A 144,179-nucleotide genomic window follows, 5' to 3' on the forward strand; every position below is an offset into this window, starting at 1 on the left:
ATACGGTACAGAAAGTGCAGGGTGCGCGGCAGGAGTTTTAACACAGAGACATGGTGATGCCAGCAGACCGGTAGCATACTACAGTGCACAGTTGGACACTGTAGCGAGGTCTCTCCCCACTTGCTTGCGAAGTGTTGCAGCGATAGCTTTGCTAGTAAGTAAAAGCGAGGACGTAGTGTTAGGACACAACCTGACCATCCATACACCTCATGCAGTATCAGCCTTACTAAACTCCGCCCAAACCAGACATGTCTCATCTGCTTGGTTTACAAAGTGGGAGTTATCACTGATGGCCCCTGTAAACATCACCATTAAGAGATGCAGCTCACTAAATCCTGCAACTTACTTGCCAAGTGTGCCTGGACAGGCACAAAGGGTGGAGGATGAGAATGATGGTGAAGGAGGATTTAGTGCAGACACTGATACGCATGATTGTATGGAATACCTGAATCAGACTTTCACTGCGAGACCTGACATCAGTGACAGCCCACTGGAAGGGGTAGACTTTACCTTCTGCACTGACGGTAGTTGCCACAGACAAACGGACTCGGGAGACCTGTGTACTGGATATGCAGCTGTAGACCACAGGTATCATAGAAGCTGAACCCCTGGGCCCACCGCACTCAGCACAAGTTGCTGAGTTGGTCGCCCTAACCAGAGCGTGTGAATTGGCCAAGGGGAAGTCAGCTAATATATACACAGATTCTAGATATGCCTTTGGAGTGGTGCATGATTTTGGGGCCCTATGGCGCCTCAGAAATTTCATGACGGCAGCTGGCACACCTGTAGCGCATGTGTCCCACATAAAAAGACTTCTAACAGCGATACAGCAACCAGACAGAGTGGCTGTTATCAAGTGCAAAGCACATACTTACAACCAAGACCCAATTTCACTTGGTAACAGCCGGGCAGACTAAGCTGCTAAATCAGCAGCCAGCACCCCTATACAAATGAACATCACACCACTGATGACATTTAACATGATTAACTCACAACAATTAATTGAAATGCAAGATTTGTGTTCATTACAGGAAAAGGCAGTCTGGAGGTCAAAGGGATATGGCCAGGAATCCTCGGGACTGTGGACAGGTGGACAAGGTAAGCCAGTGGCCCCCAGAGCATATCTTCCAAGCTTAGCAGAGGGGTCACACGGTCTGACTCATCTGGGTAAAGAGGGTATGTGTAAGCTGGTGAGAGCCTACTGGTGTGCGCCAGGATTCTCTTCTCATGCAGGTAAGAGAGCAATGACATGTTTTACTTGCTTGTGGAAGAATATTGGAAAGTCAATACCAACAGAGCCATCCCATATCCCTCCGACAGATGGACCTTTTCAGGTAATACAAATTGATTTCATACAGTTACCACCCTGTAGGAATTTAAAATATGTGTTAGTTTGTATTGACGTATTTTCTAATTGGGTAGAAGCGTTCCCTGCTGCCACAAATACTGCTACGTTCACTGCAAAGAAAATTGTGCAGGAATTTGTGTGTAGATATGGTATCCCTAGAATAATTGAAAGTGATAGGGGTACCCATTTTACAGGTGAAGTCTTTCAGGTCATGTGCAAGCTGATGGGAATTAATAGCAAGCTGCATACTCCGTACCATCCACAGGCGAGTACAAAGGTGGAGAGAGTGAATAGCACTATTAGGAACAAGATGAGCAAATTAATGGTTGAAACTGGATTGTCATGGCCAGAAGCTTTGCCACTAGTATTGTACAGCATCAGAACCACTCCCAGGTCTCCCCTTAACCTATCACCCTTTGAAATTCTTTTTGGTCGACAACCTCATGTAATGATAGACCCCCAGGATGATTTGAAATGTAATAATGAAGTGACTGTGAAATATTTGGTTGGGATGAGCCAGCAGCTGAGAAATTAACAAAGAAATTTAAAGCTGGTGATTCCTGACCTGCCGAACAGTAATTGTCATGACTTTGAACCTGGAGATTATGTGATGATTCAAAATTTCTTACGCTCAGGTTGCCTCATAGACAGGTGGGAAGGACCGTATCAAGTCTTGTTAACTAGCACAACAGCATTGAAGGTCGCCGAAAGAGAGACTTGGATCCACTCGTCCCACTGCAAGAAGGTCGCTGACCCGTAGAAAACTTGTGACAAAGAGCAGAGTGTAGAGAACCTCGTATCACTGGAGTGTCTGTTCCGGGAAAGTTGAGAGACAGGACTGTTGAAGGGCATCTGAGCACAGAGAGTAACTAGAGCTAGAACGGTTGTCGTACTACTTTCTTTTTTCACCTCCCCCTGCATTCTTTTCCTTTCTTTTCTCCTTCTTATTTTCCTCCTTTCCCCTAACGAAATGGATCGATCACAAGAGACTGCGTTTCGGGTTCTATTAGTAATTCTGATTTTGATAAGGACAGTTTGTTTTTTTGAGGGTCCCAGAGAGGTCGAGCAGGGATCTGGAATGGGTTCTGATGGCAAGTATGAATTTGTAGCATCTCAGGATCAGCACATCACTTTGGTAAAGGCTGGCATCAGTAAGCGCTCTGGTAGTCAGGGAGCTCAGAGGCACTGTGAGGGGTTATTGTCTGATGAATATTGTATTTGTAGGAATTGTGAGAATATAGTTGAGGATGGGTGTATCCAGAGATGTCAGTCCAACCTTAATATCGACATGGACCGTCATCCGTTGAGTGATTACCACTCACTAGTGGGTAAGGTCTTAAACCAGACAGAATGCTGGGTGTGCTCACAGGTACCTCAAGGTCAGAGCAAGTCAGGATTAGTACCGTACCCTTTAGCAATAGATGAGGTACTCGAATTACGGGGTGGGAGACCGGTGGACAAGAAATTCAATATTTCTAGGCCCCCTAGTTTGAAGCTCCACCAGTATCATGTAGACAGATCCTTATTATGTTTTAATATTTCCAATTACTGAAAACCGGGAAATTGGGAAGTGACGTGGAATAACCAGACAATGACCTTCTCATACAGAGCTGATAGGATACCCATAGACTCTGAACTTGTACGCCAGATAGCCAACAGTGGGAGGTATTTTCGGTATAGGTATACTCGTGGAAGCAAGACCATGTGGGTTGGAAAAGTATCGCCAGGGTATTGTGCTCATATCATCCAGCCCGATACTTGTACTGAGCAGATGGGAGAACTAGGGATAGGTTTCTTTACTTGGAAAGTTTGTAATATGGTGATGTCATATTTTTTCCCCTATGTTCTCCCAGATGATGCCTATTTCATATGTGGGAGGAAGGCGTACAAGTGGCTTGCCCCGAGCTCAGGGGGATTGTGTTATATTGAGAGAGTACTACGAGAGGTCATGACCATAACCCATGATAAGATGAAAGACGTTCACCGCAGTGCTCAGGCTCCTTATACTCATACTCACTATGAACACATTATCAAGAGACACCTCATAGATAGAACAGAGCACACAGCCTCTGATTTGACCCACGAATCCACCGGGATTCAATTCCTCCTTGCATTAGACATCACCCATACTGCCAGAGGAATTATAAATTATAGGTATATCCATGCGCTAGCGAACTTGATAGATAATATCACTGAGATGTATGACGACACCTTCAGGTATACGGGAAGGGAGTTACAAGCTTACAAGAAGGAACTGATTCAGCACAGGATGGTCCTAAATTATATCACAGCCGTGACAGGTGGGTACTGTGTTACTCTGGCAACTCAATATGGGGTGAAGTGCTGTACGTATATTACGAACAGTACTGATGATCCAACGGAGATTATCGATCAAATGATGGATGATATCTTGCAGTTGAAGTGGGAGTTCAGGAGGAAACACAACCTTACCTTGGCGACTGTGAGTAATGAACTGACCGGCTGGATCTCATGGTTGAACCCACGAAATTGGTTCTCAGGTTTAGGAGAGTGGGCTCAAAATGTTATTATGAGTGTAGGGAAGTTTCTCCTTTGTATCCTGGGAGTCGTCATAATTATTGGTTTGATATTTAGGTGTGTTCGAATTCTGACGCGGCGCAAGCACGGCACAAAGTTGATGAGTCTAAGGAGCGAGCGCGCTGTTATAGCAGCAGACTTAATTTATGACCCATCCATAGAGACAGTGTTACGATAAGGATTGCAAATGAATTTCATGGCCTGTTTCTTTCACCCATTTTTCTTTTGTTTCCCCCTCTGCCCAGATACATCCATCCGGAAAAGACATCTGCCCTACCCAAAATGTTTATATGAATGTATTTTAGATATGTGTCTTATCTTCACCTCTGCAACCTCCAGTTAATAGCACACATAGTCGACAGGTGATATCCACATATACTAGCACTCACATATGTTTCCCCCTCCATGTATCATCAACTAAATGTGCACCCCATTTGTTTTAACAAGAAGCCGAAAAGAGCTCGGTAGTGTTTGTTGGCCCTTTTACAGACCCTTGATACGGGATGAGAAGGATTTAATGTATACTTCGCAATACCTCGAAGCTTAATTAGAACATATACGGCACGATGATACATGCCCCTCAGACATGGATTCACACATACATGCTTTTTACTATCCCACTAGGTCATACATTTCCTACCTACCACTCTCCCCCGACCATCCAAACTTCTGTAGATATTGTGTAGATATTTTTCTGTTTAGTGATTAGATAGTGGCAGTTATTGGTGACTGCCAAAGGATGGACTGTCAAAGTCGAAAAATATTGCAGTACACACATCACGTACAAACTACACACAGATGGCCTCCGTGCGTGTACTTGTTCTGTCGTGCGTGCACATATCCGCAATTTGCGTATGATCGCTCCCGCGGTCCTGCACATTAGCACGTGGTATGTGTATTTCCGGTAGAGTTTGTGAACGCATGGAAAGCTATCAAAACACATTACATATTTAATCCAAATAATGCACAATATACACATAGCCTCCCTGCACCACATCAGAAAATAACAACAGTTTAAATGGTTTCAGAACAAAGGGATTCACCTTTACAGAATAGGAGGGGACAGAACAAGGTTATAAGGTGGTGTTTGGTATCCAGCTGAAGGGTATTTTAAGGGTAACATTCCGGTGTTGGTTTGAGAAAGATCGCATGTTCCTGCGGATAGTTATGTGCAGGAGCAGAATATAGATATAAACTGTATTTACTGTACATTATGTATGCGGCGGGAATCCAGAGGAGACCACCCACAAGAGCAGTTGGGAAAGACATCGCCTACCTATTCAAACCAACCTATGACCTCTCCTGTACTGTAAATGTGCATTCCTGTGTCCAATGGACAAAGAGATTACAGTATCTATTGTATTGCTTTATGGAAGAATTGTATAAAGAGAGCCTACTGCAGGCCTGGTCAGACACAAGACTCACAACGTTATCTATCAGATGACGGAGGACCGGACCGGGTAGCGCAAGCGAATCCACTCACGTATGTAACATTGAATGTAGCCATTTACTCTGTTATATTGTATTGTATTACTTGTATTGTAACCCCCTTTCAGCAATAATACCCTGTGGTGTCGGAACCCAGCGGTTTAATTACAATCTGGTGTCTTTATTGCCCTGCTAAGGTTTAAAGTGTATTATCATTGCATTGCATTGCTGTAAAAGGTTTATAGTGTATCTCTGGGTGTGTACGCGCTGTGAGTACTTTGTACCGTCAGCGCGGCGTTTGTGCGCTAAGTCCGTACACAGCACGGGACTTTGTACGCTAATAGCGTACAAAGTACGTAGAGTGTGTATTAAGTACAGCGGCTGCAGCAGCTCCATGGTAAAGTGTATTTAAGGTGTGTTTAAGGTATAGCTTTCATTCCTAAGGATAAATCAGCATTATCAACTTTACTTATAGGGGCAGGGCTGGTACTAGGGTGTTCGGCGACCCCCTGCAAACTATAAATTTGCGGCCTCCCTCCCATACTTCACAAAGGGACAGCGTGCCGAAGAGACAGCACATGCCAGGCATTGCTTCTGCATGGTGCCTGTGAGGCAGGTTGACCCGCGTGGCGTGGAGGGGTGAGGCTCCTGTCCTGTACAGACACAGAACACAGACAGGAAGAGGGGGGGAGGGGTGACACAGTGACTGAGACAGAACACACAGAGGTGGGTGTGACAGTGACAGAACACAGAGGGGGGTGACAAAGTGACAGAACACTGGGGGGTGACAAAGTGACAGAACACTGGGGGTCACACTAACATTACACTGGGGGGGCACAGTGACAGAACACTGGGGGGTGACACTAACATAACACTGGGGCGGGTGGTACAGTGAAAGAACACGGGGGGGTTCGACACAATGACAGAACACTTTGAGGGTGACACACTTCACAGTACACTGGGGGGGGGTGAAACACTTCTTCACAGAACACTGGGGGGGATGACACTTCACAGAACACTGGGGAGGGGGGTGACACTTCACAGAACACTGGGGGGGGGGTGACACTTCACAGAACACTGGGGGGGTGACACTTCACAGAACACTGGGGGTGGGGGGGGTGGTGACACTTCACAGAACACTGGGGGGGGGGGGGGGGTGGGGGGTGACACTTCACAGACACACACACAGCATATTACATCCCAGTCACCACACACACACACACACACACACACACACACACACACACACACACACACACACACACACACACACACAGTCTGTTACCTACCAAGTTACCACACACAGCATATTACATCCCATTCACCACTCACACCCTCCCACCCCGTTCCCACCCTCCACACAAGCCCATATATGTATGTATGCATGCATACATACATATAAGTCAAATGTTACCTCCAGGTCCCCACAGCACGGAGGGAGGCAGGCAGGCTACGGGCCACACAGATGATCAGTTGACCCCAGGCAAAGTTGGGGGTGTGGCCTAATCACGGACCCCCGTGGTCACGCCCCCTTTTTAAAAACCCTATAGCAAGCTGCAGGCTGGAGCCCGGGAGAGGAGGTGGTGGCGCTGGAGTAAGGATCTGCCCCACTGTGCCCAGCACCAGTATAAGTCAAAGTCGGCCCCAGTTTGCGTTATGGCTGGGGCCGGCTCTGCTGCAGGACCCGCTGCTGCACAGTCTCTCCTGCCAAACGCCGGCGCGAACCTCCGCCTCCACAGGTAGGTGCTGTGCTCCCTATAACTGCTGGAGTAGAGATGGCTACTGACTCACTGTCTCAACACAGTGACTCGAATCATCAGGAAGTGTGAATGATTCGAGTCACTCACTGTTTAATGAGTCGAGACAGCTGCAGCAGCAGCCTCTCTCAGCCAGAGGGAGGAAACTCAGTGTGTCGTTCAGTCAGTGTGTTCTGCTGAGGGTCTTTAGCTGTGATTGGCCAGTGGCTATACCAGGTGACACCCAGTGGGAGGGGGGAGGGAGCAGTCACGACTCACCAGTCAGTGTGAGTGCTGTGCTGCTGTGCCTGAGTCATGTCATGAATCATGATTCATCCTGAGTCTGCCAGTGAGTTGAGACAGTTGTACACTGTGTAGACTCAGTGACTCAGTGGATGGATCTGATTCATGCAGCATAAGCCTGCAGGAGGTGGAGCCCCTGTGGTACAGGGCTCTCAGCTCAGTGCTCACTGATCCTGCTCAGTGTGATTATGGGTGGCAAACTCCCTGGACGCTAGATAGTGGATAATATAATAAATCCAAGTCCACCTAAAAAAAGCCCACCTAAAATCATCCAATTAGCAAAGTATGCAAAGTAAAAAAAAAAGTTTTTATTTGGTTTAGTTACAGACTGAATGATGTGTTTCATGGCTGTTAAGCTTTCTCTCCTCAGTCAGAAGTAATGTGCATATCTTCTGTAACTAGTATGCAATAAGTGGTTAATAATATATCAACATAACACTGAATCTATGTTAATATATTATTAACAATCAGTGCATAAGCAGCTGCATCCCCTAGATACACTGCACAATCACTGCAGCTGAATAACTCCATGAGTCCAGCACTGATCCTCCACCACTGGCAACTCACTGATTCATGGCCCTCATTCCGAGATGTTCGCTCGGTAAAAATCATCGCATCGCAGCGATTTTCCGCTTAATGCGCATGCGCAATGTCCGCACTGCGACTGCGCCAAGTAAATTTGCTATGCACTTAGTAATTTTACTCACGGCTTTTTCATCGTTCTGGCGATCGTAATGTGATTGACAGGAAATGGGTGTTACTGGGCGGAAACAGGCCGTTTTATGGGCGTGTGGGAAAAAACGCTACCGTTTCCGGAAAAAACGCAGGAGTGGCCGGAGAAACGGAGGAGTGTCTGGGCGAACGCTGGGAGCGTTTGTGACGTCAAACCAGGAACGACAAGCACTGAACTGATCGCAGATGCCGAGTAAGTCTGAAGCTACTCAGAAACTGCTACGAGGTGTGTAATCGCAATATTGCGATTACTTCGTTCGCAATTTTAAGATGCTAAGATTCACTCCCAGTAGGCGGCGGCTTAGCGTGAGCAACTCTGCTAAAATCGCCTTGCGAGCGAACAACTCGGAATGAGGGCCCATGTGCAGTCTCTTCAATACATTCCAGTACAAATGAGTCATGACTCATGTGCCGAGACACTGACTCAGGGCCGGCTCCAGGCGTACTAGCACCCTGAGCGAGAAAATTTAAAAGTGCTCCCCCCCCCCCCCCATGTTCCTGGAAAAGTGGGCGTGGCCTCCTGAAAAAGTGGGCGTGGTCTCGCCACCCAGCAGTGCCAGCTACACATGACATGCCCTCCAGCAGTGCCAGCTACACGTGACATGACTTCCAGCAGTGCCAGCTACACATGATAGTGTTCACTTTTTAGGGCAGGTTGCTGATCACAGGGAGGGCACATTTTTAAGTTAGGTGGGCAAAATGATGTACATATTGTAATGCTTGTTGTTCCCAATTTCCACACGCTAAAGCATGGACAGTGCGCGCAAAAATTTAGGGGAGTTACTTCGTGGGGAAGGTGCGTAGCCACATTATAGTGGCAATTCACATTACACCACACAGTAGTGCAGCTAATACACATTGCACCAGGTAGAACCTCCTATAAGAGCACGTTAGACACATTGCGCCAGGTAGAGCACTGAGACACACTGCCCAGCCACAGACGCCTAGCGGGAACACTACATGATATGCCCCCCAGCAGTGCCAGCTACACATGACATGCCCCCCAGCAGTGCCAGCTACACGTGACATGCCCCCCAGCAGTGCCAGCTACATAAATGGCCACACAGTTCCAGATGGATAAATGCCCCCACAGCGCAGATATGCCCCCACAGTGCCAGATACATTAATGCCCCCACAGTGCCAGATACATAAATGCCCCCACAGTGCCAGATACATAAATGCCCCCGCAGTGCCAGATACATAAATGCCCCCACGGTGCCAGATACATAAATGCCCCCACAGTGCCTGATACATAAATGCCCCCACAGTGCCTGATACATAAATGCCCACACAGTGCCTGATACATAAATGCCCACACAGTGCCTGATACATAAATGCCCCCACAGTGCCTGATACATAAATGCCCCCACGGTGCCAGATATGTCCCCACAGTGCCAGATATGCCCCCACAGTGCCAGATATGCCCCCCACAGTGCCAGAAATGCCCCCCACAGAGCCAGAAATGCCCCCAGTGTGCCAGAAATGCCCCCACAGTGCAAGATATGCCCCCACAGTGCAAGAAATGCCCCCACAGTGCCAGATACATAAATGCCCCCACAGTGCCAGATACATAAATGCCCCCACAGTGCCAGATACATAAATGCCCCCGCAGTGCCAGATACATAAATGCCCCCACGGTGCCAGATACATAAATGCCCCCACAGTGCCTGATACATAAATGCCCCCACAGTGCCTGATACAGAAATGCCCACACAGTGCCTGATACATAAATGCCCCCACAGTGCCTGATACATAAATGCCCCCACGGTGCCAGATATGTCCCCACAGTGCCAGATATGCCCCCACAGTGCCAGATATGCCCCCCACAGTGCCAGAAATGCCCCCCACAGAGCCAGAAATGCCCCCAGTGTGCCAGAAATGCCCCCACAGTGCCAGAAATGCCCCCCACAGAGCCAAAAATGCCCCCAGTGTGCCAGAAATGCCCCCACAGTGCCAGATAAATGCCCCCACAGTGCGGATCTCCCCCCCCCCAAATACCTGCGGCGCTGGGGAGGAGTACTGCTGTCCGCCTGTCCGAGTGCGGGAGTGCTGGCGGGCGGGCGGGCAGCCGGGCAAGTGAGAGTGAGCCTGGGTCCGGGTGCGGGCGGGCGGCCACTTGTGTGCGCTTTGCGCGTTGCGCGGCGCCGGCATCTGACATCAGCCTCCGGCGCCGCGCAGCGCGCATAGCGCACACACGGGTGGGACGGGCCAATGCTGCACACACAGGGCCGGCTCCAGCATCGAATATGGCGGCGCCAGCGCGCGGCCGCTCTATTCGAACATGCCTAGAGCCGGCCCTGCACTGACTCGAGACACTTCACTGAACTGAGTCATGTGTCTCAACTCAGTTCAGTGAATCACTTTGCCCATGACTATGCTGGAGCTGCTGGCGGCCGCGACGCAGAGTGACACATAGGGGGGGCGGAGCCACATATAAGAAGCGGCCCCGCACGCCACTCGGCCCACTGGGGACCTCCCCGGTACAGGCAATGGCCAATCCGGCCCTGGCTGATAGTATCAGTAATCTCTGAGTGCAGAGCTCGGCGCTGCAGATCAAGATTGTCAAAATCTTTCCTCTCTGAGCACTTTTGTATTTGGAACTCCAGAAATCTGGCCATAAGGGCATGTGATGGGCTCACTGCTGCACTGGGAAATAACTGCCCTTCTTATTGAGACATTGCTCACGGGAAGTAATATGCATTGAGTATATCTACTGTACTTGGTACTTGTAGTTGGTTATATTGTTATGTAGGATGCCCCTAATGGCCTTACTTTATCACTCTGAAGTGTATCTGGGGCCATCCACACTTCTATTTTCACAGCACACCACAAAGGACAACAATTTACTTTTTTTTTAAATTGGATTCAGAATTCAGTGTTTATTTATACAAATTTATATTCTAAGCTAAAATAAGAACATTTTCAAGAGCCAAAGACTTGAGATTTGTGTTTATCCATTAATACCATAAAATGATGACATAACAACAAGCAATATATAATTAGGAGTAAATCCAGCTAGACAATGCAATTTTGCACCTTGACAAAGCCATTTTGCTCTAAAAGAACTGGGGAAACAAAGTGTGTGGTGAGATTTAACGTTGGGAGCACTGTCCTCGCTGAACTCTAAATCGGTGTTAATGTACAGTATTTGCGTACTGCATGCACAAGAATATTGATTTTATACTCTGCGAACTTTGTTGAATAACATCAGGAAAAAACAATAATTTAATAAAAGAAACATTTTTTATCCTAAAACTGAGAACATGATTCAATAACTATATATACTATTGATGTTTATTATTTAGTTCACTTCTCACAGTAGTTATAATAGAATGAAGAAAAACAGTGACATGATATCTCTGATCTTTTTATGTGCATACTATGTACTGTACTATTCTTTATTAGCTGTGTCTTGCAATACGACTGTTGACATGCTGAAAATAAATAAGATCTGAAGGACCTATCTCCATTGGTAGAATAGAACCTTTCTCATGGCTGAAGCCGGGTCTGTTTCCGAAGTGTCTTTATTTCTCCTGCACCTGCATGTACTAATTGCCATCTACAAAGCCTTTTGTACGTAGAGTATCTAAGAGCCGGGAGCACACTCTAAAGTAGGCTCATTCAATTCATTTTTTACTGTTAATGTGTTTACTCCATGGCAACACATCATTTATAAAGAGGCAGAATTATCCCACTAGATATTCAGATTTTGTGTCTTTACTTACTGTTTTTTTTTTATCAAACAGCTAGTTTCAGTGATAGTAATCAAATAATACTCAGATTAAATGTTTTTGCTGATGAACTTTATTTGCTAAATGGCTTCTGTAATTGTACATATACTAGTTTCATCAATATGTAAAATAAATTCCATTTTAATCTTGCATTTGTCAGGTTTGCATTATCTGCATATTCATGGGTCTTTATATTCTGGATTTTTTTTCATGAATTGTCTATATGTGAATTGTGTGCTCCAGGAGAGACAGTGGGGGTAATTCAGACTTGATCGTATATGTGCTAAATGAAGCACATCTACGATCACTTTCACAGACATGCGGGGGGACGCCCAGCATAGGGCTAGTCCGCCCCGCATGTCTGGCTCTGCCCCCTCCACCCCGCACAAGTACAAAAGCATTGCACGGCGGCGATGCTCTTGTACCTGAAGAGTAGCTCCCTACCAGTAGCTCTCCAGGTCGCTGGCCCGCCCCCACCCTCCCAGCCAACGCCTCTGCCTGTCAATCAGGCAAAGGCGATCGCTAGGCTGAGATGCCAATCGCATCTCTGGCGTGCGCTGGTGCACTGCGGCGCCTGCGCATTCGCAGTTCAGACCTGATCGCCCACTGTGCGAAAACGCACAGCAGTGATCAGGTCTGAATTAGCCCCAATGATCTAGATCTGGCAACTAGAATTTCTTTCTGTGTGATCTCTGCACTACCTTAATGTGCTATATTTAGGAGTCTTTATTTTTAAAGCAACCACACAGCTCCATACATATGGGCATATTTATTATTTACTAAGAATCTCTTTTATGCCGATTTCAGCCATAATCAGAATCAGAATCAGCTTTATTGGACAGGTATACTTTTGTGTACTAATAGGAATTGTTTGCGGTTACAGTGCATCGCCAGATAACAACATGAAGGGGGGGGGGGGGTTATTTAACATGGTACGGTACATAACGTGTAGACATACATACATAGCATATTGTACATTACTACAGGAACACTGTGCAAGATAGCATCTCAGTTCACAGCTTCGGGCGTTTTAGACATTGTTTAGTAGATGAACAGCTAATGGGAAGAAGCTTTTAGTGGTTCTGGTCGACTTGGCGGGAATGGACCTGTAACGCCTGCCTGATGGAAGAGTTTCAAACAGGAGGTGGCCAGGGTGTAGCTTGTCTGCCATGATTTTCCCAGCCCGCTTCTTGACTCTGGACATGTATATGTCGTGGACAGAGGGGAGTCGGCCCTGATGACCTTTTCTGCCGACATTACTACCCTCTGTAGCCGCCGTCTGTCGCAGTCTTTGGCAGCTTCATACCAGACTGTGATTGATGAGAACAGGACAGACTCCACAATGGCTGTGTAGAAAGTGAGCAGCAGCTTCTGCGAGATATTGAATTTCTTGAGTTGCCTCAGAAAGAACATTGGGGGTAATTCTGAGTTGATCGCAGTAGGAACTTTGGGGCAGATGTATTAACCCGGAGAAGGCATAAGGAAGTGATAAACCAGTGATATGTGCAAGGTGATAAAGGCACCAGCCAATCAGCTCCAATATGTAAATTAACAGTTAGGATCTGATTGGCTGGTGCCTTTATCACCTTGCACATATCACTGGTTTATCACTTCCTTATGCCTTCTCCAGGTTAATACATCTGCCCCTTTGTTAGCAGTTGGGCAAAACCATGTGCACTGCAGGGGGGGGGGGGGGGGGGGCAGATATAACATGTGCAGAGAGAGTTAGATTTGGGTGTGGTGTGTTCAATCTGCAATATAAATTGCAGTGTAAAAATAAAGCAGCCAGTATTTACCCTGCACAGAAACAAAATTACTCACCCAAATCTTACTCTCTCTGCACATGTTATATCTGCCTCCCCTGCAGTGCACATGGTTTTGCCCAACTGCTAACAAAGTTCTTGCTGCGATCAACTCAGAATTACCCCCATTCTCTGTTGTGCCTTCTTAACGATGGAGCCTATGTTTGGCCCCCATTTGAGGTCACGGGAGATTTTAGACACAAGGGGGTAAATTTACTAAGGTGGGAGATTTTTAGAACTGGTGATGTTGCCCATAGCAACCAATCAGATTGTATCTATTATCTTCTAGAAGTAGCTAGACAAATGTTAAGTAGAATCTGATTGGTTGCTATGGGCAACATCACAAGTTCTAAAAAAACTCCCACCTTAGTAAATTTACCCCAAGGAATTTGAAGGAATCCACCCGTGGCACCACGCTGTCAGCAATCACTAGTGGGGGCATGGCAGCAGGTTTCTTTCTGAAGTCCACTACCACCAAAACCGTTTTGATGGGGTTTAGGTTAAGTTTGTTCTTACCACACCACAGAGTTAGCCGGTCCACCTCGCATCTGTATGCTGAATCATCTCCTTCCTTGATTAGCCCAATGATGGTGGTGTCGTCTGCGAATTTTATGATTTTTACCGGTTGCTCTGCCGAGGTACAGTCATTGGTATATAGAGAGAAGAGCAGGGGGAGAGGACACATCCCTGGGGGCCCCCGTGCTGATCAAGCAAACGTCTGACGTGAACTTTCCTGCTTTCACCACTTGTTCCCTCGCTGTCAGGAAGTCCATGATCCAGGAGCATGTTGGTACTGGAACCCCTAGGGAGAGAAGTTTTGGTTACAGGATACATGGGACAATTGTGATGAAAGCTGAGCTGAAGTCGACAAAAAGGACCCTAGCATAGGTGCCTGGACGGTCCAGGTGCTGTAGGATGTAATGTAGCCTCAAGTTGACTGCGTCCTCGACACTCCTGTTTGTGCAGTAGGCAAACTGCAGGAGGTCTAGGTGGGTGTTCGTCACTTCTTACAGGTGGTTCAGCACTAGCCGCTCGAACACTTTCATGGCTACTGATGTTAGCACAATTGGCCTGTAGTCATTCAGATCTTTAGCAGTTGCGATCTTGGGAACCGGGACAATTGTTGAGCTTTTGAAGCAGGAGGGAACCTTGCACGTCTCCAGCGAGGTGTTAAAGATCCTGGTAAACATGGGTGCAAGCTGAGCAGCACAGGACTTCAGGGCAGATGGCGATACACCGTCTGAGCCTGTTGCTTTCCTGGTTTTGACCTTGGTGAACATGTCTTCCACTGCTCCTATATCCACCCACAGAGCCTGGAGGGGGCAGCTATGCTTTGGTCAGGGGTGGGATTGAGGCCGGGGGCTGCTTTCTCGAACCTGCAGTAAAAGTTGTTCAGCTCATCCGCCAGTTTTTGGTGCATGATGATGGGGGTCGGGGGTTTCTTGTAGCTAGTCATGACTTGCATGACTTTCCAGACTAACGCGGGGTCATTGGCTAAGAGGTTGTTTGTCAGCTTGTTGGAGAATTGCTTTTTTGCCAGCCAAATCTCATGGGTCAGTGAGTTTCTAGTCAGTTTGTACAGAGTCCTGTCTCCACTGCAATGGGCCTCCTCTTTGACCCGACAGAGCTTCCTGAGTTGAGCGCTGAACCACAGCTTGTTGTTGAAGGTGCGGAATGTCTTGATTGGCACGCACATGTCCTCACAGAAACTGATGTAGAATGTCACTATGTCGGTCAGTTCGTCCAGGTCAGTAGACGAGGATTCAAAGACCCTCCAGTCTGTGCAGTCAAAGCAGGCCTGGAGCATTTGCTTAGCTTCGCTTGTCCAGCTTTTTGTGGACCTAACTATATGTTTTGCCTTTCTTAGCAGCTGGGTGTAGGTTGGGAGGAGCTGAACTAGGCAGTGGTCGGAAAGGCCCAGGGCTGCATGGGGGATAGACCGTTAGGCATCCTTAATGGTGGTGTAACAGTGGGCCAGGGTGTGCACTTCCCTGGTGGGGCATTTGACTTGCTGCCTGAACTTCGGTAGCTCCTGGCTCAGGTTTGTGCTGTTGAAGTCACCCAGTACTATGAGCGGTGAGACCGGATATTTGAGTTCTGCGTCCGATATCCTGCCGGCCAGTTGGCGTAGGGCAGGGGTGGGGAACCTTTTTTCTTCCGAGGGCCATTTGGATATTTATAAAATCCTTCGGGGGCCATACAAAAATTCTCAACTTAAAAAATTACCCTGCCCCCCAGCAGGTCTGCCCCATAGAGGTACTGTGTGTGCGCGCCGGAGGCGTGCGCGCGCGTGCCAAAAAAATGGGTGTGGCCAGTTAAAATGGGACGTGATATACATATGCCCCCAATAGTGCAGTGCCAGATCCACAATTGCCCCCACAGTTCCAGGTATACAAATGCCCCTCACAGTGCCAGGTATACAAATGCCCCCACAGTGCCAAGTATACAAATGCCCCTCACAGTGCCAGGTGTACAAATGCCCCCCACAGTGCCAGGTATACAGATGCCCCCACAGTGCCAGGTATACAGATGCCCCCACAGTGCCAGGTATACAGATGCCCCCACAGTGCCAGGTATACAGATGCCCCTCACAGTGCCAGTTATACAGATGCCCCCACAGTGCCAAGTATACAAATGCCCCTCACAGTGCCAGGTGTACAAATGCCCCTCACAGTGCCAGGTATACAGATGTCCCCACAGTGCCAGGTATACAGATGCCCCCACAGTGCCAGGTATACAGATGCCCCCACAGTGCCAGGTATACAGATGCCCCCCCACAGTGCCAGGTATACAGATGCCCCTCACAGTTCCAGCTATACAAATGCCCCTCACAGTTCCAGGTATACAAATGCCCCTCACAGTGCCAGGTATACATATGTCCCCACAGTGCCAGGTATACAAATGCCCCCACAGTGCCAGGTATACAAATGCCCCCACAGTGCCAGGTATACAAATGCCCCCACAGTGCCAGGTATACAGATGCCCCTCACAGTGCCAGGTATACAAATGCCCCTCACAGTGCCAGGTATACAGATGCCCCCACAGTGCCAGGTATACAAATGCCCCCACAGTGCCAGGTATACAGATGACCCCACAGTGCCAGGTATACAGATGCATCCACAGTGCCAGGTATACAAATGCCCCTCACAGTGCCAGGTATACAGATGCCCCCACAGTGCCAGTTATACAGATGCCCCCACAGTGCCAGGTATACAGATGCCCCCCACAGTGCCAGGTATACAAATGCCCCCCACAGTGCCAGGTATACAAATGCCCCCACAGTGCCAGGTATACAGATGCCCCCCACAGTGCCAGGTATACAAATGCCCCCCACAGTGCCAAGTATACAGATGCCCCCCACAGTGCCCCCCCCCCCCTTCCGTGCTACTTACCGCTCCTTTTGGCGGGACACGGAGGAGAGCACGGCTATGTTGGGCGGCGGCGTGTAGGACTTGAAACCAGCCGCCGGTTCGAGAGCCAATCAGAGCTCGCGGACCGGCAGCCGCGGCTCCTGATTGGCTGCCGGTCCGCGAGCTCTCCTCCCTGTCCTGACACTGATAGCTGAGACACGCTGCCTCCGGACTGAGCGGCGGCGTGTCTCACTGGGAGATGCGGGTGGGCCGGAGCAAATGGCTTCGCGGGCCTTATACGGCCCCCGGGCCGGAGGTTCCCCACCCCTGGCGTAGGGCTTCGTTTGCACTTGCATGGGGGGGAATATACACTACCACCAGGACTATTGAGGCAAATTCCCGGGGGAGTAGAACGGTTTACAGTTGATAAGCGTCTCCAGAAGTGGGCTGCATGATTTGCTTAGGATCGTGACGTTGGTGCACCACCTTTCATTTATGTGGAAGCAGATTCCACCACATCTGGTTTTACCGGAGATCTCCTTGTCGTGATCATCCCTGAAGAGGCTAAAGCACGGTGGGGACACTGAGGGATCGGCAATTTGATCGTCCAGCCACGTCTCAGTGAAGCAAAGGATAGACGATTCAGCAATGCCCGACCTCGCTTCGCTTATGAACAAGGACAACTCGTCCATCTTGTTCACAAGTGATCGTGTGTTTGTGAGTAGGATCGCTGGGAGGGCTGACCGGTGGTCTCTTCATCTCCACCTTACAAGGGTACCAGCACGGCAGCCCCTCCTGCATCTCCTGCAGGTTCCTGTCCACCTATACTCTCGGTGGGGGGCCGACCCAGGTTTCCAGGAAGCTAAGTTGGCTGCAGCAGTGGGGGGATGCCATGCCTTCCTGGAGGTACCTTCAGCCCCCATATTTGCGAACGAGTTGCAGTGCACTCGCAGGACGCCTCCCCTTTCACCAGTGGCTGATGCTGCACCGCAGTACGATTGGGGCCCATCTTCGCTTGGGGGGGAAGGTTTCCTATCGCCTCTGCCATTTCTGTGGAGCATGTCGACATTGCCCTCTCCTGGTACCGCAGCCGTGCTGTGACTAAGCTGGGGCACCTCGTCTCCACTCTGTGGGGGGGGGGCATTCACTGCCACCACTGGCTTGTCTCTGTCGCAGCTGGGGCCCCCTACCGCATCACGCAATGATAGCCAAGATTGTGTAAAAATAAAGAATATTGTCCTTTGCTGTGGAACTACAAGTCCCAGCAACTACAAGTCCCTTCCCCGCTTGCTGGTACTTGGAGAACTACAAGTACCAGCATGTGGGGAAATAACGGGCCCACTGGTACCTGTAGTTCCACAGCAAAAGAAATATCCAATTAAAAACAACACACACACCATGAAAGTATAAGTTTAATTTCACATACATACACACTTACACACTCACACATACTTACCTAGTGTCCCACGGAGCCCATCAGTCCCCTTGTCAAGTAGAATCCCTTGGGGTACCTGTAAAAAAAACAAACCCAAATACTCACCTATTATCCAGTGAAGATCGGTCCTCTTCAGTTCAAGTAGGCATCCTCAGGGTTAAAAAAAAAAAACCCGGTCCACGCCACTAAAGGGGTTCCATGTTTACAAATGGAACCCCTTTCCCTGAATGCCGAGACCCCCCATGACTCCTGTCACTAGAGGACCCAGCAGCTAATGAGGGAGCACCATGTCATAGTGCTCTTCTTATTGGCTGTACGCTAATGGCCTGTTAATCAGGCAGAGCGCACTGACTATAATGGAGGTTCGCGGTCCTCTATTATAGTCAATGGTGGGAATATTGCGTTCTGCAGCTAACCGCGAGGTAATTGAGGTCACTCTTGTGGGTGACATCAATTAACCTTGTGGTTTTTTTATACATACTGTAATTAAAAGGAAAATAAAAATGTCACAATGGTGATGTAAGGTACACTGCAAAATTGGAATCTGTTTTCTCTAGCTGTACAGACAATTCAGCATATATGTGACATAGCTGGAACTTCTTTGCACTCTATGTAAAAGGACTGTGATGAGCCTAAGGACTGTGCAAATACTTAGCCTAATTCAGAGTGGTAAGCAATGCCACTGGGCATGGGCAATTTAAGAGAGGAGGGGGCTTGTGTGGAGGCTCTGTGTGGGCCCCTACTCTCTGGCGGTGCAGTAGATTCTGGTTTGTGCCAGAGTCCACTGCACTTGCGCAGGTCTTCGGGAACATGGCGCCCACACCTTGTTTCCAGGTACATGTTTATTGTGCATGCGCAAATCATCAGAAAAAAGGCAGCAGTGGCCATTTTCATGGTGATTTCTGCAGCAAGCTCCGGGATGTTGGAGCGGTAAGTATAATTATATGGCTACTCGGTGTGAGGTGTGTGGGTACCCCTGGACCCAGGAGGCCATGTGCCCTGCACACTATGCACATATTATATATACGCCAATGCCACTAGGATTAGCAAAACCATCAGTGGGCATCTCAATACAAAACAAGACGGTTGCAACATTTGCATATTTCACTCAGTTGCTGCATACAAATTTGCAGCTGCAAATGCATTTGTGTACATCTCTGAATCAGACCCATTGTGCAGGTTCTGAGAGCAGGAAAACTGATCTATTACCTCTTAGCTTAGGACCTAAAATCTCTGCCAATTAACCTTCATATATATTCTATACACCATGAGATGAGGGTCTGATTCTATTGGTAACTTTGTTGATCACCTTAAAAATAACCAGTAAGAAGTTATTTGGCATATTTGCACCTTTCACAAATGTCTCTCTCTCGACATCGCGCTCATGGTGTGCAGCCACTGGAGTATTTGTATTGGGTGCAGTGTGTTGTGTACAGTGCTCATGAGTCCAGTATTGGGTGCAGTGTGTTGTGTACAGTGCTCATGAGTCCAGGGGGCCCTCACTGCACATGCTGCACCCATTTCTTGAATACTTACCCCTCTGGAGTCCCGCACCAATGGCAGCAGCGATGCAGAAATCACAGGGAAAATGGAGTGGCAGACATTTTCCCGGCATTTTGCACATGGCAGTAGAGAATCGCCAGGAAAATGGCCGCTGTGCCATTTTCCAGGAGATCTAGTGCTCAGAATTTGGAAAAATAACCTACCTATAAGGTACAGTACCTTCTCTGGATGAGGAGGAGGAATTGCTCATCCTATGAATGATTCCATTAACAAGCAGCTCCACTATTACAACCTTTCTTAAATATGGGTTATCCTAACTCTTGGATTTTCCTTATTAAGTGATAATGACGTTTGATAGGAATTTATTACTTATATAATTCTATTGCGCATGGATTCAGTCAATTGTTTTTTGTGTAGTATAATTCATACTTATATGAAATAAGGCAAGTCGTTAATATTATCTCTCCACTACTTAGGGGTATATTCAATTAGGGTCGAAACTGCCGTCTTGTCGAAAAGACGGTAGTTTTTTTACTTTTTCAGGTCGGAAGGGGTTTCGACCTATTCAGTCCCGAGCATTTTTATTCAACAAGTCGGGGGATTCGACTTGTCGAATCGTACGTGGATCGGCGGTATAGCTGCCGATTCGCTTACTTCTCCGGGAAACGGGGCCAAATCCGACAGGTTGCAGCGCTACTGGCCGCGGCTGTCCCCCGTCTCCCCCATTCCGACAAATGCATGTCGGAATGGATCCGACCCTAATTGAATATACCCCTTAGACTAGATAATGTGACAAAACCGATTCTGAGGGACCTATCACTTCTTCTGCAGAGCTAACACCTTGAATTTTCTAGTTCCTAGTTACAAATAAGATTGGATCCCAGATAAACCCATGGGCTTTTCCAGATGTAATTGAAATAAGCATATTAGATGTAATTTTATTGAAAACAAATCTACTAAATTTAAATCCAGAGTTATACTAGAAGAATATTGATCTAGGGCAGAGATATGAGTGTGCTTGGTTTCATGAAAACTGATCCCGCCTGAACTTCAGTCACCCGAGGGAATCCAAGCCATGGCTCAGATTTTCCCACCAGACACAGATTTTAAATTGTGGCAAAACGTCATCATCCCGGCGTCGGATCTCGCAGATTTTGGATTCTATATAAGTCCCTCCTGTAGTGATTCGGTGCCATTTCACACAGGACGCCAAAACGAGAGCCCACACTAGGCTGCCAGAGCAGAGAAATTATTCATGAATATTAAATATATCAGTCCTTTATACTGGTACACAGCCCACAGATCCTAAGGGCAGCGTTAACCATCATTAACCCTTTATTGGTGCACATGCAGAGTCACACTGGTGCTGCTGAGGAAGCTTTAACACGAGGAGTTACTGTGTGACATGTCCTTAGCGAACTACTGGCTGAGCTAGATGGATGTAGGCAGTTAGAAAAACATTCTTCTTTATTTTTTAAAGTGCAAGTTAGAAACATCTATAATATTACTTGCATTTTTTTTGTCACATTGGTGCTGTAACTTAATTGCAGCACTTTGGTGCATAGCACACTGTTGGTTTTTTTGTCATTGTCAGGTCCTCCGTCCTAATACAGGAGCAGTATTTGGGGGTAATTCAGACCTGATCGTAGCAGCAAATTTGTTAGCAGTTGGGCAAAACCATGTGCACTGCAGGGGGGGGGGCAGATATAACATGTACAGAGAGAGTTAGACTTGGGTGGTTGTGTGTACAGACTGTAATCTACATTGCAGTGTCAAAATAAAGCAGCCAGTATTTAATCTGCACAGAAACAAAATAACCCACCCAGATCTATCTCTCTCTGCACATACCTGCCACACCTGCAGTGCACATAGGGGGTAATTCCAAGTTGATCGCAGCAGGAAATTTTTTAGCAGTTGGGCAAAACCATGTGCACTGCAGGGGGGGGGGGGGGGGGGCAGATATAACATTTGCAGTGTGAGCTACATTTGGGTGGGTTATTTTGTTTCTGTGCAGGGTAAATACTGGCTGCTTTATTTTTACACTGCAATTTAGATTGCAGATTGAACTCACCCCACCCAAATCTAACTCTCTCTGCACATGTTATATCTGCCTCCCCTGCAGTGCACATGGTTTTGCCCAACTGCTAACAAATTTGCTTCTACAATCAGGTCTGAATTACCCCCTTAATCATTAGTGCACAGTGCACACTGGTGCTTTTTTGCACTATTGTACCTACATTGCAGCCAGAGCTCCATATAGGGCAGAAATAACCCTTGGTACACGCTGGTGTTTTTTGTCACTGCCTAGTATACATTGCAGGCCAGAGCTCTTTATACAGCAGCATTAACTTGTGTATGCTGTAGGTGCCATACCCCATTGTGTTTTTTTTATTTTTTGTACAACTTGTGTGTTCAATAATGTTTAATAGGTGTCGTGCTGCACTGCGTTCATAAATATAAACACTGTGACTGCAGTGTGAGTTGTCATTTGTGAAAAAAATTAAAAAGGTTGTTTTTATTTTTGTTTGTACAGGGAGGCAAAGGTCTTACATAGAATTTGTATTTCATTTTTATGAACATGAGTCTTTTTCCACATTTCATTAGTTGCTATTTCAAATGGTTTCAGTAGCTTGCATAAAACAGAGAGTATTCTCGGGGTCAGTATGATTTACCGATGGACGTGATGCCGGCTGTTAGAATACCGACTGCAGCATCTCGTCTATCAGAATCCCGATAGCCCCCTCTAAAGTCCCCTAACCCTCCCTTGTGGGTTCTTAAACCTAACCCTCCTGGGTGGTGCCTAACCCTTACCCTCCCTTCTCCGCTGCCTAAACCTAACCCTCCCCGCTTGATGCCCAACCCTAACCTCCCCTACTATGTGCCTAAACTTAACCCTCCCCCCCTGGTCCCTAACCCTAACCTTCCCGGCCCTTCACCCTAACCCCCCTTCTCTTGTCTAAACCTACCTCCCCCCCACGGAAGGACGTGTCAGGATGATCGGGTTGCCGGCTGTCAGTATTGTGACACCAGTATTCTGTGTGACGTCGGTATCTAGATGTCGGGATTGCATCTTCCTTCAGGATCCCAGAGCCGGTATATCGACTGCTGGGATTCTGTCTGTCGGGAAGCTAACTGCGTCCCGTATTCTCCAGTATTCTCCAGTGTTGGAGTAAGGTACATTCCCTCTCCCCTATGTTATACCTTCTCTTGTAAGTTTTTATGTCTTGTTGCTGTTCCATATTTCGCTGAAGCAAATAAAAGGTGCAATTCCACCTGGTCAATACCTCTAGCTGCAGTTTGTGACATGGCAAATGGAACTGTTCTTGCAGCTGCTGCAATCTTCCACATGTGGTTGCTGAACGAATGCTGAAAATGTCTACAAATTTTTCGGGCCACAGCACGTCTCTGTCATTTAAAAAATAGATAAATATGAACGATCAACTTTAATGTGTGGGCAAAACTACCACCTCTCCTCCCTCATAAATGTCCTTAATCAAACAATTAAATAAAATAACTAATCAATCCTTCTTTTACTGCAACTCAGAAGAGAAAAGACCATAAAAGAAGAATGTTCAATCATTAATACCATCCCTAATGCCCCCATTGATTAACATTTTCAAGATCAAACTATTAAATTAAATTAATCCTTCCTTCCCAGTGGCAAATGCAGGATTTGCATGGGGGGTGTTTCCAGAACTATATGTATATAGCATAAGTATATGCTGGGTCCGTAAAACTAGTGTGTGTGTGTGTGTGTGTGTGTGTGTGTGTGTGTGTGTATATATATATATATCTATATATATATATACATACATACATACATACACACACACACACACACACACACACACACACACACACACACACACACATATACATAGCATATTAAACATGCATACATATATATATATATGTACACACCAGTGGCGTGCGGTGAGGTCAGTGGCTGGTGAGGCACTGCAGCCACAAAGTCTGCCAAGTCCTGCCGACGACCCTAACCCAGGTTGAAATTACCGGGACTTCGACCCAGGAGTTCACCAGGGTCGGAGACACTGGAATTTCGACCCAGGTTGACCATTTCACACAGACGAAATACCCGTTTTGGTCTGCAATTACCGGGTCGAAATTCTTGACCCGGTCATTTGCTCTTCTGTGTGAAAGGGGGGGAGGTCAGACAGAGCCTGGCAAAACAACCCGGCACTAAAATGCCGGGTAATTACCGGAATTTCTGTCTGAAAAGGGTGTAAGTGTAACATAAAAAAAATATATAATATCCGTCGGGAACGGGGAAAAACATGAGCAGACCACAGGGGGATGAGATGAACATAGGGGGAAACAGAGGTGGAGACCAGAGGAAAACGGGGAAAATCAGGCAGATGGGAAAAAAGAGAATGATAAACAATCAAAATGCATATATACATAAAATATCAGTGAGTGCCAGATAACAGATTTGTGTGTAACATACAGTATGTGTGTGTGCCCATCCACCGCAGATATAGCCATGAGTGTGGCTACATCTGTAAGTATCTATATATACTACATAGAAAGAGAGGGATAGTCCTCCAGAGTCCCGCACTCGCACCGTAGGCCGAAGCAGATTTTTTATATTATATATATATATATATATATATATGCACTTTAAAAGTGTTTCGGAGGCACCGCTCTTGGTGCCTCCAGCTGTCAGTGTGAAGGGGCCGGAAGCGGGGGGCGGGGCCAGGCATTGGGCAGCAAAAACCCATTGATAAAATCCCTATAAGCTGCACCTAGCTGAAGTGTCGCTTTGACAGGGGCGTGCTTTCAGCTCATATGGAAAGCAAAGCACGTCCCTGTCACTGAGGAAGCTATAATTGGGCAGTGGTTGATTTGGGGAGGGGGCACCACAGAACGTGCCCGCTTGTCATCTAGTAAGTTTTTTATACTAAATATACATTATACTATTTGCGCCGTGACCGTCCGCCTGTTCCCCAGCCCGTCTCGCAGCCTATCTCCCTGCACCGTGTCAGCCCCGGCAGAGGGGGGCAGGGGCGTATATCTAACTGGTGGTGGTGCTACTCGTGGATCTGCGAGGGGGGGGGGGGTCGGTCTGTCTGTGTGACAGGACAGAGGTGTAAGTATTTATATCATACATTAATATGGGGCCAGAGGCGGTGTATTTCCTGTGGGGTCTTAATCTGGCTCTGCCACTTATACATTTTATATGCTGCTACACATTGCTTTTATTTACCTTTGGTTGGCTGCGGCTGGGGGCAGTTCTTCCAGGATGGCAGGTTCCACTTCCTTCTGAAAGTTATTTCTCCGGGGCCAACAAAAGTGCAGGAGGCAGAGCCGACAGGGAGAAGAAGATGGAAGGAGTCAGGAACAGCTGAGGCCATGAGCATGTTCAGCGTGGTGGGTGCGCTCAGACAGGCACTGGCTGCACTACTCTCCCTTGTGTAGTGTGCGACGCAGCCCAGTCTTAAGACACAGAGGTAGCGGCAGACGGCAGCGGTGGGGACCCCTGTCCTGTGAGGAGAGAGGGAGGGAAAGCAGCGCAACTACGACAATTCATCTTCTGCGCATGCGCAGAAGCTATTTCCCTACGTTGCCGGATCGGAGCTGAGCCCCGATCGCGGCAACCAGCCAGGCAAAGCAGTGAGTGATGGCCATGGAGGGGGAGTCGGGACCGGCCAAACAGTAACCGACCTGAAGTCCATGCGTCCCAGTCTGCCCCTGCGAGTCCGGCCCGTAGATCCACGAGTAGCACCACCACCAGTTAGATACGGCCCTGCCGGGGCTGACACGGTGCAGGGAGACAGGCTGTGGGATGGGCTGAGGAACAGACGGCCGCAAATAGTAATTGTAAATGAAGTATAAAAAACGTACTAGATGACAAGCGGGCACGTTCTGTGGTGCCCCCTCCCCAAATCAACCAATGCCCAATTAAAGCTTCCTCAGTGACAGGGGCGTGCTTTCCATATGAGCTGAAAGCACGCCCCTGTCAAAGCGGCACTTCAGCTAGGTGCCGCTTATAGGGATTTTATCAATGGGTTTTTGCTGGCCAATGCCTGGCCCCGCCCCCCGCTTCCGGCCGCTTCCGGCCCCTACACACTGACAGCAGGAGGCACCAAGAGCGGTGCCTCCGAAACACTTTTAAAGTGCATTTTTACAAATATAGCAATGATTAAAATAATATAAAGGCCAAAGCATTTACTTATGACACAGAATATGTGTCATAAGTATCTTCTTTGTATTATTTTAATCATTACTATCAGGGGAGGCACTGCCTCCCCTGCCTCCCCTGACTGCACGTCCCTGGTACACACACATACAATACACATATATACACACATGTATATATATATCATGTGTGTGTGTGTGTGTGTGTGTATATACATGTGTATATATGTATGCACTTGGATATATATGTACTATAATTAAAATAAAGTAAACTTTTATTGCACTTACAAGTGCCACCAGGAAGACAGCAGGCTGCAGAGGACGCTAGACAGCCATTAATAATACTCATGCAGCTTTTTTTTTTTTAGTGGAGGGGGGTTTCTGGGTGCTCGGAAACCCCCCCTGGGTGCGCCACTGCTTCCTTCTGATCTAGTTCTTGATTAATGAAAACATTCTTGGTTTTACTTTTCTATGGGGTTATATAGTATATTAAACTGCCATCCTGTCTGTTATTGCAGTGCCACTCTGTTTCATAGATGTGCCACGTGTTTGTGCCGCTCACAACTGTCGCTTAGCTTACTCAGCCAGCTAGCTCGGTGTAGCATTTGGTCTAAACTGGATGAAAACAATGGTGGTCATTCCAAGTTGTTCGCTCGCTAGCAGTTTTTAGCAGCCGTGCAAACGCATTGTCGCCGCCCACCAGGGAGTGTATTTTCGCTTTGCAGAAGTGTGAATGCCTGTGCAGCAGAGCGGCTGCAAACACATTTTGTGCAAAACAAAACCAGCCCTGGACTTACTCTTCGTGTGCGTTGATTCTAACGTTGGAGGGTTGGCTTTTGACGTCACACACCCACCCAGCGTTCGCCCAGCCACGCCTGCATTTTCCCTGGCACGCCTGCGTTTTTCTAAGCACTCCCTGAAACGGACAGTTGACACCCTGAAATGCCCCTTTCCTGTCAATCTTCTAGCGACCGCCAGTGCGAATGAAAACGATGCTAGAACCTGTGCAAAACCACAAAGGACTTTGTACCCATTCATCGCGCGTGCGTATTGCAGTGCATACGCATGCGCAGAAATGCTGAATTTTAGCCTTATCGCTGCGCTGCGAACAATGGCAGCTAGCAATGAACTCGGAATGATCCCCAATATTGTAAGATATGAGGTGGTCAAAATTGGCTAGAAATTACTAGAAATTAATGTTATTGAAGTTAATAATACAATAGGAACAAAAAAGGCCCAAATTATATGATTTTAGGTGTGTTTAGAAATATTTGAAAAAAACACAGATCCAAAACCAAAACATGTGAGGGTGTTGTTGGAAATACCAAAACCCAAAGTTAATACAGATCCAAAACCCCAAAACCAAAACACAGGGGTCAGTGCACAGCTCTAATCTAGAGTTTCTTGTCAAACCACATTTTCTATATATTTAAATTAGTGCCACTGTGGACTACAATATGTTGGTCTCCCACTCTAAACATTCATTTCCTTGACTGTACGTGGACAATGTCTGTGCTGTCATAATGCAGATCTGGTGCAGCGGCCATTTTCCCGGTGTCCATACATCCCGAGGAATAAGGAGTAGCCACCATGTCTCCCAGAGACCTGCACGTGCTGTCCCACCCAAGGCCACAATCCCTCCCAACCGAGGTCATGCCCCATTTTTGGGTATGCACCGTTTACAGCATGCAAGGGTCACGTTTTTATGACTGCAAAAGTTGGTAGGGATGTCTAAAGCTACAAGTTGATACAAGATTTATAGTAGCTTCCATACTCTAAACAAGCCTTCAGATGCTTACATATTAATTCCACTGATTGCTTCCTGTTTCCAGAAAGGGATAAATAATTATGCCACCAAAGAAGGTGCCCGTACTGCGTATTGCTGAGTACCATCATGAAATGAAGAGTAGTGAGACTATGGTTTGCACATATACTGAATATTAACACATACACAAAGAGTACAGACACTGAAATCATATACAACATTCACAACATTGCTAATTTGATCTAATATTAAAAGGAACTACTATTGATAAATTGTTGTAAATATTGGTCTGTGTAGCAAATTTCGAGAGAAGTTCTGTGTAATATATAAAATATGAGCCAGTGGACATTGAGTTATATGTCAAATTGATAGTAAAACAAAGCAAAACCAGACAGAATTCTCAGACTCTGGCTAAATGAACTATACAAACAAAGGAGCAAAATAATCCTCATGTAAAACAGTTTCCATCCCCAGAGCTGGCCTAACTTATACCAGATGAGGCCATAAATAAAGTGCCTGTCACACACAAATGTGCATAAACTCGTTATCAGCATGAGTGCATTTATAGGAAGTGTTAGGTAAATACCTCTTGGAGCCTGGAATATTATATGTTTCAACATAAGATCACTTTGTAAGTGTATATTTGAGATAGAATTAATATTGGCCCACATGCATCATATTCATTTTGGGAGATTCGTTCATGGACCACAAAAAGCCTTATTCCTTCATCATTTAGCAAACACAGACCATTTTATAAACAGCAGCAGAACTCTGTTAAGCATAAGGTTTATACGCTACATTTCTAACTTAACTAAGGCTACTGGTTTAGGATTAGACTGTGAGTGGCTGATATTGAAAATAGGCTGTAAAAACTGGCATAGGTTAGTGTTAAATTATAAGAGGTATCTGTTGTCAATGGTCCTGTATTATGGGTTTTGTATCGTGGATGCTGGTTTGGTAAATCCCAGTATCATGGGCAGTCTTAGAGAAAACAATATGTTCTGTAGCAATAAGTAGAGAGGTTGAGTCTGAGTGTGCAAGTATAGCAAAGTCCAGAGCAAGTCAGGGAGAACTTGAAGATAGCCAACAGTAAGCCAGGGATCAGAGCCAACAGTGAGACAGAAATCAGAGCCAATGGTGAGCCAGGGATTAGTGCCAATAGTGAGCCAGGGATCAGAGCCAATAGTGAGCCAGGGATCAGCTTCAACAGTGAGCCAGGGATCAGAGCCAATAGTGAGCCAGGGATCAGCTTCAACTGTGAGCCAGAGATCAGAGCCAACAGTGAGAAAGGGATCATAGCCAACAGTGAGCCAGGGATCAGCACCAACATTGAGCCAGAGATCAGAGCCAATAGTGAGAAAAGGATCAGAGCCAACGGTGAGCCAGGGATCAGAGCCAACAGTGAGCCAGGGATCAGAGCCAATAGTGAGCCACTGTTTAGCACCAACAGTGAGCCATAGATCAAAGCCAACAGTGAGAAAGGGATCAGAGCCAACGATGAGCCAGAGATCAGAGCCAGGTGACAGAGCCAGTAGTTGTCAGAAACCCAGGATCAATAGCCAAGTACTTGTCAATCTACATAGTGACCATGATAGTACATACAAAGACCTTCAGAGCACCATTGACATAACTTTTTAAGCAGGAGGTCATTGAATCAAACCCACTATCAATTGTACAGTTTTAAAATCCGGATTAAAAGTAGATCAAAGGATGTAGTGAGTGGTATAATATAGATAACTTCTACTCTTAATACTTTTCTCAGAGTTTTTGATCAAAATGAATAGTCAGTTTATGCATTCAAATTATTTGATTTTTGCAGAGCATCTGTTATGTGTTCTAAGTTCTACTAAAATGATAACTCAGTCAGGTTGTGTCAGCAACCCATTTGGATAATTCTAAACTGTAACTCCTGGGCGCTAACAGTGAGTCTCTCAGGGAATATTAGAGTTACCAAGTCAGGAACAGTACCAGCACAGGACTCGACATAAACATTGTCCACTTGACACTGTCAGCTACATAGGGATAACCCAAGTAATGTCAGTGGGCCTGATTCAGAGATGGATGCAAAGCAGTCGCAGCCGCTACTGCTAATTTATGGTAATGCCACAGGAGGTTTCTTGTGTAAATAGACACCTCCTGGTGGCTTCTGTGATTCGCAGCTGCATCCAAAGACACAACTATCAGAACACTTGCAACATTATCATCAGATGGCCATCTCAGGTCCGAAGCTGAGGATTCTGTTATCCACAGCTGCGTTGAAAGACGCAGCCATCAGACCACTTGCAACAACATCGGCCATTCGTTTTTACCGTTGGTTACTCAGATGGTCATCTCAGATCCGTAGCTGAGGCTAGTAAATCTACATTGGCCTTGGCACTCCCAGAAAATAGGGGCAACATGCACCTCAGTTTTCAGGAACACTGCACTCCTTGACCCCAAACGGATTGTCAAAGTCAGAAAAATATCACGCTGCACATTGCCATATATGCACCTCATGCGTGTGCCCGCTGCACGAGCATGAGCTCTCCCGTGCGTGCGTATACTCGCGGTCGCATGCACTCGCAGGCGCACGGTATGCGCATTTACGGTAGAGTTTGTGTGCGTCTAGCGGGCGACTCAATCGTAACATAATTTAGTCATATAATGTATTTTGTAGATTATGGTCCCTTTGATAGAATCTGAAAGTTTAGTTAATATAGCATGTTCGGGGACAAAGAGATTCCTCTTTGTTTGATACGAAGGGTCAGACAGGGGTTACACAGTGGTGTTTAGTATCCATCGGAAGAGAATATAATTAGCAATATTCCGGTGTTGGTTTGAAGCGGATTACTCGCTCGTGCGTATAGTTAAGGACATAAGAAGTTTATGGACATTTACTACATTTGCACTTTATTACCCATGCGGCGGGAAACCCAGTTTCCCTCCCACCTGAGCAGTTTGAAATAGTCACAGCCCACCTGTATGAACCAACCTATGACCTTTTGTTATAATGCGGAGACGGATTCCTGTGTCCAATGAACAATAAGAATGTAGGGACCATTGTACTGTACTGTGTGTAAGTGTATATAAAGACAAGCCGACCTGGGCCAGCTCTCTACTCTTTTCAACGGTTCTCATCACTGATAATCGGGAGCTGGATATCCAGAAAGGCGCTTGCGATTGTTCCCCTTGTGCGTAAGTTCTCTGCAACCATATTTATCTCCTATTTTGTTGTAAGCCATTCTCTCTCTCCTTTCCCCCTTTTAAATGTAATTATGTCTTTGTTGTATTTTAATGTGTAGTAACTCGGTTAGATATTTTATGTTAGTTTGGTAGTGTATAACTTGTATTGTGTATTCTTTTGCGATTGAACGTTCATTCTCTCCCTTAAAAGGTGTTAGACCCTTAGACCGGTATTTGAGTGTTTATTATATTGCAAAAGGGTTCTCAGAGCGTAAGAGTCGCTCATACAGCTTTTAAACGAACAAGGTTACACTGTGTTGCATTTACACCTTATCACTGCACAAAGGTTTACAATTTAAGTACATTGTTTATGGTATTGTTACAAAGGTTTAACTCTGTGAGCGTCAGCGTATCATTACGGTAATCGGCAGCCTATAGCGGGCTTGCCTTTACGCATTAAGCCGTGAGCGAACGTGCCGCTCGTGCGTATCGTCCACGGCTAAGCGTCCGCTACGCTGAGTACGTACCCTTACGGTACCACTTACTCCAATAGTGTACTGAGTCTCTTAACCTTTTAGAGTGTTTAATATAGGATATATATTAGGATTTGTCAATTGGGGACTCGCCCGCTCTTCACATATCTGCACTAGGTAATTTCAGCAGACATTATCGGTCAGCAAAAGGCGGGAGGTAATATTCCTCGTAGTGCTGACCAGATAAGCGTCTGCTTCGCTTAGTAAGGAGTGCTGAAGGAATCCGGAACCGGAAGGTAGGAACAGTACGTTGTTGTCTTTTAAAACCTGTTTAGTTTCTGTTTTGCGAACGTACGCATAAGCACACACACCTGTATTTCGTGTTTAGCATTATTTGTCCGTACCTCATTCTCCTGATTGCCACACACTAGTGATAACGTGTTGAGACATTTGTTGTTATTAATAGTTAAAAGATAAATATTTAAGGGAATAATTGTAAAAGGCACGCACACAATCTCGCCTAGAATACAAGGGAGATTTGAGTGGTGTTCAGTGAAGGATTACTGTTAAAGATCATTCACATTGATAAACGTGTAGTGTGTTACTGTGGACGTACTTGGTCTGCGTACACGTGTCCTTACAAGGGCAGGGCGTACGCAACGCAAGGGTCGACGCACGGAGCGTATATCACGCAACGGAGCGTACGGATACGCCCACATAATACAAACCGCACGATAGTATTGTTTTAATAGGCGATAAGGAAGTAACGCGAAAATAACACAAATCTATCTCAAATCCAAAAGTTTAAAGTTAAAAGAAAAAGACTTTCTCTGTTGTAATTCTTCTGGGTTAGACTATTACTGAATGAAAGGAATTCTGTACAGAAATAAGAGTGTTCGAATGTAAGAGTGTGTATATATAAGATTTCTCTTTTATTACGGAAGTGGGAACCATAGGCCAGTAGAAAGAGGTACACCAGCGAGAGTGATAGCGTGGGGTGGCTTGGGAGGCGTCCCTTGTTAATCTCGACATATTTATGAGCAGTAGAGTCTGCTGTACATAACAGACCAGGAGGTCAAGGACCAGGAGGTTCAGGTACAGCAGACTAGAAGTAGAGAAGCACAACCGAAGAGGGTTGGTGCGAGACCCATATAGGCCAAAGAAGCTCATTGCTGAAGGAATTCGCAGCCGAAATTTTCGATTCCACTGATCGTTCCGCACATAAGATTAGTTGCTTGTGTGCAGATACGATTGTACCGCATGTGATTGTGTGCATTAGCGTGTCTTGAATTCAGAAGAACGCTACTTGCACATTGTTAACGTGATTTGTGTAATTTTTTTTATTTTAAGGGAAGTAGCCTGATCACTCAGGGACATTCCAGCGACTGATACTTGCTGGGGAGGGTAAGACACTCCCACACACCCGAGCAAGTAGACGTACTTAGGTGCCCTAGGTTGGGTACGGAACCTCTGGGAACTTTGGTCGCCGTATTGGCCAGCGTGGGCGGAGTTAAGTGGGCGGACCTCGTTGCAAAACCCCCACCACAGCCTTACCCCGAGCATCTTGGTTTTTGTAAGGGTTGCCGAAGACCCTGATTTGAAGTCAGAGGTAGTGAAAGCAGCACCTGCAGAGATGGGGGCCAGTTGTTCAGGTAAGGGGCGATCAACCCAGGTTCAGGTTGATTTGGTAAACCGACCAATCGGGTCGGCAAGGTATATCATGTGTGAGAAATATGGTCATCACACAGAAATGTTGTGCAATGAATGGGAGAGGATGACTGTGCATGACGGGGAAAAGTTTCCCCGGGTAGGTAGTTTTAACCCAGAAGTATTACAGAATTTAAGGAGAAGAGTTTGCCTGATTAAATCTTCAAAAAGGCGTATTAAACATTATGATTATATAACATTGTGGCAACAGGAAGGTGAAATACAAAGGGGGTTGGCGCAAGCCACTGGATCTAACCCTATCAGGAAACTGATAGCCACTGCACCCCCACCACCGTACATACCTGGAGAGAAATTGGTTGCAGAGAATGGCACTCAGGGTTATGTTAAATGTGTAGAAGTTAAGGATAATGTAACCAAAGTAATTAATGCTAACACTAATCCGTGCAAGTTGTACCCTGTTTTGAACTTTCCCCAGGATTGTGACCAAGAGGATGAGCCCACAACAATATCAGCACTCTCCCTAGCAGCCACCATATCAGAAACAGCAGTGGGCACGACCCAACCCGTAAGATTAGTAGCAAAGGCCCCTAGCGGAGGGACAGGTGAGGTCGTATCGACTGGTAAGTACGGCACCATACACTATGCTGAAACCATTTCACCACATGTTGTAGAATCAACTCAGAATGATGTTATTGGACTTAATCCCGTTAGGGTAATAGCAGTGCCAAATGGGAAAACTGAAGCTTCAGGAGCAACTCCTGTCAGAAACATCGCCATGCACTGTCCCTTTTCCCGAGCGGAATTAAGATCAATGATGTCTGAATTCCCTGATCCTAGGAAAGATTTAGTGGCATGTCAAAAGTATATTAGGGAGCTAGGAAATTCTGCAGAGCCAAATAACAAAGATTGGAGGACAGTTTTGAGGGCATGTTTACCCCCCAGTGTTGATCCGTTAAAGTTTATCGCTGATTGCAAGTTAGATGAGGAAGTACCACTAACAGACGAGTATAATCAGGATAATGTAAAGAGAATCAACTTACAGTTAGGGGTATATTTTCCTGCAGTTGTAAAGTGGAATAAAATCTTTACAATAAAACAAAAAGAAGGTGAATCCACACCAGAGTATTTTCACCGGGCTCTGCAGGATATGGCTAGGTACACTGGTATAGATGACATTAAAACTAATGTACACCACAGGGAAGTAGCTGTTTCAGTATTAATGGACGGTCTAAAGGAGGTTTTAAGGAATAGAATACAAACCACTAGGCCTGATTGGAGAGGTATGTCGGTGGATGCATTGGGAGAGGCTGCTGCAGGGCATGATCGGAATATCATCAGACACAGGGAGTCACAGAGTGATAAGTTAATGGCTGTAAGCATACAGGCCCTCACTACCCGGCCACCTCAGCCCGGAACTGTGACCCCTGTGGGTAAGTCAAGAGGTATAAAATGTTATAGTTGTCACAGAGAGGGACACATGTCACGTGATTGTAAAGCAAGACAAATACAAAATTCATATCAATCCCCTAGACAACGACCTGATACGAGACATTGGGATCAAGGACCGAAAGGGCGGAGCTATGAACCACATGCAGGGGAAACAAAAAGGTATCCCCCAAGAAGAGACTGGCAAATCTCTGATAGTTCCCATCTACCCCCACCACAAGTAATTGCTGCCAGCGCGATTCAGGGAGGTCACCATACCCAATAGGGGTGTGGCCACACCTGTAATCTGCAGCCAGTGAAATTGATTGCAAGTCTTGGAAGTGAACCCGAGATCACAATTGATGTAGCTGGTAAATCATTAAATTTCCTTGTAGATACGGGGGCGGCCAAATCAGTGATAAATTCGACAGTGGGCATGAGAACCACTGGTAAGACAATTCCAGCCATGGGAGTAACGGGAGTAGTACAGCACTACCCTGTTAGCAAACCAGCAGAGATTACAATAGGGCCTTTGCATACCAAGCATTCCTTTTTGCTAGCTGCATCGGCACCGACTAATCTCCTGGGAAGAGATTTATTGTGTAAAATGGGGTGCGTCATTTATTGTACTCCTGAAGGTGTATTCTTAGACATACCTGAGAATCACGCTCAGGAAGTACGAGACATGCTAGACTCCCCATCAAAATTAATGTCACATACCGTTATGATAAATAGGAGTTCATCCCAGGTAGAAGAAATGACATCCCAAATACCAGAGTCACTTTGGACTAAAGATGGACAAGACACTGGATTAATGGCAAACGTAGCTCCAGTCGTTGTGCAAGTAAAAGATGGTAGGATAGCTCCAAAAATCCCACAATACCCTCTGAAGCCAGAGGTGGAATTAGGAGTGTACCCCGTAATAGAGCGCTTGCTACAACAGGGCATTCTCGTAAGAACATCCAGCACTGCCAATAGTCCCATCTTCCCTGTGAAAAAGAGTGGGGGGAGGGGTTACAGGCTAGTGCAGGATCTAAGGGGGATTAACAAAATAGTTGAGAGTCAGTTCCCTGTAGTGCCAAATCCAGCTGTCATCCTTATGCAAATCCCTCCCACTGCGAAATTTTTCACTGTTGTTGACCTCTGCTCTGCCTTCTTCTCGGTACCTCTGCACCCTGACAGCCAATATTTGTTTGCATTCACATACAGAGGAGTCCAATACACATGGACTCGATTACCACAAGGTTTCATAGACAGTCCAAGTATATTTTCACAGGCTTTACATGATTGTTTACAGTCTTTCCAACCAGAGAGTGGATCAGTATTGATCCAATATGTGGATGATTTACTACTGTGTTCAGATTCACTGGAAGCATCCCTGAAAGATACGAAACAGCTCCTGTTTCATCTTTCAGACACAGGACACAAGGTTTCCAAAGACAAGTTGCAATTATGTCAGACTAAAGTAAAATATCTGGGACACTGTCTGACACAAGGACTGAGACACCTGACCGCTGATAGAATTCAAGCAATTCGAGACATGACTCTGCCACAAACTCAGCAACAGATCAGAACATTTTTAGGAATGTGTGGGTATTGCCGTAACTGGATCCCAGGTTTTTCCATTCTAGCATTACCTTTGCAGGAGATGGTCTCATCAAACAAACCTGATCGGATTTCGCATACAGACGAATCCGAGATGGCATTTGAGAGACTTAAACAGTGCCTAACGCAGGCACCAGCATTAGGTATGCCAGACTATGGGAAACCCTTTGAGCTGTACGGAACAGAAAGTGCTGGTTGCGCGGCAGGCGTCCTAACCCAAAAGCACGGTGATGCCAGCAGGCCGGTAGCATACTACAGCGCTCAGCTAGATACGGTAGCGCGATCCCTCCCCACATGCTTGCGAAGTGTCGCTGCGATAGCATTGCTAGTAACGAAAAGCGAAGATGTAGTGCTAGGACACAACCTCACAATCCATACACCTCATGCAGTGTCAGCCTTACTAAATTCTGCCCAAACCAGACATGTCTCATCCGCACGGTTTACAAGGTGGGAATTAGCACTAATGGCCCCTGTAAACATCACCATAAAGAGATGCAGTGCACTAAATCCAGCAACGTATCTCCCAGGTGTGCCTGGACAGGCACAAAGGGTGGGGGATGAGAGTGATGGTGAAGGAGGATTTGGTACAGACACTGACTCACATGATTGTATGGAATATTTGACCCAAAATTTCACGGCAAGGCCTGACATCAGTGACAACCCACTGGAAGATGTAGATCTTACTTTCTACACTGACGGTAGTTGTCACAGACAGACGGACTCGGGAGACTTGCGTACTGGATACGCAGTCGTAGATGACCAAGGCACCATAGAAGCAGAACCGCTAGGCCCACCTCACTCAGCCCAGGTTGCTGAACTGGTTGCCCTAACCAGAGCATGGGAATTGGCTAAGGGCAAAACAGCCAATATCTATACCGACTCTAGATACGCCTTCGGGGTAATCCATGATTTCGGAGCCCTATGGCGCCTCAGAAATTTCATGACGGCAGCTGGTACACCGGTAGCGCATGCAGCTCACATCAAAAGGCTTCTAACAGCGATACAGGAACCTGACAGATTGGCTGTTATCAAGTGTAAAGCACATACATATAGCCAAGACCCGGTATCACTTGGTAACAGCCGAGCAGACGAAGCTGCTAAGTTAGCAGCTGGTACCCCCAGACAGACAGACACCACACAACTGATGGTATTTAATACCGTCAACACACAGAAATTGTGTGAAATGCAAAATTTGCGTTCCACACAGGAAAAGGCAGTTTGGAGGGCAAAAGGATATGGCCAGGAGTCCTCAGGACTCTGGACAGATGGACAGGGTAAACCAGTGGCACCCAGAGCATACCTTCCAAGTTTAGCGGAAGCAGCACATGGGCTGACTCATCTAGGCAAGGAAGGGATGTGCAAGTTGGTAAGAGCATATTGGTGCGCCCCAGGATTTTCTTCCCATGCGGGAAAAAGGGCAATGACATGCCTCACCTGCTTGAGGAAGAATATCGGAAAGGCAATACCAACAGAACCATCTCATATCCCACCTACAGGCGGCCCTTTTCAGGTAATACAAATTGATTTCATACAATTACCCCCTTGTCGAAATTTGAAGTATGTACTAGTTTGTATAGATGTGTTTTCAAATTGGGTCGAAGCATTTCCTGCGGCCACAAATACCGCAATGTTTACTGCTAAGAAAATTGTACAGGAATTTGTGTGTAGATACGGTATCCCTAGGATAATTGAAAGCGATAGGGGTACCCATTTTACAGGTGATGTCTTTCAAGGAATGTGTAAGTTGATGGGAATTGATAGTAAGCTGCACACTCCGTACCGCCCCCAGGCGAGTGCGAAAGTAGAAAGAGTGAACAGCACTATTAAAAATAAATTGAGCAAAGTTATGGCGGAAACAGGATTGACATGGCCAGAAGCTTTGCCCCTTGTATTATACAGCATCAGAACCACTCCCAGGTCCCCTCTTAATCTGTCCCCTTTTGAAATTCTGTTTGGTCGACAACCGCATGTTATGATTAACCCTCAGGATGATTTGAAGTGTAATAATGAAGTGACTGTAAAGTATTTGGTTAAGATGAGTAAACAGCTAAGGAATCAGAATGACAATTTGAAGTTGGTGATTCCTGATCTGCCAGATAGTAATTGTCATGACATTGAACCTGGGGATTATGTAATGATACGGAATTTTCTACGCTCAGGTTGCCTTATTGACAGATGGGAAGGACCATACCAAGTCTTATTGATTAGCACGACAGCATTGAAGGTTGCCGAGAGAGAGACTTGGGTTCATTCGTCCCATTGTAAGAAGGTTGCTGATCCAGAGAGGTCCCGTGATAAAGAACAGACGGTAGAGGAAGTTGTATCACTGGAGTGTCTGTTTCAGGAGGACTGAGACGGCACCTGAGCATTGAGAATAATAAGATCGGAGGCAGTTGTCGATTCCCTGTTCCCTTTTATTGTTTTTCTCCACTTCCCATCCCATCTCCCTCAATTATTTCTTTCCCCCTTCTCATTCTTCTCCATTTCCTCCTATAAGATGGACTTGCCCCAAGAGACTGTGATCCGGATTTTCCTGTTGACCATGATGTTGACCAGAGCAGTCTGTTCCGGCGAGAGTACCATGGAGGTCGAGAGAGGTTCTGGAATGGGTTCTGATGACAGAGATGGAGGCGTAGATTTCCAAGAACAACATAATCACCGAGTAAAGGCGAGTATCAGAAAACGATCTGGTAGCATTGACAATAGAAGGAATTGTGAAGGATTGTTAGCTGAAGAGAACTGTATCTGTAGACTCTGTGACAGTGTAGTTGAGGATGGGTGTATCAAGAAATGCCAATCCAGTTTTAATATCCACATGGACCGGCATCCATTGAGTGACTATCACTCCTTAGTGGGTAAAGTGTTAAATCAGACAGATTGTTGGGTATGCTCTCAAGTACCTCAAGGCCATAGCAAATCAGGGTTAGTACCATTCCCTCTAACTATAGGGGAGGTACTTGAGCTAAGTGGTGGGAGGCCGGTGGACAGGAGGTTTAATATCTCCAGTCCTCCTAGTTTAAGCTCCACCAATATCATGTGGATAGATCCCTAGTATGTTTTAACATTTCCAATCCCCGAAAGCCGGGAAATTGGGAAGTGTCATGGAACAACCAAACCATGACCTTTTCATACAGAGCCGATAGAATGCCTACAGATACAGAACTTATACGCCACATAGCCGGTAGTGGAAAATATTTCCGATATAGGTATACCCTAGGAAGTAGGATCATGAGAGTTGGAGAAGTATCACCAGGATACTGTGCACATATCGTACAAACAGATACGTGTACTAAACAGATGGGAGAATTAGGGTTAGGAGATTTCATATGGAAAATTTGTAATATGGTAATGTCCTATTCCGTCCCATATGTTCTCCCCGATGATGCATACTTCATATGCGGGAGGAAGGCGTATAAGTGGCTTGCCCCAAACTCAGAAGGGTTATGTTATATTGGAAAAGTACTGCCTGAGGTAATGACCGTATCCCACACTAAAATGAAGGATATTCACCGCAGTGCCCAAGCTCCTTATACTCACACTCATTACGAGCACATCGTTAAACGGCACCTGATAGAAAGAACAGAGCATCCGGCCTCTGACCTGATCCATGAATCCACCGGGATTCAATTCCTAATCGCGTTATATATCACTCGTACCGCCAGAGGAGTTATAAATTATAAATATATATCTGCGCTTGCAAATTTATTAGACAATATCACTGAAATGTATGATGACACATTCAGGTATACCGGAAGGGAGCTCCAAGCTTATAAAACAGAACTGGTTCAGCATAGGATGATTCTCAATTATCTCACAGCTGTGACAGGCGGGTATTGTGATACCCTAGCGACTCAGTATGGAATAAAGTGCTGCACGTATATTACAAACAGCGCCGAGGACCCGGCCGAGGTCATAGACCAAAAGATGGATGACATTTTGCAATTAAAATGGGAGTTCCGAAGGAAACACAATCTCACCCTTGCCGCTGTGGGTAATGAGCTGACCGGTTGGGTGTCATGGTTGAACCCGCGAAATTGGTTCTCTGGTTTAGGAGAATGGGCTCAAGGAATTATCATGGATGTAGGGAAATTTCTTTTGTGTATTCTGGGTGTCATCATATTGGTCGGTCTGATATTTAGATGCGTTCGGGTTTTAACAAAGTGTAAACGTAACGCCCGAGTGATGAGTTTAGGAAGTGAAGATACTGTAATAACAACGACTGATTTAATTTACGACCCAACCATTGAGACAATGTTGTGATGAAAATGTGATTCCACGGTCCGTTTCTTTCACCCGTTTCTCCTCTGTTTTTCTCCAAGGTACAAAGACATCCGCTTGGAAGAAGAATTTGACAACCTTTTACACAGACAACTGATGGACTATGCCATAGACCCCCCATATCCCTAGTAACTTTAACTTTACGCTAGCCCAACATTTTTTGTAAGTCTATGGACATTGAAAAAGCTTTTTGCACACCGTTTATAGCAAAAGCATCGGGAGACTACAGTCAACATGTACATCAAGACAAGACCTCAATCGGCAAATGTATATTAAACTCACATAGTTTATGACTGCATTTACCATAATTGCTCTTTATCTTCATTTCTACAACCTTCAGGTAATAACACACATAGTCGATAGGGAATATAGGCACAGATATCAGCACTCACATATCCCCCCATTCATGTATCATCAACTAAAATGTGCTCCCCCATTTTGTTGCAACCAAAAGCCGAAAAGAGCTCGGTAAAGTTTGACAGCCCATCCTCAGACCCGTACCACGGGATAAGAAGGAATTCAAATGTATACTTCGCAATACCTCGAAGCTTGATTTAAAACACGTACGGCACGATGATACATGACCCCCCAAACATGGATTCATACACACATGCTTCTACTATCTCACTAGGTCATACCGTTTTCCCACCTTCTTCTCTTCTCCCCTACCCAATCATAGAAATGTATTATACATGACATATATTTTTCTCTTTTTGAACTGTTTTAGGAAGTGGCAGTTATTGGTGACTGCCAAAGGGTGGACTGTCAAAGTCAGAAAAATATCACGCTGCACATTGCCATATATGCACCTCATGCGTGTGCCCGCTGCACGAGCATGAGCTCTCCCGTGCGTGCGTATACTCGCGGTCGCGTGCACTCGCAGGCGCACGGTATGCGCATTTACGGTAGAGTTTGTGTGCGTCTAGCGGGCGACTCAATCGTAACATAATTTAGTCATATAATGTATTTTGTAGATTATGGTCCCTTTGATAGAATCTGAAAGTTTAGTTAATATAGCATGTTCGGGGACAAAGAGATTCCTCTTTGTTTGATACGAAGGGTCAGACAGGGGTTACACAGTGGTGTTTAGTATCCATCGGAAGAGAATATAATTAGCAATATTCCGGTGTTGGTTTGAAGCGGATTACTCGCTCGTGCGTATAGTTATGGACATAAGAAGTTTATGGACATTTACTATATTTGCACTTTATTACCCATGCGGCGGGAAACCCAGTTTCCCTCCCACCTGAGCAGTTTGAAATAGTCACAGCCCACCTGTATGAACCAACCTATGACCTTTTGTTATAATGCGGAGACGGATTCCTGTGTCCAATGAACAATAAGAATGTAGGGACCATTGTACTGTACTGTGTGTAAGTGTATATAAAGACAAGCCGACCTGGGCCAGCTCTCTACTCTTTTCAACGGTTCTCATCACTGATAATCGGGAGCTGGATATCCAGAAAGGCGCTTGCGATTGTTCCCCTTGTGCGTAAGTTCTCTGCAACCATATTTATCTCCTATTTTGTTGTAAGCCATTCTCTCTCTCCTTTCCCCCTTTTAAATGTAATTATGTCTTTGTTGTATTTTAATGTGTAGTAACTCGGTTAGGTATTTTATGTTAGTTTGGTAGTGTATAACTTGTATTGTGTATTCTTTTGCGATTGAACGTTCATTCTCTCCCTTAAAAGGTGTTAGACCCTTAGACCGGTATTTGAGTGTTTATTATATTGCAAAAGGGTTCTCAGAGCGTAAGAGTCGCTCATACAGCTTTTAAACGAACAAGGTTACACTGTGTTGCATTTACACCTTATCACTGCACAAAGGTTTACAATTTAAGTACATTGTTTATGGTATTGTTACAAAGGTTTAACTCTGTGAGCGTCAGCGTATCATTACGGTAATCGGCAGCCTATAGCGGGCTTGCCTTTACGCATTAAGCCGTGAGCGAACGTGCCGCTCGTGCGTCTCTTCCACGGCTAAGCGTCCGCTACGCTGAGTACGTACCCTTACGGTACCACTTACTCCAATAGCGTACTGAGTCTCTTAACCTTTTAGAGTGTTTAATATAGGATATATATTAGGATTTGTCAGGATGCAGCCTGTCAATCAGGCTGCGGCTTAGAGGGCACTGCGTAGTTTAGGTTTGTGTACAACTCTGAATCAGACCTAGGTCACATTTGCAGATTTCCACTAGTATGGGCTCTGGCACTTTTTTTGTTGTTAGTGTTCACCTCCACCTTGTTGTTTTTGTTGTTAGTGTTCACCTCCACATTATTGTTGTTTTTGTTGTTAGTGTTCACCTCCACCTTGTTGTTTTTGTTGTTAGTGTTCATCTCCACCGTGATGTTGTTTTTGCTGTTAGTGTTCACCTCCATGTTTTTGCTCTTAGTGTTCACCTCCACATTTTTGCTGTTTGTGTTCACCTCCACTTTGTTGTTTTTGTTCTTAGTGTTTACATCCACCTTGTTGTTTTTGTTCTTAGTGTTCACCTCCACCTTGACCTTCTTAGATTAATGTAGTGGCAGCATTTTCTACACATCTTATACATAATTATATGTCATATGTGTACATAAGTACAAATAGGAATGGGAAAATTTTGCAATTTTGCCTTGGGTGACAATTTGCCTTTTATCAACACCAGTGTAAAAGCATTTATTAATTATCATCTTAAGTCAAAAAGCTTTAGCCCAACATAATGATGGTTGTTGCTATTTATGTATTTATTAATAGATCTCTGACATTCTCTTCAGTGCAGTACAACTGGGTTAGATGTGGCTAGACAGTCATAAATCAGGGATTAACATATAATCAATCTGGCCTTCTTATACCGCATCAATTGGCATCTGAAATATATATATGTTAATCATCATTTTTTTTCCTCTTAATATTATGTATTTAACTATTTTTTATTGTTTTCAAAATATTTATATTTTTTGAGAAAAGATAGGAAGTTATTGTGAGTCTGATGGACACAAATGGTTTACAAAGAGAGGACAGTGAATTCAAGTCAGCTGTAACTGATCCTACAGTGCGCGTAACTGACTAAATGCTGTTATACGAAAGTGTGCCCTGGTGCCTGTGTTCTCTGAAGTGTGCGGGAGCAAGGATGTCTGGAAGAGGACAACACTCTCCTTGTTGTTGATGCTGCAACTGTTCCCATCGAAGCTGTCCCCTTGATGGTACTGTCTGATGAACAGACAGTTTTTAAGGGTTTGGACCTGAAGAGATCCATGCTCTCCAATAAAGAGGCCATCTTTTGAAGGTTGTGAGCTGAAACCAGCTCTTTGCCAGTGAGCCAGTTCAAGATGGCTGCAGCTAGCACTAGTGGAATCAAAACAATGGCAGATTCAAGAAGAAAGTACTTCCCACAGAAGAGATAGAGTGATAACAGAAGAAAGAAGTTGGTATAAAAAAAGACTGAAGATCTGCGGCAGTGCCTTGGGAATGGCAGATTATGACAGAATCAAGCAGGATGTCCTAGAACAGCAAAGTTCCCTTTGCAAAAAGAGCTTAGTAAACACTAACAACCCAGCTACCCAGGTGAAGTCAGCAGTGGATGGTGACTTTCCAAGGCCTCTAGTGGGTGCCCATAAGGATGTCTGGACTGGTTTGGTTTTAAAATGTATTAGCTTGGGTTTAACAATCATAGGCATTAGGCGCTAGACAAGGCTTTGGTTTCATTATGTGAACCCTCCCCTAATGCAATATTTTGGGAACCAGTCTCTAAGCTCCTCTAGCACTACATATTATCACTAGGCACCTGCTACTTGGCTGTTAAGCTAGGCAAGGCCTACCTTCACCCCAACTGACCACTGATAACTTTAGCCTTCCTTTTATGGTATCTAGGTAGGGGATAACCAAGCACTCTAAAAAAAAGTCGCAGTGAGGATGTGCCAGAATACCTCTGACTGGCCTAGAGTCATGCATGGAAGATAAGCAGAGCCAATGATCCCACCAACATTAAGTGGCACCAGGGCCGCCATTAAGGGGAGGCTGTTGGGACTGCAGTATCGGGCCTGACAGAGAGGAGGCCTATAAATCTACATCTGCAAGCAAGGATCTGTATAGAAATGTCCTCAACAAAATGTCTGCCACCGTTGAGCTTACAGAAAACAACGACGGGACTGCAGACCCTCCGGCTACAGTGAGACTCTGCTGAAGCCTGCTGATGTGTACACTAAGGCCTTGGTCGAGCGTTCCTGATCTCTTGACTGCTCCTGGCTGCTTCTGGGGCTTCTAGAGGGACCCCTGCTTCTACATTCCTGAGCTTTGGCGGTTGTGCCCCGGAAGTATGAGTACCTCAACTGCTGCTCCTCTCACCTGCACACCTGCTGCATGCATAACCAGTCTTCCCTGCCCCAACTGTCCTCCACTGACCAGCTCTTCTTATATTGCTCCCTCACTGCTGTGTGCGATCAGGGATCAGTGCTGCCCTGCCACCAGCTCATACAGCCTCAGCTGGAACCTGCCACTCTCCCTGCTCCACCCTGCATAATCACAGCCTGTACTTCTGGCAACTCCAGAGGAAGACCCCTACTGTATGCTGCTGACACCAGTATTGGTCCTGCAGCAGCCCTCAGCCTGCCACTCATCCTCTTGAGAGGATAATGTTTCTTCCATGCCTCTTCTTTTCTTACTGCACTCTGATCCCCTAATCTCAAAGGCAGCTTCAGGGTACTTGCTGTGCCTACAGGCATATGGATGACTACAGTAAACTAATATTTGTCAGAAAGAAGGCAATATTATATCTGCAGGATCTGCCATGTGTGAGTATTTCTGTATCATACTGAGGTGGCTGAGGCAGGGTTAGGGTATCACATAATTTATATGACAGATTGACATGCTATAATAACACCCACCCAGCAGCCCAAACTTTGACAATTTATTTGAAAATTATTATTATTTTTTAACCAATTAATGTCCCACCCCCACTTCATCTCCACCCGCAGGGGGTCCTGTCTATTCTGTCAGACCTAGGCTCCACAATTTCTGATGGCAGCCCTGAGTGGCACTGTAAGCGTTAGGCCTGCTGCACTTAGCAGAAATCATTTAAACCTCGAGACTGAGTAGGAGTTGGCCCCTTTCTATATATTGTACGTCATCATCGCTGTCATTATTATCAGGACCTACTCCTAGTGCAAAAAATCCATGTGAAAATCGCTGTAACAACATGTATTCCCAAGTCCCCATAGTCCGCAATACCTTGTAAATGTCAGGCTTAAACACGCTGGAAAGTGGCAGCTATTGCAAGACATTGTTTATTAAATGAGTCCCTTACAGTTGAGAAGGGGTGTGTTCTAGATTCAGTCTAAATTTCGGTGTAAAACAAATGCTGCAAATGCAGACAGTATTTTCCTTGCATGCAAATAAATAAATGTATATGCGTCCCTTGCATTGCAACACGATTTGTTCCAGGACCAAATTGCTTGTTTGATCCTTTTTTTAAATTATTTTTTATTTAATTATAACAAACCTTCAAACCCTGGTCTAAGCTGCCTCCTATCTACTGCCACCTTAAAGGTAGCACCGGAACTGTCCATGATAACAGCTTTCTTCATCTACAACCATTGGATTTAAATCTTCCTCAGTGATGGTAACTTGTGGGTAACCATTGCTGCATGCTGTCAAAGAAAATGGATAATTGTTTTTGGATAAGACACTTAGGGGGGAATTCAAATGTTTGAAAAGTCGGTTGGGTGTCTGTTTTTTCCCGTCTATTAGAGACAACAGACACCCAACTGACTTTTCAAACAATTGAATATCCCCCTTAGACCCTTAGGCCCATATCCAACTGGCAGCGATGTTTTGCCTGTAAAAAGACCTCGTAACCACAGGAATGCACACTCCCAATGGGCAGCCTGCGGGTGATTACCGATGCTGTGTGTGAGGAGAGGGTGCAGTGTAGTGTAGAGTGTATGTAGGTAGCAGGTGTAGGGCTAGGGGTAGTGTAGTAGTGTAGTGTAGTGTCTTCAGGAAGCAGGTGCAGGGTGAGCGTAATGTAGGTAGTGTGTGTGGGCAGCAGGTGCAGAGTTAGGGATAGTGTTGTGTATGCAGGGAGCGGATGCAGAGTGAGCGCCGATCGATAGTGTAAGTAGTGTGTGTGGGTAGCAGGTGCAGGGTTAGAGGTAGTGTACTAGTGTTGTGTAGTATACTGTAGTGTAGTGCAGTGTGTGTAGGAAGCGAGTGCAGGGTGAGCAGCAGTGAAGGTAGTATGTGTGAGGAGCAGGGTTCGGCGTAGTGTAGTGCAGTGTGTGCAGGGAGCGGGTGCAGGGTGAGCAGTAGTGTAGGTAGTGTGTGTGGGTAGCAGGTGCCGTGTAGTAGTGTTGTGTAGTGTATTGTGTGTAGGAAGCATGTGAAGGTAGTGTGTATGAAGGTAGTGTGTGTGAGGAGCGGTAGCAGGGTTAGGGATAGTGTGTGCTGGGAGCGGATGTAGGGTAGGCGGTAGTGTAGATGATGTGTGCAAGTTATGGATACAGGGTTAGGGGTAGTACCTGTCCTGTGCCTGGCCGGTCCGTGGAAGCTGTCTCTGCTGTATGTGGTGCTGGAGAGAAGAACCAGAGGAGGAGACACCGCTTTGGAAGGTAATTGGACTAATTAAGCTAATTGTAAACTTCCAATTGCTTAATTATTTATTAAAGGGGTTGCCGCCGCAGTTACAGAGCAATCCGAGACCATTTTCCTGAAAATCTGTATTTTACTAAATATGGGTTGTATTCTGGGGCTGCGAGAGAGAAAAAATCCCCATCAGCTGAAAAAAATAAAAAACCCTACAAAAAACTGTATTGCAAAAATCTCGCACCCACAGGAAAAGCCCTGTAGGTGCAAGATTTCTTGCTATTCTCTCACTTAATTGAATATGCCCCTTAGTTTTCCTGATGTGTGTAAAATTATTTGGGGTTTTCACTGTAAATCAGTGTTGACTAATGATGGTATACACTTTTAAATATATTTTCTTTGACTTCCGGTGGGTGGCGCATCTAAGATGGCCACATCTTAATCGAGATCTGCTCACGTTAGCCCCATCCACCACCATCTGCCTACTCTCCAGCCACCTCTTTGGTATATCTTTACAGGATTTTCTCCCCCAAGCACTGGGGTACCCGTTGCCGACTTTTCTGGAGAGATTTACTGGGTGGGAGCCCTGTTCCCCGGAGTTGGGCCCGTGATCGGGCCGCCGCGTGGTGAGTGTCCGCGCTCCCCACCATCTCGTTTGAGCCACCCTGTGGTCATTCCCGGCTTGCTTGCCGCTCCTCCAGTCTGGCCTCGGTGGGGACTGCTCACCTCGGCTCACCATATGCCTGCCGATTGATTGCGAACCCTGCCCGTGTACCCGTGGTGCTGCTTCCGGGGCGCCTGGTTTGCTGACGAGCCGGTGACAGTGGATCTCAGAAGGGGCGTTTACACCTACTGCTGTCTCCCTGCTCCCGGAGCCCCTACGGCTGCTGGATGGAGATTATGACAACAGCCCTCGGGCTGGGGTGATCGAGGCTCCGTCAACCTAGATGCTGCTCTGTTACCGCCCGCCCCGCGGCTCACCTGAAGGGCTTACTGCCGCTAGTCCGGCCTCCTCCCGTACGGGCCCGCCGGTCCTGCCACTCCGTGTATGTGCGTGCCTGGATCTCCTCCTCGCAGCACTGTCCTAACCCCCCCTGGAAGACTGGTTGCCGTTTCCCGTCTGGGCACCCCCAGTGGTGGCCTTACCAACCTGCCGTGCGGGACTCTTGCCCTAAGTGATGCCCGTTCCTTTGGATGGATGTTAAAGCCGGACCCTTCCCCTGCTTTACTTTGACTGATGCCTGCCTTCTACCTCTGGAGTCCCGCTGTTGTGTTCTGGATGCCTGCTGCCCTTTTGGACCTTTGAAGCTGTGCTGTCTCCTCGTGGTTCTGGGAGGCTCCAGGTGGATGCGGGTGCCCCGGCGAGCGGCTGTTCGTCTTGCTCCACGGAGGCGCCAGTGAGGTTTTCTATTACTACTGTGACTGACCCTGACACCTCCTGAGACCCAAAGCTGCTGATGAACTGCTCTTTACAGGGGGTCCGTTCGGTGTCAATACTGCCCCCCCACTCTCTGCTCACTGAGCACTCCTCCTGCTTTCTTCTGCTTGTCAAAGTCAGAAAAATATCACGCTGCACGTTGCCATATATGCACTTCATGCGTGTGCACGCTGCATATTTAATCAAAATAATGTATTTTATAAGTTAATATTCCCCTGAGTTCAACAGGTATCAGTGGGTCTCAAGATGGCTCTTAGACCTTAGAGATTCCCCTTTGCATGTTAAAAGGGCTTCACATGTTCTTATGCATAGTTAAGCACAGGAATAGTAATTGAAGATTAATTGTATTCCGAATAAATTACACCTAAGAATAGTCAGTTTCTGTCCCGCAGACGGAATACAATAGCCTTTAATTACACTAAGCTTTGAGATTCAATGAGGAGGGCCAACACCTGTGTTTACGAATGGGGCTGGATTTGTCTCCAGAAGAATGATTGCTGGGATGTCATTGTCTCAACTGAAAGTGGACAGTGAGACAGTATTCGCCAAACAATAGCTTCCCACAAGACAGGAATTTGAAACAAGTGCATAACCAAGATCACATGGTCAGCTCTGCTCACTGATACAGCTAGCCCACATGCTGTGAAAGACACACACTTCCTGTGGTTGACACACCCCCACAGCTGGAATGCAGGTATGAGATTATCCACTGGAAATCACAGGGCTCACTGACTCACTCAGAACCAAGCAAGCATCCAGAAGCATGGCTTGCTTATCACCAGGCTCCAAGCGAAAGGCTAAGTATTGTATACTCATGGCTTAATGGCATAGAATAGTTTAAATATGTGTTTGTGGTAAAGTAGTTGTGAAATAATGGCATAGAATAGTTAGTTTGGAGATACAAATGGCTTAAGGTTAATGATGCTTGTGCAGTTGTGTGATTGTTGGGTGTTTGGGATGATACTCTATGAAATCTGTAATGAATTGGAACAGTAGACAATCTGTAGCATAGCATCTCTGGTATACATTTATGGATGGTGATTTATAACAGATTATAGTAGTTTTACATGATACATCATGCTGAAGGTTAGAAGTCAAAACATACTTCCTTTTGTTACTGTAGTCATGTGCTTGTAGCAATAGCAGGCTGATACTTGAGGGTACCTGGTTATTGAGATACTGTGTTGGCTTGAAATTGTGAAAGGTGATTTAGATGGTTTGGAATTGTAAAATCAGAACATATGCATTATATTGAAGCTTAGACATTTTGGAATATAGTGGAGTCTTATGACTTCTGCTATGTGATTATGGTATAGGCTTTGTCAATTAAAGAATGCCATGTGTTTGGACTTGCAAATCTAAAATGGCTGCTAGCATTCCCTTTTAAATCATATGTTACAGACTTTGGAATCATGGGAGTTTTTCCCAAAATGGAGTCTAGCTTCTGTCCCATGCGGTATTGTAGGGACCATTGTGTTGTTGCTGGGTGTTGTGTATATAGGGACAGCCAGCCTGGGTGAGCTCAATTTTTCTCTCCACAAAGGGTCTCAGCATTGACTAACTGCGCAGCGATTGTTTCTCACATGTGTAAATTCTCTGCAGACATATTTATCTCCTATTAATGTTGTAAGCCATTCTCTCTCTCCTTCCCCCCTTTAAATGTAATTGTATCTGTATTGTATTTTATGTGTAGTGATTCGGTTAGGTATTTTATGTTATCTTGGTAGTGTATAACTTGTATTGTATTATTCTTTTGCAATTGAACGTTCATTCATTTCCTTAAAAGGCGTTAGACCCTTAGACCGGTATTTGAGTGTTTATTATATTGTTAAGGGGTTCTCTGAGCGTCACATACGCTCATACAGCTTTTAAACTAACAAGGTTACACTGTGTTGCATTTGCACCTTATCACTGCACAAGGGTTTACAGTATAAGTACATTGTTTATGGTATAGTTATAAAAGTTTAATTCTGTAAGTGTCTGCGACGCCTGTGCTCACACCCTGTGCACAGCGTCTGCTACACTAAGGGCGTACCCTTGCGGTACCTTTTGCGCCAATTGCGTACTGTGTCTCTTAACCTTTTAAAGTGTTTTAAATAGGATAAACATATAGGCTTTGTCAATTGAGGGCTCCTCCGGTCTTCACATATCTGCACTAGGTAACTTTAGCAGACATTATCGATCAGCAAAAGGCGGGAAGGTGCTATCCCTCGCAGTGCTGACCAGATAAGCGTCTGCTTCACTTGGTAAGGAGTGCTGAGGGAATTCGGGAACTGGAAGGTAGGAACAGTACGTTATTGTCTTTGTAAATCTGGTTTTTATTTCTATTTGGTGCCAACTACACACGCAGATTGGATGGTGTATGTTTAAATAGGTTTAAAAATGATTTTTAATCGCTCTGCATAGCGTGATACTAAAAGGAGCTGGCATGATGATTTTCTTTGTGACAAAAGGTCTGTCCCCCATTTTGTGTAACCCTTATGGAGGTGGAAAGGGGGAGGAGCAGCGGCCATTTTGGGAAGGTCAAATTTTTTTTTCTAAAATGGCTGATTTTCAGGAAATAATCAGCCATCCATTGTCAAAAAGAAATCATCATTTAATGAGTTTTTTTTATGCATTCGTTTAGTCCATATCATAGTCAATCATAAGTGGTTCAGATAGAGTTTAATAAAAAAATAATAATAATAATAATACATTAAATATTTGATTTAAGAAATACACAAATAAAACAGAGTAGTTTTTTTTTTGGTCACTGTCTCTCTTCAAGAACCTGTTTTAACTCTGCTACTTGTAGGATGGCCATTGAAATGCAAATGAACCTGTGTGACTGATTTGTTGTTTTTTTTTCTCTCCCAGCAGTGAAAGAAATCGCCTTTCATATGCAAATTAGGAGCACTGAATAAGGTCTCACATAAGTAATAATGATTGGTACATATATGTAATATCTATATGCGTGTGCTTACATCAATGTATGTTATTAGATTAAATTTAGAATTGCATTTTCATCTGTGTATTTTCACATCTCATTCTCCTGATTGCCACATAATTGATAACGTGCTAAGAAAGATTTGTTGCTATTAGTAGTTAAAGAGTAAAAGTAATACATTAAGGGGTAATTTGTAAAGCACGCACACAGCTTTGCCTAAGATACAAGGAGAGACCTGTGTGGTGCTCGGTAGATGAATACAATTAAAGATCATCTACATTGATAAACGTGTTAATTGTATTTCTGTGGACATATCTGGCTGGCATACACGTGTTTCAAACAAAAGGGTGAGACTAGTGTACGCAACACAAAGGCCGACGCACGTAGCGTATATTACGCAACGGAGCGTCCGGGTACGCCCACACAATTCAAATCACACGATAGTATTATGTTTAACAGGTGAAAAGGAGGCAACGCGATAAATAGCGCAAGTCAATTTTAGTGTCCAAAAATTTAAGCTAATAGATCCTTCTCCAATTTGCGACTCATCTGGTCTAGATTGTTTACTGAATGAAAGGAATTTCTGCGCAGAAATAAAATTAAAGTGTACATGTGGTGAGTGTTTGTATATATAAGTTTTTACAATTTTGGGTTGAACCACAAGAAGTCGAGTTCTCGTGAGGTACATACATGTAAGTGACGTGCATGGTGGCTTGGGAGGCATCCCTTGTTAAACATAAATTTGAGCATTAGAGTATAGCAGACCAGGAGGTCTACTGTAGCACAGACCAGGAGGTCCGGAACAGACCAGGAGGTCTAGGTACAGCAGACTAAGAAGTCCGCTATAGAGAAAAGTAGCACAACACCAGGAACGGTTGGTGCGGAACCCATATAGGCCATTAAAGCTCTGGCTGAAGGAATTCGCAGCCGAAATTTTCGATTCCACTGGTCGCTCCGCACATAAGATTAGTTGCTTATGTGCAGAACGATTGTACCGCACGTAATTGTGTGCATTAGTTAGTAACCTGACCAGTACCATTTGCGTACGAAAGGGGTCATAAACGCTATTTGTACACTCTAACGTGATTTGTGTAATTTTTTTTATTTTAAGGGAGGTTCGCTGGTCACTCGGGAACTATCCAACAACCGATACTTGCTGGGGACTGGTAGGTCCAACACGCCCCAGTAAGTAAAGGTTCATAGGGGCCCTAGGTTGGGTACAGCAGCTCTGAATCAGTGATTGCAGTACTGGCCAACGTGGGCGAGGAGTGAGTGGAGTACTCGGTAAACTTCGCCGCCGGCCTGCCCCGGACATCTTGGTTTTTGTAAGGGATCGCTGAAGACCCTGATTTGAAGGTCAGAGGTAGTGAAAGCAACACCTGCAAGTATGGGGGCCAGTTGTTCAGGTAGGGGGCGATCAACCTTGGTTCGGGTTGATTTAGTAAACCGACCAATCGGGTCGGCAAGGTATGTAATGTGTGAGAAATACGGTTCACACACAGAGGTTTTATGTGATGAATGGGAAAGGATGACTGTGCATGACGGGGAAAAGTTTCCCCGGGTAGGTAGTTTTAGCCCAGATGTGTTACAAAATCTAGGGAGAAGGATATGTCTCATTAAATCAGCAAAGAGACGGATCAAACATTATGATTGTTTAAAGTTATGGCAAAAGGAAAGTGAAATACAAAGAAACTTAACTTACATATCTGACTCTCATCTTGGGAAGAGAGACATGGCAATGGAGAGGATTATGGTTGCAGAGAACGGCGCAATGGGGTACGATAAAAATGCACTTAGTAACTGTATTAAGAATGAAAGTAACAAATGTAATAATGTTTATGAAAATGAAAGTGTAAAAATTACAAATGTTAACCTGTGCAAGTCGCACCCCATGTTAAACTTCCCTCAGGACTACAAGAAAGAAAGTGAGCCCAGCACGATGTCGGTACCTCTTCCAGAAGCCATCCTACAAGACATCCAGGTGGACGCGACCAAATCGGTAAAGGCAGTAATCAAACCCCCTAACGGAGGGTCAGGTGAGGTCGTGTCCACAGGTACGTACGGTGTTATATATCACGCACAAACAAATGTACCTCATATTGTAAGACCAACACAAGGTGATGTAATTGAATTTAGTCCTGTCAGGGTGATCACAGTCCCCAATGGGAAGACTGACGATCAGGGAAGCATTCCCGTCAAGGACAGTGCAATGCGCCGTCCCTGGTCCCGGATGGAATTGAGAGCAATTATGTCTGAATTCCCTGATCCTAGGAAAAATCTAGTTGCATGTCAGAGATTTATTAAAGAACTAGGAAACTCAACAGAACCCACCAACAAAGATTGGCGGACAGTGCTGAGGGCATGTTTGCCCTCCAGTGTTGACCCTGCGAAATTTATTGCTGATTGTAAATTAGACACAAACGGAGGAACACAATCAGGAATGTATTAAGCAGATCAACCGACAGTTGGGAGTGTATTTCCCTGCCGTTGTCAAGTGGAATGAAATTTTCTCCATAAGACAAAACGAAGGGGAAAGTATTTCCAATTATTTTAATCGAGCACTGCAAGTAATGGCTAGAAACACTGGGATCACGGACATCTAGACAAATGTAAATCATAGAGAAGTAGCAGTATCTGTGTTAATGAATGGTTTAAAGGAGGTGTTGAGAACAAGGGTACAGACCACCAACCCAAACTGGAGAAATATCTCGGTGGCCGCATTAAGAGAGGCCGCTATTGACCATGATTGGAATATCACTAGATACAGGGAGTCACAAAGTGATAGGTTAATGGCCGCAAGTATACAGGCCCTAACCACAAGACCACTCCAGCATAAGCCCCAAACCCCTGCGAGAAATTCAAATGTGGAAGTCTGTTACAATTGTCATAAAGAGGGACACTTTGCAAGAGATTGTAGATCAAGAAGTAGACAAAAGTCATATCAACCCCCTAGACAACAACATAACCATGATATCCAAGGAAGCAGGGAAGTACAGGGAAAACGGTTGATGGTGATGAGCATCCGAGCGTTTGAGGAGGAATCAAATCAACCAAGACCTCAGGTCACTGACACTTGGAGGAAGCCCAGGGTTTGTTATCTTTGTAAAACAGAAGGGCATTATGCCAGTAACTGTAACAGCTCACATAAAGTCAGACCCCCTAGACAAGAACACGAGCAAAGTTATTACACATCAAATTATAATCAGGGATCATATAGGAAGGAGTTTGGGCTGCACCTGTAACATGCAATCAGGAAAGGTGATCATTAGGACTGATGGTAAGCCTGAGGTTATTGTTAACAAATTGGGAGGTCATTCCCTGAAGACACAGAAATGACCGGGAAAAATTTGTAATGTATCTGTAAATGTTCTTTTCCCCATCTCTGACGGTCATCGGTAGGACTCAAACATTGCATAGCTACTTGGTCTTTGCAGAAGTCTACCAAACCCCAGCATGACCTACCCGCATCAATGTATCCTGGCCAGATACAAAGGGTGGAGTATGGAGGTGCTGGTGGGAGGGACTGAGCAAGGATACCATTGGACATGTAGATATGACAGCCTGATGATGAACGGCAGATCTGACAATGTTTTAAAATTTTTGAAAAATAAAAGGTTTTTTTTTCCTGTTGTTGTTTATTGTTGGTTTATGTAATATATATGTATATGAATTGTTCTCTCTCTCTTTTGTTTTTTTTTGTTTTCTCTCTTCTCACTCATGTTTTCATGTTTTAAAGATGGTATGTCACACATTAGTTGGACAAATGGTAATGCAAGATTTTTTGCTCCTTTCAGAAAGATCGCTGGTTTGGAAGAAATATTGTATCACCGGAGTGTTCGGTTGGAAGACTGAGAGACAGCACCTTTGAGATGACAGCAGAACAAGAAGAACAACAAGACTAGAGAACTAATTATCGTAACAAGTTTCTCTCCCCCCTAAACTGTTTTTTTCTGTACCCCCATTACAAATTTCTCCTTTTCTCCTCCTGTAAGATGGACTTGCCCCAAGAGACTGTGATATGGATTTTCCTGTTGACCATGATGTTGACCAGAGCAGTCTGTTTCGGTGAGAGTACCAGTGAGGTCGAGAAAGGATCCAGAATGGGTTTCTGATGACTGAGACGGAGGTGTAAATTTCCAATAGCAACACAATCACCAAGCAAAGGCGAGTACCGGAAACGATCCAGCAGCCATGTTATTTATAGACATTGTGAAGGATTGTTAGCTGAAAAGAACTGTATCTGTAGACACTGTGACAGTAGAGTTGAGGATGGGTGCATCAAGAAATGTCAGTCCAGTTTTAACATTAACATGGACCGGCATCCATTGGGTGACTATCACTCATTAGTGGGTAAGGTGTTAAACCAAACAGACTGTTGGGTATGCTCTCAAGTACCTCAAGGCCATAGCAAATCAGGATTAGTACCATTCCCTTTAACTATAGGAGAGGTACTTGAGTTAAGTGGTGGGAGACCGGTGGACAAGAGGTTTAATATCTCTAGTCCTCCTAGTTTAAAGCTCCACCAATATCATGTGGATAGGTCCTTAGTGTGTTTTAACATTTCCAATCCCCGAGAGCCGGGAAATTGGGAAGTGTCATGGAATAACAAAACCATGACCTTTTCATATAGAGCAGATAGAATGCCTACAGATACAGAGCTCATACGCCGCTTAGCCGGTAGTGGAAGATATTTCCGATATAGGTATACCCTAGGAAGTAGAACCATGAGAGTTGGAGAGGTATCACCAGGATACTGTGCACATATCGTACAAACCGATACATGGACTAAACAGATGGGAGAATTAGGGTTAGGAGATTTCATATGGAAAATGTGTAACATGGTAATGACATATTCAGTCCCATATGTTCTCCCCGATGATGCATATTTCATATGCGGGAGAAAGGCGTATGAGCGGCTTGCCTCAAACTCAGAGGGATTATGTTATATTGAAAAAGTACCGCCTGAAGTAATGACTGTATCGCATAACAAAATTGATTTGATTTACGACCCAACCATTGAAACCACGCTGTGATAAAAGGTGATTCCACGACCTGTTTCTTTCACCCGTTTCTCCTTTGTTTTCCTCCAAGGTACAAGGACTCGCCTGGAAGAAGAATTTGACAACCTTTTACACAGACAACAGATGGACTATGCCATAGACCCCCTTATCCCTAGTAACGTTAATTTTACGCTAGCCCAACACTTTTTGTAAGTCTATGGACATTGAGAGAACTTTTGCTCGCACATTTGGCAAAAGCCCAAGGAGACTACAGTCAACATGTACATCGAGACAAGACAAGACCTCAATCGGCAAATGTATATTGAACTCACATAGTTTATCACTGCATTTACCATAATTGTTCTTTATCTTCATCTCTACAACCTTCAGGTAATAACACACATAGTCGATAGGGAATATAGGCACAGATATAAGCACTCACATATTCCCCCATTCATGTATCATCAACTAAAATGTGCTCCCCCATTTTGTTGCAACCAAAAGCCGAAGAGAGCTCGGTAAAGTTTGACAGCCCATCCACAGACCCGTACCACGGGATAAGAAGGAATTCAAATGTATACTTCGCAATACCTCGAAGCTTGATTTTAAAACACGTACGGCACGATGATACATGACCCCCCAAACATGGATTCATACACACATGCTTCTGCTATCTCACTAGGTCATACCCTTTTCCCACCTTCTTCTCTCCTCCCTTACCCAATCATAGAAATGTATTTACATATGACATATATTTTTCTCTTTTTGAAATGTTTTAGGAAGTGGCAGTTATTGGTGACTGCCAAAGGGTGGACTGTCAAAGTCAGAAAAATATCACGCTGCACGTTGCCATATATGCACTTCATGCGTGTGCACGCTGCATATTTAATCAAAATAATGTATTTTATAAGTTAATATTCCCCTGAGTTCAACAGGTATCAGTGGGTCTCAAGATGGCTCTTAGACCTTAGAGATTCCCCTTTGCATGTTAAAAGGGCTTCACATGTTCTTATGCATAGTTAAGCACAGGAATAGTAATTGAAGATTAATTGTATTCCGAATAAATTACACCTAAGAATAGTCAGTTTCTGTCCCGCAGACGGAATACAATAGCCTTTAATTACACTAAGCTTTGAGATTCAATGAGGAGGGCCAACACCTGTGTTTACGAATGGGGCTGGATTTGTCTCCAGAAGAATGATTGCTGGGATGTCATTGTCTCAACTGAAAGTGGACAGTGAGACAGTATTCGCCAAACAATAGCTTCCCACAAGACAGGAATTTGAAACAAGTGCATAACCAAGATCACATGGTCAGCTCTGCTCACTGATACAGCTAGCCCACATGCTGTGAAAGACACACACTTCCTGTGGTTGACACACCCCCACAGCTGGAATGCAGGTATGAGATTATCCACTGGAAATCACAGGGCTCACTGACTCACTCAGAACCAAGCAAGCATCCAGAAGCATGGCTTGCTTATCACCAGGCTCCAAGCGAAAGGCTAAGTATTGTATACTCATGGCTTAATGGCATAGAATAGTTTAAATATGTGTTTGTGGTAAAGTAGTTGTGAAATAATGGCATAGAATAGTTAGTTTGGAGATACAAATGGCTTAAGGTTAATGATGCTTGTGCAGTTGTGTGATTGTTGGGTGTTTGGGATGATACTCTATGAAATCTGTAATGAATTGGAACAGTAGACAATCTGTAGCATAGCATCTCTGGTATACATTTATGGATGGTGATTTATAACAGATTATAGTAGTTTTACATGATACATCATGCTGAAGGTTAGAAGTCAAAACATACTTCCTTTTGTTACTGTAGTCATGTGCTTGTAGCAATAGCAGGCTGATACTTGAGGGTACCTGGTTATTGAGATACTGTGTTGGCTTGAAATTGTGAAAGGTGATTTAGATGGTTTGGAATTGTAAAATCAGAACATATGCATTATATTGAAGCTTAGACATTTTGGAATATAGTGGAGTCTTATGACTTCTGCTATGTGATTATGGTATAGGCTTTGTCAATTAAAGAATGCCATGTGTTTGGACTTGCAAATCTAAAATGGCTGCTAGCATTCCCTTTTAAATCATATGTTACAGACTTTGGAATCATGGGAGTTTTTCCCAAAATGGAGTCTAGCTTCTGTCCCATGCGGTATTGTAGGGACCATTGTGTTGTTGCTGGGTGTTGTGTATATAGGGACAGCCAGCCTGGGTGAGCTCAATTTTTCTCTCCACAAAGGGTCTCAGCATTGACTAACTGCGCAGCGATTGTTTCTCACATGTGTAAATTCTCTGCAGACATATTTATCTCATATTAATGTTGTAAGCCATTCTCTCTCTCCTTCCCCCCTTTAAATGTAATTGTATCTGTATTGTATTTTATGTGTAGTGATTCGGTTAGGTATTTTATGTTATCTTGGTAGTGTATAACTTGTATTGTATTATTCTTTTGCAATTGAACGTTCATTCATTTCCTTAAAAGGCGTTAGACCCTTAGACCGGTATTTGAGTGTTTATTATATTGTTAAGGGGTTCTCTGAGCGTCACATACGCTCATACAGCTTTTAAACTAACAAGGTTACACTGTGTTGCATTTGCACCTTATCACTGCACAAGGGTTTACAGTATAAGTACATTGTTTATGGTATAGTTATAAAAGTTTAATTCTGTAAATGTCTGCGACGCCTATGCTCACACCCTGTGCACAGCGTCTGCTACACTAAGGGCGTACCCTTGCGGTACCTTTTGCGCCAATTGCGTACTGTGTCTCTTAACCTTTTAAAGTGTTTTAAATAGGATAAACATATAGGCTTTGTCATGCTTTTCCTTTGAGCTATTCCCTTCTCTGATATTGCCCCTGCCTTCTTATTGTTTTCTTTCTCACTCCCACTTCTCCGCTACTACCTCTTCCCTTCTTCTCCCCACGCTGAATTTACTCTGGCTGTGCCTGTCTCCACATTACCGTAGTACTGCAGACGTCTACTTTAACGGCTTTCTCTATAACTTAGCTTGGTAGACACTGACACCTTGAAGCCGTTCAACATTATTATTATTTTTTTTTGTTTGGTCTGCTTTGCTCTCATTTTATCTCAGTTATTGGCATCATTGATTCTAACTACTGTTTGCAGTATCTGAGTGCATGATATTTTATTATATAAACAAACTATCACTATTGTATATCTCGATATATAATCTATACATCATTTTTTTAAATTATTTATTTATTTACTGCTGCCTCAGTTATTTTGTCCACAACTGACCCTTTGTATGTAGTGTTTGACACCTCGGTGTCAACATTACCTCCTCTACAGTATCCGAGTTCGTTGCTCGTTGGTCTGCTACTATATAGGCAGGGGATGTGATATTTATATTTTGTTATGTGAAATTTCACTTATCCCTTTGGGGCGTTCGACTTTACGATTTCATTCAGATGTATTTCATCTAATACTTCTTTTTACTGGTGAACTGTGATTGATCCTTTTGGATCTTCCCCACTAGGCACTTCATAATTGATGGAGAGGTTTCTAAATAGGACTGTTTCAGAAACTATGGTCAGAAGGAAGTCACATAAGACCGGTGGTTCTTCCCCCTCTCAGTCGCAACCCGTAACGAATATGGCTGGGAATCTTGACCCTACACCCCAACTTGACACAATCCCCCCAGTGTCTCAAACTGCTAAAGAGATTCTCTCGGTACTCATGCCCCATATTGATAAGAAATTAGACGAGTTTAGGGATTCGTTTCAGTCCACCCTACGGGAAGTGGCCTCGAATACTTCGAGAATATAGGAGATGGAGCAGAGCGTTAGTGACTTGGAGGACACGGTCCACACTGTGGAGTCCTCAGCTGACTCGTCCATTGACATGATTCGGGAGCTCCAAGACAAACTCGATGATCTAGAGAATAGGAACAAGAGGAATAACCTTCGTTTTATTGGTATTACGGTACATGTCAAACCCTCCCTCCTGGGAGACTACCTAGCATCTCAATTGATCCCTGCTCTTTGGAAAGAGTCCATAGGGTGGGTATTGAGAGGGATGGTCCTAACCCCCCTCCCAGAGCGGTGGTAGCCCGCTATTTTGATTATAGGACAAAGGAAATAATATTACGAGCATATAAAAAAATGGGCAAATTGGTCATTGACGGCACCCGCATCTTGATTTTTTAAGATTTCTCAGTGGCGGTTACGCAAAAACGCAGGGCATTCTCTCCAGTTTGCAAATTCCTAGTGGAATCGCAAAAACGTTTTGCTCTTCTCTACCCTGCCAAGTTGAGGGTCACTGATAATGGCTGTACAATATTTTTCAATGACTCAGACGAGGCCCGTAGACACTTACTGCCCTCTCCCGCCTCACTGAGTTCACCAGGAGCATTGTCCCTGAGATCTCCCAATCGCTGAATGTTTATGCTAAAATAAGTGATGTTTTTCTCTCTTAGTTCTATTTTTCATTTGGCGGTGGGGGATGGGGTCTTACTTTTCATATGCCCCTCTTAGGATATTGGTTATTATGTTATCATTTAGGAGACTGGCTCTCCTTTTTCTATTTACTGTTTGTTCTTTGTTGATTCTAATGGTCGGTCGCAGTGCCGTTACTGTGACCCTCCAAGACAATTTTTGGTTTGAGAAAATTCAGAAAAGGTTATTGAAGCATGATTCTATGTCTTATGGTAATTGTGATATGTTTAAACTACTATACTTTCAATTTTTTGTGTTATGTCTCGTTGCGTTGGTGGTGGAGAGATGGGAACACTTAGCCGTGGCTATGTTTTGTGGGCTGCCCCCTGCTCGCTGGGACAGGGGACCCCGCTATATATCGATGAGATTGTATTATGGACTTTGCGCAGCGAAAATTAAGATTGGGTGATGGCAAATAATACCTTCAATTTACCGTACTCACCTCCCCATGACTCGATCAAATGTCTTTTGTGGAATGTTGGCGGGCTCAATTCTCCCATTAAGCATCAAAGAGTTTTATCCCACCTTAAGAAATTCAGCCCAGACGTCATCTTTCTACAGGAGACCCACTGGAAGGAGGGTGATGGTTCTTCCCTTCGCGCTGGTTGGCTGGGTGATTACTTTTCGGCCCCGTATGTCAATAAGACTAGAGGGGTGGCTATCCTTTTTGCACGACATCTCCCATACACCATTTTAAACACTGTCCCTGACCCTAATGGTCGGTACTTACTGATAGATGTTAAGATTGGAGACGCCATATACACTCTTTTAAATATATACGCTCCCCACACTCAAGTATCGGAATTTTTGACTCAGATGACTTTCTTGATACAACAGCAGGAGGCTTTTCCACTAATACTCGGGGGGGACTTAAATACGGTGCATGACCCGACCTTGGATAAGGCTCCAATTCCATCCAATCGACATTCCACAATTTGGTCTACACTTGTGAAATTTATGTTAGGTCTCCAGGTGACTGATGTTTGGAGACTATTTAATCCATCAGATAAGTCTTTTACTTTCCACTCGGGGGTTCACCACACGGTCTCCCACATAGACTATTTTTTAGTAGCGGACTCTTTGGTATCCGAGGTGACCTCCGCAAATATTGCTGAAATATTGGTCTCAGATCATGCACCAATTGAATTCTCATTTAGACTACCACATACGGGTCCCACACACCGCACTTGGAAATTTCCTGCATATCTATTCCAATCAGAAAAATTTCGGGAATAATTAAAGCGTAACTGGCTGGACTATGTAGATAATAACATTGCCCACTGGGATGACCCGGTCCTCTTCTGGGAAGCATCGAAGTCTGTGATGCGAGGTAGTATCATCTCATATGTATCTGGTCGTAATAAAATTCAAAAAGACCGGTATCGTTCCGCCTCCCATATGCTGCAAACTACGTTTGCTGAATATGTGGCAGACCCCTCAGGGAAAAATTTACTATATACAATCAAGCTAAATCTATATTGGAAAATTTCCTACTTTCCCAAGCTCAGTCGCGTTTAGACTTCACGAAAAATAAATATTATAGATGGGGTGCCGGGACGTTTATTGGCCTCACTAACTAAAGGATATAAATGGAAAAACCATATCGTCACTATTAAAGAGACTGGGACTTCCTCTTGTTTGTCACGAACGTCTGATATATCAAAGGCCTTCCATGACTATTACTGTACTTTATACTCCGCTAGGCCATCTACCCCAGAGTCCTTAGACGATCTCATCAGAGAGGCCAATTTACCTAGTCTAGACCCAGACCAAATTGACCTTTTAGACTCTGAAATTACCGAAGAGGAAATTAGGTCGGCAATCTCTTCCCTACATACCTGAAAAGCCCCGGGACCGGATGGCTTCTCGGGGGAATATTTTAAAATCCTTTCTACTGACATTGTACCGACCCTATTAGAACTGTATCGCACTATACATAAAAAATGTCCATCCTATCCCTCTTTTAATGCTGCCTTTAATACCCTTATTCCAAAACCCGACTGCGACCCTACACTGTTGAGTTCCTATCGTCCCATTGCCCTACTAAACGTGGACTTCAAAATTCTGTCTTCTCGATTACAAATTTTCTCCTCCTCCCTTTGCTCATATCACCAACTGGGTTTCACCCGGGGCAGACATTTGGTCAGGGGTATTCGCACAGCCATTGCTTCCATTATTGCCTCCAACAACAATCTCACCGTTCCCAATATGCTTCTGAGCCTCGACGCTCAGAAAGCTTTCGATACGGTGTCCTGGCCCTTTTTATTTAAAGTTTTATCAACTCAAAATTTCGGCCCAGATTTTATCAATCTTATAAAGTTCTTCTATAGCTCCCCCACGACTTTCCTTTTAGTGAACAGCACGAGAAGTGACCCCATTATTATGTCTAGAGGTACCCGCCAAGGTTGCCCTTTATCTCCCCTACTTTTTAATTTGTCCCTTGACCCCTTACTTCGTATAATTGATTCCTGGCCGACCTTGAAAGGTATATCGGTTGGTTCGGTGGAAGTGAAACTCACTGCATTTGCGGATGATGTTTTGATACACATATCCAATCCTAAACATTCCCTCAAACCGCTGTTAGAATTGCTTGATAGGGTGGGATCTCTTTCTGGCTTTTTTATTAATTTTGAAAAATCTAGTGCACTTTATCTGAAACAAGGCTTCTATAGACCCTTGTGGGCGGCACAACTACCTTTGAACTGGGCTAAAAAGAAACTCCCATATTTCGGTATTCTCCTTCCCAAAAACATCGCAGATCTCTATGATATTAATATTGGGAAAACACTTTCTAAAATAACGGGGGATCTTGGGGCGATGGTCCATTTACAACTCTCCTTTTTAGGAAGGACGAATATAATTAAAATGATATATTTTCCAAAACTCCTTTACCCATTACAAGTTCTCCCCCTTTTGCTCACTAGACAAGACCTTTTACAGATAACATCGGCCTTTAGGAAATTTATTTGGAACAATAAGCACGCGAGGATTGGTCTATTTAAATTAGGTCAGCCTAAAACAAATGGGGAGTTAACTTTCCAGACATTCTGACGTATAGTTATGCTTCCCATATTCGCTATATTAAGGACTGGTTATCTGGTACCCACACCTACACTGATTCACTTCTCAAACAAAATTTTATTCCTCATGTGTCCCTGATAGCCTTTCTACACTTAACTGATGCCAAAATTTCCGCAGATTTAACTAATAATCCCCTCCTAATGACTACTAGAAAAGTTTGGCTATCCCTGAGACATAAATATAAATTACACAAACACCTATCTATCCATTTGCCTTTTTTACAAAATCCGGGTTTTCAAAATGGAGAGGACGCCTATCCTTTTAATGACTGGAAATCGTTAGGAATTTGTAGTATAGGACAGCTTATTAATCCTGGATCCCATAAACCATTATCTTACACGGAGGCCCTATCTAAATATCCATATATTGGCCCCAGAATTTTGCTTTTTTTCAAGCCCAACTTTATGTCAGCACGGTTTCCAGACTATTACCTGTGACTGATTGGGATAATCAATTGGACTGAATACTATTGCGACCGGAACAATCCAAAGGTGCTATTTCCTTATACTATAAACAACTTCACACTATAATAGACCACTCTACATATAAAACTGGAATAGCCCAATGGTTGGAAAATTTTCCTAACTTAGATATTGATGGGTTACTGCACATGCTACATCTCTCAATAGCTATGTTCCCAGCTGCTAAATACACAGAAATGTATCTTAATATCTTTCACAGATCTTATATTTCTCCCCACAGAGGTTTCTTAATAGGCCTTTTAAACGACCCTTCTTGTCCCAAATGTGGTCATCAATCGGCAGACCTTTATCATTGTTTCTGGGCCTGTCCACTTTTAAGACGATTCTGGTTAGCAGTTTGGCGCTTTGCCTCCCAACATTTAGTGAACTACATCCCCTTTACACCGGCATGGGCTATATTTGGCATCATACCTCCTGGTATTAGAGCTCCCAAACCCAGTAAAAAATTACTTTTAGCAATCTCATCGGCAGCTAGAAAAGCTGTTTTGCACATGTGGGTTCATAGTTCGGTCCCGACTCTAGAACTGTTTAAGGAAAAACTATTCTTTATTTGTCATATGGATCGGTTGGAGGCCTCACTTCAAAAAGAATCTCGCACCGAATCCTTTTTCGCAACATGGGAAAGTTTTATTGAAACACTACCCACTCATACTAGAGAGGCCATTAGTTTATGTTTTCGCAGCACACTCTGGTATGAAACCAGGATTTTCTTAGAGACCCTCCCATCACTCTTGTTAGCGCTGGCTAGCAGTCGTGGCATGTTCCCATCACTCTGAAGGTCCACAGCATACCTATAGGTGTCATTTGTTATTCTATGATATTGTACAAATTACCCTTTATTGTACTCCTCCCTGCATCGTGCACTATGCTTTGTATTTATTGTATTATGTCTTTTCTATTATTCTCCACAATGTTCCTGTTCTTATTGCTATTTTCTTTAAGGAAATGCTTCAATAAAGAAAGAAATGTTTTAAAAAAAAAAAAATATATATATATTTTCTTTAAGAAAAAATGGTTACCCACAGAATCCTTGATTTTTTAAAACAAAAAAAGTCCAAGAAAAGTAAAATATTATAATAGAAATAATAATTATTTTTAGTCACAAAATACAAACAAAAATCTTTTCCTGTGCAAATAGAATCACGTTTAAGTCTAGTAACTTACTGCCACATTCCATCCAGGTTAAAATTATAGTGTAACCTTTTCTTTCACCTCAAAGCATTTTGCCAAACAGACCCTCATCTTAGTGTGATGTTGACAGAGTGGCATTTTCCAGTCACACGGTGACGTATCAAGGATATTGACACCTGAAAGACATTATAAACATGTCCTAATCTTGTGTGAGTTTTCTACAAAACAGGAAGCACTAATCATTTACATATCCATTGATTACTGAGTGAGATAATGAACAATTGTCTTCCAAATGTATCTGATTATCCCCTCTGTAACCCTGCATGGAAATGAAAATAAGATATTTATCCTTTATGGAGCCTAGTAGTTTGTACATGTTTATTTATATTACATAATGAATGCACACAGCTAGTATTAGGCCAATGTCCTGATTTATTTTTCTTATACTTCTTTTCTGTTTCTTTGTTAAAGTTATAATACACCATATGTTAACACTGACATACTAATATCCCAACACATTTATATCTATAGAAAGTCTGATTTCTGTGTAGTTTATGCTATGAGCTGTATAGAAAAATATGCATAAAATGCTGACTGTTGCAGAGACATGTAGGTGAAATGTTTTTCCAATACATACACCCAATTAGCATGTACACAATTAAAATAAATGAAGATTTGAGCAGTTAAATATTGAAAAAGCACTTATCAGTAGCATTTCTTATATGTTCATGCTGCACAGTGCCATGCCTTTTATTCCGTGATCCACATATGTTTTTTTTATGCCCATACTCTGTATAAATGGACAACTTCAGACAAACTAATTTGTATTTTCATTTCCCTCCCCAAGCAAAATACAGTCTATACTATAATATTTACTGAATTATTTTTTTTTTTTATCTATTCCCACAGTTGATATGTTGGCTCTGTATTTATTTTATGCATGTTCTTTTTCAAAATGATTAAAAACCGGATTGTGCCCCCCAATAAACAGACATGTAGACTTTTTTTTTTTTTGCCGGAATCCCAGCACCAGTGTTCAGGGGTCCCAAGTGTACCATTGTTCTTGGACTCCAAGTATATGAGGTCCAGTGTGCCATTGTTCTCGAACTTCAAGCTCCTGTATGCAGTTGAATTGGGACCACAAGTAACAATGGGCCACTGTTGGACCTCAATTGCCAGTATGCATTTGTTCTGGGTCCCCAAGTTTCAGTGTGTCATTGTTCTGGGACCCTGTGTCTGTGTGCTGTCATTCTGGAACACCAAATACCAATGTGTCATGGTTCTGACACTGCATGAGTCAGTTTTTAATTGTTCTGGGACCCTGAGTGTGCAATTTTTCTAGGATCCTAAAAGCCAGTGTGCAATTGTTGTGGGACCCCAAGTGCCAATGTGCCCTTTAGTGGGACCTTGAGTGCCAGTGTGTAATTGTTCTAGGACACCAAGTGTCAGGGTGCCAATATTCTAGATCCCCAGGTGCCAGTGTGCCATTGTTGATCCCCAGGTGCAAAAGTGTTGTGGTTCTGGGACCGCAATGGTCAGTTTTTCATTGTTCTACTGGGACCCTGACAGCCAGTGTGCAATTGTTCTGGGACCCCAAGTGTCAATGTGCCATTGTTCTGGGGCCCTAAGTGTCAATGTGCCATTGTTCTGGGGCCCTAAGTGTCAATGTGCTATTGTTCAGGGACCCCAAGTGCCAGTGTGCCATTATTCTGGGATCCTAAGTGTCAGAGTGCCATTGTCCTGCGTTCCCAAGCATCAGTGTGCTGTTGTACTGAGACCCCAGGCATCAGTGTGCTGTTGTATTAAGACCCCAAGTGTTAGTATGCTGTTGCTCTGGGACCTGAAGTATCACATACCCTCCAACATCTCCTAGCTAGAAACTGGTACAAATGAGGAAAGAGGGACTGGCCATGGGTAAAGGAGGCATGTCCCCATGGTGCTGCTATATAAATCATTAGAAATACCAAGACACTGCACCAGGTTCAAAGAACCCTTTTGGCCGGTACAGACTATAATAAAACAGTACTGTACCAGCCAAAAAGGTACAGTTAGAGGGTATGGTGGGTATTAATCAGTGAATTATTTTTCCATGAAACCCAAGTGCCGTTATTGTTGATAAATATGACTTCAAAAACAAATTCTGCAACTCTGACCCACAGAATGCATACCTAACTTGGAATAATATCCCCAAGTTAAAATGAAGTGCCCTTTGACCCTATCCCTAACTTCTAACACCATATGCCAAATAAAATATTGATATAAAATGAAGTACAACTCATTGACATGCCTGCAAGTTCTCTATTTTTAGCTATCTAGAGTTACGTATTATCTCTTTTTCTATATTTATCTCCTAGCTATTCTACCTGTTCTTCGCATGGGAGTTTCTGATTTTCACAGTTGTAAATATAAATGAGCGTTAAAAATTTGGTAAATCTATAGAGATGTAAATTTGAGACTTCTTAATGTAAGTAAATATTAATCCATGATTCTTGGCGTTACCCGAAGAGCACCCCGTAGCAGATACAGTAAAAAGTGACGGGACCATTTTTGTAGTTTATTAAATTCCAGCCACTGGAGGTGCAAATTTTGATCTGGTTGTCCGTTTGGGTGTTATTGCTCGTGCAACACAGGCCACGCATTGGTGATGACATCATTATGTCAAACCCCTATTCATCCCCTTAGGGGAGATTTATTAAATGTCTTATTACATAGTTTTCCTATTTCCCACCTGAAGAAAACCTGTGTTACAGTTTAGCTTCCTAACGTATCAGGAAGTAAGAGAATTAGTGATTTGTCAGTGAGTGAGTGAGTGAGTGAGTGAGTGAGGGCTTTCGCATTTATATATATAGATCAATTTGGAAAAATATAATAACTTAAGAGTCACACTACTGATTTTATTATTTATAGGCCTATTTACAATAGGGAGTAGCCCTAATGCCAATGAAAATTTAATAGATAATTATTTAAAAGAAAAACATTTTCTATTCCACAGGTTCTCAAACTCGGTCCTCAGGACCCCACACAGTGCATGTTTTGCAGATCTCCTCACAAAATCACAAGTGAAATAATTAGCTCCACCTGTGGACCTTTAAAAATGTGTCAGTGAGTAATTAATACACCTGTGCACCTGCTGGGTTACCTGCAAAACATACACTATGTGGGGTCCTGAGGACCAAGTTTGAGAACCTATGTTCTATTCTGAAGGCCACCAGAGGCATTAGGAGTACTGTTACCACTGGCAGACAGTATTGCCAGGTAGTTGAGTATCATTCATCTGGCCCAGCTATATTGTATGGATAGTAGTAAATAGTGTACAAAAAAGCCTTTCTATTGCTGTGATAAACAGGTTCCTCAACACTATTGCCATTTATTAGAAAAAAGTCCCATCCATCTGGCATGTGAGGGTGCGCGCGCATCTGCAGCAAGAGGGGGCGAGGCCATGGCTCACAGGGGCATGGCATGAGTCTGGGGGCCCGGACTCGCGGCACACCCACAGCTATCTATAGACCATCTGCAGGTATGATGGAGGGAGGTCAGGCAAAAGGGTTGCCGAGCAGAAAGCTGGAAGGCTGGGCTGCTCAGCCAGAATGGCCCATTACCCATGGGCCCCTCTGGTATTTACCAGACGAGCCAGATGACCAATCCGGCCCTGGTCTCATCAGCAAGATAAGTTTACTGAAAATGTTCCTTCTTGATGAGGATTTGAACATTACTGTGAGGTATTTAAGTTCCTCAGAATTACTTTGTCTACTACAGAGACATCTGACTGCCTTTTGTGATTCAATCTTCAGAGAAATCAGGGTGAGTGCAGAGGAAAGAGTGCCGTCACTCTGTTGCTTGTGTCATGTACACAGTTTTCACACTATTTACCTTCCTGGCAAGTGAAGCCATTACGTACAATATACTGTATATATTTGATATAGGTATATGACAGAATGTTGTATGGGACTAGAAACATGCCACTCCCCTTCGACAAAATCTACACTGGCTCCCATTCCCCTACAGAATCCTCTTCAAACTCCTCACCCTCACATACAAGGCCATCTCTAATTCCACTGCTCCCTACATCTCCAACCTCCTCTCCCTTCATACTCCCTCCCGCCCCCTATGGTTGACCAACGACCGTCGCCTCTCCACCGCCCTGGTCACTGCTTCCCATGCTCGTGTTCAAGACTATGCCCGTGCTGCACCCCTTCAGTGGAACGCACTCCCCCGCTCTATTAGACTTTCCCCGACCTTGCAAAGCTTCAAACGGGCACTAAAAACCCACCTATTCAACAAAGCATACCCTCCCAATGCATAACCCAGTCCTGAGGCTGCGCCTCCATTCCCCTGCCTCATGCTGTGAACATCTCAGCTTTGCTTGCATACTACCATCAGGCTACCTCCTGATTGCACCTCCTGTCATCTGTCTGTTGCCCCTCCCCACTAGAATGTTAGCTCTTCAGAGCAGGACCCTCTTTCCTCTTGTTATCTAAGCCCTCATCTCGACACATATCACTCGCAGCTCTCCCCTACTCAACGACCATCTTTACCCGCTTTCTCTCCTGCTAGTAGAGGCTCATCTCCATCTATGGCCACCAGCCCCAAGTAGTACGATGATCACTCCCTCACTACCTACATCTTAGCTGTATTATGTATGAGAATTGTGGTGCTCTTTGTTACCTGTACTCTATTTCTGTTATTTATTTACTGTAATGCTAAGTTTTGTCTCCCTGTACTGTCCTTTGTACAGCGCTGCGAAACACTTGTGGCGCCTTATAAATAAAATTTAATAAGAATAATAATAATGCTATGGAATTGATTTTCATGCTCTATAACTAAACTTGTACCAGTCTACAAAATCATCTTAATCAAGTCAATTATTTTTTTCTGCAGCATCCCATTTAAGCTAATGGGAACATAATAAAACTGCACTGATATAAACAGGGATGATTTAAATGAATATAATACAAGTGAAATGTTTCAAACTTTTACAAAAGGAAACATTGATTATCAGATGGGAGAACTGTTTACAATAGAGCTAGAGTATACAAGGGGGGTAAGTAAAAGACCATTCCTAATGAGTTCTATGGCATGGGGACTATACAGCGCACATAATTGTTAGCAGGCTGTAAAACATTTGAGGATGGCAGAAATGATCAAATTTGACCTCTTCAGGTCAAACTAAAACTAAATATTTTTGTCACAGCTCCCTCCCTAATTTAAGTCAACAACAAAATCGAGGCATCGGATGAACTTCCAGAATACACAGGCTGTTACTTTTAAATGGACAATAATGTGCACCAAACATTCCACATGCAGCTAGTAAATACTTTCATCTGCTCTGGGGAATTTCCACATTTTATTTAAAGTTTTAAAACAAATATCACGTTTTAAATGATGCACCAATCATTTATACAATCTTTAGAAATTGTTCACTTTAAAATAAAATGTTTAATTTATTAGTAATAATTAATATTACTACTAATAATAGTATTATTTCCATCTGTTTAAGACTTTATCAGTCTCGGAAATTATTTTTTTATTTGTTATTTTTTATTAACTTTAGTATTTTTTTTTTTATATTTCTAAATCTTTTATGCAACACAATTTCAACTACAAATGCTTGTTAATTAGACACAGTTTTAATAAATATTTTCTTTAATAAGTGTATATAGGTTTACAAATGCTCCAACACCATAAATAACAGGCTACATGTATATATTTTTTAATTTAATGGCACGTTGAAATCATCAGAATAATATTTTAATCCCAGAAAGTCATGCCATCTCTAGAACAACTTTTGCATGCAGTATTGCAATCATACTCATTTTCTGAAATCCTGGTGAGAATAACCCGGTGGGATTTCATTTTGACATTGTATTTTCTTTAAACGAGTTTCTTTAGGTGAAAATAAAACCACTTAAATGCACAGGGGGAAATGTGCCTCAGTGACAAAACAAATTTGCCACAAATCATTTTACAAAAGAACAGCAGGACTCAGCAGAGAGCGGACGGACTGTTGCCATTCATCATTCATTTGTTTGGAATTCTCCACCCTTCTCCTGCCATGTTTAATATCTAATTGGCATTCTGACACTTTAGAACAGTCCACATCTGCTGCGAGGCTGGACGCTGGGGGCCTTTTCAATGCTGCAGTCACACTAAGCTATCTATATTTGAGTTGAATTGCTGTAAAGACTTTACTTCAGTATAGCTCACCTTCAGTATAAAGTCTGACAGCTGGGTTGTACAAAGACAAAAAAAATGAGAGGGGTGGCTAGGAGTTCATTGATACTTTAACACTGTACATGAAATGTCTTTTTTTTTTACTAGTGAGCCAATAAAGGGTAAGTTTTATATATCAGTTAGGTTCATCCTAACTTTATTTACACAGCTAAATACATTTTTAACTTATTCTGCATAGTCAACTACTCCTTTGCATTTAGTAACATGAATGAGAGCTGTAATGCATTTCAGAAATAATTTGAATGTCTATCTTTAGACTTCAATGAAACAGTGCCCCTAGTGGTAGGGTTATTATGCAGACAGAGTTTTTTTTAAATCTGTACATGGGAGTACATTTGCTTATTAAGGACAAAGCTCTAGTGTTTTTTTAAATTAAGTACTGTATATATCCATATCTATCTATCTATCTATCTATCTATCTATCTATCTATCTATCTATCATCTATCTATCTATCTATCTGTCTGTCTGTCTGTCTGTCTGTCTATCTATACATACATACAGTACATTACACACACACGCACACACACACACACACACACACACACACACACACACACACACACACACACACACACACACACACACACACTCATGTAGGCTAAATTAGTCAATTAGCAGTCACATTGGTATTGTAGTCACAATAATGGAATGATTTCAGTTATTATGGAAAATGCCTAGTCTGAGCATACATTTTATTGTTAATGTATGTATGTCTGTGTGAGTATCTGCATGTAGTTCTTACTAATGCAAGCCAAAGGTAGGCAACCCTTGGCACTAATGCCGCAAGATGACTTTCAAAGGATCTAGAGTGGCATGATCAGGGTCAGTCCCTCTCCTACTATGGGGGTCATTCCGAGTTGTTCGCTCGGTAATATTTTTCGCATCGCAGCGATTTTCCGCTTAGTGCGCATGCGCAATGTCCGCAGTGCGACTGCGCCAAGTAAATTTGCTATGCAGTTAGGAATTTTACTTACGGCTTTTTCTTCGTTCTGGTGATCGTAGTGTGATTGACAGGAAGTGGGTGTTACTGGGCGGAAACTGTCCGTTTTATGGGTGTGTGCGGAAAAACGCTACCGTTTCTGGGAAAAACGTGGGAGTGGCTGGAGAAACGGAGGAGTGTCTGGGCGAACGCTGGGTGTGTTTTTGACGTCAAACCAGGAACGACAAGCACTGAACTGATCGCAGATGCCGAGTAAGTCTGGAGCTACTCAGAAACTGCTAAGAGAGGTGTAATCGCAATATTGCGAATACGTCGTTCGCAATTTTAAGAAGCTAAGATTCACTCCCAGTAGGCGGCGGCTTAGCGTGAGTAAATCTGCTAAAAACAGCTTGCGAGCGAACAACTCGGAATGAGGGCCCATGTGTGCTGTGCTGCTTTTCCTCTCCTTTACTACACCCTTCCCTCCCAGAGGAATTATTTATAGCGCTAGACCCTCTTCACACTGCAGAACCCCTACCCAGTGGAGAGCTACAAGGTATTTATGGTTTGGGAACTGTCAGGTAATACAGTAAGTGCACAATTCATTGCTATTCTTTCTTATAATGCACACATAGTTTACTAATACACATTTGAGTGGAGACATAACTCGCTGCTTATACAGATATTGTTATAGGTGTTTATATGTAGGCTAACATTATTCACATATTTTAATGTTGAGACGTTAAATGTGAGCTGGATCAATTATCTGCCTTTTCCATTGACCACACTCACTTTAAGTATCATTGTTCTTGAAGGTACTGACAGTACTCTGAGGTACAGTATAAAGCGAAAGTTAGGTATTTCCCCTGTGTTAAGTCTGAGGATAATGAGCCCCACTTCCTTTACAAAGGAGGGGGAGTCAGATCAGTAGATAATTCTATGTGGTACTTAAAGACTCCTGTTCATTCCCACATGGGATGCCACATCATTCAGTCAGGATGCTCACTCCAAGAATACAGACATACTGTATGGCAAGTGTAAATAGTGGACATGATGATGATAATAATAATAATAATAATAATAATAATAATAATAACAACCAAACTTAATAACAGATATCCTGAAGGTTTATTGGGGGTGACTGAATAAGGGACAAGGATATGTGTAGTATTGTCCCACTCAGAAATTCCACTCACCAATACACTAAATTCCTTCTTTTGTTAACTTACCAACACATTAATGAATGGAGCACAGGCTTTTGTCTGTGAAGCAAGCTGTAGCATTAGTAAACGATGCCCCTTTTTCCTCCTCTTTTGTAGACCTGTTTAAAAAAATGAAACATTTTGAAAACAAAGTTGGTTCATTAATCAGTTTCATTGTGCAAAAATGGGACAGAAAATCTTCCTAAATCAAGAAACTATATCCAAAATGTGGGAAACCCACAAAATAGAGATGAGCAAAATTTTGAAAAGTGTTTGAAAGATTAGCTTTATTCCACTTTTGCCCACAAAATGTTGCAATTTTGCAGACAGAATTTGGCTTTAAGTGTTCCCTGTCCTACCCTAACCATACAGCAGAGTAAACCGACTACATTAACAGACTCAAAATTCAGCAAAATATGACATTATAAATACAATGCAGAATGCCATTCCATGGAACAGTGACCCAACAGCAATACTGAGAGATTGTAACTTCCAATCTTTGCAGGTTATACGTTGGGATTTACTGTAATAGCCAAAATGTACACAAAAAAAGTTTTAACAAAACATTTAGAACAATACACTGCGCAGATCAAGTCAACACTTGCTGTGTATGAAATATTTTTCCCAGTCTAAACTTTTATGTTAGAAACTATAATATTCACATTTGTCTTTTACAAATATATAATCCCGTATATGGAGCAAGCAGCATGCCTTTTCTTATTAACGATGCAATAGATGCCTGGCTTGGATAAATCCCCAGTAGAGTAAAGCATTGCCTTCTAAGAGCCCATAGCATAAATATGCGTATATAGACATATATGAATCGTACCATCCTTTTCACATGGCTCACATCTCACGTCAGAGATGTACAGTACATGTTAGAAAATCCCAATCGTAAAGCGCAGCAGAGTATACTGGCATATATAATTATTATTAGCATCATTATTTATAAATGATTACCTTTGATGCCAGTTAATGAATTGGTTGTTATTATTATTATTATTATTATTATTAATAATAATAATAATAAGAATACTATAAATTACCCAAAGTCTCAATCTGTATTTTCAACAATTGCTTACTAGGGAATTCGATATACATTGTTTTTTTGTTACATTACTAATATGGGCATGTTTGTGCGCCTTGTACACCTACAGCCTACAATACCACAAATACTGTATTTATCAAGCGAAACATTTCCCTTTTTAATACATTCTGCATTTGATGCTTATTTAGACTATACATTACACAAGTTCTGGGCCTTCCATTGGATGGATTTGGAAAAAATCTTCACAGAATGGTAACATTGGATCCCAGAAGGCATATCAGGGGGTTGGGGTCCCAGTCAGACCTCCCGTTGGTGTACGCTGGCCAGAATTTTGACCCAGGGAGCCTGTTCTGGGCTTTTCACTGGATGGATTTGACTTGGACCCCAACCCCCTAGTATGTCTTCTAGAATTCAATGTTACCACGCAGAAACATGCGGGGAGGTGAGGCAGAGCCTTCCTTGTCATACTGACGTATACACAAGAGTTTCTAAAATATAAAGTATATGAAAAATACAAAGAATATATAAGAAATATCTTCTTTGTGTTATTCTCTATCATTTTTATAGTCAAAACTCTGGAGTGAACAGACCATTGGTGTATGCTGGGTAGAACTTTGACACGGGGAGCCTGTTCTGGACTTGCCACTCGATGGATTTGGATGAAAACTTTAATGAACTGTAATAACTGACTGAAATATCCATAAATCAATGAACTATAATAACAGACAGAATTGGAGGTGGGAAGACAAAAAATGATGTGTACCCAAAAGTCTTGGAATAGCAACATCGATAACAGAAGGAAAACTTTCCACCCATCTCGCAATGTAAAAGTGATTTTAAAACTGAACAGAAAGAAAAGCTGGGGATCAGGGCTACTGGCGACACCCAAAAAACAAAAATGACACTGGGCAGCCACCTCATGGGTGTGTTGGAAGAGCTATTAAGCGATTGATTATTTTTAAGATGTTTACAGTTACATCCAACTCACTGATAACTTAATAACTAGAAAATAAACCCAGGAAATGCCGGGTACTTCAGCTAGTAATAAGATATAAGTGGCAGTCAAGATATTGTACTGCTGCTAATGTGACACATCCCAGCACACCTGCCACCCACCACTGTTGTCACATAACACCTAGAAAGCTGCAAGTTCTGTAGACTTTCTGCTGTGTCCTCTGCCTGCAAGCTGCTCTGTACATTCCAGCTTTACATATAAGGGGGAGTGTCAAACCTTAACCAATCAAATCAAAATGTTGAGTGACACCCTTTGAATAATTAATCAATACCACACCATTCTATCAAGCAGGGATACATGTCCCTACAAGGGTATAGGGCATGCCTTAGTGCTCTGATCCAGGGAACTGGGCACTAAGCAGCTTCTAATGGTGGCTGCAGCATTTTGGAGCTACAGCCCCCAGCATTTATTACTGAATTTCCTTTATTCTCTCTCAGTTCTTGTAATAAAACTGTTTTTCAAGAAACTGATGCCAATAGCAACAATTAAATGAATGGGAAAAAAACTATATATCTATATAATTTATATTTATATATACTGCTATATTTCTAATAGAAGAACCATGAGTTAGATGTAAGAATGGGCCTGAGCACTGGGTGCTCTCCTGCATGCACTCTGTAGCTTTCATATTGCTTGATATATGGAACAGCTGCTTTTATTTCTGCTATTATTAAATAATTTTACTTTTTTAATTTGCTTACACCCAGGGCCATCTTAATGTATAGGCATACTGGGCAGCTGCTCAGGGCCCCACGATTTCAGGGGCCTTCAAGCAGGAGCAGGCTAGGCCAGGGGCCATTTGCCCTCCCCTCTTCTCCTCTCCAGGCCTGTGCCTCCTGAGCTTCTTGGGAGGCAGGTAGAGTATGCTTGTCTTTCCGCTCTGATTATGAATTACACACAATCAGAACGACCAAACAGCATTCTCTACCTGCATCCCAGCCTGCAGACAGACAGTGAATGGCTGTCAGCATGCTGATTGGTGGATGGTTTAAGCTATCAATTAATCAGAGTGCTGAAAGCCATTCACTGTATGGAAGCATGTGGAGAGGGGTAAGTTATATATATTTTTTTCCATGTGAAAGGGTGGATTCATTGATTTGTCCTGACCTGAATGGGGTCCTGAGTAAGTGGGAGTATACCACCCTGGAGGTTATACAGAAGGGTAGGCTCATTGATATCAACCTTAAGAGAATATTGTGACTCCTTTATTACAATTAATTTTAATAAAAGGTCAAACATATATAGTTTCACTGCTCATTTACTGTGCACTCAAGGTCCACACACATCTCATCTTACACATCACTACACTCTATTTCCCCCCATGCTCATCCATTTTCCCCTACTCTGGTCTCTCCCCCCCCCCCCTCCCTCCATTATTTTTCCTCACCCTATCTCCCACCCATCTGCAGACCTGCGCTGTATCCCTCTACATATAAGACCTCTTAATCTTATGAGCATTAATACACACCACATCTCCCCATTTCTCTTTTATTTCTATTTTCTTCTTCCTTCTTATCTCATTTATCTTTTCATATCTCTTTTTTCTTCTTCTTGATTCTTATGGTGCCCATACACTTGTGCGATGCCCCGCGACGCGACATCGCGGGGCATCGCACCGGCATTTCAGGTGCGATGAAATCGCACCTGAACTGCCAAAGTGATTACCATGCGATCATGCGATAGATTGCATGGTAATCATGTGATGGGCACGTCACCACCGAATGGGAGAGGCCTCTGGCCACTCCCGGCGGGTGCCCATCGCACATCGCAGTGCAATATATAGCATGTGTTTTTAAAAACACATGCGATCGCACTGTGATTCGATAAATATTAAGTGCAGCACATACTATCTTGAGATGTGAGATTCGACCGGCGTGACCGCGCATCGCGTTGAAAGGTACCTAAAATATGCATACAATCCTCAATTTCTCTCACAGATGCGGTCGAAATCGAAGGTTAGCACCGATTATCTCACAAGTGTATGGGCACCATTAGAGCTGCGTTGTATCCCACTACATTAGCACTGCAAATCTCGGTACTTCTGGGCAACCTCAGATACAGCAACGCTATTTCCGCATACTACTCACTCTGAGGTGGAGCGCAGTACAACCCTCATACTTTAATGTGGAAGGGGTGGGTTATGGTTAGGATTAGGGGTAGAGTTAAAGTACTTAACAGGATCTGATGGGATTCTGTTCATCGGGATTCCACTGTTGGTCTACTGACTGCGGGGATCCTGACAGCCAGGATTTCATACCCAACCCCAGTCAGGGGTTTGGGGCAGAGCATAAGTGCACAACAGGGGGCAGAGTTAAGCAGCATTCACCCTGCACCAACTAAAAAAAACATTGCTGCATCTTCCATCTAAACCATCTATACCCTTGGAATGGGAATATATACCTCTTTAGTTTAGGATTAGAAGTACAATGGGACCAGGCCAGTTGTCCGATTGGCAATTTGTTATGTCATATCATTGATTTTGTAATTTATACTCATGTAGTTGATTGAAAAACATGTCATTAATTTTGCTTAGTTAAAATTTGTTAAAGATTTCTCCTTTGCAAGTACAATTAAGATTGTAGCAAAGAGTTATCTTGGGATGACTCCTGTCTACAATATAGCATCCAGAAGAAGAGCAACAATATGTTAGGTCAGACAGTGCCCAGATTCTTACTGCAGTGCCCAGATATGAACTGACTAGAGCCATGTATACACCTGTGACGGGATCAGCAAGCTCTCTGTATACTTCACATTGTTACACTGGTTCCCTTCTCTGATCATCCCTGACAAAATACCTTCTCTATGGCTGCTTTCAGCCATACCATTCTATTTGCTTACCCTTGTTGATGTTTTATTTTTATTGGCAGGAGCTCCAAGTCCAACTGTGCTTCCTTTTTTACCACTTTCTTTAAAGCTTTCTCTGTTGTAACTGCTCATTCAGCAGCAGCAAGTTGCTGAGCTATCAGCCACAGCACATTTCTAGGATGTGCCTGCGCCTCTCTCTTAAGGCTGTCATTAATGTCATTTACAAAGTAGTTGCTCCGCCGCCAGTTGTACCCAGCAAACAAATTGTGGTGCATCAGTGCTAAGTTGGACTAACTGCCTGCATACCTATCCCATATGAAGCAGTGTTTGAAAACAAAATAGAACTGAGGAATAAACAAATTCGAGATCAAAGAGGACATAGAACCCAAACCTCCCTAGCAAATAAAAATAAAATAAAACGTAGAGACAAAAAACATACATACAAGAAATTATAAACCCAGCCCTTAAGTGCCTACATGTCTTAGCCAGTAGCCTAGGTTGCCTAGTACGTGAGCTGTTCTGGGTGGGGCAGAATCCATAGTAGGATGCACTTCTTTCACCATGCAAATGTTCATGTGTATCTTGCTAGGTGCAGATTGATATTCCGTGTGCAGTTCCATGACTAGTCTTACTGACTATGCACAGGATCCTTTAAGCTAGTGATAACCCAAGAGCTTAATACAAATGCCCCAAAGTGTGTGACTGATAGTATTATAATGAAGAATGCACACTGTACATCATTAGAATCTTAGAAAGCACCTTGGAGTTCACAGAGCTCTAATAAACTCCTTATAATCTACAGCACAGAATAATTACGTATATTTTTATTAAACTGTATTTCTATCTATAATATCATCAACAACACAATGATTGGTGACCTCTATAGCTTTATAGTACCAGAGTTTTTGGTTTTCAGATATTTGTTATTACAGATAAAAATAAAATAAAAGTAGTAGGAATAAATGACTGGATTACATTTGGATTTATTATAATCCTATGGTATGTGTATTCTGTTTTACAACAAGCCTAAGTTTGGAAATGGTTTTTATGTTTTTATGGTTTGAACAGGAAACTCATTATACGTTATCCGGAAAGCTTAACAGCAGCCCTCTAATATGCAGGAAAACTTAATGAGATACTAATCAAGATGTAATTGCATTTTTCTTTATTTTGACATTTTTATGTCTTTTTCACATTTTAATACTGGTCACATTTACCGAAAAAAAATATTTGTGTTTTGTATTTTTTTCTTTGTTAATTAAAACATTTCACTAGACACCTCCTGGGTACTTGGTAGTTTGGAATTATTGAGTTTTCGGTCATATTTTTTTCTATAGTTTTTAATGTATTTGTTTTCTGCTGCAGAAGCAGCAAAATGTGATTTTGACCATCGTAGAATTCTTTAAAGTGGAGCTGTCTACAGAATTTCCACACGAAGCAGATATCTCAGCAGACTAACAGAATTACATTGAAAAACAAATGTTACTTTTACTCTGTGTATAAACTCTGTGTAATCTGTCATTTTCTGAGCTACTATGAATATTCATAAGTATTACTGAGAGAGCGAGAGACCCAGGTACTGGTAGGAGCAAGCTCAGGGTCCTGTTTCATAGGTGACCTCTGCTGTGTCCACATTAGCGTCTATTGTCGGAAATACGTCAGCAATTATATGCCAATGTTATTTCATACGTTCCCCTCATGTACATGCCTGTGTCTGAAAGTTCAAGCACTGAGATGCCCACAGCCGGTGGGTCTACACACACCACCATCAGTGCTCCATAGCATGCATCAGCGACACTTGCACATGCCTAAGGCAGATGCCGTATCTCCATCTTGACACGCCATCTGTTCACGCGGCTATTCAAGGCCTTGTGAATAGACATAACCGTGCTGCTCCCATAACCATGACACAACCATGTCACTTGAGGCCACACCCAAGTCACCGCCCAGAACAACCCATCGAATTTCCGCCAGGGTACTGCATGGCTGTGGGGGTTTCCAGGATTTTTTATGCATGCGCAGTAGCAAATGATTGCCCAGTTAAATGAACATTGGCATTACGTGAGGATTGCGTGTCCTTCTGAATCAGGCCCTCCTGACTGAGGTTCTGGGTTCGATTCCCACCATGGCCCTAACTATGTGGAGTTTGTTTGTTCTCCCCGTGCTTGCGTGGGTTTCCTGCAGGTGCTCCGGTTTCCTCCCACAGTCAGCAAATATACTGGTAGGTTAATTGGCTCCCAACAAAAATTAACCATAGTGTGTGTGTGTGTGTGTGTGTGTGTGTGTACAGGTGGTTGGGAATACAGATTGTAAGCTCACTTGGGGCAGGGACTGTTGTACAGTATATTGCCAAATATTCTCTGTTAAGCGCTGCGGAATATGTGTGCGACTGTGCGATATATAAATAACTGGCAGTAGTAATAATAATAATAATAATAATAATACACATAATCATGGACTCACACACAACAATCACATTCCTGGTGGGCAGAATTTTCACCAATGTTTTCAGTCTAATGTTTCCATTTATCAAAAAAATTGTCTGGTAGCATTCACAGGGGACAAAGAGCCTGATTCAGAGATGGCCGCAGTAAGCACAGTCATGGCGTCTTTGGATGCATCAGCTGTGTGAAATATGCTAATGCTGCATGGGGCGTCTTGTGTTAATAGACGCCTCCTGCCTGCTTGTGTGAGCAGCTTCTGCGTCTGAAGGTAAAGCATCAGATCACTTGCGTGGACATTGGCCACTTGAGTTGTCCTCTGGTTACTCGGGATGGCTGGGGAAAACACACTGCAGAGGCCAGGAAATCAGCATTGAAAGAGGATGACAAGTGTCCTCAGCACTCCCACAAAACAGAGGTGACACACCTCCATGTTGGGAAAGACTTCCTGTCGCTAACTCCTCCCCCCGCCCCAAATGGCAGCACCCCATTAATAAGACTGCAGCTTAGTGGGCACTGCGTTCGGGGGCATGCTGAGTTCAGCTAAGATCGGAGATGCAGTTCTGTGTCCACTGTTTACAGACCCATGCCTACCATTGTACTGTTTTGTGCCACCTACATACAGCCTTGTACTTAGCATTAGTCCATACCTTTTTCCAGTTTCCACATGATTTTAGTATCACTGCAGTATAACAGATGAAAAATGTATGAGATATCAGAGGTACAGTATGTATCTCCGAAGTTGTGTAAACTAAAGTCTACTGCAGTCCCAATACTGTAGCCTACATCTTAATTTTCTAATTGGGTAGCCAACATATGCACATGTGCAGCCCAATAGGCGCACATGAGCATACAGCAGGAACCTCTCACATACAGTGTTAGGTTGCTATGGTGCCTATTCTACTGACACTGATGGGCCCGTTACACATGTAGAAACACATGTTTTATGTAATAGGCAAATTCATTAATGGGGCACGAGGAGGCCACCTAGAATTCAGCAAACTCTGAAAACTGCTGTTTTCTGAGGTTTGCCACATTCCTCATATGGTTGTAGTATGGTATGCCGGCGGCCGGGCTCCCGACGACCAGCATACCGGCGCCGGGAGCCCGACCGCCGGCATACCGACAGTGTGGCGAGCGCGAATGAGCCCCTTGCGGATTTGCTGCACTCGCCACGCTGCGGGCACGGTGGTGCACCACGCTATTTATTCTCCCTCCAGGGCGGTTGTGGACCCCCACAAGGGAGAAAATCTGTCGGTATGCCGGCTGTCGGGATTCCGGCGCCGGTATACTGTGCGCCGGGATCCCGACAGTCGGCAACCTGAAGACCACCCCCTCATATGTATCAAGCTCCAGAAAGCAAAACTTTTTTAAATTTAAACCAAAACTAACAGTGAATGTGTTTTGGGTGTTGATGCAGTGGCAAACGCAGGATTTCTAGAGGGGGGTTTCCAAATGCCAGTCCACATTCTCCAACGTTGGAGCAAGTGCTGGAGTCTGGGGGAGCGGCAGAAGAACCTAGTAATGACCATGGACATTAATGCAAACATTGGTCTTTTTATACACTGGATAATGTATATAATACAGCAGGGCCGTAACTAGGTGTGTGCGAGAGGGGCCTCGCACACAGCGCAGAGCCCTGGGGAGCGCACAGTCACGGCCCTGTACGGAGCATCAGAGCTCCGTACAGCTTCATTGCCCAGCCTCAGTCAGAGACAAAGTGCAGGGATGCCGCGGCGGCTAACAGCGTGAGTCAGTGTGTCCCATCAGCACCACCGCGGTTACAGTAAGCTGGCTCTTGTTACATACAGCACGCCCCCCTCTGCAAAGCTCCCCGATGAGGAAAGTGACTGTAGTGTCCAGTTAAGCTGCACTCAGCCTCCAGGCCTCGCCACGCGATTGCCCCAGCATAGTCTCTCCGTTTCCCCTTCATGAACACCGGCCGAAAATCCCCTCCCCCCCTGCGCTAAGCGAACTGTTCAGCTGTCAAATCAAACTGTGCAGCCAGCGGCTGTGAGACTAGCTGGGCCCCCATACATTTCCATAAGGTGCAGCACTCCTGATGTCTTTGATAAATAAACTACTGTAAATGCACATCTTGAGTTGGCAACTGAAGATGGTGCATTTAGTTTATTTATTGCAGACATCAGGAGTACTGCACCTTATGGAAATGTATGGATGAAAATAGTGCGGGCACCTGATGCAGTACATTGCCGTATAGGGAAAGCCATGTTAGATTTTTTTATCTATCTATATATATATATATATATATATATATATGTATATGTGGGAGAGAAGTAGAATCAACTTCTGCACCGGTGTCTATATACCCGCGTCGCTGCTTGTTCCCCTCTTCTGGCGGGACCAGTGATCAGTATTACTAATCAAGCTACTGGCATCTGCTTACTTGGAAGCGGGGAGGACTCACCAACATGCCCCAGCCGCAGGCACCGCTCAGCTCCATTGCCCAGCCGCAGCCCGCCCCAGCACAGCAGCACCAGCCAGTGGCACAGAGGACAGCAGGGAGAGATGGTAAGTGTCTGTCTCTCTCTCAACGCTGTCTGCCGTAATGTGTAAAAAGGGGGACGCTGTCTGCCGTAATGTGTAAGAAGGGGACGCTGTCTGCCGTAATGTGTAAGAAGGGGACGCTGTCTGTTGTAATGTGTAAGAAGGGGGACGCTGTCTGCCGTAATGTGTAAAAAGGGGACGCTGTCTGCCGTAATGTGTAAAAAGGGGACGCTGTCTGCCGTAATGTGTAAAAAGGGGACGCTGTCTGCCGTAATGTGTAAGAAGGGGATGCTGTCTGCCATAATGTATAAGAAGGGGGACGGTGTCTGCTGTAATGTGTAAGAAGGGGGACGCCGTCTGCCGTAATGTGTAAAAAGGGGGACGCTGTCTGCCGTAATGTGTAAAAAGGGGGACCGCAGGTGCAATATTGACTGCATAGGAGAGGAAAGAGTTAAACATCTGGGGAGGGGTGGACCTAGCTGTGAGGAAAGTACAGCCTTCTTTAAGGGGAGGGCTTGATATATATAGGGAAGGTGAAGCCATTTTAAGTCTCTTGGTGATCTGGTTTAGGTGAGTGCTGCAGTGCAAGCAAAACTTTGTTTTATTAGGGGATTCTTGCTGTGCAAGTTACAGTTACAGTTCAGTGAAGTGTCTGGAGTCAGTGTCTCGGCACATGAGTCATGACTCATCTGTAGTGGAATGTGTTGCAGAGACTGCACATGAATCAGTGAGTTGCCAGTGCTGGAGGATCAGTGCTGGACTCATGGAGTTATTCAGCTGCAGTGATTGTGCAGTGTATCTGGGGGAGGCAGCTGCTTATGCCCTGATTGTTAATAATATATTAACATAGATTTACTGTTATGTTGATATATTATTAATAACCACTTATTGCATACTAGTTATAGAATATGACATTACTTCTGGCTGAGGAGAGAAAGCTTAACAGCCATGAAACACATCATTCATTCTGTAACTAAACCAAATAAAAACATTTTTTTTTTAATGTTTTATTTTGCATACTTTGCTAATTGGATGATTTTAGGTGGCCTTGGATTTATTATATTATCCACTATCTAGCCTCCAGGGAGTTTGCCACCCACAATCACACTGAGCAGGATCAGTGAGCACTGAGCTGAGAGCCCTGTACCACAGGGGCTCCACCTCCTGCTGCATGAATAAGATTCATTCACTGAGTCTCCACAGTGTACAACTGTCTCAACTCACTGGCAGACTCAGGATTAATCATGATTCATGACATGGATCAGGCACAGCAGCAGAGCACTCACTGACTGGTGAGTCGTGACTGCTCCCTCCCCCCTCCCACTGGGTGTCACCTGGTATAGCCTCTGGCCAATCACAGCTAAAGACAGCAGAACACACTGACTGAAGGACACAGGACAGAGTTTCCTCCCTCTGTCTGAGAGAAGCTGCTGCTGCTGCTGTCTCCACTCATGAAACAGTGAGTGACTCGAGTCATTCACACTTCCTGATGATTCCAGTCACTGTGTTGAGACAGAGAGTCAGTAGCCATCTCTATTGTCAGCCCCCTGCATTTAGGTCACACATCAGTGCTCTGGCTGCCGCTCGCCCACGACGGTCCGCCGGGACCCCAGCCCGTTACCGCTCATCTGGCGGTGGGGGCTGGTTCCGGCGGCGAGCTGGCTGGCCCTGGGGGCGGCGCCGCTTTCCTCCTTGTCTCCTCAGCCCTCTCCCCCGCAGCCGGAACACGGTGTGGAGCTAATGGGGCTCTTAATGCAGGAGCCCAGACAAGAGGCCTTGTGGTGACAGAGAGCAGTGGGGCGCGCGCCCGTGTGTGCGCAGCAGCGCCGCCGGCCTTGCTGTCTCCCCTGCTATCTCCCAGGCAGCCGGAATCCGGCGGGAGCCGGGGGGAGAGGGGAGACAGGGCAATTATGATCACTGGCAGGGCAGTGCGATACCAAGGAGAAGGGGTGCGGCAGCAAGAGGTCACGGGGTGCGGGCACAGGAGGTGCGCGAGCCCGTGTCCACTGCAAGCGGAGCGGTGCGCGCGCGCTCTGCTGCGCCGCGGGGTTCCCGGTCTTTTCAGATTACTCCCCCGGGGCCGGAATCTAGCGGCCTGCGGGGGAGGAGGGGGGACAGGGAATGGGTTAGTGGCCGCGGGGCTGCTGCACGCGCCGCAGGAACTCGCGGCGGCCCCCCCCCCCCTCTGCGGCATCGGATAGTTCCGATACACGGGAAGAGGGGACAAATTCAGAGGCGAGGGCAGTGCGGGCGCCGACAGCGGTGCCTCCGCTTTCCCGCAAGGGCAGCGTGCGTCGGATGCCCGGCACACGCATGTCGGGCGGCGAGCGCGTGGTCGCACGCGGGCCCCGGCGAAGGACCCAGGACCGCGCTTTGGGGCAGTCACGACCCCTCCGGAGCGCTGGCTCGGCCCTGGCCACAGCGGTGAAGGTGTTAGGGCCGCTAGCCGCGGCTGCCTCCCCTAGAACGGCTGTTCGTTCCGGCGGGCTATGGCGGCGCAGCGGGTGGCACGCGCCTGCCGTGAGCTCGGGACGGTCGCCGCAGAATTACAACAGGGTCCAGGGCAGGACGCGGGGGAGCTCACGGCCGCAACGCCCCCAGCACGGAGGCCGCGGCATGTGCCGCGAGTACTGGAGGGGTCCTCCGCTTCTTCCTCTTTTTCAAGGGAGCTCGGGGATGAGGCGATGGCAGATTTCGAGGAGGAAGGCAACGATTTGGACGCGCCGGAAGATTCCATGTCGGGGGAGTCGGCGGCATCAGGTAAGGTGGTGCAGGCGGTATTCGGGTTCCTCCACGAGCTTTAGTTCGCGTAGTTCTTCCTCCTCTTCATCTTCAATGTCGTCACAGGCGTCCGAAGTCAGTAGCACAACTAGGGCAAAGAAGCGGGCAACTAAATTCGCCAAGAGGGCAGCGGAACAGGCGCAAGCGGCTTAGCGAGGAAGCGCGTAGGGCCAAGAAGCTCGCAATTTGCCCGGTGTCGTGCGATTCGTCTATACTGCTGTACTGCGGGGGCTGCGAGATAGCTGCCGCAAGAAGATTTGGAGGGGGGACTTCGTGGACGTGTTCGTATTGACGAAGGTCGCGAAGAAAGAGTATAAGGTGGCGGCGCAAAGAAGGGCATCGGGGCTGAGGCATTCCGTACCTTCGATAATTGCCTGGCCGGGTTCTGGGTCTTCGCGGCATCTTATCTGGGTTCAAGGACGTTGAGGTTGGGCTCAAGGTCACCCGGGCTTCGCTACAGGCGGAGGAGCCCCGGAAGCCGGGGGCGGACGGGCACCACGCAGGGTCGTCCTCCCAGGGGTTCGGCGCGGACGGCGGATTGGCCAAGTCAGGTAGGTCGGCAGTCCGCGCAGGGGGGCGTGCCACCACAAAAAAGGAAAATGTTTCGCGTTTAACAACGCGGCGTGTTCCTTCGGGGGATGACTTGGTCATCTCTCCAGTGGGGGTGGTTCCTAAGAAGGCTCCAGGCGCCTTCCGGCTCATTTGAGTTCGCTTTTAGGTGTGTACTGCCGGAAGCTGTGAAGGGCGACTGCGGGGTGTGCCAGAACGCACCATTTCGTGCGTTTGTCCTCAGAGATTAAGAGGGATTTGGCAATATGGGCCTCGTTCCTCGAGGACTTCAACGGGGTGTGTATATGGCAGGCCCCAATGGCGGACAGCGCTAGGTTGCAGCTGTTCACCGACGCAGCGGGCGCCTCTGGATTCGGTTGCCATCTGGAGGGATCTTGGTGCGCGTGGCCGGCAGAATGGCATCGCGGGGGTTTCACGAAGGACCTTTTGCTTCTGGAGTTTTTCCCATTATGGTGGCGTTGGAGGTCTGGGGCGATCGGCTGGCTAATCGCAGCATTTTGTTTAGATGCGATTATCTGGGCGTGGTGCATGCGATTAATAACCAAAGGGCAAAGTCGTTGGTGGTTATGCGGGTGCTAGGGCAATTGCTTTTGACATGCTTGCGTAGGAACCTGTGGTTCCGCGCGCAACATGTGCCCGGTTTGGAGAATGGTATTGTCGACGCTTTGTCGCGAGGACAGTGGGAGAGGTGTTGGTTGTTGGCACCTGAGGCCAACGAGCAGGGTTTTCACTGTCCCGGTTAGGTTTGGCAGGTGATCGGGCCGGACTGGAGGGTATAGCGTTGCGGTCAGTCGCGCCAGCCACGCTCAAGGCTTACGGACATGCTTGGAATGAGTGGGACGAGTTTGTCCAAGGTCGTCAGCAACAAGGTAAGAGCAGGCATCGGCTGATGCTTTCTTTTATGTGGCAGCTTTACGTCTCCGGTAGGTCACGAGCAGTGGTTTCGCGGTATTTGGCAGGCATCTCATTTTTCTGCAAGCTGCGAGGCGTCCCTGACGTAACAAAAAGCGAGGTTCTGCGGAAGGCAATGAAAGGGTGGGCGCGAGTCGCGCCGTCGCCACCGGATAGGAGGCGGCCCATCGATGCGGCGTTGTTGCCGGCCGTCATCGAGGCAGTAGGGCGAGTCGCGTCGTCCAGGTTTGAGACGCTTTTGTTTAGTTTGGCGTTCTCAATGGCTTACCACGGGGCCTTTCGAGTTTCTGAGTTGGTAGCGCCTTCCAAGAGAGCAGATTCGCGCATGCTGGTCGGAGACGTAGTAGTGGGTGAGAGGTCCTTGCTGTGCAGGTTGCGACGCTCCAAGACGGATCAAGGGGGGAGAGGGCGCTGGGTTACAATGGTTCCAGCGCTGGAGGAGAGCGTTTGCCCGGTGGGGCTGGCAAGGCAATACGTGGTGGTGCGACCCGTTAAGGAGGGGTCTTGGCTGTTGCATTATGATGGGCTGCCAGTCACGAAATACCAGTTTCGATGGATGCTGAGTCGCGGTTTGGCGGGCTTGGGCCTCCCACCCACTGTTTTTGGTACCCATTCCTTTCGCATAGGCGCAGCGACGTTGGCTGCTGCGGCGGGTTGCTCCAGAACTGAAATACAGGCGGTGGGGCGATGGAAGTCGTCAAGTTATAGACGATATATTCGCCCCGTCACATGAGAGGTCGGTTTGCGCTTGGGCTTTGTTTAAATTTGCAATGTATTATGTTGTTACAGTTCTGTGATTTTATGGTGTTGTGCGTCTGTTGGTGTTACCCCTTTTGTTTTTTTGTTTTTTATCCTACTCAGGGATTAGCTACTCGCCGTTGCTGGCATGAGTCGGCAGCGGGGGTCTGGAGTTATTTGCGATTTTTTGCCTGACTTGACGGACTGAATTCTAATCTACAATTCGGCTAATTTGGTCTAATCAGAGTCCCTCAGCAGGTCTTTACGTTTCACCTCCAGCTGAGTTATTACATGTGTTTCCCATTTTATACCCCCGCCTCCCCCCCCCCCCCCCCTGTTTTTATTTCGTTTATTTTATTTGATCTTTCCCCTTTGTGTCTTTAATTGCGCTTTTAAATTGGCTACGAAACATGGTGCAGTCGGCTAGGCCGTGACTGCTGCAATAGCGAGATCTAAAGTTTTCTTTTTTGGCAGATCCTTCAGTATAAACAATTAATAAGCCTCTTAGTAATCAATTCTACCCCTCTTTTTCCCTTCAGGATGGTTCGAAGACTATTTGCCCATTTGGGTGGTTGGCCACTCTTACATTTACTGGGCGGCCAGGTTTGTGGCCTCGGAAGGGTCTCAGGCATTGCTTGGAGCACAGGGTGTCAGATGGCTTGGCTGGCGAGGAATGATGTGGGGTGAGCTGAGGAGTAGGTTAGTGAGTCAGGCCAGCAAGCATGGAGTCCCTAGGGTTTTTGGTTGTCCATCTAGGTGGCAACGACCTGGGGAAGAGGACATCCTTGGATCTGCGGTGGGCCATGATACAGGATCTGGCAAGTGTGACCGCGGCATGGACCGATTGTGTGTTGGTTTTTTCCATGATGGTGCCAAGATTGTGTTGGAGGGGTGTGGCGGATGGTCGCCAGATTGATGAGGCCCGGAAAAAGGTGAACGGAGCGGTGGCAAAGTGGGTGCTGTCCCACGGTGGGAGGGTGGTTCGCCACCCGAGGAGTCGGTTAAAAGACAGCCACCTTTTCCGGCGCGATGGAGTACATCTATCCAATGAGGGGATGATGTTTTTTCTGGAGGATCTAGGTTTCGCTTTGCAGGAGTTTTGGAGGGGTGTGGCGGATGGTCGCCAGATTGATGAGGCCCGGAAAAAGGTGAACGGAGCGGTGGCAAAGTGGGTGCTGTCCCACGGTGGGAGGGTGGTTCGCCACCCGAGGAGTCGGTTAAAAGACAGCCACCTTTTCCGGCGCGATGGAGTACATCTATCCAATGAGGGGATGATGTTTTTTCTGGAGGATCTAGGTTTCGCTTTGCAGGAGTTAGGGTAGGTTTATGGTGGCGGTGCGAAAGACTGTGGGGATGAGTCTTTCGCTGTTGGCGGAAAAGAACGGCAGTTTCGTATTGTAGAGAAAACTGTAGTGTTTTACAGTTGGTTGTGGTTTAGGTGCACTCACCTCCATCGACTTATGGCCGCTTGACCACCCGTCCGGGAAGGCAGCGGCAGGGCACCCAGGAGCGGTGGGTAGTCACTGTGGGGGTTGAGTTGTCACCTATTACCGGTTTATGGTAAGTTTTAGTAAATTTATAGGGTTGAGTTATTTAAGTTTAATTTAGATTAAGTGAGCCGTTCTTTTGGGCCGCCACCATATGCCAGCTGGAGCGGCATATTAAATTAATCTCTTTATTACAGGTTTCCTAATGGTTAGGGACAAATAAATAGCTAGCAATTTTCTGCCAAAATTCAAGTCTCAGTGTCGTTATTTCTGGTTATGATTATGAATGCTTTACTTTCAAAGAAAGGGGTCCACCAAATATCACTAAGATGTTTAGAAGAGAGTATTGACTGCATAGGAGAGGAAAGAGTTAAACATCTGGGGAGGGGTGGACCTAGCTGTGAGGAAAGTACAGCCTTCTTTAAGGGGAGGGCTTGATATATATAGGGAAGGTGAAGCCATTTTAAGTCTCTTGGTGATCTGGTTTCCCACCCTCCCGCCCTGGTAGTTGGAAATTGTGGCACGTGGTGATTTGGCTCTAAGTTGTTGGCTGTTTTCGTTAGCTATTTATTGGCGGAAAAGAACGGCAGTTTCGTATTGTAGAGAAAACTGTAGTGTTTTACAGTTGGTTGTGGTTTAGGTGCACTCACCTCCATCGACTTATGGCCGCTTGACCACCTGTCCGGGAAGGCAGCGGCAGGGCACCCAGGAGCGGTGGGTAGTCACTGTGGGGGTTGAGTTGTCACCTATTACCGGTTTATGGTAAGTTTTAGTAAATTTATAGGGTTGAGTTATTTAAGTTTAATTTAGATTAAGTGAGCCGTTCTTTTGGGCCGCCACCATATGCCAGCTGGAGCGGCATATTAAATTAATCTCTTTATTACAGGTTTCCTAATGGTTAGGGACAAATAAATAGCTAGCAATTTTCTGCCAAAATTCAAGTCTCAGTGTCGTTATTTCTGGTTATGATTATGAATGCTTTACTTTCAAAGAAAGGGGTCCACCAAATATCACTAAGATGTTTAGGAGGTTGTCACCTGGGGAATTCATGTAGTTGAGCCTATTGCGGTGGCTGTCGGCAAAGCAGGGGTTAATATCACACCTACAGTGCACAGCATCACCATAAGTCCATAAATACAATAGCGTTTATGCTGCATGCAGCTGTATTCATACAGACTCCACTTCAGAGATGTGGGGGGATGTTCCCTTATCTGATCTGGGCCTTTTTATATTTTGAATCCTCTACAGTTTCCCTCTGCTTCAGTGAGCACAACAAACCAAGTCCCTTTGAACCTAATGAAATCAGAGCACCATCACAATCCTTTTGAAAGGATTTCAGTTTTTGCAGCCTTTGCCTCTCCTGTCCACAATGCCCGTTGCTGCACGCTCAAATAATACCTAATTCCTCTTTCTTTTTTAATGTGAATATCCATTCGGCTGAATTCACTCACCATATGTAGAGTCTTTGGGAGCTTTCTTTTTTTTTTCTTTTTTCATTTAAAAATCTTTGTTTTATTGTCTCTGCACAATCTGTTTGTGACAATAATTCTTTCACAATGTAGGTGTTACAATAATAATAGAAGTAAAATAACCGAGGCCATTGTCACCGTGATTAATATAATAATTACACAAATCCAAAATAATTACTGCTATCATTATTGTTGTTGTTAATCAATAACTTTAGCATTTATTATATAAATTACATATCAGTAATCTATCAACAAACAGGTAAAAAGTGTTAAAACAGTACACTTTAAAATGTAATAGAAATGTAAACATTTTATGAAAATATAAATGTTGTCATATTTGTTTTATGCATGTATTTGTGTGTTTTCATACAATATTACCAGTGAACAATACTTGTAAACAGATTTATATGATAAATGAAGTATATTCAATTTCATACAATTTTTTCCCAGTAGTCAGAACTGTACCTTAAAAAAAACAGTTTCAAAGTACAAAGATTATGTTCTTGAACCAGTTGAATGCAGCATAGAATAATGGAACGAATGGATTTGAAAAGGTTATAAATATTTATTTCTGGGATGTAGCAGAGTTATTGCCTGATAGCAACACAGGTGTAAGGCATCAGCTACACACTCCGAGTGTTTATTGGCTTTTGGTGACGTCTGTGCCTATATCATGGCTCACCAGAACAGCAGTGCCTGCTGAGTAAGGTCTGCCTAGCATCAAATGTCAGCTAAAAATCACCATCTTCCTGAAGTAACAGCTAAATACTTCAGATGTTTTTTGTATTGTGCCACTGTATAATTAAGTCACTGAATGAAATATTGTGCCTTAAAACACTAAATCATTTTATAAGCATATAAAAAAAACACACGAAAACACAAAACAAATATAAACTATATCTTTTTTATATTAAATATGGAGGAAAAGAAATTATTTTGAATTTGAAATGTAAAAGTGTGTTCAGCCTTTGATGAGTTGGAATTCTGTGAATTAAGAAATAGAACGGAGTGTTATCTTTTAAGGTCAGTGTTTGACAGGACTCATTAATGATCTGATAACAGATGAATGGATGGGATGCAGTTACCATTTAGGAAATCCCAAGAGGCATAGAGCTCTGTGGTAGGAAGTAAGTACACAGGTACAAGTGTATGATTGGTTGCACAAGCAGTATGATAAAGATTTGCAAACACTGTAACATTATTATTATTATCCTTTATTTATATGGCGCCACAAGGGATCCACAGCGCCCATTACACAGTACATAATCAAATGAGCAAACAAGAAAACAGCCCTTACAGTACAAAACAATATAGGAGAGGTATAGAAAACCCGGGGTTAGGTGCCATCAAAGGGAGTATGGAGTATAAGATTGTGTAAGTAAGAAAAGGAAAGACACATGAGGAAAGAAGTCCCTGCTCTTGTGACCTTACAATCTAAAAACATAAATCAATATAAAACAAATACCCCATATTGTGTCCATTGTCCCTTTATTACTGTCAGATTATGAGCAGGGTACTTCTTACTGTATGAAGTGATCATTTTATATAAAGGGTTGCTGCACAGGGATAATATATTGGCATTAAGGGGGTAATTCCAAGTTGATCGCAGCAGGAAATTTTTTAGCAGTTGGGCAAAACCATGTGCACTGTAGGGGGGGCAGATATAACATGTGCAGAGAGAGTTAGATTTGGGTGGGTTATTTTGTTTCTGTGCAGGGTAAATACTGGCTGCTTCATTTTTACACTGCAATTTAGATTGCAGATTGAACACACCAGACCCAAATCTAACTCTCTCTGCACATGTTATATCTGCCTCCCCTGCAGTGCACATGGTTTTGCCCAACTGCTAACCAAATTCCTGCTGCGATCAACTTGGAATTACCCCCTAAGTAAATAATTATAAATTATCAACACAATGATATGTATAACTATTTGGGGGAATACACTGTATTCTGTGGTAGTGTCTACCTAGGACACCAAATAAATACATTGCAGTAAGAAGTGCTGAAATAGTATGTATATATATATATTTATATACAGTATACAGTACAGTACATATATATATATATATATATATATAGTACAGTATATATATATATATATATATATATATATATATATATATATAATTAATCTAGCCAATGATGTTGCACCTGCCAACCAACAATTTCTTGGTTCTAGTGCATATGGTTTGCGTAGTTTGTGATTGTTTTCTGTCTTCCTTACAGCAGGGCACTGGCTTGTAGTCAACAGACTAAAGTCATTTTAGCCACTTGAATTACCTGGAGGAACCTGTATTGTGAAACAGAAGGACAAGCAAACACATTAATGTGAGGCATAATGAATGTGTTTCATTGTCACAAGAGCCTTTGTTTTGCATTGAAGACATGGTGATACCCTGTCTTAATTATATGTGTGCATGACTCATCTGTGAGCAGCTGTTGGCTGCAATAGATAAACGGAGATACATTCCTGGAGAGTTTGTTTTGCCAGGGTGTGGTGGTGGGGGAATGTTAACAAATAATAAGTGAATGCATTTCTCCACTCAGTTGAGACCTTACTGACATACCTGCTGAAACTATCTGTCCATAGAGAGACTTGTCGCTGCTGCAGCTGGATTATGGGAATGTGTCTTCTATATTATTTTAATTTATCTGGAATTAGATGATGTAAAAGCTAGATATATGTAAAACAATATCAAAACAATGTAGATTGCAAAGCATAAAAAATGTCTCTATTATGGCCAGTGCTCAGTGGCATTTAGGCACTGTGCCTTTCTTGCAATTTTTACTTATTCTATGTGTGTGCTTATTTGCTCATACCAAGCGCCTAATTCAGACCTGATTGCAGCAGTAAATTTGTTAGCAGATGGGCAAAACCATGTGCACTGCAGGGGGGGCAGATATAACATGTGCAGAGAGAGTTAGATTTGGGTGGGTTATATTGTTTCTGTGCAGGGTAAATACTGGCTGCTTTATTTTTACACTGCAATTTAGATTTTAGCTTGAACACACCCCACCCAAATCTAACTCTCTCTGCACATGTTACGTCTGCACCCCCCTGCAGTGCACATGGTTTTGCCCATCTGCTAACGCATTTACTGCTATGATCAGGTCTGAATTAGGCCCTAAATGCTCCACTTCATGCATTTAAAGCATGTCACTGCATTTCAAAAAAGTACGTGTACGTCTCTATAGCAACACACTGTAAACATAACCAATAGTGATTCATAAAGCTGTTAATCAGTGTAGTGCTATATTCCCCCCCCCCCACGCTAATGGCCCATTACTTATAATGGCCTATTCATTTCACAGCTCTTGTGAACTACATACAAACCCAACTGAAGTAAAGACTATTACATGGCAGGGACATTAGCAAGAATGTAGCAGCTCAGTCTTGTTCTGGGTTTAAGATTAGCCGTAACGGGGCAGAATTGCGTTCCGTCAGTTCCATTTGGAGACGGAACCAGTTCTGCCTCCTCCGGCCCACCTAACCCAGGATGTCAGTCCGGTGCCGCAGGACGATTATGGGCGCCTGCTGAGATTTTGTTACCAGCGAGCGTCCTCTCAGCAGCAGCAGGAGTCTGGAGTTCGTTACTACTGAGGGCACTACTACAGGGTCCAGATCCTGGCGGGGGAGGTGAGCCACAGGTTCTATTCCCACTCTGCATTCCATCAGCCAGAATTTTGTGTGCTCGGGATTCCGGCGTTGGCATGGTGACTGCCGGGATACCGAGTGCCGGTCACATGTCTGCAACCAATTACAACTAGGGGCACTACTACAGGGGGGCATTTTACTTAGGGCACTGGATAGGGGGCACTGCATAAATGGCACCACTCCTGAGGGCACTGCATAAGGGGCACCACTACTATAGGCTCTGCATAAGGGGCACTACAACTGTGGGCACTACCACTACAGTGGGCATTGCATAAGGGGCGTTACCACTACAGTGGGCATTGCATATGGGGCACTACTGTTGTGGGCATTATATGTATTAGGGGCAGTACTACTGTTGCATTGTGTATAATGGGCACTAATGTGGGCATTGTGTAAAAGGGCCACTACTGTGTGTCATAACATGAATAAGGGACACTACTATGTGGTGTAATGTGAATCAGGGGCACTATGCGCAGTGTAATGTGAATAAGATTGTGCTACTGTGTGACATAATTTAAATTGGGGATACTATTGTGTGATTACGCCCCTTTTATTGAGACCATATCCATTTTATTGAGACCACGCGCCTTTTTCTGATGCGCGTCTGCAGCACGAAAGGTCCCTTTATTGAATGAGAACAGGGGGTTGAGTTCCACCACTGCTCTACTTTAAGCACTGGTCTTGTTAATTATTTTCTCCATTTCAATAGAGGTTTAATCAATATTCACTGATGTGTGATCCAGAAGGGGAGGACTCATCATCAGCAACCAATGAAATAATGTCTAGAATGAGAAACCACTTATGATTGTCTGAGCCTGAGCGCAAGGAGAGCATTCTGGTGAATTCTGGTCACAGACAGTCTGTGGCAGGGTTCATATAAAGGAGCAGTTTTGCATTGTCCATTTTATTCCATGGGGTTTATTATTATCTCTCAGTGATTTACAAGGATGATTCCCTAGGATTGCAAATAAAGAACATTTCCCATGCATAATAAATTAATAAGAATTATTTCTTTGGAACAAGGCAGTGTGTGTGTGGACTTTTTATTTCATTGGATGGTGCAAATGTGAGAAAGGGTAGTAAGAACTCATTACAACTCATTAGAACTTGCATTCTTGAGGGAGAGCGCAATGATGAGACCCGTGTCATAGCAGCTGCAACCCTCACCATGTGTCTATAAAATATAAGCTTGCGAACAGAGCCCTCTTACCTGTTTATCTGTCTGTTATTATCTAGTCTTGGTTTATTAGTGTTCTATTACAGTTTTTTTCTTAATTGTAAAGCACTAAGGGTGACCCAGAGATGCGGGCTGCCCCCATAGACTGTGTGCTGCACTTCCCGGATCCTACAATATGACAGGAGCCGGGTGCTGCATGTAATATTATAGTGCAGCACCCGGTTCCTGTCAAAACCTGGGTGTGGCCTCACCCCCCTTGTGACGCTAATAGATACATAATGTGATGTAATATGTCAAAGAAAAGGAGGATGGGAGTAGGAAGCTGGGCCCTTCCTAAAGATGTCTCCCCAGGCAGCAGGCACCCTATAATCTGAAGATTTCCATGCACCCTACAAGGTGCCAAACACTTGGCCCAATGTAGTGGCAACAATCACATACTTCTCGGTGGCAAAGAGGACAAGAGGGGGATATTTCAGAGCAATCTCAGTGATGTATTGGTAGAGAGGAGTTGATAAGTGAGTAGCTTGTATTGTATTCTGGAGAGTATGGGAGGTAAGTGTAGGATGTAGATGTGGAGTGGCAAGAAAATAAGCTATGTCTCGCCATGGAATTTAGGGTTGGTTATAGATGGGTTGAATGCGTGAGGCAGGGGAAGAATATGTATTTTAAAGTGGCCTTGAAAAATATTGTAAAAGTGGTCTAATGTGGTCATTTTGGCCATGTTGTCAGTATGCAGACCAAAATCATCAAGACACAGGCCATATGTGGGGGGAAAGTAACCAGCATGCAAGGGGTGTACAGCAGGAATTACTTTAGACATTTTAAGGCCATCCTCAAACCAGTTTCCCTTCAAAGATAGTGGCAATACTGCATGCACCACTTTTATAGGCATATGGATCCCCCTTCAAGCAGAGCAGAATGAAGAGTAAAATACCTCATGACTATTCCTATTGTCGGGACAAAATCCTCAGTGAATGCCAGCAGACAGAGAAGGCTGTGCAGGAGTAGGGGACCAGAGGGAAGCCCTGATAATGTTATCTGAAAATAGCATTATTATCACAGTGCTCCCTCCGGTATTCCTTAAAAGAAAATGTATCTTATTTCTTTTTAGTAAATCTGTCAGATTGCATTTCCCATTACAAGTACAGGAAATGCGATCTGGTTACTATTTTGTGAATTCTCCCCCAATTGCCCTTTAGTATATTCATGTGATACTGACATAATGTGAAAAGGGTGTTAAATACACTGCTACGTATGTATTTATTGATGTCTTCAGAGGCATGTGGATGTTCATGTATATGCAACAAACTAATTTGTCTAATAGAGGCACAAATGCCCTTATATACTTGCACACTGTATCTAATGAACTAAACATCAGGGGGGGAATGTAATCGGGTGTGAGAATCAGAAAGTGAGAGATTTTTGGAGATTTCTCCTGATTTTTAAAGTGGCAATCATTTACAAAACCAGGTTGATTTTCCCATGGAAATGATTGCCATTTTACAAAAACAGGAAAATCTCCCCAAATCTCTCACTTTCTGATTCTCATACCCTATTACATTCCCCCCACCCATATGAACATTATACATTCATTAACACAAACACCACAAATATAATTAAAATGAAAAGACAAACAAGGTTCAACCCTGTTTCCTGATCCAAGGGGCAACTGTTATGAAATGGCTGGTCCTTGGCACAAGGCCAGACATCAGGAAGTAGACCACTGTCAGACCTGGCCCCAATTAGTCCAGACAGCACTGGTGAGTACAGTGGCACACCAACTACACCCCCTACCCCCTCGCTGGAAAATGGCAAGCTAAAATGAAGAGGAAAAATAAGGCAGAAAAAAAAGAGAAAAGACAGGAGGCACAGATTTGGCGACCCCATTAGATGCCCAGCCTACCTCGAAAAGTCCTGATACAACCTATGGCCAATCCGGGTGGTCTTCAGTTTGCCAGCAGCCGGGCTCCCGACGACCAGCATACCGGCGCCGACCGCCAGCATACCATACTACACCCGGCCAGTCCTCCTAGATAGGAGGAAGTAGTAGTCAAGGCTGAGTTAATGAGAGAATGGTAATAGTTATAAGGATGAGGCAACATGACAACTCAAGGAATGGATGTGTACAGTAATCCTGAGGGTGAAGTCAAGGATGACACTAAAGTTTAGTGACTAAACAGGTGATTCAATTGATTTCCCGCACAGCTGTAACTAGATGGCGTCTGATGGAGCAATACAATTGTTTCTCCGATAGGGTGCAAACAACCATGGGTGATGGGGCGAGGGAGATTTCAGCTCGCCACCTCCTTATATGGCGAGCTGAAATGTGTGAAAAGCATCCTACTTTACACAGTTAAACCCGGTGCTTTTGGGTGCATCAGAAGTAATAGGCGCCCGATTGGAGCAACAATTGAATTGCTCCGACAAGTGCACTATACCTTGGGTGGCCAAAAAACTACTGAATCGCCCAAAGTATCATATTTTCTATAGTGTTCAATTGTTTTACGACAGAATGTATTGTATGTTTATGTTACCTGCATAAAAATATTGTATAAATTACAATTACTTCAAGAATGGATTGTGAAAACCAGCAACATAAAGATTAAAGCAGCTGCGTGTAATTGTAAGATGTACAGAAATGCACAAAGTAATACATCTATTTCTTTCCTATTCACAATCTTTTTTATCCATATGAGGTAACTGGGTAGGGGATAAGTATGGGATCCCGACGGTCAGGATCCCAGCAGCCATAAGAACGACGCTAGAATCCCAACAGGCGGGACCCCAACGGCGAGCGCAGTGTGTCCCCTTGCGGGCTCGCTGCACTCGCCACGCTTCGGGCTTCGCTCATCACACTAATTTATTCCACCTTGAGGGGTTGCGTGGACCACCCACTGAGTGGGGATTCCAGGTCCCGGATTACAACCGCCGGGATTCCCTTGGCTGTCGGGATTCCGGCATCGGTATCCTGACCGCCGGGATCCCTTCAGCCAGGAAACTAACTGCTTCCCTGGGCACCTGCGTAAGTTGAGCAGAAATGTACCTACTGCGGCTGATCACCAGAGAAGTCTTCATAATTATTCTTTCAGGTATTATTTTATTATCATTAGTAGAACCTATCAGCAAGAGAATGCTTTCATTAATTCCCTGCATTTTCCTGCTACCTCAATCTCCCATATTCTAGACACACTGAGGGGTAAATTGACTAAGGTGTGAGTTTTTTAGAAATGGTGATGTTGCCAATAGCAACCAATCAGATTCTATCTATTATATTCTAGAAGCCGCTAGATAAATGTTAAGTAGAATGTGATTGGTTGCTATGGGCAACATCACCAGTTCCAAAAAACTCCCACCTTAGTAAATTTACCCCGAGACTGTGAATGCACTCACATGACACTGACAAAGCTAAAATCTAGGCCCAAGCCTTAATCACTGTAGAAGTGTTATTGCTTATACACAATAAGTAAGACTTTTGCCTATGACAGGAGTTACTTTAGCAACTATAGTACTGTGCTCATCTCTGCAGCTTACGCAGGGCCGGTGCAAGGTTTTTCGGCACCCTAGGCAAAATGTCTTCCTACTGCAACCCCCCGCCGCCCCCCCGAACCCACAAACTGCCCCTCCAAAAATATATGGTGAAATAAAACCACACTATGTGTGACATATTGCGGTGACCCCAGGCAGGTAGTAGTGGTGTATGGGGGAGGAAAGGGGGAACACAACTCAGCAGGATATGTACTGTAGATACATACACGCATACACTACATACATAGATAGACAGATATGTGTGCAGGAACTGGGGGGTATATAAAGATTTTTATATGGAGAAATGTGTATATATATATATATATATATATATATATATATATACCCATATATGATGCATGTGTATGTATATGAATGAGCCGACATTCACATTGTAGCACACTGAATGAGCCGACATTCACATTGTAGCACACTAAATGAGCCGAAATTCACATTGTAGCACACTGACTGAGCTGAAATTCACATTGTAGAACACTAAATGAGCCGACATTCACATTGTAGCACACTGAATGAGCCGAAATTCACATTGTAGCACACTGAATGAGCCGACATTCACATTGTAGCACACTGAATGAGCCGACATTCACATTGTTGCACACTGAATGAGCTGAAATTCACATTGTAGCACACTGAATGAGCTGAAATTCACATTGTAGCACAATGAATGAGCCGAAACTCACATTGTAGCACACTGAATGAGCCGACATTCACATTGTAGCACACTGAATGAGCCGACATTCACATTGTAGCACACTGAATGAGCTGAAACTCACATTGTAGCACACTGAATGAGCCGAAATTCACATTGTAGCACACTGAATGCTACAATGCAACATGTGGGAGCCCAATTGTGGGGGAGGGGGGGAGAGGAGAGATGAACCTAGGTATAAGATGCAGGGGGGGGGGGGGGAGAGAAGTGGGAGCCTAATAGCTGTGGGGGAGCTGGTAATAAGAAGAGGCAGAGCAGAGGGGGGGGGGGGGTAGTTGAAGAAATTAACCTAGGTACAGTATTACTAGATGCAGGAGGGGGGGGGGAGGGGAGTTGAAGCAGGAGCCCAATAGCTGTGGAGGCAGCAGAAGGTTCTGGTGAGATGCGGCCGGGAGCCAGTCGCGGGATTGCGGGGGGGGAGGGGCGCAGATAAAATTTGCTCGATTCTAGGGAGAGGCGGCGCCCGATGTGGCAGCAGAGCGGTCCAGCGACCAGGCCAGCAGACCCCTTCATGATGATGTGCCCTGTAGTCCGCGGAAGACCATCGCGTGGGGGAGCGGCGGATCGTCTGCTCACATAACGTGGGACTCAGGAGCGCAGGCGGCAGCAGCAGCAGGCTGTGCATTATAACTCATTCCTCACGAATGAGTTATAATGCACAGCCTGCTGCTGCTGCCGCCTGCGCTCCTGAGTCCCACGTTATGATTCCTCTGTGGGCGGCTCAGCTGTGGGCTATGATCGCAGAGGTGGGGGCCCGGGGGGGGGGGCGGCTGCACGGCACTGACGGCAGGCCGGGTTGAAGAAGAACTTAAGTAGGGCACTGGCAGGCACACACGGACACAGTCAACTCACGTTTGAAGGCACTGCACTGGCAGACAGTCAGACGTGGTGGGCCAGGCGCCAACGAGCTGCTCCTCTTAAAGAATAGGAGGAGTGTGTGTGTGTGTGTGTGTTCTCTTTCACTTTCGTTCCGCCCTCCAGTGGTCGCCGCCCCTAGGCAGCTGCCTAAAGCTGCCTAGTGGTAGCGCCGGCCCTGAGCTTACGTCATTTGGGACATGACGTTCAGGATGTGTGGCAGCGGACGGTTACATAAGGGATATGCTATGGAATTGTGGAAAGGCATATTCTACACCTTGACCATTTATAGAGGTGCCCAACAGGGCAGTCGACAGCCAGGATGGGCCCAGGTACTTTTAAAAGGGCGTGGCCTAATCACAGGAGGTGTGGTCATGTACCCTTAGAAAAAAATACTGAAAAAAATTTGTATTTTAAGCACCTCCATGGCCACGCTGCAGCTCAGCTGACAGCGGCGTGTGATGGGGCTGAGGAAAAGAGCTGCATCTGCTGCTGCTAGGTAAGGGGGAGGTGGCTTGGACCCTCACTGGGCCCCTCCATCAGGCCTGGGTAATTTGTACCCTCTCTCCCCCTCTCTCGGCACCACTGGTGCCCAATAGCGCATCAGTCCTGCTGTCAGCGGGTGAGACAATCATTTAGCTGCACAAGTAAAGGTGACAGTTACTGGAGATTACAGCAGGAGGGATATACAGTATGGTGTAGGCCAGAGGAACCTCCTGGAAGCAGAAAGATGTGTATATTGTTGGCTTCAGTAATTAGTCTTGTAATTGTGGAATGACAAGAATTTGTTTATGAACTGGCTTTGCGCATGGCAAATCCTTTGAGCTAGGTAATTATGCTGGTCTTTGTGAGAATGTTCACGTACAGTCCATGTGCTGTAATCCATGACTGCAGTACAGTTAGATCCCCTAACACAAAAGCATTAATCTGGCAACAAGAGAAAACTATCCATACATCATCAGCTATAAATACCTAATATTCTATATTAGGAGTAGGACTACATTTATTTAACGCCTTCATTGCTAAGGTTGTGTTTTCACCTCTGTGTGGAGGCTATTTTTCCACTTTTTGGAATGATCACATTCCAACAATTTTTTTTTCTTAGCTTGTAACAGTTCAAACATTGCCAGGTGCTGCAAAAGTCAAAAATAGAAAAAAAAACAAACAAACAAACAATGGAAATAATTTATATGCAATGAACAAATTTAGAATAGCCGAAGAGACAACAGCCCTTATTCTGAGGAGGGATTAAAGTAAAAAAAAAAAAAAAGCACGGCAACTGTACACCCTGAAAAAAACATGTTGCACTGCTGGTGGGGCAGATCTAACATGTGCAAAGAGATTTAGATATGAGGGGTGTGTCCAAACTCATATATAAATTGCTGCAAAAATAAATCTGCCCAGCACGTGAGGGTACATGTAAAAACATCAAGTATTTACCCTGCAATCATGCAAAATAAATGTAATTGCACTCCCTGTTTGTCCAGGTGTACAGTTACTCATAACTCATAATCACGCCCATTGTATCTGTTGTCCAGGTGTACAGTTACTCATAACTCATAATCACACCCATTGTATCAGTTGTCCAGGTGTACAGTTACTCATATAACTCATAATCACGCCCAATGTATCTGTTGTCCAGGTGTACAGTTACTCATATAACTCATAATCACGCCCAATGTATCTGTTGTCCAGGTGTACAGTTACGCATAACTCATAATCACGCCCATTGTATCAGTTGTCCAGGTGTACAGTTACTCATAAAACTCATAATCACGCCCAATGTATCTGTTGTCCAGGTGCACAGTTACTCATAACTCATAATCACGCCCAATGTATCTGTTGTCCAGGTGTACAGTTACGCATAACTCATAATCACGCCCATTGTATCAGTTGTCCAGGTCTACAGTTACTCATATAACTCATAATCACGCCCAATGTATCTGTTGTCCAGGTGCACAGTTACTCATAACTCATAATCACGCCCAATGTATCTGTTGTCCAGGTGCACAGTTACTCATAACTCATAATCACGCCCAATGTATCTGTTGTCCAGGTGCACAGTTACTCATAACTCATAATCACGCCCAATGTATCTGTTGTCCAGGTGCACAGTTACTCATAACTCATAATCACGCCCAATGTATCTGTTGTCCAGGTGTACAGTTACTCATAACTCATAATCACGCCCAATGTATCTGTTGTCCAGGTGTACAGTTACTCATAACTCATAATCACGCCCAATGTATCTGTTGTCCAGGTGTACAGTTACTCATAACTCATAATAACGCCCAATGCATCTGTTGTCCAGGTGTACAGTTACTCATAACTCATAATCACGCCCAATGTATCTGTTGTCCAGGTGTACAGTTACTCATAACTCATAACCACGCCCAATGTATCTGTTGTCCAGGTGCACAGTTACTCATAACTCATAATCACGCCCAATGCATCTGTTGTCCAGGTGTACAGTTACTCATAACTCATAATCATGCCCAATGTATCTGTTGTCCAGGTGTACAGTTACTCATAACTCATAATCACGCCCAATGTATCTGTTGTCCAGGTGTACAGTTACTCATAACTCTTAATCACGCCCAATGTATCTGTTGTCCAGGTTTACAGTTACTCATAACTCATAACCACGCCCAATGTATCTGTTGTCCAGGTGAACAGTTACTCATAACTCATAATCATGCCCAATGTATCTGTTGTCCAGGTGTACAGTTACTCATAACTCAAAATCACGCCCAATGTATCTGTTGTCCAGGTGTACAGTTACTCATAACTCATAATCATGCCCAATGTATCTGTTGTCCAGGTGTACAGTTACTCATAACTCATAATCACGCCCAATGTATCTGTTGTCTAGGTGTACAGTGTCTATCATATTTACTATTAAAAAAACCAGCTTAATGTGTAGATTAATTTGATACTTGTTATTAAGTTGTAGGACATTGCAGCGGATAATTATGATTGAATGTATAAAAGCTAAAATCACTTTTATTAGAACAATAGATATTCCAAACAGGAAACTCAGACCAGCCCTTTGGATGTCTTCAAGGCTGAATCTGATTACCATATACAAAGGAACTGGTGACTCATCGTGAGTCCCCTCCCCCAGAAACTAGATAACACATAAGCTGACCACACAGGAGGTCACTTGCTTGCTGTTTGGTCTCAGAGGAAGATGAAGTCTCAGCATTATTTTAAAGAGAGAGAGAGAGAGTGATATGGAGGGACAAATTTATATGAGAAAGATATGGTATTGTATCGCTGGCATTTAACTGTAACTATATATAACTGTATGTAATAGTATGTTCTAACTGCTTACTGTGTGAGTCTAACTATAGGTATACTGTACTTTGTAATATATATTGAATCCATACCCTTTTTAATAACAAATATATACATCAATGAGCTTTGGAACTCAGATAATGTGTGGGTGTATTGTTTTCTCTTATGGGATACAGTGTTTTGCGATGTATATGGTAATAAGATGCGCCTGGCATCTGCAATATATATTAGAGCGGGCATTTTAAATATTTGTGAGAAATCAATTTGGCATTCTTAGATGGGGGCTCATCTGGGATATCAGGGTCTTAATGATGCACTGTACATTACAAACGCGGCTGTAATTGACCGGCTCCAATAGACGCATTGCAAAGCTGATGAAAATAACATCCACGTTAATGTATTGTTGTGTTATCAGTAAGCCAATGATATGAAATTCAAGGGACAATGCGTTTCTCATATTTAAGATGCTAAAATGTATTTTTATTTTAGCAAAACAAGGTTCAAATAAGTCATATTGTGTTTGATTCAGATTGGATTGCTTATCTGTTAAGTAGGGTTAAAAGTAAATTTAAAAGTTGCTGCATAGCCTTGATATAGTTTCTATTTTTAACTCAGGCCTAAAATAACTTCTGGTGCTTGTATGATGTGTGATTTCTTTGTGACAAAGGAAGCCGCATGGTCTGTCCTCCATTTTGGACTAACCACATGGCCTGTCCACCATTTTGTGTAACCCTCATGGATGTGGAAGGGGGAGGAGCAGCGGCCATTTTGGGAAGGTCATTTTCTAAATGGCTGATTTTCACTGCTCAGAATAATCAGCTTTCCTTGGTCACATCAAACACCATTTATGAGTTACCAATGCATTTATTTAACCCATGCCATAGTCAATTACAAATAGTTTCAGCTGGGCCTAGTGAGAGTTAATAGATGAATACTTAGTGTAAGAATTACACACAGATATAAAAAAAAGTGGTTTTTTTCTTTTACCTCTAGGATTCAGTTAACTCTGCTTGCTAGTTTAGGATAGCCATTGAAATGTTAATTAACCTGTCCCACTACCCTCTTGTACAGGCATATGAACCTCTGTTGATATGCAAATTAGAGACTTTAAAGGAAATGCATTCATTCAGTAGGTGTGTACTGTGTGGGGGTTCTATGAGAGTCAAGTGATATATATTATATAAATATATATTATATATAATATTATTATAATTATGTGTATATTTATATCAGTGTATGTTATGCAAGATAGCTATCCAATCTGAATCATATCATTTCAATTATTGATTATTGCTAGAGGCATTATAGATCTGTGTGAAATAGGATACATTTGTTGCTATATATATATATATAGTTAAAACTAAAAAAAAATGTTTAAGGAAGTAAGCGTAAAGACACAAACGCAGGTCTGCATAAAAGTTTATACAGAAAAAGTTGTGTCTAGTGGGCAATAGTAGTTAGTATTGCTCACATTTATAGAAGCTGTGTGATTTGATTTATTGTGGAGGCAGGGTTTTGTACACATGTCTCGGACAAAGTACAGGACTGCGCACGCAGCGTAAGGGACACGCACGGTCACGTGATTGCGCAAAGTGCGTAAGAATGCGGGCGCTAAGTACAAATTATACAATAGTGTCGTTTAGTTCAAAGGTGGGATAGTAGACATTTAATACAATTACACATAACTATCAGATTTCAAAAGCAGGTTACTCTAAATTTCTCTGACGTCCTAGTGGATGCTGGGAACTCCGTAAGGACCATGGGGAATAGCGGCTCCGCAGGAGACTGGGCACAAAAGTAAAGCTTTAGGACTACCTGGTGTGCACTGGCTCCTCCCCCTATGACCCTCCTCCAAGCCTCAGTTAGATTTTTGTGCCCGAACGAGAAGGGTGCACACTAGGGGCTCTCCTGAGCTGCTTAGTGAAAAGTTTAGTTTTAGGTTTTTTATTTTCAGTGAGACCTGCTGGCAACAGGCTCACTGCATCGAGGGACTAAGGGGAGAAGAAGCGAACTCACCTGCGTGCAGAGTGGATTGGGCTTCTTAGGCTACTGGACACCATTAGCTCCAGAGGGATCGAACACAGGCCCAGCCATGGAGTCCGGTCCCAGAGCCGCGCCGCCGGCCCCCTTACAGAGCCAGAAGCAAGAAGAGGTCCGGAAAATCAGCGGCAGAAGACATCCTGTCTTCACCAAGGTAGCGCACAGCACTGCAGCTGTGCGCCATTGCTCCTCAGCACACTTCACACTTCGGTCACTGAGGGTGCAGGGCGCTAGGGGGGGGCGCCCTGAGCAGCAATAAAAACACCTTGGCTGGCGAAAATACATCACATATAGCCCCCAGGGCTATATGGATGTATTTTAACCCCTGCCAGATTACACTGAAAAACGGGAGAAAAGGCCGCCGAGAAAGGGGCGGAGCCTATCTCCTCAGCACACTGGCGCCATTTTCCCTCACAGCTCCGTTGGAGGGAAGCTCCCTGACTCTCCCCTGCAGTCACTACACTACAGAAAGGGTTAAAAAAGAGAGGGGGGCACTAATTAGGCGCAGTATAAACAATACAGCAGCTATAAGGGGAAAAACACTTATATAAGGTTATCCCTGTATATATATATAGCGCTCTGGTGTGTGCTGGCAAACTCTCCCTCTGTCTCCCCAAAGGGCTAGTGGGGTCCTGTCCTCTATCAGAGCATTCCCTGTGTGTGTGCTGTGTGTCGGTACGTTTGTGTCGACATGTATGAGGAGGAAAATGATGTGGAGGCGGAGCAAATTGCCTGTAATAGGGATGTCACCCCCTAGGGGGTCGACACCTGAGTGGATGAACTGTTGGAAGGAATTACATGACAGTGTCAGCTCTTTACAAAAGACAGTGATTGACATGAGACAGCCGGCTACTCAGCTTGTGCCTGTCCAGACGTCTCATAGGCCGTCAGGGGCTCTAAAGCGCCCGTTACCTCAGATGGCAAATACAGACGCCGACACGGATACTGACTCCAGTGTCGACGGTGAAGAGACAAATATGACTTCCAGTAGGGCCACACGTTACATAATTGAGGCAATGAAAAATGTTTTACACATTTCTGATAATACGAGTACCACCAATAGGGGTATTATGTTCGGTGAGGAAAAACTACCTGTAGTTTTCCTGAATCTGAGAAATTAAATGAGGTGTGTGATGAAGCGTGGGTTTCCCCCGATAAAAAAACTGATAATTTCTAAACAGTTATTGGCATTATATCCTTTCCCGCCAGAGGTTAGGGTGCGTTGGGAAACACCCCCTAGGGTGGATAAAGCGCTCACACGCTTGTCAAAACAGGGGCTCTACCCTCTCCTGAGATGGCCGCCCTTAAGGATCCTGCTGATAGAAAGCAGGAGGGTATCCTAAAATGTATTTACACAACATACTGGTGTTATACTGCGACCAGCAATCGCCTCAGCCTGGATGTGCAGTGCTGGGTTGGCGTGGTCGGATTCCCTGACTGAAAATATTGATACCCTAGATAGGGACAGTATATTATTGCCTATAGAGCATTTAAAAGATGCATTTCTATATATGTGTGATGCACAGCGGGATATTTGTCGACTGGCATCAAGAGTAAATGCGCTGTCCATTTCTGCCAGAAGAGGGTTATGGACACGACAGTGGTCAGGTGATGCAGATTCCAAATGGCATATGGAAGTATTGCCTTATAAAGGGGAGGAGTTATTTGGGGTCGGTCTTTCAGACCTGGTGGCCACGGCAACAGCTGGGAAATCCACGTTTTTACCCCAGGTCGCCTCTCAACATAAGAAGACGCCGTATTATCAGGCGCAGTCCTTTCGTTCCCATAAGGGCACGTGGGCAAAAGGTTCCTCATTTCTGCCCCGTGACAGAGGGAGAGGAAAAAGGCTGCAGAAATCAGCCAGTTCCCAGGAACAGAAGCCCTCTCCCGCCTCTGCCAAGCCCTCAGCATGACGCTGGGGCTTTACAGGCAGACAGGGAGGCAGTTTTGGAAGCCATTCACAAGCTGTATTCCCAGCAGGTGATAATCAAGGTACCCCTCCTGCAACAGGGAAAGGGGTATTATTCCACACTGTTGTGGTACCGAAGCCGGACGGCTCGGTGAGACCGATTTTAAATCTAAAATCTTTGAACACTTACATACAGAGGTTCAAATTCAAGAGAAGGGGACTACATGGTGTCTCTGGACATCAAGGATGCTTACCTTCATGTCCCAATTTACCCTTCTCACCAAGGGTACCTCAGGTTTGTGGTACAGAACTGTCACTATCAGTTTCAGATGCTGCCGTTGGATGGTCCACGGCACCCCGGGTCTTTACCAAGGTAATGGCCGAAATGATGATACTCTTTCGAAGGAAGGGAGTTTTAGTTATCCCTTACTTGGACGATCTCCTGATAAGGGTAAGATCCAGGGAACAGTTGGAGGTCGGTGTAGCACTATCAGTAAGGGAACAGTTGGAGGTCGGTGTAGCACTATCTCAGGTAGTGTTGCGACAGCACGGTTGGATTCTCAATATTCCAAAATCGCAGCTGGTTACGACGACTCGTTTTCTGTTCCTAGGGATGATTCTGGACACAGTCCAGAAAAAGGTGTTTCTCCCGGAGGAGAAAGCCAGGGAGTTATCCGAGCTAGTCAGGATCCTCCTAAAACCGAGCCAAGTCTCAGTGCATCAATGCACAAGGGTTCTGGGAAAAATGGTGGCTTCCTACGAAGCAAGCCCATTCGGCAGATTCCACGCAAGAACTTTCCAGTGGGACCTGCTGGACAAATGGTCGGGGTTGCATCTTCAGATGCATCAGCGGATAACCCGGTCACCAAGGACAAGGGTGTCGCTCCTGTGGTGGTTGCAGAGTGCTCATCTTCTAGAGGGCCGCAGATTCGGCATTCAGGACTGGGTCCTGGTAACCACGGATGCCAGCCTGCGAGGCTGGGGAGCAGTCACACAGGGAAGAAATTTCCAGGGCTTATGGTCAAGCCTGGAGACATCACTTCACATAAATATCCTGGTGCTAAGAGCCATTTACAATGCTCTAAGCTTAGCAAGACCTCTGCTTCAAGGTCAGCCGGGTTGATCCAGTCGGACAACATCACGGCAGTCACCCACGTAAACAGACAGGGTGGCACAAGAAGCAGTCAATGGCAGAAGCTGCAAGGATTCTTCGCTGGGCGGAAAATCATGTGATAGCACTGTCAGCAGTATTCATTCCGGGAGTGGACAACTGGGAAGCAGACTTCCTCAGCAGACACGACCTCCACCCGGGAGAATGGGGACTTCACCCAGAAGTCTTCCACATGATTATAAACCGTTGGGTAAAACCAAAGGTGGACATGATGGCGTCCCGCCTCAAAAAAAAAAAAAAAAACTCGACAGGTATTGCGCCAGGTCAAGGGACCCTCAGGCAATAGCTGTAGACGCTCTGGTAACACCGTGGGTGTACCAGTCAGTGTATGTTTTCCCTCCTCTGCCTCTCATACCCAAGGTACTGAGAATTATAAGATGGAGAGGAGTAAGCACTATATTCGTGGCTCTGGATTGGCCAAGAAGGACTTGGTACCCGGAACTTCAAGAGAGGCTCACGGAGGATCCGTGGCCTCTACCTCTAAGAAGGGACCTGCTCCAGCAAGGACCCTGTCTGTTCCAAGACTTACCGCGGCTGCATTTGACGGCATGGCGGTTGAACGCCGGATCCTGAAGGAAAAAGGCATTCCGGATAAAGTCATCCCTATCCTGATCAAAGCCAGGAAGGATGTAACCGCAAAACATTATCACCGCATTTGGCGAAAATATGTTGCGCGGTGCGAGGCCAGTAAGGGCCGACGGAGGAATTTCAACTGGGTCGATTCCTACATTTCCTGCAAACAGGAGTGTCTATGGGCCTGAAATTGGGGTCCATTAAGGTTAAATTTCGGCCCTGTCAATTTTCTTCCAGAAAGAACTAGCTTCAGTCCCTGAAGTGCAGACGTTTGTAAAAGGGGTACTGCATATACAGCCTCCTTTTGTGCCTCCAGTGGCACCTTGGGATCTCAATGTAGTTTCTGGGTTCCAAAAGTCACATTGGTTTGAACCACTTAAAGATGTTGGCCCTGGCCTGGGCCAGGCGCGTGTCAGAATTGGCGGCTTTATTCTGTAAAAGCCCTTATCTGATTTTCCATACGGACAGGGCGGAATTCAGGACTCGTCCTCGGTTTCTCCCTAAGGTGGTTTCAGCGTTTCACCTGAACCAACCTATTGTGGTGCCTGCGGCTACTAGGGACTTGGTGGACTCCAAGTTGCTAGACGTTGTCAGGGCCCTGAAAATATATGTTTCCAGGACGGCTGGAGTCAGAAAATCTGACTCGCTGTTTATCCTGTATGCACCCAACAAGCTGGGTGCTCCTGCTTCTAAGCAGACTATTGCTCGTTGGATTTGTAGTACAATTCAGCTTGCACATTCTGTGGCAGGCCTGCCACAGCCAAAATCTGTAAAAGCCCATTCCACACGGAAAGTGGGCTCATCTTGGGCGGCTGCCCGAGGGGTCTCGGCTTTACAACTTTGCCGAGCAGCTACTTGGTCAGGGGCAAACACGTTTTGCTAAATTCCACAAATTTGATACCCTGGCTGAGGAGGACCTGGAGTTCTCTCATTCGGTGCTGCAGAGTCATCCGCACTCTCCCGCCTGTTTGGAAGCTTTGGTATAATCCCCATGGTCCTTACGGAGTTCCCAGCATCCACTAGGACGTCAGAGAAAATAAGAATTTACTTACCGATAATTCTATTTCTCGTAGTCCGTAGTGGATGCTGGGCGCCCATCCCAAGTGCGGATTGTCTGCAATACTTGTACATAGTTATTGTTAACTAAATCGGGTTATTGTTGTAGTGAGCCATCTTTTCTAGAGGCTCCTCTGTTATCATACTGTTAACTGGGTTTAGATCACAAGTTATACGGTGTGATTGGTGTGGCTGGTATGAGTCTTACCCGGGATTCAAAATCCTTCCTTATTGTGTACGCTCGTCCGGGCACAGTATCCTAACTGAGGCTTGGAGGAGGGTCATAGGGGGAGGAGCCAGTGCACACCAGGTAGTCCTAAAGCTTTACTTTTGTGCCCAGTCTCCTGCGGAGCCGCTATTCCCCATGGTCCTTACGGAGTGCCCAGCATCCACTACGGACTACGAGAAATAGAATTATCGGTAAGTAAATTCTTATTTTAGTTTAAAAAACTGTATTGCCTCTGGGGTAAAGCTGCCTATCTGAATGAATTCAAATTTTCTGTACAGAAAAGACAAAGTGTACTTGAGCGAGCGAACGTAGGAGTGAGTGGAACTGAACCCCAGAAGTCGGGTTCCGTGGTACACCAAGTAGGAGGAGGCTTGGTGGCGTGAAGTGGCTGACTCACGTTAATATAGATTGAAATATTGCAAATCGTGAGGTGATTTGCAGAGGAGCGTGATAGTGCATTGTATTGCGAAGTATTGAAGTAAAAAGGTTTTTGGTATTACGCTCTGGACTGAGGGTCCCAGTTTGTACAACGACCCGTTGTTGTACGGCAGATAGGTAACAAGTACCTATATGCTGTGCGATTGGACCGCGCATTTGTGGGTGCGATATAGCGCAACTGGATACCCCTTTACGAGCTTTTGCGTAAAATAGTGGTATCATTAGCGCTGTATTGAGCATACGCAAGTGTGATTTGTGTATAGGTGTATAGGGAGTTTTCGCTGGTCTCTCTCAGGAAATTCTCCATTGGCAGATATTCACTGGAATAGGTAAGTCACTCCTAAACACTTCCAGTGAATAGAAACCAGTTAGGGCCTCGCTGGGTACGCGGTGGTCACTATTGGAGTGAGTCGTGGTACTCAGTGGAGATGGAGCGAGTGAAAGCGCTAGGTGTCTTTCACCGTCTATCTGCGGTGTGCATTGGGGATTGCGTTTATTGGCAAAAAGTCAGCAATGGGATCCAATTGCACAAGCAGTGGGCGTTTGGTAACTAGGGTTCAGGTTGAGGTGCCGCGGCCCAGGGGGTCAGCGAGGTTTGTTAGGTGTGAACAATATGGATCACACATGGAGGCTTTTTGCAATGAATGGGTATGTATGACTGACAAAGATAGGGTACCATTCCCTAAGGTGAGCAGCTTTGAACCAGAGATATTGCAGAACTTAAGGATAAGAATATGTCTGCTAAAATCCCGAAAACAAAGGGTCAGACATACAAATTGTTTAAACCTGTGACAGCAAGAGGGGTTGGTGAGTTTGATCCTAAGGTATTGCAGGTGGTATGTCTAACCAAAGTCATATAAGACAAGAATGGAAATATAAGAACTGTTTGAACTTGTAGCAACAATAACCAAGTAGGAAGAAAAAAGAGAATGCAAGTACACCGCCATATGTAGATGTGGAAGCAGTTACGGCCAGCATACAAACTATAGAAAATAATAAAAATGTGAAAAATATGACTGTAACCTATATATGTACTAATGAATGTTGAAGTTTTATTTAGGAGGAGAAGGTGACCTGATCGTTTTCAGCCATTTCTCATGTACCCAGAGGAGTATCCAACCGGTAAAAGAAGAGCAGTAGCTTGTGGGGGAAGTGGCTGAGACCAGTGGAACAGGTAAGTATGGTATCATTCGTGTACATATATAGTAAAACCCCCAAAAAATAAAACAAAAAAATCAAAAAAGTAACGTCAGAAATGGAGAAAAAAACAACCTGTCTGCACATTAGTATTTGCCAGTAGGAAAGCGGACAGAGACAAGGTAACCCCAGGGTATTTCTTTCAGTTACCATATAAGAAGTATTCATTCCTAGTAATGCCCCTAGTAAAGATGAGCTTGGAAATGTTTGTTGAACCATGTACAGACCCTTAGTACGGGATGAGAAGGATTGAATGAAATACTTTGCATGACCTAGAACTTGTTAAAAAAATGTTTGTTTTTGTCTCTTGCAGAAATAGAAAAACTCTCCATCTGGATAAGATCACTGGTAAACACTAATTCGGCAAATGGGAGGTGGCTGTCTCTATGCAAATGGACGGGCTCAATAAGGCATTGAGTGTCAGGGTGTAGACATCTTTGCAAAATTGGAAAGGTCACAGTAGCTAATCTTAGATAGTGTGCTATTGAACATCACAAGAATAGTGTTAGGCGCAGAGAACAACAGGTGGAGAGGTTGAGGATGGTAAGTATGCTGGCACATACAGGAAAGACCCATCAGTCCATACCCCAGATCCCTAATAGTCAATAATATGTTACACTTGTAGGAAGGAAGGGCATTTTGCCAGAGATTGTAGGAGTAGTAGGACACATAGTCAATATAGATCCCCTAGACAGAAAACACAAGCCACATTATTAAACACATAGACGGGACCAAGGGACATATAGTAAGGAATCATAAGCCATATAGAAAACACAGATTCGGTTAATGGGAAGAACAGAATAAATGCAACTTATTAATGTCACATTCTACTGTTCTAGATGCATGTCCATCACAGGTAGAGGAAATTATCTCACAGATACCGGGTTCCCTATGAATTTAGGATGGACAGGACACTGGATTGATGGCTGGGATAGTCCCAGTAGAGATAAGACACACAGAATTTTTTTTTAAGGGGAGTAGACCAAGTAGAGAATCACTTCCCCGTAGTGCCCAATCCAGTTGTCAAAATTTTTATAAAATCTTCTTCACCTCTACAAACTCATCTGTCACCAACCTCTATGCTGTTTCTCTACAGTTTTCCTCTTCATCTTTTGCATTCACACAGGGTGGTACAATACATGGACCCAAGTCCTAGGTCCTTCAGAGTTCTGCCCAAACTCAGTATATCTCAACAGCACAATGACACCAGTATTACTGCAGTGTGCCTTGTCATGCACAAAGGGTGGAGAATGGGAATACTGGTGAAGGGAAATTTTGTATAGACACTGATATGCCTGTTGGTAAATGGCAAAGCTGACATTTTCTTTTTCATTTTCTTCTTCTTTCTCTCCTCTAGAGATGTTTCTTTTTTCTTTTTCTTTTTGAGTTATGCTCATGGTACTCTACATTGCAAACACACGATAGTTAAATTAAGATACAAAAATTTGTGTTCCCTGCAGGAAAAGGCAGTCTGGAGGACAAAGGGGTATGGCCAGGAGTCCTCAGGACTGTGGGCAGGTGGACATGGTATGCCAGTAGCCCCCAGAGCATACCTTCCAAGTCTAGCTGAGGTGGCACACGGTCTGACTCATCTAGGCAAAGAGGGTAGGTGCAGGCTGATGAGAGCCTACTGGTGTGCGCCAGGATTCTATTCTCATGCAGGTAAGAGAGCAATGACCTGTCTTACTTGCTTGAGGAAGAATATTCGTTAAGCAATACCAACAGAGCCATCCCATATCCCTCCTGCAGACGGATCTTTTCAGGAAATACAAATCGACTTCGTACAGTTAACACCCTTTAGGAATTATTGTTATGTATTGGTGTGCACTGATGTTTTCTCAACTGGGTAGAGGCATTTCCTGCCACCACGGATACTGCTGTGTTTACCGCAAAGAAAAATTGCGCAGAAATTTGTGTGTAGATAATGGTACCCGTAAAGGTTTAGCAAAGCTTGAAATTGTACTATTGTGATCATAGATACTGCCACTAGTATTATGTAGCTTCGGAACCACTCCCAGATCTTCACTCGACGAATCACCCTCTTCGAAATTTGTTTTTGTTTTGGTATTTGTGTCTTTTTGGGTTGTTTTTGGAAGACAACCTCATGTCATGATTGATCCGCACAATGATCAGAAATACACCAATGAGGTGACAGTACAGTACCTTATTGAGATGAGCCAGCATTTGAGAACTTGACAAAAGAACTTGAAACTGTTGATTGCTGGTATGCCAAATACTAACTGTCTTGATTGTGAACCAAGAGACTGTGTGATTGTTCTTATGCTCAGGTTGCCTAATAGACAGGTGGGAAGGACCATACCAAGTTTTGATGACAGCACTAAAGGTCGCCGAAAGAGAGACTTGGGTTCACTCGTCCCACTGCAAGAAGGTCGCTGACCTGGAGAGAACTCGTGACAAAGTAGTTTATTGCTCACATTCATCGAGTTTGTGTGTCCAAAGAGCAAGGTGGAGAGCAAAGTGAACTGTGTGTTACAAGTGAACTATGTGTTCAAAGAGCAAGGTGGAGAGCAAAGTGAACTGTGTGTTCCAAGTGAACTTTGTGTCCAAAGAGCAAGGCAAAGAGAACCTCGTATCACCAGAGACTCTGTTCCGTGAAGACTGAGAGGCGGCACTGTTGAACACTACCTGAGCGTACTAAAGGACTGCAGAAAGACTAGTCATTGTAATTGATTTGATATGAACAAGTGTTGTTTTGTTTTAGTTCTCTTTTCTCTCTTTCCCGCTGACAAACATTTTCTTTCAGGATATTCTATTTTTGCGAGGTTTTTTTATGAGGAGTTGAGTGTGGGACTGGAACTGGTTCTGTAGGAAGGAGTGATTTCCTTATAGGATCCCAGGATTAGCCAATCAGTTTGTTAAAGTCAGAGAAAAATCAAAGTTCTAGTAGTTATGGAGTTCAGAGGTAATCAGGAACAGTCAGACAATGGCTATTCACCCATTGCAGATAAAGAGCTCATTAATATATGTGGAAGAAAGGTTTATGAGTGGCTCTCCCCGAACTCCGAAGGTTTATGTTATTTAGGAAGGACACTACTTATAACCCTTGTTCAATGATTAAACAGACCTAGCATACGTTCCAGAAATGGAAACAATGTTCATAAAATGATAGGAATATGTAGATCATGAAAATTTTATATGTCACTTTCACGATTTGTTTGTGTCTTCTTCACCTACACAGCAGAACGTCAATCGAATCCAAACATCAGTGTACAAAGACGTAGGTACATGTATGTGTGAAATGTTTGTCGCAAATCAGACATTATAGGCCAAAGCACTGTCCCAGCATACTCTATAGGTTGAATGTTGTCCCACACCCAACCAGTGGTCCCGTGACCGCCGAGTGCATATAGAGGATGTCTCGTCCTCCTCCCTGTCTTCCCCAAATATAGTCAAGTGTCTGATTTGCGAAATGAATACATACTTGTGTCTAGGTCACCGATTATGGTATGAAATATTTTTTTTCTTATGTTAATAATTGATGGCAGTTATTGTTTACTGCCAAAGGGTGGACTGTCGAAGTCAAAAAAATATTACATAAAGAGAACATACAAACTACACACATATAAGTAGCTATACTTGCAAATACGCGCAGCGAGCACAGCAATATATGGTAACATGTGCATTTACACGGACATGCCACAGAGATGGATTCGACACTTATTTCATGCAGTACATAATTGTGGTGGTATCAAGCGCCAGACATCATGGTGATTTAGAATTGTATATGATGGAGTGGTGTCATGTATGTGTATTATTTGAACGAAACCAGATACACCTGTCATATTTACTATCAAAACAACCATCTTAATGTGTAGATTAATTTGATACTTGTTATTAAGTTGAAGGACACTGCAGCGGATAATTATGATTGAATGTATAAAAGCTAAAATCACTTTTATTAGAACAATAGATATTCCAAACAGGAAACTCAGGCCAGCCCTTTGGATGTCTTCAAGGCTGAATCTGATTACCATATACAAAGGAACTGGTGACTCATCATGAGTCCCCTCCCCCAGAAACTAGATAACACATAAGCTGACCACACAGGAGGTCACTTGCTTGCTGTTTGGTCTCAGAGGAAGATGAAGTCTCAGCATTATTTTACAGAGAGAGAGAGAGAGAGAGAGAGAGAGAGTGATATGGAGGGACAAATTTATATGAGAAAGATATGGTATTGTATCGCTGGCATTTAACTGTAACTATATATAACTGTATGTAATAGTATGTTCTAACTGCTTACTGTGTGAGTCTAACTATAGGTATACTGTACTTTGTAATATATATTGAATCCATACCCTTTTTAATAACAAATATATACATCAATGAGCTTTGGAACTCAGATAATGTGTGGGTGTATTGTTTTCTCTTATGGGATACAGTGTTTTGCGATGTACAGCGCACTTTTATCGTATATGGTAATAAGATGCGCCTGGCGTCTGCAATATATATTAGAGCGGGCATTTTAAATATTTGTGAGAAATCAATTTGGCATTCTTAACAGTTACTCATAACTGATAATCACACCCAATGTATCTGTTGTCCAGGTGCACAGTTACTCATAACTCATAATCACGCCCAATGTATCTGTTGTCCAGGTGTACAGTTACTCATAACTCATAATCACGCCCAATGTATCTGTTGTCCAGGTGTACAGTTACTCATAACTCATAATCATGCCCAATGTATCTGTTGTCCAGGTGTACAGTTACTCATAACTCATAATCACACTCAGTGTATCTGTAAAATAACCTGTGTATGTTTGGCAAAGAAATATGATCGTGCATTATAAGCTGGGGCATCATGTATGGTGAAAATGGGTAGGCGGTCAGCATACCGATAGACAGGATCCTGGCTGTCACAATACCAACACCGGGATCACGCCAGGGGCACCATACCTCCCCCGGAATACCAGCAAGGTAGGTGATTCCCCCTCTGTGAGTGTCCACAAAACCGATAGAGGGAGAATAGCCTGCAATGGGCTTCTTTGCGCTTGCTCCCCCTGCCGACATTCTAATGACAGGGATCCTGGCGTTGGTATAATGACAGCCAGGATCCTGGCCGCTGGGATCACATACTGATCCTGGTGAAAATGTAAAAAATAAATGGGAGTGAAAGGTTAGGAGGTGTAAGAAGGATTGAGTCAAGCCTCGAGGACAACACCGGTATGGGGTTAGTTTCACATAAGACTACAAACTATCAGCAGTGTGGAAAAAAGTTACCTGCTATAAAAGACAATTAATGATATGTAGATGTTACAAAAGTAGGTTTGAAAGTCCATTAGATTGGGTGTTTAGACGGAATCACTTATTATAGCAGGTGTAAAGTCATAAATTCCAAGTCCGGATAAATTTAGGAGACTGTTTATTAAAGAAAGTGGATATTTTTTCCGTAGTTGCAGGGTGCTAAATTTTATTGTGCATTTGTTGCAAGGAAAGCAGACCGGATTTTTCCCCCAATAATTAACTACTAAGCATTTGACAGCATTGGGTATTTGGGTGAAAAGTTTAAAGGCATCTTTATTCAGACACTTAAGTGGAATATGTCAGAAAGAAGTGAGGATATATTGGATACATGGAGGATGGAGGGGTGCATCCACTAGATGTGGAAAATAGAGCACATCTCCCCACAGGGAGGAAAATGTGTCAGGATGGCACGAAGTACAACTCTTAATACATTTTGTAAGCGTTTTCTTTAATGTGGTAGAGATGGAAGACATTGATACAGTTTCTCTTAATGTAGATCAAGTATCTTCATCTGGTATCCTGCACAACTAAACTTCAGATATTGTCTATGCCCGATTTTGACTATGCGATTTCCCTTGAGCTCCCCCAGAGCCCAGAAGCACCGATATTGTCTATACACACGGTGCAATCATGGCTATGTGCGATTTTGACTATACTATACTTTGTACAAGTTCATCAAAATTGCCTTGCCTGCGCAGTCTATTTTTTCTTGCGATACCGATCCTGCAGGACCGCACATTGGTATCACAAGCTGTGTACACACTATATAGTCAAAATTGTAAGGTTACATCATACCGTGTCTATGCACCTTTAAGGATTATAATCATAATAGCAGGCTACAGTAAGAAACAGCCACAAAAGTTGTAAGGGGCTGGACCAGATTAACAATGGCAGATGGGGCCTCCACATGAAAACAATCCCATCACCATGACAGCATGATGATGACCAGCCCCCAGCTGGCCGCACAGTCAACCATAAATCATTAGCATTAAATTGGATTTGTATTTTCCACACAAAATGATGCAGTTGATGTGCACCGGAAATTTTTCGGGTTTTGTGTTTTGGTTTTGGATTTGGTTCCGCGGCCGTGTTTTGGATTCGGACGCGTTTTGGCAAATCCTCCCTGAACAATTTTTGTTGGATTCGTTTTGTTTTTTCCAAAACCCCTCAAAAACAGCTTAAATCATAGAATTTGGGGGTCATTTTGATCCCATAGTATTATTAACCTCAATAACCATAATTTCCACTCATTTCCAGTCTATTCTGAACACCTCACACCTCACAATATTATTTTTAGTCCTAAAATTTGCACCGAGGTCGCTGGATGACTAAGCTAAGCGACCCAAGTGGCTGGCACAAACACCTGGCCCATCTAGGAGTGGCACTGCAGTGTCAGACAGGATGGCACTTAAAAAAATAGTCCCCAAACAGCACATGATGCAAAGAAAAAAAGAGGTGCACCAAGGTCGCTGGATGGCTAAGCTAAGCGACCCAAGTGGCCGACACGAACACCTGGCCCATCTAGGAGTGGCACTGCAGTGTCAGACAGGATGGCACTTAAAAAAATAGTCCCCAAACAGCACATGATGCAAAGAAAAAAAGATGTGCACCAAGGTCGCTGGATGGCTAAGGTAAGCGACCCAAGTGGCCGACACAAACACCTGGCCCATCTAGGAGTGGCACTGCAGTGTCAGACAGGATGGCACTTAAGAAAATTGTCCCTAAACAGCACATGATGCAAAGAAAAAAAAGAGGTGCACCAAGGTCGCTGGATGGCTAAGCTAAGCGACCCAAGTGGCCGGCCTCCCTCCACATTTTTGTTCTCCATCTTTTAATGTGTGGAATTATATGCCAGTAATATATCAATAACAATGGCCTACTGTACCGTACTGCTATATATATATATATATATATATATATATATATACTGGTGGTCAGCAAAATTCTGCACTGTCCTCCTACTTTATACTGCGCACAACTACAATGCAGCACAGATATGAATGGATAGTATACTTGACGACACAGAGGTAGAGCAATGGACTACTGTACCGTACTGCTATATATATATACTGGTGGTCAGCAAAATTCTGCACTGTCCTCCTACTATATACTGCACACAACTACAATGCAGCACAGATATGGATAGTATACTTGACAACACAGAGGTAGAGCAATGGACTACTGTACCGTACTGCTATATATATATACTGGTTGTCAGCAAAATTCTGCACTGTCCTCCTACTATATACTGCGCACAACTAAAATGCAGCACAGGTATGGATGGATAGTATACTTGACGACACAGAGGTAGAGCAATGGACTACTGTACCGTACTGCTATATATATACTGGTGGTCAGCAAAATTCTGCACTGTCCTCCTACTATATACTACAATGCAGCGTTTTTCAGGCAGAGAACGTAGATATTTGCAGCACACTGAGCACAGATATTTGCAGCACACTGAGCACAGATATTTGCAGCACACTGAACACAGAAACTGAGAGAACGCAGCCACGTCCTCTCGCTATCATCTCCAATGCACGAGTGAAAATGGCGGCGACGTGCGGCTCCTTATATAAAATACGAATCTTGCGAGAATCCGACAGCGGGATGATGACGTTCGGGCGCGCTTGGGTTAACCGAGCAAGGCTGGAAGATCCGAGGCTGCCTCGGAACCGTGTAAAATGGGTGAAGTTCGGGGGGGGTTCGGATCCCGAGGAACCGAACCCGCTCATCTCTAATACTTTTACATATTTTGGGGTTGCATTGCAGCTGATAGTGTATGGGGTTTACGTGGCACTAGCCATGCCCACACAGCACTGGTACCACCCCCTTTGCTTCTCATAATAGGCATTTTTAGTCCCAGGCCCGTGAGGCCCTTAATCCAGCCGTGGTCAGGGGTCTAGCAGTGTCTAATTTGGGAAGAGAGGAGATATATTGTTTTACATGTAGGTATTCAAATGGGTTTGCTCAAACTTTTTGGGGGAGTTACTCCATTAAGGGCGTAAGAAGAGTCTTGGCCCTGTGGAAACTCTGAGTTATTCCTTAATGAAGTAAGGGGAGAAGAAAGAGACACAGTTTTGAGAATTGAATTAAAAGATGCAAGACCCATAGACTAGGTCTCCTCCTGGCAGCAAGCATCACCACTGCAACCACAGAAGGCACACTACACAATAAGACCTTTAGAGCTATCCACCGAGGGGCATGACTGATTGTGAAATAGGCTACAGCTTGACTTAGATGGAACCCCTGTACTAAAGGCGGGGAATCTTCTATTGACATGCCTCAAGTTAATGAAGCTAAGACATCCTCACTCAACCTCAATACTTCAAGAACGGAGCTAATAATATTGCTACCAGTCAACGGATGTCACCTTCCTGACATTTCTATCTCTGTTGCCAACAATCAACCCTATGCCCGCCTGCTGCCTAGGTGTCATACTTGACTGTCCTTTGTTCCCCACATTCAATCTGTTTCAAAATCTTGTTATATAGATTTAAGAAATATTCCCAGAATATGCACACCTAAGATACTGCAAATACTTTAATTCACAGAACTTAGTATCTCCCTCCTTGACTGACTATTGCAATTCCCTTCTTACTAGCCTTCTGAAAAAATATATATCTTACAAATTTTGTACCCCAGATTCTAGCTCTCCTTCCCTCTGTGTACAGTGTTTTAATCGCTCAACGTCCGCAGTGTACTGGGATAATGTGACAGTGTGAGCACAGAGACTAGAATGCCCCTGGGAGCAATGACACCTCCATGCTGATATTGGAGAATAGGCTAAACTCCCAGCTTGCTGGTTTACCAAAGCCAGGATGCAGAGAGCAGTCAGGGAGTAAACTTCCAGTCTCACCAGCCTATTTATTATTATTATTATTATTATTATATTTTTTGTTTATTTATATTGCACCACAAGGGTTCCGCAGTGCCTAACAAAGTACATAAACAAATGAGCAAAACAAGAAAACAGCGACTTACAGTACAAGACAATGTAGGACAAGTACATGGTATACATACATTGTTGCATCAGGGGACATGACACTGAGATAAGCATCAGGGTGCCAGGAACCAAGGGTTAGGTGATATTATAGGGAGTGTGGAGTAGAGATGAGCGGGTTCGGTTTCTCTGAATCCGAACCCGCACGAACTTCATGTTTTTTTTCACGGGTCCGAGCGACTCGGATCTTCCCGCCTTGCTCGGTTAACCCGAGCGCGCCCGAACGTCATCATGACGCTGTCGGATTCTCGCGAGACTCGGATTCTATATAAGGAGCCGCTTTTTTTTCACACGTGCATTGAGATTGATAGGGAGAGGACGTGGCTGGCGTCCTCTCCATTTAGATTAGGAGAGAGAGAGAGAGATTGACCTGAGGCTGATACTGTAGAAGAGAGTGCAGAGTTTAGTGACTGACCACAGTGACCACCAGCAGTGCAGTTGTTTTATTTAATATATCCGTTCTCTGCCTGAAAAAAACGGTACACACAGTGACTCAGTCACATACCATATCTGTGTGCACTGCTCAGCCCAGTGTGCTGCATGCCTGCATCATCTATGTATATATTATATATCTGACTGTGCTCAGCTCACACAGCTTATAATTGTGGGGGAGACTGGGGAGCACTGCAGTGCCAGTTATAGGTTATAGCAGGAGCCAGGAGTACAAGACAGTCACATACCATATCTGTGTGCACTGCTCAGCCCAGTGTGCTGCATCATCTATGTATATATTATATATCTGACTGTGCTCAGCTCACACAGCTTATAATTGTGGGGGAGACTGGGGAGCACTGCAGTGCCAGTTATAGGTTATAGCAGGAGCCAGGAGTACATATTATATTAAAATTAAACAGTGCACACTTTTGCTGCAGGAGTGCCACTGCCAGTGTGACTGACCAGTGACCTGACCACACTGACCACCAGTATAGTTAGTAGTATACTATATTGTGATTGCCTGAAAAAGTTAAACACTCGTCGTGTGACTTCACTTGTGTGGTGTTTTTTTTTTTATTCTATAAAAAACTCATTCTGCTGACAGACAGTGTCCAGCAGGTCCGTCATTATATAATATATATACCTGTCCGGCTGCAGTAGTGATATATATATATTTTTTATATCATTATTTATCATCCAGTCGCAGCAGACACAGTACGGTAGTTCACGGCTGTAGCTACCTCTGTGTCGGCACTCGGCAGTCCATCCATAATTGTATACCACCTACCCGTGTTTTTTTTTTCTTTCTTCTTTATACATACATACTACTACATCTCTTTATCAACCAGTCTATATTAGCAGCAGACACAGTACAGTACGGTAGTTCACGGCTGTGGCTACCTCTGTGTCGGCACTCGGCAGTCCGTCCATAATTGTATACCACCTAACCGTGGTTTTTTTTTCTTTCTTCTTTATACATACATACTACGACATCTCTTTATCAACCAGTCTATATTAGCAGCAGACACAGTACAGTACGGTAGTTCACGGCTGTGGCTACCTCTGTGTCGGCACTCGGCAGTCCGTCCATAATTGTATACCACCTAACCGTGGTTTTTTTTTTCTTTCTTCTTCATACATACATACTACGACATCTCTTTATCAACCAGTCTATATTAGCAGCAGACACAGTACAGTATGGTAGTTCACGGCTGTGGCTACCTCTGTGTCGGCACTCGGCAGTCCGTCCATAATTGTATACCACCTAACCGTGGTTTTTTTTTCTTTCTTCTTTATACATACATACTACGACATCTCTTTATCAACCAGTCTATATTAGCAGCAGACACAGTACAGTACGGTAGTTCACGGCTGTGGCTACCTCTGTGTCGGCACTCGGCAGTCCGTCCATAATTGTATACCACCTAACCGTGGTTTTTTTTTCTTTCTTCTTCATACATACATACTACGACATCTCTTTATCAACCAGTCTATATTAGCAGCAGACACAGTACAGTACGGTAGTTCACGGCTGTGGCTACCTCTGTGTCGGCACTCGGCAGTCCGTCCATAATTGTATACCACCTACCCGTGGTTTTTTTTTCTTTCTTCTTTATACATACATACTACTACATCTCTTTATCAACCAGTCTATATTAGCAGCAGACACAGTACAGTACGGTAGTTCACGGCTGTGGCTACCTCTGTGTCGGCACTCGGCAGTCCATCCATAATTGTATACCACCTAACCGTGGTTTTTTTTTCTTTCTTCTTCATACATACATACTACGACATCTCTTTATCAACCAGTCTATATTAGCAGCAGACACAGTACGGTAGTTCACGGCTGTAGCTACCTCTGTGTCGGCACTCGGCAGTCCGTCCATAATTGTATACTAGTATCCATCCATCTCCATTGTTTACCTGAGGTGCCTTTTAGTTGTGCCTATTAAAATATGGAGAACAAAAATGTTGAGGTTCCAAAATTAGGGAAAGATCAAGATCCACTTCCACCTCGTGCTGAAGCTGCTGCCACTAGTCATGGCCGAGACGATGAAATGCCAGCAACGTCGTCTGCCAAGGCCGATGCCCAATGTCATAGTACAGAGCATGTCAAATCCAAAACACCAAATATCAGTAAAAAAAGGACTCCAAAACCTAAAATAAAATTGTCGGAGGAGAAGCGTAAACTTGCCAATATGCCATTTACCACACGGAGTGGCAAGGAACGGCTGAGGCCCTGGCCTATGTTCATGGCTAGTGGTTCAGCTTCACATGAGGATGGAGGCACTCAGCCTCTCGCTAGAAAAATGAAAAGACTCAAGCTGGCAAAAGCAGTAGCACCGCAAAGAACTGTGCGTTCTTCGAAATCCCAAATCCACAAGGAGAGTCCAATTGTGTCGGTTGCGATGCCTGACCTTCCCAACACTGGACGTGAAGAGCATGCGCCTTCCACCATTTGCACGCCCCCTGCAAGTGCTGGAAGGAGCACCCGCAGTCCAGTTCCTGATAGTCAGATTGAAGATGTCAGTGTTGAAGTACACCAGGATGAGGAGGATATGGGTATTGCTGGCGCTGGGGAGGAAATTGACCAGGAGGATTCTGATGGTGAGGTGGTTTGTTTAAGTCAGGCACCCGGGGAGACACCTGTTGTCCGTGGGAGGAATATGGCCGTTGACATGCCTGGTGAAAATACCAAAAAAATCAGCTCTTCGGTGTGGAACTATTTCAACAGAAATGCGGACAACAGGTGTCAAGCCGTGTGTTCCCTTTGTCAAGCTGTAATAAGTAGGGGTAAGGACGTTAACCACCTCGGAACATCCTCCCTTATACGTCACCTGCAGCGCATTCATAATAAGTCAGTGACAAGTTCAAAAACTTTGGGTGACAGCGGAAGCAGTCCACTGACCAGTAAATCCCTTCCTCTTGTAACCAAGCTCACGCAAACCACCCCACCAACTCCCTCAGTGTCAATTTCCTCCTTCCCCAGGAATGCCAATAGTCCTGCAGGCAATGTCACTGGCAATTCTGACGAGTCCTCTCCTGCCTGGGATTCCTCCGATGCATCCTTGCGTGTAACGCCTACTGCTGCTGGCGCTGCTGTTGTTGCTGCTGGGAGTCGATGGTCATCCCAGAGGGGAAGTCGTAAGCCCACTTGTACTACTTCCAGTAAGCAATTGACTGTTCAACAGTCCTTTGCGAGGAAGATGAAATATCACAGCAGTCATCCTGCTGCAAAGCGGATACCTGAGGCCTTGACAACTATGTTGGTGTTAGACGTGCGTCCGGTATCCGCCGTTAGTTCACAGGGAACTAGACAATTTATTGAGGCAGTGTGCCCCCGTTACCAAATACCATCTAGGTTCCACTTCTCTAGGCAGGCGATACCGAGAATGTACACGGACGTCAGAAAAAGACTCACCAGTGTCCTAAAAAATGCAGTTGTACCCAATGTCCACTTAACCACGGACATGTGGACAAGTGGAGCAGGGCAGGGTCAGGACTATATGACTGTGACAGCCCACTGGGTAGATGTATGGACTCCCGCCGCAAGAACAGCAGCGGCGGCACCAGTAGCAGCATCTCGCAAACGCCAACTCTTTCCTAGGCAGGCTACGCTTTGTATCACCGGTTTCCAGAATACGCACACAGCTGAAAACCTCTTACGGCAACTGATGAAGATCATCGCGGAATGGCTTACCCCAATTGGACTCTCCTGTGGATTTGTGGCATCGGACAACGCCAGCAATATTGTGTGTGCATTAAATATGGGCAAATTCCAGCACGTCCCATGTTTTGCACATACCTTGAATTTGGTGGTGCAGAATTATTTAAAAAACGACAGGGGCGTGCAAGAGATGCTGTCGGTGGCCAGAAAAATTGCGGGACACTTTCGGCGTACAGGCACCACGTACAGAAGACTGGAGCACCACCAAAAACTACTGAACCTGCCCTGCCATCATCTGAAGCAAGAAGTGGTAACGAGGTGGAATTCAACCCTCTATATGCTTCAGAGGTTGGAGGAGCAGCAAAAGGCCATTCAAGCCTATACAATTGAGCACGATATAGGAGGTGGAATGCACCTGTCTCAAGCGCAGTGGAGAATGATTTCAACGTTGTGCAAGGTTCTGATGCCCTTTGAACTTGCCACACGTGAAGTCAGTTCAGACACTGCCAGCCTGAGTCAGGTCATTCCCCTCATCAGGCTTTTGCAGAAGAAGCTGGAGACATTGAAGGAGGAGCTAACACGGAGCGATTCCGCTAGGCATGTGGGACTTGTGGATGGAGCCCTTAATTCGCTTAACAAGGATTCACGGGTGGTCAATCTGTTGAAATCAGAGCACTACATTTTGGCCACCGTGCTCGATCCTAGATTTAAAGCCTACCTTGGATCTCTCTTTCCGGCAGACACAAGTCTGCTGGGGTTGAAAGACCTGCTGGTGAGAAAATTGTCAAGTCAAGCGGAACGCGACCTGTCAACATCTCCTCCTTCACATTCTCCCGCAACTGGGGGTGCGAGGAAAAGGCTCAGAATTCCGAGCCCACCCGCTGGCGGTGATGCAGGGCAGTCTGGAGCGACTGCTGATGCTGACATCTGGTCCGGACTGAAGGACCTGACAACGATTACGGACATGTCGTCTACTGTCACTGCATATGATTCTCTCACCATTGAAAGAATGGTGGAGGATTATATGAGTGACCGCATCCAAGTAGGCACGTCACACAGTCCATACTTATACTGGCAGGAAAAAGAGGCAATTTGGAGGCCATTGCACAAACTGGCTTTATTCTACCTAAGTTGCCCTCCCACAAGTGTGTACTCCGAAAGAGTGTTTAGTGCCGCCGCTCACCTTGTCAGCAATCGGCGTACGAGGTTACATCCAGAAAATGTGGAGAAGATGATGTTCATTAAAATGAATTATAATCAATTCCTCCGCGGAGACATTGACCAGCAGCAATTGCCTCCACAAAGTACACAGGGAGCTGAGATGGTGGATTCCAGTGGGGACGAATTGATAATCTGTGAGGAGGGGGATGTACACGGTGATATATCGGAGGGTGATGATGAGGTGGACATCTTGCCTCTGTAGAGCCAGTTTGTGCAAGGAGAGATTAATTGCTTCTTTTTTTGGGGGGGTCCAAACCAACCCGTCATATCAGTCACAGTCGTGTGGCAGACCCTGTCACTGAAATGATGGGTTGGTTAAAGTGTGCATGTCCTGTTTTGTTTATACAACATAAGGGTGGGTGGGAGGGCCCAAGGACAATTCCATCTTGCACCTCTTTTTTCTTTTCTTTTTCTTTGCGTCATGTGCTGTTTGGGGAGGGTTTTTTGGAAGGGACATCCTGCGTGACACTGCAGTGCCACTCCTAAATGGGCCCGGTGTTTGTGTCGGCCACTAGGGTCGCTAATCTTACTCACACAGTCAGCTACCTCATTGCGCCTCTTTTTTTCTTTGCGTCATGTGCTGATTGGGGAGGGTTTTTTGGAAGGGACATCCTGCGTGACACTGCAGTGCCACTCCTAAATGGGCCCGGTGTTTGTGTCGGCCACTAGGGTCGCTAATCTTACTCACACAGTCAGCTACCTCATTGCGCCTCTTTTTTTCTTTGCGTCATGTGCTGATTGGGGAGGGTTTTTTGGAAGGGACATCCTGCGTGACACTGCAGTGCCACTCCTAAATGGGCCCGGTGTTTGTGTCGGCCACTAGGGTCGCTAATCTTACTCACACAGTCAGCTACCTCATTGCGCCTCTTTTTTTCTTTGCGTCATGTGCTGTTTGGGGAGGGTTTTTTGGAAGGGACATCCTGCGTGACACTGCAGTGCCACTCCTAAATGGGCCCGGTGTTTGTGTCGGCCACTAGGGTCGCTAATCTTACTCACACAGTCAGCTACCTCATTGCGCCTCTTTTTTTCTTTGCGTCATGTGCTGATTGGGGAGGGTTTTTTGGAAGGGACATCCTGCGTGACACTGCAGTGCCACTCCTAAATGGGCCCGGTGTTTGTGTCGGCCACTAGGGTCGCTAATCTTACTCACACAGTCAGCTACCTCATTGCGCCTCTTTTTTTCTTTGCGTCATGTGCTGATTGGGGAGGGTTTTTTGGAAGGGACATCCTGCGTGACACTGCAGTGCCACTCCTAAATGGGCCCGGTGTTTGTGTCGGCCACTAGGGTCGCTTATCTTACTCACACAGTCAGCTACCTCATTGCGCCTCTTTTTTTCTTTGCGTCATGTGCTGATTGGGGAGGGTTTTTTGGAAGGGACATCCTGCGTGACACTGCAGTGCCACTCCTAGATGGGCCAGGTGTTTGTGTCGGCCACTAGTGTCGCTTAGCTTAGTCATCCAGCGACCTTGGTGCAAATTTTAGGACTAAAAATAATATTGTGAGGTGTGAGGTATTCAGAATAGACTGAAAATGAGTGGAAATTATGGTTTTTGAGGTTAATAATAATATGGGATCAAAATGACCCCCAAATTCTATGATTTAAGCTGTTTTTTAGGGCTTTTTGAAAAAAACACCCGAATCCAAAACACACCCGAATCCGACAAAAAAAATTCGGTGAGGTTTTGCCAAAACGCGGTCGAACCCAAAACACGGCCGCGGAACCGAACCCAAAACCAAAACACAAAACCCGAAAAATTTCAGGCGCTCATCTCTAGTGTGGAGTAGAAGGTAGTCTATGTAAGAGAAGGAAAAGCACATGAGGGAAGAGGGCCTGCTCACGAGAGCTCACATTGTGAAGGGGAGGGGCAGATAGACAGGGATGACACACATGGGGTAGAAGTGAGAATGGACCAGCCGCCCGGGTGACCTCATCGATAGCAGAAATAGTACAGGAAAATAGGCAGCACTGATGTTTCACAATAAATAAAGACTCCACATACATGCCTACTTTTGAAAACTAATTTCAGAAGATTATAGATGGAAACAAAATGCTCCGCACATAGCTCCATCTCTGGGCATATCTATTGCTACTCAGGGGTGTGCTCTGCAGTGGAAGATGAAAAGTGCAGCACTCAGAACAGCATGCTGTCAGGGCAGGTTTGTGTATGGGTAGCATAGACCAGAGATGGTAGCAAGAGTGCACCAGTGTCAGTGTAGATAGGAGTATGGTAGGCTCTTGTAAAAGGGAAACAAGTGGGCTTCAGTCAGTGTGAGGCTGGGGCTGTTAGGACTAACCTGGCACCTGTGGACTGCCTGTCATTTCAGAGAGCTGTCCACTGAGATCATAACCTTGCAGTCCTTATCTCAAAAGCATTGCATTCAGGTCCCAAGAGAAATCATCTGCGCTAGAGCGTAATGACATTACACGTCATGACGTCCATGAGCCTGAGCCCGGACTCCGCCACAGTCGGACTGATGCTAGCGCTGTCTTGAGTTTATATATGGGGCAATGGGGAAACCAGGGGATTCTCCAGGCTTTCCGGGGTAGCAGGAGGCTACTCATGGAATGCGGGAGGGTAGGCAAGTTTGCTCCACAAATCCAGTTAGTTCAATGTTTCAATTTATATATATGTAGCTGCCTCCCTTGGGTTAGATAGAGAATGCCGGTGGATAGGATTCCAGCGGTCAAAATACCGCCCGTGGCATCTCGACGATCAGAATCCTGACAGGGGAAGATAAGTCTGCTTACCTTCCCCACATGAACCCCTAACCCTAACGCTCCCTCCCCAGAGCCTAAACTTAACCCCCCCCCCACCCCCCTGCAGCCTAACCCTAACCCTCCCCGGTACACCTGAGCCTAACCATCCTTGCACACAGCCTAACCCTAACTGTTTCAAACAGTGTTAAAGCTGCTGAAACCCCTTTCACAATGTACGTTGGCCCAGGATTATTCCCGGGTCGTCCCCTTTCACATTGTACCTATGTCTGCCACCTTCTGCACTGCCACTGTGAGTTACCTGATGCCTACTTCAGCCACTGATAACCAATCAGTAACTTTTAAATGTAACCTGGGACAAATAACCAGTATCACGCCTATCACACTGCAGATTATCCTGGTCGTATTCCAGGGTCAAATTCCTGGAACACACACCCAGGGTTGAACCTTTCACACCAAGCCAGGACCTGGGTTGCCCCAGCAATATCCTGAATCAGAGGCTCAGAGGTCTATGTAAGTCTTGGGGCCAAATGTAATAGAGGATTGGCCTGCATGCAGGCCAATCTTGCAGCAGCAATAGCGATGCGCGGGGCTGCGCATCGCTATCGCTGTAGGGGGTACACACGGAGCGATAATGCTGAAATTCTAAGCAATCTAGTCAGATTGCTTAGAATATCGCTCGGTGAGATTTGGTAAGGTTTTGCAGTTTTTTTTAAAAGTGGCAATCATTTACACTGCAAGATCAACCTGGTTTTGCAATGTAAATGATTGCCACTTTAAAAAATACTGAAAAACCTTAGCACATCTCTCACTTTCTGAAACTCTCACTCTATTACATTTGGCCCTTGGTGAGAGATAATGTTTATTGAGATGTTCGAAAAACTCACGAGCTGATTGGTTGGAAGTTTACCTCTGTCCACTTTATATCTCTCCGGTGCTTAGTACATAGACCCCTCAGTGTGAAAGGGGTATAAGATACAAGAACAGTAATACAAGAATATATGCAAAACTTATTTTTAAAAAAAATGTGACGGTTACTTACCCAGTGATTGGCTAACTGTCCCCAGTCACTGCAGCAGTCCTGCTCTCAGCTGCACAGGACACTGCTCTAATCAATCCCATGATGCCGAGTATCAGGGGTCAGAGGAGCATGTGATGAGTTCCTCCAATTAGGGCTCGGTTCCTCTGACCCCTGATGCAGTCTGATGGAATTTCCTCTTACCTCTCTGTAGTGTGACGGGAACTGCATGTTCGTCCTCCCCTACTGTGCTGCCTAGGCCAGTGTAACATATAATCAGGGCCGGCTCTAGACCTTGTGGCGCCCAGGGCAAAAGTTTCCTTTGGCTCCCCCCCGATAGGCAAAACAGGGTTAGTGTGCGGCAATAAATAGGGGTGTGGCTGCATAGGGAAGGAGCATGGCCACAGTTATGCCCCCTGTAGTTGTGCCCCCAGTAGATTTGCCCCAGTATAGTTCTGCCCCCTGTAGCTATACCCCCAGTAGAGTTTTGCCCACTGTAGTTGTGCCTCCAGTAGAGTTGTGCCCCTTGTAGCTGTGCCCCAGTAGAGTTGTGCCCCTTGTAGCTGTACTCCCAGTAGAGTTGTGCCCCCTGTAGCTTTATCCCAAGTAGAGTTGTGCCCCTTGTAGATTTGTCCCCAGTAGAGTTGTGCCCCTGTAGAGTTTTGCCTCCTGTAGCTATACCCCCAGTAGAGTTGTGCCTCTGTAGGTTTGCCCCCTGTAGCTGTGCCCCCAGTAGAGTTGTGCCCCCAGCAGAGTTTTGACCCTTATAGCTGTACCCCAAGTAGAGTTGTGCCCCCTGTAGTTTTGCCCCCTGTAGCTGTGCCCCCAGTAGTTGTGCCCCTTGTAGCTGTGCCCCCAGTAGAGTTGTGCCCCCAGTAGAGTTTTGACCCTTATAGCTGTACCCCAAGTAGAGTTGTGCCCCCTGTAGTTTTGCCCCCTGTAGCTGTGCCCCCAGTAGTTGTGCCCCTTGTAGCTGTGCCCCCAGTAGAGTTGTGCCCCCTCTAGAGTTGTGCCCCCAGTAGAGTTATGCCCCCTGTAGCTGTGCCCACTGTAGTTTTGCCCCTAGAAGCCCCACTCCTGCTTTCCGACCGCTCCTCGGATCTATGGGAGAGACATCATGACGTCTCTCCCATAGCGCTGCACAGACACTAGAGGTCAATTAGGACCTCTAGCATCTGCGGATGCTCCCACAATGCTGTGCGGTGCGTGATGACATCAGGCGCACCGCACGGCAGCATGTGGGAGGGTCAGGTGGCACAGCGCCCTAAAGGATGCGGCGCCCCTGGCAAAAATCCTGCTTGCCCGCAGCAAGAGCCGCTCCTGCATATAATGGCATAGCATCTGCAAAACCATCCTCTCCCCTTATTATTGTATCATTTATAAATGGCATTGGGTGGCAGTTGGGCCCTCTGGGACCCACTGGGCTCTAGGCAGCTGCCTGCACTGTTTATGGATAATCCAGCTCTTGCCCCTAGCCATGTGCCTCATGGGCAGTAATGGAAAATGCACCACTGCTCCATATTCATCACTTTGTCTTAAAAAAACGAAAAACTATTTAGGTACAGAGACATTTATAACTAGTGATGTGCACCGGAAATTTTTCGGGTTTTGTGTTTTGGTTTTGGATTCGGTTCCGCGGCCGTGTTTTGGATTCGGACGCGTTTTGGCAAAACCTCCCTGAAATTTTTTTGTCGGATTCGGGTGTGTTTTGGATTCGGGTGTTTTTTTTACAAAAAACCCTCAAAAACAGCTTAAATCATAGAATTTGGGGGTCATTTTGATCCCATAGTATTATTAACCTCAATAACCATAATTTCCACTCATTTTCAGTCTATTCTGAACACCTCACAATATTATTTTTAGTCCTAAAATTTGCACCGAGGTCGCTGGATGACTAAGCTAAGCGACCCAAGTGGCCGAAAAAACACCTGGCCCATCTAGGAGTGGCACTGCAGTGTCAGGCAGGATGGCACTTCAAAAAAATAGTCTCCAAACAGCACATGATGCAAAGAAAAAAAGAGGTGCAATGAGGTAGCTGCGTGACTAAGCTAAGCGACCCAAGTGGCCGACACAAACACCTGGCCTATCTAGGAGTGGCACTGCAGTGTCAGACAAGATGGCAGATTTAAAAAATAGTCCCCAAACAGCACATGATGCAAAGAAAAAAAGAGGTGCACCAAGGTCGCTGGATGGCTAAGCTAAGCGACACAAGTGGCCGACACAAACACCTGGCCCATCTAGGAGTGGCACTGTAGTGTAAGGCAGGATGGCACTTCAAAAAAATAGTCCCCAAACAGCACATGATGCAAAGAAAAAAAGAGGCGCAATGAGGTAGCTGTGTGACTAAGCTAAGCGACCCAAGTGGCCGACACAAACACCTGGCCCATCTAGGAGTGGCACTGCAGTCTCAGGCAGGATGGCACTTCAAAAAAATAGTCCCCAAACAGCACATGATGCACAGAAAAAAAGAGGCACAATGAGGTAGCTGTGTGACTAAGCTAAGCGACCCAAGTGGCCGACACAAACACCTGGCCCATCTAGGAGTGGCACTGCAGTTTTCTAGCGAGAGGATGAGTGCTTCCATCCTCATGTGAATCTGAACCACAAGCCATGAACATAGGCCAGGGCCTCAGCCGTTCCTTGCCACTCCGTGTCGTAAATGGCATATTGGCAAGTTTACGCTTCTCCTCAGACGCTTTTAATTTTGATTTTTGGGTCATTTTACTGAACTTTTGTTTTTTGGATTTTACATGCTCTCTACTATGACATTGGGCATCGGCCTTGGCAGACGACGTTGATGGCATTTCATCGTCTCGGCCATGACTAGTGGCAGCAGCTTCAGCACGAGGTGGAAGTGGATCTTGATCTTTCCCTATTTTACCCTCCACATTTTTGTTCTCCATTTTTTAATGTGTGGAATTATATGCCAGTATCAATAGCAATGGCCTACTACTATATATACTGCGCACAACTGAAATGCACCACAGGTATGGATGGATAGTATACTTGACGACACAGAGGTAGGTAAAGCAGTGGCCTACTGTACCGTACTGCTATATATTATATACTGGTGGTCAGCAAACTGTGCAAAACTGAAATGCACCACAGGTATGGATGGATAGTATACTTGACGACACAGAGGTAGGTAGAGCAGTGGCCTTCTGTACCGTACTGCTATATATTATATACTGGTGGTCAGCAAACTGTGCAAAACTGAAATGCACCACAGGTATGGATGGATAGTATACTTGACGACACAGAGGTAGGTAGAGCAGTGGCCTTCTGTACCGTACTGCTATATATTATATACTGGTGGTCAGCAAAATTATGCACTGTACTCCTACTATATACTACAATGCAGCACAGATATGGAGCGTTTTTCAGGCAGAGAACGTATAATACTGGTGGTCACTGGTCAGCAAAACTCTGCACTGTACTCCTCCTATATAATACTGGTGGTCTCCAGTCCCCACAATAAAGCAGTGTGAGCACAGATATATGCAGCACACTGAGCACAGATATTGAGCGTTTTTCAGGCAGACAACGTATAATACTGGTGGTCACTGGTCAGCAAAACTCTGCACTGTACTTCTCCTATATAATACTGGTGGTCCCCAGTCCCCACAATAAAGCAGTGTGAGCACAGATATATGCAGCACACTGAGCACAGATATGGAGCGTTTTTCAGGCAGAGAACGTATAATACTGGTGGTCACTGGTCAGCAAAACTCTGCACTGTACTCCTCCTATATAATACTGGTGGTCCCCAGTCCCCACAATAAAGCAGTGTGAGCACAGATATATGCAGCACACTGAGCACAGATATGGAGCGTTTTTCAGGCAGAGAACGTATAATACTGGTGGTCACTGGTCAGTAAAACTCTGCACTTTACTTCTCCTATATAATACTGCTGGTCCCCAGTCCCCACAATAAAGCAGTGAGCACAGATATTTGCAGCCACCTGAATAAAACTGAGAGGACGCCAGCCACGTCCTCTCACTATCATTTCCAATGCACGAGTGAAAAATGGCGGCGACGCGCGGCTCCTTATATAGAATCCGAATCTCGCGAGAATCCGACAGCGGGATAAAGACGTTCGGGCGCGCTCGGGTTAACCGAGCAAGGCGGGAAGATTTGAATCTGCCTCTGAACCGTGTAAAATGGGTGAAGTTCGGGGGGGGGGGGTTTCGGATTCCGACGAACCGAACCCGCTCATCACTATTTATAACTAATGTTGCTTAAATCCAGGACTTAAGGAGATACTGCGGCTCTCGAGGTTAAAAGATTGTCAGAGGGTATGAAGTGGCGGTATTGGTGCCAGACTGCTAAATACACCATCACTGTGTTACAGTATGTAACTGGCAATTTTTTTTCCAAACACCGCTCAGAAATTGTCAGTTTTATTATGATTGAATTAGGTCAAGAAAATTTATGTAAAACTTATCCAAACTTATTGAAAATAAAAAAAAATAACATTTGTAATTTATAATTTTTTTCAAACATCGGAACATCACGATCATCACCATTGGACCATTGGAAATCAGGACCATTGCAACTTTGATTTCTCCAACATCTGCAGCCGCCAGATACATGCTGGGGAGGATGAGGGGCTAATTTACATTTGCCAGATTTCTGCTCCTCTCTGCATCCGCTGGGTAGGGGGTCCTGCCATGCTGACTGATCGGCAGCATATCAGACACTTGGGGAGGGTGCAGCGATGCAGAGGGACCAAGAGGTCCCTCTGTGATTGGTGGCTGCTAGAAGAATATCTTCCAGCAGGGCCACTCTGTGTTTCTGACTGGTCTCATGGTAACGCAGAGCCTGGTGTTGCAAACGATATGACCATGCCAGGCAAGTGGTTAAGTGATGGTCTGGAATGTAGATACTGAGGATAAAAGCAATATGTATGTAGCTCAAGCACCTGTGTCAGATTGGTAAAGATTTCCTATCTATCCCCCTCAGACTGTCCACCTCTCTACAAAACTTCAAACGGACTCTCAAGACCCACTGCTTCACCAAACCCAGCCAAATCTCATTCTAACCCCCTGTTCCACACTCACTGCCTACCCCATCTGTGCCACCACTATCTGTCTGCCCCTCTCCTTTAGAATGTAAGCTCTCACGAGCAGGGTCCTCAACCCTCATGTGCTTATCCTTCTCTTACTTAAACCATCCTCGACGGAACCTAATCCCGCGGTTTTCTGCCACTCTGATACTTATGTCAATGTTATTTACCCTGTACTTGTCCTATATGGTCTTCATCTGTAAGTCACTATTGTCCCGTTTTGATTTTCATTTATGTACTCTATAATTGGGCGCTGCGGATCCCTTTTGGTGCACTATAAATAAAGGATAATAATAATATTAATAATAATAATAATAATAATAATAACAAATGTAATTAGTGTGTTGCCCATGCCTTTTTTTCCTATTGGCAAAAATTTTATTAGTCTATTGCTTTGTGGGCTGATGCTTTGTCATGCCAGCAAGCAGTCCCAATTTGTTGGACACAATACTGATTTTCTAAACCAACATGGGCGAGGTCTACTAAAAACAGGGCTGTGGCTGGGGTTTGGTTGGGGCACATAGAGTTGTCATTTAGGTGGATAGTGTGGTTTTCATAATTCACCCTGATATTGAAAAATTAAAGGAAATGCATATACAGATGAGTCCTTCTACATCCTTGCTGCAGTCACGTTAAACAGCCCTTCTAGTTACGTCATGTCGTGGCATGTATGCCTATATTCTGTGTGTGACTGCGGCTGTATCTGCATATGAAATGCTACGTTACAGTGTCTTCCTGGAAATCACTGTATTGTAACATTTCATATGCATATAGAGCCGCAGTTGAACACAGAATATAGGCATGCCTCATATCATTTGAATCAGTATAAGCTGCCTGTGCATTCTATTTGCATAGCAATGCGGATAAGATGCATTTTCAGCAAAAAATATGCCCAGTGTTAGCAGAGTTGCCCGGGATGTGCCAGCTGACTCACGCCAGGCATCTCACGGTGCATGGTGTATTGAGGCTAGATGTATGGAGACACATCTGTAGTTTATCACCTGAATCAGATAATATTGATATTAGTACAGTGCATCCAGAAAGTATTCACAGCGCTTCACTTTTTCCACATTTTGTTATGTTACAGCCTTATTTCAAAATGGAATAAATCAATTTTTTCCCCTCAAAATTCTACACACAATAATGACAATGTGGAAAAAGTTTTTTGGGAACTTTTCGCAAATTTATTAAAAATAAAAAACTATGAAATCACATGTACATAAGTATTCACAGCCTTTGCTCAATACTTTGTTGATGCACCTTTGGCAGCAATTACAGCCTCAAGTATTTTTAAATATGATGCCACAAGCTTGACACACCTATCTTTGGGCAGTTGCACCCATTCCTTTTTGCAGCACCTCTCAAGCTCCATCAGGTTGGATGGAAAGCGTCGGTGCACAGTCATTTTTAGATCTTTCCAGAGATGTTCAATCAGATTCAAGTCTGGGCTCTGGCTGGGCCACTCAAGGAACATTCACAGGGTTGTCCTGAAGCCACTCCTTTGATATCTTCTCTGTACTTAGGGTCGCTGTCCTGCTGAAAGATGAATCGTTGTCCCAGTCTGAGGTCAAGAGTGCTCTGGTTTTCATCCAGGATGTCTCTGTACATTGCTGCATTCAGCTTTCCCTCAGTCCTCTATCCTGACTAGTCTCCCAGTTCCTCCACTGAAAAACATCCCAACAGCATGATGCTGCCACAACCATGCTTCACTGTAGGGATGGTATTGGCCTGGTGATGAGCGGTGCCTGGTTTCCTCCAAACATGACGCTTGGCATTCATGCCAAAGAGTTCAATCTTTGTGTCATCAGACCAGACGGGCTTCCATGTGCTTTTAGGAGTGGCTTCCGTCTGACCACTCTACATACAGGCCTTGATTGGTGGATTGCTGCCGAGATGGTTGTCCTTCTGGTAGGTTCTCCTCTCTCCACAGAGGAATGCTGTAGCTCTGACAGAGTGACCATCAGGTTCTTGGTCACCTCCCTGACTAGGGCCCTTCTCCCCTGATCACTCAGTTTAGATGGCTGGCCAGCTCTAGGAAGAGTCCTGGTAGTTCCAAACTTCTTCCATTTATGGATGATGCAGGCCACTGTGCTCATTGGGACCTTCAAATCAGCAAATATTTTTCTGTACCCTTCCCCAGGTTTGTGCCTTGAGATAATCTTGTCTTGGAGGTCTACAGACCATTCCTTTGATTTCATGCTTGGTTTGTGCTCAGACATGCACTGTCAAGTGTGGGACCTTATATAGACAGGTGTGTGCCTTTCCAAATCATGTCCAGTCAACTGAATTTACCACAGATGGACTTCAATTAAGCTGTAGGAACATCTCAAGGATGATCAGTGGAAACAGGATGCATCTGAGCTCAATTTTGAGCTTCGTGGCAAAGGCTGTGAATACTTATGTTGTACATTTGATTTCTTAGTTTTTAATTTTTAATAAATTTGTAAAAATCTCAAAAAAAAAAACTTTTTTCACATTGTCATTATGGGGTATTGTGTGTAGAATTTTGAGGGGAAAAATTAATTTATTCTGTTTTGGAATAAGGCTGTAACATAACAAAATATGGAAAAAGTGAAGCGCTGTGAATAGCATGTAACAGAACTTGGTAGGCCTGATGCTGGTAGAAGTTCAGGAATGTTACTTGGAGAACCCTTGGAGAGCCACAGGGTTCTTCCACAGTGTTGCTATGGGGCCCACTAATTTCTATAATTTCTAGTTATGGCCCTGGTCACAGGTGACTAAAATTATCTCAATTCGGGGTGCGGGGGGGGGGGATGCCAGATTAAGGCCCACATGGGCCTGGGGCTGAATATTATGAAGGACCGTTACAGAGGGCGTGACAAGCACTGTAGCAGTATGACAAGTGATGTGGGGGTGTGGTCTATATAGAGGGTGGGGCCTGTGCCATGGGTGTTTCCATATTTGTATTAGTGTTCATCCTGCATACCTAGCTACTGCAGTAAATCAAATTAATTTTACAGAGAGCATTGCAGGGAGTGCCATATAATTCAGAGCTCTTTATAGTGACTGCTAGATAATTAAGAGAGCATTGCGGTGACATTCATGTTATATAGAGGGCATCAATGGCCGCCAAATTAAACATAGAGCATCGTAGTGCTCGTCATATTATACGCCAAGCATCCAAAATAACTAGAGTCATATCACAGGTTCTGGAAATGCAGTAAACAAAAGTATTTTTGAATAATTTGAATGTAATCGAATGGATAGTATGCAATGCATTATTGCTGACCACACAAAGAATGAAAGGAACATTGCAAACTGGATTTAAAAGGATTATTAAGAGGACAAGTAGAGGTGTTGCCCATACAATTATAATTATATTATAGAAATTAGTGGGCCCCATAGCAACACTGTGGAAGAATCCTGTGGCTCTCCAAGGGTTCTCCAAGTAACATTCCTGAATTTCCATATTTGTATTAGTGTTCATCCTGCATACCTAGCTACTGCAGTAAATCAAATTAATTTTACAGAGAGCATTGCAGGGAGTGCCATATAATTCAGAGCTCTTTATAGTGACTGCTAGATAATGAAGAGAGCATTGCGGTGACATTCATGTTATATAGAGGGCATCAATGGCCGCCAAATTAAACATAGAGCATCGTAGTGCTCATCATATTATACGCCAAGCATCCAAATGACTTCCATACAATACAAAGAACATTGTAAGGAGTCCCATAAAAAAACAGAGAACTCCAATGACCACCATAACATACAGAAGACATCACAGCCACACACCATGGCCTATGGAATGAAATCAGCAAGTATATGTGCAGTATTTCTCTACAATCAGCACTTAATGGAATTCACAAGTTTGCTGGCAGTGGCTCTGGTCAGGCACCTCACTGGAAGAATGCCTGGGTAAATACAGCACGCCAGGCCCTGCCCTGCCTCTCTTCTCTGTTCTTTACTCCTCCTCTCTCCTCCTGTCTCCTATTATACTGTGTTTACCACAGTCAGTGTTTTAACACAGACACATTGAGCCTGCGGCTGCACTGTAGTGAAGCAGAGCCATGACAGGAATAGCAGTGGTCCATGGTACCACTGAAGAGTGATGATTATTGATTTTTTCACCACAACTCTGCAGCTCACTCCCAGCCACCCTGTCCTCCATCACACACAAACATATGAGAAATAAAACATGTTACTGCACGTCACTGGGAGAGATATAGCAAACCTCAAAGAGGACAAGTGGAGGGGATGCACATAGCAACCAATGGGATTCTAGCTATTATTTATATAGTACATTCTATAATGTAATCTAGAAACTGATTGGTTTGTATGGGCAACACCTCTACTTGTCCTCTTAATAATCCTTTTAAATCCAGTTTGCAATGTTCCTTTCATTCTTTGTGTGGTCAGCAATAATGCATTGCATACTATCCATTCGATTACATTCAAATTATTCAAAAATACTTTTGTTTACTGCATTTCCAGAACCTGTGATATGACTCTAGTTATTTTATTTATTGTCCTGCACTTTATTACTGACCTTAAACAGTTCAAGTAACTCATTCCAGGAACTGATATTTTTGCTGACCCCTCAGGGCTGTGTTAATGCAATCAGGAATAGTATAGGCAGAGCAGGACCTGAAATCAAAGGGCAGGAGAAAGCTTGGTATAAATTACAGCTGTTATAAAGAAATCACCTTTTCACCTCACCCCTTATATTCCTTTCAGTTTACAGTCATAATTCAACATTTGTCATTAATAAACTTACTCAGACCAACATGGCTGATGGATTAACAAGTCATGTGGCAGAATGTCGAGCAAAGTGAATATTTAACATACTGCCTGATTCTCTGCTGAATTTATTTTAATTATTATTTTTACGTGACAGTTTATTTTAGAATGGTGTTGTTAACTAACCCTAAAAAACCCAAGTAAATAATGATGTGTAAATGGGATATATCTTTACCAAAACATTGTACTTTGCTTGTTAGGTGTGTACACACGGTGCGATGCACTGTACAGCCCGACATTGACTATTCGATGCGGCAAGAGCCCGACCCCACCGATATAGTCATTGTTGAGCTGCCTGTATAGTCTATTTTTCCTTATGATGCCGATCCCACGGGACCGCGCATCGGCATCGCAAGGACTATACACACGGTGCGATATGCACTATATTTTCTTCTATTATTAATAAATCCAAAAATATTTCAAACAAGTAAAGGTGTGTACACACAGTGCGATTTTTCTTACGATTTTGACTATATAGTCAAAATCGTAAGAAAAATCGCACCGTGTGTAGTACACACCTTTACTTATTTTAAATATTTTTGGATTTATTAATAATAATGATGATAATAATAATAATAATAATAATAATAATCATAATCATAATAATGATATTACATAAAGTTAAAATGTTGAATACATGGATGGTGTAGTGGTTAGCATTACTGCCTCACAGCACTAAGGTCTTGGGTTTGAGTCTTACTATGGTCATAACTGTGTGGAGTTTGTATGTCCTCTCTGTGCTCGTATGGGTTTCCTCCGTGCACTCTGGTATCTTCCCACAGTCTAAAAATGTATTTGTAGATTAATTGGCTCCCACCAAAAAAAGGATGTGCATGTATTAAGGACCATAGGTGCTGAATCATATTTGTAAGTAGGAAAAACAGAACGCATCTGAGCAATACCATGTTGCACTGCAGGTGGGACAGTTGTAACATGTGCAGAAATAGTTAGTGTGTGGTCACACTGAAATCTAAATTGCAGTGTAAAAATAAACCTAACATGTGTGGGTTTCATGCAAGAGCAGCCAGTATTTACCCTGCACAGAAAAAATATAAATATATTTGCTCCCCTTGCATGGCAACATGGGTTGTTCCAGACAAAAAGCTATTTGCTGTTTTTTTGCTTTACTTACAAACATGAATCAAGCCCATAGATTGTAAACTCCACTTGGGCAAGGACTGATGTGAACAGATAAAATATTCTCTGTAAACACTGCAGAATAATGTGTGTACTATATAAATAACTGGCAATTAATAAATAAATAAATACATGTATATTAGGTTTTTCCTATGTAAAATGTTTCTGTGACAAATACTCTACAGAATTTCCATACACAATACTAGTATCCTTGTTTATAAAGTATGAAGACACTCTACAGCACTGCACAATAAGGGAGGAAAAAATGAACACGCAAGTCAAGGACCTATATCACACCAAAATAGAGGAATCTGCTTTAAGAGCTTTTCTTTTTCTTTTCAATCTAATTATGAAAAAATGGGACATGTGTAACAGAGGAATGGTCTGTGTAAACTGTAAGAAATGCAAACATGACTCCTTGACCTAAATCTTGTAACTTTAGTAAACAGAGAGATTTCATCACAGAGCAGAGTCTCACTCTTTGTTTATAGTAAGAGCCAGCCACACGCTGAACATGCACCACACACTGACGTTTACAATGATTGGCCACCTAGGCTTTTCCTTAATTCTACATACATTATCATATCCAAGGACATGCCGGCCAAACATACTTGGGTAAGATCATCATGGGTAGTAGCTGAGGGTCATTTTTTGATACACACTTTAAATCTGTGCCTATTTTACAATTATTAAAGTCCTGGCATATCAAGATGACACAAGGGTGGGCTTGACAACATTTGTTTGTTTGGGATTTACAGCTAAAGCTGGACATGGGCTAAACTTGCAAAAATGATTTATGGTCAATTTGGCCACACGTGTGTGGGACTAAATCCTGTTTGACAAGCCTTACTGTTGATTTTTTTCAGATTACTTATGGTTCCACTGCAGCCTATTAGTGCGGTCATTAGATGACCAGAGACAGAGAGCTGTTATCTTTCAGCGTTGCATTTCCAGCCTTCTTGGTATTGAGCCTCTTGATTTCAAAAGCATCTTCTTGAATGGCAGTAGATATGGTGTATGTAATCTATACTGTCCCACAGCACTGAAGCTATACAATCGTGCAGCATGTATGCAGGAGCGTTAGCCGATAAACGGCTTATAACGCTCCTACAATGGTCGAGACCGGGAGATTGCATCTTATGGGTTGCACATGTGACCTCCCGTCTCCATAGAGGAGATGCTACTACCGTGATGCTGCCAGGGGTCACAACAGGATACGCAAATATCCCGGCTGATTGGGAGCATTTTCCCCAATCAGCCAGGGTTCAAAAAAGTGAGTACCCAGCTTGAGGTCATGGGTTCAATTCCCACTATGGCTCAAACTGTGTGGAGTTTGTATATTCTCCCTGTGCTTGCGTGGGTTTCCTCTG

The sequence above is a fragment of the Pseudophryne corroboree genome, chromosome 3 (assembly GCF_028390025.1).
Source record: "Pseudophryne corroboree isolate aPseCor3 chromosome 3, aPseCor3.hap2, whole genome shotgun sequence".
Classification (NCBI taxonomy): Eukaryota; Metazoa; Chordata; class Amphibia; order Anura; family Myobatrachidae; genus Pseudophryne; species Pseudophryne corroboree.